This window comes from Rhinoraja longicauda, chromosome 34, assembly GCF_053455715.1.
Source record: "Rhinoraja longicauda isolate Sanriku21f chromosome 34, sRhiLon1.1, whole genome shotgun sequence".
Classification (NCBI taxonomy): Eukaryota; Metazoa; Chordata; class Chondrichthyes; order Rajiformes; family Arhynchobatidae; genus Rhinoraja; species Rhinoraja longicauda.
In genome coordinates, this window is record NC_135986.1 from 24,172,865 (window position 1) to 24,310,945 (window position 138,081).

Below are 138,081 nucleotides of genomic sequence, written 5' to 3' on the forward strand. Positions count from 1 at the left end.
TTGGGAACATGTTTCCTGCCTCTAACGTGTCCAACCCCTTAATAATCTTATATGTTTCGATAAGGAAGCATCTCTGGAGAACGTGGACAGGTACAAAGTGCTGGAGTAACTCAGCGGGTCGGGCAGCATCTGTGGAGAACGTGGACAGGTACAAAGTGCTGGAGTAACTCAGCGGGTCGGGCAGCATCTGTGGAGAACGTGGACAGGTACAAAGTGCTGGAGTAACTCAGCGGGTCGGGCAGCATCTGTGGAGAACGTGGACAGGTACAAAGTGCTGGAGTAACTCAGCGGGTCAGGCAGCATCTCTGGAGAGAAGGAATGGGTGATGTTTCGGGTGATCACAATGAATGGCGGTGCTGGCTCGAAAGGCCAAATGGCCTCCTCCTGCAACTATTTGCTATGTTTCCATGGGTCGAGACCCTTCTTCAGACTCAAGCACTCTAAAGAAGGGTTCTAACCCAGGGCCAAAATGTTCAGTCCAGAGAAAGGTTCCGACCCGAAACGCCACCTATTCCTTTTTCTCCAGAGATGCTGCCCGACCCGCTGAGTTACTCCAGCACTTTGTACCTGTCCACGTTCTCCACAGATGATGCCTGACCCGCTGAGTTACTCCAGCACTTTGTACCTGTTCATGTTCTCTAGAGATGCTGCCTGACCCGCTGAGTTACTCCAGCACTTTGTACCTGTCCACGTTCTCCAGAGATGCTGCCTGACCCGCTGAGTTACTACAGCCTATCTTCAGATTAAACCACCATCTCCCTGTTCTCTTCTACACAAGGAACTGCAGGCGCTGATCTGCCAAAAAGAAAATACACACAGTGCTGGAGTACTGTAAGTAGCCTGCAGAGTTACTCCAGCTTTTAGAGTCATACATCATTAAACAGGCCCTTCGGCCCATCTTGCCCATGCCAGCCAGCTACACTAGCCCCACCTGCCCGCGTTTGGCCCATATCCCTCCAAACCTGTCCTATCCATGTACCTGTCCAAATGTCTTTTAAATGCTGAAACTTTGTGACACTTTACATCTTTTTATTTTCGTAAACCAGCATCTGCATTTACTTTAGAAAGAAGGAACTGGAGAAGCTGGTTCATATCACAGATAGACACAAAGTGCTGGAGTAACTCAGCGGGTCGGGCAGCATCTCTGGAGAACGTGGACAGGTACAAAGTGCTGGAGTAACTCAGCGGGTCAATATACAATAGGTGCAGGAGGAGGCCATTCGGCCCTTCGAGCCAGCACCACCATTCAATATGATCATGGCCGATCATTCTCAATCATGGAAGGTTGATTAAGAAGGTTAAATCGTTGGGTATTAATAGTGAGGTTGCAAGATGGATTCAACAATGGCTGAATGGGAGATACCAGAGGGTAACGGTTGACAATTGTATGTCAGGTTGGAGGCCAGTGTCTAGTGGAGTGCCCCAAGGATCTGTGTTGGGTCCACTGTTGTTTGTCATTTACATTAATGATCTGGATGATGGTGTGGCAAATTGGATTAGTAAATATGCAGATGATACTAAGATAGGTGGAGTAGTTGATAGTGAGGTAGATTTTCAAAGTCTACAGAGAGACTTGGGCCTTTTGGAAGGGTGGGCTGAAAGATGGCAGATGGAGTTTAATGCTGATAAGTGTGAGGTGCTGCATTTTGGTAGGACAAATCAAAATAGGACGTACAGGGTAAATGGTAGGGAATTGAGGAATGCAGTGGAACAGAGGGATCTGGGAATAACTGTGCATTGTTCCCTGAAGGTGGAATCTCATGCGGATAGGGTGGTGAAGAAGGCGTTTGGTATGCTTGCCTTTATAAATCAGAGCATCAAGTATAGAAGTTGGGATGTAATGTTGAAATTGTACAGGGCATTGGTGAGGCCGAATCTGGAGTATGGTGTGCAGTTCTGGTCGCCAAATTATAGGAAGGATGTCGACAAAATGGAGAGGGTACAGAGGAGATTTACTAGAATGTTGCCTGGGTTTCAGCACTTAGGCTACAGAGAGAGGTTGAACAGGTTGGGTCTTTATTCTTTGGAGCGTAGAAGGTTGAGGGGGGACTTGATAGAGGTTTTTAAAATTTTGAGAGGGACGGACAGAGTTGACGTGGGTAGGCTTTTCCCTTTGAGAGTGGGGAAGATTCCAACAAGGGGACATAGCTTCAGAATTGAGGGACAAAGGTTTAGGGGTAACATGAGGGGGAACTTCTTTACTCAGAGGGTTGTGGCTGTATGGAATGGGCTTCCGGTGGAAGTGGTGGAGGCTGGCTCGATTTTATTATTTAAGAGTAAATTGGATAGGTATATGGATAGGAGGGGATTGGAGGGTTATGGTCTGAGTGCAGGTAGATGAGACTAGGTCAGGGAGAATGGTCGGCGTGGACTGGTAGGGAACGGACAGGCCTGTTTCCATGCTGTAGTTGTTATATGTTATATGTTATATATGTTAATCAGTACCCCGTTCCTGCCTTCTCCCCATACCCCCTGACTCCGCTATCCTTAAGAGCTCTATCTAGCTCTCTCTTGAATGCATTCAGAGAATTGGCCTCCACTGCCTTCCGAGGCAGAGAATTCCACAGATTCACAACTCTCTGACTGAAAAAGTTTTTCCTCATCTCCGTTCTAAATGGCCGACCCCTTATTCTTAAACTGTGTGGTCCCTGGTTCTGGACTCCCCCAACATCGGGAACATGTTTCCTGCCTCTAACGTTTCCAACCCCTTAATAATCTTATATGTTTCGATAAGGCAGCATCTCTGGAGAACGTGGACAGGTACAAAGTGCTGGAGTAACTCAGCGGGTCGGGCAACATCTCTGGAGAACGTGGACAGGTATAGAGTGCTGGAGTAACTCAGCGGGTCAGGCAGCATCTGTGGAGAACATGGACAGGTACAAAGTGCTGGAGTAACTCAGCGGGTCGGGCAGCATCTGTGGAGAACGTAGACAGGTGTTGTTTTGGGTCGGGACCCTTCTTCAGACTGAGAACTTCATAGAGCTGTACAGCACGGAAACAGGCCCGTTCGGCCCTACCAGTCCACGCCGACCACTTTCTCTGACCTAGTCTCATCTACCTGCTCTCAGACCATAACCCTCCAATCCCCTCCTATCCATATACCTGTCCAATTTACTCTTAAATAATAAAATCGAGCCTGCCTCCACCACTTCCACCGGAAGCTCATTCCACACAGCCACCACCCTCTGAGTAAAGAAGTTCCCCCTCATGTTACCCCTAACCTTTTGTCCCTTAATTCTGAAGTTATGTCCCCTTGTTGGAATCTTCCCCACTCTCAAAGGGAAAAGCCTACCACGTCAACTCTGTCCGTCCCTCTTAAAATTTAAAAAACCTCTATCAAGTCCCCCCTCAACCTTCTACGCTCCAAAGAATTAAGACCCAACCTGTTCAACCTCTCTCTGTAGCTTAAGTGCTGAAACCCAGGCAACATTCTAGTAAATCTCCTCTGTACCCTCTCTATTTTGTTGACATCCTTCCTATAATTTGGCGACCAGAACTGCACACCATACTCCAGATTCGGCCTCACCAATGCCTCACTCACTATCGTATCTGCCTCCACTGCCTACCCCTGGCCCCCACCACCCTCTGTGTAAAAACAAAACCTGCTCCTCACATAGAAACATAGAAAATAGGTGCAGGAGTAGGCCATTCGGTCCTTCGAGCCTGTACGCACCGCCATTCAATATGATCCTGCTGTAGATGTTTATGTTAACTTTTATGTAGTTGTGTGTCTTGTTGCATTTTTCTTTAAGTATTGCTGTTTGGTAATTCAAATTTCACAATACAATACAATACAATATATCTTTATTGTCATTGTACAGGGGTCCAACGAGATTGGGAATGCGCCTCCCATACGATGCAATAAATTAATTAGCTAGTCAGTATTAATTTAAACAACCCAATGAAACAAATTAGAACAGTTTTAAAACAGAATAAAGTGCAAGTAGGTCTGTGCCGGTTCGCTGTGCGATGTGACCATCCGGCTCAGCAGGACCGGTTCATAGCAGCTATGGCCCTGGGGATGAAGCTGTTCCTGAGTCTGGAGGTGCGGGCGTAGAAGGCCTTGTATCGTCTGCCCGATGGTGGAGGTCCTAAACAGACTGTTGCAGGGGTGTGAAGAGTCTTTGCGGATGCTGGTGGCTTTTCTGAGGCATCGTGTGTTGTAGATGCCCTCCAAGGCTGGTAGCTGTGTTCCGATGGTCCTCTGAGCTCTATGGACTACCCGCTGTAGAGCTTTCCTCTCTGCCTCTGTGCAGCTGAGGTACCACACAGGGATGCCCTGTGTTAGGATGCTCTCTATGGTGCAGCGGTAGAAGGTCGTCAGCGGCTGTTGGGGTAGACCAGACTTCTTCAGTGTTCTCAGGTAGAACAGTCGTTGCTGTGCCTTCTTGACCAGCGCAGCAGTGTTATTGGACCATGTTAGGTCCTCCGAAATGTGAGTGCCCAGAAACTTGAAGCTGTACACTCTCTCCACACTGTCCCCATTGATAAAGATCGGGGCGTATTCCCCGTTGTGTGACCTACGGAAGTTGATGATCAGCTCCTTGGTCTTGGTGGTATTTAGGGACAGGTTGTTATCTGAGCACCAGTCCGCCAGGTTCTGCACCTCCGCTCTGTAGTTGGTGATCAGCCCGATCACCGTTGTGTCGTCTGCAAACTTGACCATGGTGTTGGTGTCGAATGCACTGTACCTTAATTGGCACACGTGACCACAAACTGACCCTGAAACCTTTAAACTTTGCCCCCATCACCTGAAAGCTACGCCCTCTCGTCTAGTTTTCAGTTTAGAGATACAGCGCGGAAACAGGCCCTTCTGCCCACCAAGTCCTCGCCGCCCAGCGATCCCCGCACACTAACACTATCCTACACACACTGGGGACAACTTAACATTTTATAGCAAGCCAATTGACCAACAAACCTGCACGTCTTTGGAGTGCGGGAGGGAACCGAAGATCTCGGAGGAAACCCACGCAGGTCAATAGACAATAGGTGCAGGAGGAGGCCATTCGGCCCTTCGAGCCAGCACCGCCATTCAATGTGATCATGGCTGATCATTCTCAATCAGTACCCCGTTCCTGCCTTCTCCCCATACCCCCTGACTCCGCTATCCCTAAGAGCTCTATCCAGCTCTCTCTTGAATGTATTCAGAGAATCAGCCTCCACTGCCTTCTGAGGCAGAGAATTCCACAGATTTACAACTCTCTGACTGAAAAGGTTTTTTCTCATCTCCGTTCTAAATGGCCGACCACTTATTCTTAAACTGTGTGGCCCCTGGTTCTGGACTCCCCCAACATTGGGAACATGTTTCCTGCCCCTTAATAATCTTATACGTTTCGCTGGTTGGCACAGGCTCGATGGGCCGAAAGGCCTGTTTCCACGTTGTATCTCCAAAGTCTAAATTCTAAATGAGGGGAATGCCCAGTCTGTTGCCCAGAGTATTGGGATCAAGATCCAGAGGACATAGGTTTAAGGTGAGAGGGGAAATATTTTATAAGAACCTGAGGGACAATTTTTTCACACAGAGGGTGGTGGGTGTATGGAACGAGCTGCCAGAGGAGGTAGTTGAGGCTGGGACTATTAATTACATTAAATGGCATTTGGACAGGTACATGGACAGGACAGGTTTAGAGAGATACGAGCGAAACGCAGGCAGGTGGGACTAGTGTAGATGGGGCATGTTGGTCTCATCAACCTTTTACCCCTCACCCACGCACTGAGGGGCAATTTAAAGAGGGGCCGATTAGCCCTCACGCCACACACCTCTTTAGAATGTGGGAGGAAACCGGAGCACCTGGAGAAAACCCACGCAGGTCACGGGGAGAACGTGTAAACTCTACACACACACATCCACTCACACACTCTCTCTCACACTCACACACACTCTCTCACACTCTCTCACACTCACACACACTCTCACACACTCACACTCACACACACACATCCACTCACACACACACACACACACACTCTCACGCACACACTCTCACACACATATACAAGCACACACTCACACACACACACTCACGCACACGCATGCAGAAGCAGACGCATGCTCACACGCACACGCACACACGGAGCACCAGAGGGGGGGCCAACGTTACGGGGGCGAAGATTGGCCGAGATCAGGGACGGGTAAAAGCCTTGCGGGAGGAAGGGCGGTGTCAAGGTTCACCTGTGACCAGGCTCGGTCGGGTCGATGGGCCTGGAGATAACAGGGAGACCTGCACCTTCCTGACAGCTCGCTCTCTAATCAGCTCAAAGCTCAACGCAGGAAAAGATCCTTGCGCCACCGTCTGAAGAAGGGTCTCGACCCAAAACGTCACCCATTCCTTCTCTCCAGAGACGCTGCCCGACCTGCTGAGTTACTCCAGCATTTAGTGACTGTCCTTGGTTCAGAATTCCCAGAAGGGCTGTAGAGAGCATCCTGTCCGGCAACATCTCAATCTGGTTTGGGAACAGCTCTGCCCAGAACAGGATGGCCCTGCAGAGAGTAGTGCGTTCGGCTGAAACATAGAAACATAGAAAATAGGTGCAGGAGTAGGCCATTCGGCCCTTCGAGCCTGTACGCACCGCCATTCAATATGATCATGGCTGATCATCCAACTCAGTATCCCATACCTGCCTTCTCTCCATACCCCCTGATCCCTTTAGCCACAAGGGTCACATCTAACTCCCTCTTAAATATAGCCAATGAACTGGCCTCAACTACTTTCTGTGGCAGAGAATTCCACAGATTCACCACTCTCTGTGTGAAGAAAAAACTTTCTCATCTCGGTCCTAAAAGACTTCCCCCTTATCCTTAAACTGTGAACGTACCATGGGAACTACACTCGCCCCCCCTGCAGGGCCTATACATCAGGAGGTGCAGATCCAGAGGCAGCAACATTATGAGGGACCCCTACCACCCCAGCAACGGACTGTTCCAGATGCTACGGTCAGGCAAACGCCTCCGCTGTCACGCTGTGAAAACGGAGAGGATGAGACGGAGTTTCTTCCCACAGGCCATCAGGACTGTTAACTCTCATATCATCAGGGACTATATTTTCTTTTCTTTATTAATTATAGGGGGTATGGGGAGAAGGCAGGAACGGGGTACTGATTGAGAGTGATCAGCCATGATCGCATTGAATGGCGGTGCTGGCTCGAAGGGCTGAATGGCCTACTCCTGCACCTATTGTCTATTGTCTATATGCTGTAACTGTAACATTTTTTGTGCACAATCCGCAGGCATTGCCACTTTCATTTCACTGCACATCGTGTATGTGTACGTGACAAATAGACTTGACTTGACTTGACTTCACCAGCTAACATTTGCCCAAACAAGTAGCAAGTTCTTCCAAGTCTTTTAATACATAGAAGAGTACAGCACGGGAACAGGCCATTCGGCCCACAATGCCCGTGCCGAACATGATGCCAAGGCCAACTCTTACCTGCCTGAACATCATCCATACCCCTCCATTCCCTGCATATCCATGCGCTTATCCAAAAGCCTCTTAAACACCAATATTGTATCGGCCTTCACTGCCACCCCTGGCAGCCCCGTTCCAGGCCCCCACCCCCCTCTGTGTAAAAGAAACCTGCCCTTCACATCTCCTTTAAACTTTCCCCCCCTCACCTTAAAGTTACGCCCTCTAGACTAGTTTAGTTTAGTTTAGATTAGAGAACTAAACAGGCCCTGCGACCCACCGAGTCCGCGCCGACCAGCGATCCCCGCACACTAACACTATCCTACACACACACACACTGGGGACAATTTACACAAATACACCAAGCCAGTTACCCTGCAAACCCGCACGTCTTTGGAGTGTGGGAGGAAATCCGAAGATCTCGGAGAAAACCCACGCAGGTCACGGGGAGAACGTACAAACTCCGTACAGACGGCGCCCGTAGTCAGGATCGAACCCGGGTCTCCGAGATCTTCGGTTTCCTCCCACACTGCAAAGACGTACAGGTATGTAGATTAATTGGCTTGGTAAATGTGTGTAAAAGAATTGTCCCCAGTGGGTGTGGGATAGTGTTAGTGTGCGGGGATCGCTGGTCGGCGCGGACCCGGTGGGCCGAAAGGGCCTGTTTCCGCACCGTATCTCTAAACTAAACCAAACTCCAAGGTATCACAAAATGCTGGAGTAACTCAGCAGGTCAGGCAGCATCTCGGGAGAGAAGGAATGGGTGACGTTTCGGGTCGAGACCCTTCTTCAGACTGATGTCAGGGGGGCGGGACAAAGGAAGGATAAAGGTGGAGACAGGAAGATAGAGGGAGAACTGGGAAAGAGGAGGGGAAGAGAGGGACAGAGGAACTATCTAAAGTTGGAGAAGTCGATGTTCATACCACTGGGCTGCAAGCTGCCCAAGCGAAATATGAGGTGCTGTTCCTCCAATTTGCGGTGGGCCTCACTATGGCACTGGAGGAGGCCCATGACAGAAAGGTCAGACTGGGAGTGGGAGGGGGAGTTGAAGTGCTGAGCCACCGGGAGATCAGGTTGGTTAAGGTGGACTGAGCGAAGGTGTTGAGCGAAACGATCGCCGAGCCTGCGCTTGGTTTCACCGATGTAAAGAAGTTGACATCTAGAGCAGCGGATACAATAGATGAGGTTGGAGGAGGTGCAGGTGAACCTCTGTCTCACCTGGAAAGACTGTTTGGGTCCTTGGATGGAGTCGAGGGGGGAGGTAAAGGGACAGGTGTTGCATCTCGTGCGGTTGCAGGGGAAAGTGCCCGGGGATGGGGTGGTTTGGGTAGGAAGGGACGAGTGGACCAGGGAGTTACGGAGGGAACGGTCTCTGTGGAGCGCAGAAAGAGGAGGGGATGGGAAGATGTGGCCAGTGGTGGGGTCCGGAAACTAAACTCCAAATGCAGCCTGACCCAAGTCCTTTAAAGCTGCATCATGACTTCCTGACTCTTGTACTCAATGCCCCGACCGATGAAGGCAAGTAGACCTCACGCCTTCTTTACCGTTCTGTCTACTTGTACTGCCACTTTGAGGGAGTTTGGACTTGGACCCCAAGACCCCTCTGTACATCAATGCTGTCGACTTTACTTTAGAGATATGGGGGAGAAGCCAGGAACGGGGTACTGATTGAGAATGATCAGCCATGATCACATTGAATGGCGGTGCTGGCTCGAAGGGCCGAGTGGCCTCCTCCTGCACCTATCGTCTATTGAGATACACACCACAGAAACAGGCCCTTCGGCCCACCGGGCCCGCGCCGCTCAGCGATCCCCGCACACTAACACTATCCTACACACACTAGCGACAATTTCTACATTTGCCCAGCCAATTAACCTACAAACCTGCACGTCTTTGGAGTGTGGGAGGAAACCGAAGATCTCGGAGAAAACCCACGCAGGTCACGGGGAGAACGTACAAACTTCGTACAGACAGCGCCCGTAGTCAGGATCGAACCCGAGTCTCCGGCGCTGCATTCGCTGTAAGGCAGCAACTCTACCGCTGTATCACCGTGACCGCCCATGAGAAAGTGGAATAACGTAGAACTAGAGTGTGAACAGATGATCGATGGTCAGTGTGGACTCGGTGGGCCGAAGGGCCTGTTTTGCGTGCTGTATCTGTGAACTAAAACGCACAAGAAATTAAAAACTGTATCAACCCCATTATCAGGCTTCTGAACGGCCCTTCCATAAGCTAAGGTATTGTCCGATTCACCTTTGCGGACATTGAACTTTGTCAATTGACAATAGGTGCAGGAGGAGGCCATTCGGCCCTTCGAGCCTGTACGCACCGCCATTCAATATGATCATGGTTGATCATTCTCAATCAGTACCCCATTCCTGCCTTCTCCCCATACCCCCTGACTCCGCTATCCTTAAGAGCTCTATCTAGCTCTCTCTTGAATGCATTCAGAGAATTGGCCTCCACTGCCTTCTGAGGCAGAGAATTCCACAGATTCACAACTCTCTGACTGAAAAAGTTTTTCCTCATCTCCGTTCTAAATGGCCGACCCCTTATTCTTAAACTGTGTGGCCCCAACATTCTGGACTCCCCCAACATTGGGAACATGTTTCCTGCCTCTAACGTGTCCAACCCCTTAATAATCGTATACGTTTCGATAAGATCTCCTCTCGTCCTTCTAAATTCCAGTGTATACAAGCCCAGTCGTTCCAGTCTTTCAACGTACGACAGTCCCGCCATTCCGGGAATTAACCCGCGATTCTGATCACAGTTCCTAATCAGATGTGCAGCACTTTGGTCAACGTGGGTTGTTTTTAAATGTGCTATACAAATAAAATTGACTTGACTTGACAGTCGCTGTGAAGTCAGTGTTGTGCGGTGTTTAACAGCCTGGTGGTTGTGTGGGAAAGAAGCTGGACGATATGGTTTTCAGGCTCCAGCGCCTTCTTCCCGATGCATGGCAGGGGGTGAAAAAGACGCCACCTTCAAGGAACCATGCACCTGCGCTCCTAGATCCCTCTGCTCTACAACACTCCCCCAGAGCCCTGCCGATCACTGTGTAGGTCCAGCCCATGTTAGACGTTCCAAAGAGGCACCACCTCACAATTCTCTGTCACCTTTTGGCACGCCTTAGTTAAACTCCATCTGCCAATCCCTTGCCCACTTTCCCGGTCGACCTGGTAAAACTCCGCAAAGAGCGCGCCCTACAGGGGGGAGACCACATTGCCGGTCCCTGCTCGCCCCACCACCGACCGGGGCCCGGGGAGGCCGGACGGAGCCAGTGACAACAGACAGACAGACAGACACGAGGAGCGGAGAGAGAGGCCGGTGGGAGAGGAGAGGGAACCTCTCACGCCATTGAGGCCCTCACCCCCAAAGGTGGACGGGCAAGGAGAGACCATGTGTTCACTGCTCGATCCCCTCCTCATCTCACCAAGGGAGAGTTAGACATACTCTTGCGGCTAACGGAATCAAGGGATGTGAGGAGAAAGCAGGAACAGGGTACTGATTCTGGATGATCAGCCATGATCATATTGAATGGCTCAAAGGGCCGAATGGCCTACTCATGCACCTACTGTCTGTTTCCCCTTGATCCCGTTAACTCTGAGAGCTCTATCTAACTCTCCCTTGAATACATCCAGTGAATTGGCTTCCACTGCCTTCTGAGGCAGAGAATTCCACAGATTCACAACTCTCTGGGTGAAAAAGTTTTTCCTCATCTCCGTTCTAAATGGCCGACCCCTTATTCTTAAACTGTGGCCCCTGGTTCTGGACTCCCCCAACATTGGGAACATGTTTCCTGCCTCTAACGTGTCCAACCCCTTAATAATCGTATATGTTTCGATAAAATCCCCTCTCATCCTTCTAAATTCCAGTGTATACAAGCCCAGTCGCTCCAGTCTTTCAACATATGACAGTCTTCCTCAAATTTGGAGACCAAAACTGCACACAGTACTCCAGGTGCGGTCTCACTAGGGCCCTGTACAACTGCACACAGTACTCCAGGTGCGGTCTCACTAGGGCCCTGTACAACTGCAGAAGGACCTCTTTGCTCCTATACTCAACTCCTCTTGTTATGAAGGCCAACATTCCATTGGCTTTCTTCACTGCCTGCTGTACCTGCATGCTTCCTTTCAGTGACTGATGCACTGGGACACCCAGATCTCGTTGTACGTCCCCTTTTCCTAACTTGACACCATTCAGATAATACTCTGCCTTCCTATTCTTACCACCAAAGTGGATAACCTCACACTTATCCACATTAAACTGCATCTGCCACGCATCCGCCCACTCACACAACCTGTCCAAGTCACCCTGCAACCTCATAGCATCTTCCTCACAGTTCACACTGCCACCCAGCTTTGTATCATCTGCAAATTTGCTATGAAGGCCAATGTGCCATTGGCTTTCTTCACTGCCTGCTGTTCCTGCATGCTTACTTTCAGTGTGTAAGAAGGAACTGCAGATGGTGGCTTAAACCGAAAAAAAGCTGGAGTAACTCAGTGGGACAGGCAGCATCTCAGGAGAGAAGGGATGGGTGACGTTTCGGGTCGAGACCCATCTTCAGACTGACAAGAACAGACACGTTCCTGTCTGCTGCTAGTCCGGCCCTGCCTGACCTGACACAATGCAGCTCGAAAAGAGGCTCTTGCCTCAGTCCCTTGTGTAAACGAGCCTCAGGTAGATACAGAGAGAGGTGCAAATGGCCCTTTGAAGTTGGGACTGTGCAGAACAATGGCATTTCCATGGCTGGGTCAACAGTGGAATCAACCCAAGAGGTAGACCATCTGAGCAGTTAATCAGCTGCTAATTGCTGTTTAGCTAATGTTTAGACAGTGTGGGGGGGGGGAGGGCATTATCTCTGCTGTTCCAAGTCTGACTCACCACTGTTCAGGTGTCTATTGTTACTGTTGGAAGTGATGGATATTCTGAGCTGCCCCCAGGGTGTGAAGAGGGCAGAGTTGATATCTCCCTCCACCAAGACCGCATCTCCTGCGGCCTACATTCTAACTTACCCTGAGATAACCTGTCAGATGTCAACTTCTCTACATCGGCGAGACCAAACGCAGGCTCGGCGATCGTTTCGCTCAGCACCTTCGCTCGGTCCGCCTTAACCGACCTGATCTCCTGGTGGCCGAGCACTTCAACTCCCCCCTCCCACTCCCAGTCTGACCTTTCTGTCATGGGCCTCCTCCAGTGCCATAGTGAGGCCCACCGCAAATTGGAGGATCAGCACCTCATATTTCGCCTGGGCAGCTTGCAGCCCAGCGGTATGAACATTGACTTCTCCAACTTTAGATAGTTCCTCTGTCCCTCTCTTCCCCTCCCCCTTCCCAGATCTCCCTCTATCTTCCTGCCTCCACCTATATCCTTCCTTTGTCCCGCCCCCCTGACATCAGTCTGAAGAAGGGTCTCGACCCGAAACGTCACCCATTCCCTCTCTCCCGAGATGCTGCCTGACCCGCTGAGTTACTCCAACATTTTGTGATACCCTGAGGATGTTGCCCGGACTGGAAGGGCCTGAGCTACAGGGAGAGACTGGGCAGGGTGGGTGTGGGTTTGAGTTTAGGAGCAAGGAGGTCCCACTGCAGTTAGGAGGCTGCAACGGGTCGTTCGATCAGCTGAGAAGGTTGTTGGCTGCAACCTTCCCTCCCCCCTCACCCCCCCTCCATTGACGAACTGTACACTGCAAGATCATCTCTGAGAGGAGATCTTATCAAAACGTATAAGATTATTAAGGGGTTGGACACCTTAGAGGCAGGAAACATAGAAACATAGAAAATAGGTGCAGGAGTAGGCCATTCGGCCCTTCGAGCCTGCACCGCCATTCAATATGATCATGGCTGATTATATAACTCAGTATCCCGTACCTGCCTTCTCTCCATACCCCCTGATCCCTTTAGCCACAAGGGCCACATCTAACTCCCTCTTAAATATCGCCAATGAACTGGCCTCAACTACCTTCTGTGGCAGAGAATTCCACAGACTCACCACTCTCTGTGTGAAGAAATGTTTTCTCATCTCGGTCCTAAAAGACTTCCCCCTTATCCTTAAGCTGTGACCCCTGGTTCTGGACTTCCCCAACATCGGGAACAATCTTCCCGCATCTAGCCTCTCCAACCCCTTAAGAATTTTATATGTTTCAATAAGATCCCCCCTCAGTCTTCTAAATTCCAGCGAGTATAAGCCTAGTCTATCCAATCTTTCTTCATATGAAAGTCCTGCCATCCCAGGGATCAATCTGGTGAACCTTCTCTGTACTCCCTCTAAGGCTAGAATGTCTTTCCTCAGATTAGGAGACCAAAACTGCACACAATACTCCAGGTGTGGTCTCACCAAGGCCCTGTACAACTGCAGCAGAACCTCCCTGCTCCTATACTCAAAACCTCTTGCTATGAATGCCAACATACCATTCGCTTTCTTCACTACCTGCTGCACCTGCACGCTTGCTTTCAATGACTGGTGCACCATGACACCCAGGTCACGTTGCATCTCCCCTTTTCCTAATTGGCCACCATTCAGGTAATACTCTGTTCTTGCCGCCAAAGTGGATAACCTCACATTTATCCACATTATATTGCATCTGCCATGCATTTGCCCACTCGCCTAATCTATCCAAGTCACTCTGCACTATTGAGGCCTCTCCCCCCCATCTCAGCACTGAGGATCTCGCCTCTTTATTTAATATCACTTGCTCTTCCATCCTGGATTCTATCGCTCCCCTTAAAATGAAAAAGCCTAAGCCCAAAGGTCGGCTGTGGCTCAATGACTCCACCAAAGCCCTAAGAAGGGAGTGCAGAAAATCAGAAAGGAGGTGGAAATGTGACAAGCTTCAAATTTCCTTCGAAATTCTGAGAAACAATCTTCTCAAATACCAGGAAGCAGAAAAGTCTGCTAGAGCACAATACTTCTCCGACCTTATTTCCAAAAACTCTCATAACTCCAAGGTCCTATTTAGAACAATTACCTCTGTCATATGTCCCTCCCCCAGTACCAGCTTAGTTGGGTCCCCTGCTAAGTGCGAAGAATTCGCTAAATTTTTCACCAACAAAGTTGAGAACATTAGAATGAACATTTCCCCTCCCACCCGTGACCTAGCTGTCTCACTAGTCTGTTCATCTAAATTGGACTGCTTCCAACCCGTCACTCTATCCTCCCTTGCAAAGCTTGTCTCCGCTATGAAACCTGCAACCTGCCCCCTTGATCCTGCCCCCACTGCCCTTCTGAAGGATGTCATTGCAATAGCCGGTCCCAGCATCCTCTCTATTATCAACAGTTCTCTGGCCACTGGCACTGTTCCAACCAGTTTCAAGCACGCGGTGGTCCAGCCCCTACTGAAAAAACCTAACCTAGACCCCACCTTGCCTAGCAACTACAGACCCATTTCCAAACTGCCATTCCTGTCAAAAGTCCTTGAAAAGGCAATTCTAAACCAATTAGTGCCCTACCTGCACCAATACACCATCCTGGAAAGTTTCCAGTCAGGTTTCAGAGCCCACCACAGCACAGAGTCTGCCTTGTTGAAGGTACACAACGACCTGCTTCTCGCCATCGACACCGGCGACTGTGCAATCCTGCTCCTTCTCGACCTCAGCGCAGCGTTCGATACAGTGGACCACCCCATCCTTATTGACTGTCTCCGGTACGCGGTTGGCATTGATGGCACTGCCCTGAGCTGGTTCGCTTCGTACCTCAAAGATAGGAGTTTCGCCATCAACATAGGCAGTTATTCCTCTGCTCCAGCTAGCCTCTCCTGCGGAGTTCCACAAGGCTCCATCCTAGGCCCCATTCTCTTCTCTCTATACATGCTCCCCCTTGGCCAAAGCATTCAAAGGCACGGCATTTCTTTCCACTGCTATGCCGATGACACTCAGCTTTACCTCCCCCTGAAACCCAACAACCAGTCAAATTTAAACAGCCTCTTACACTGCCTTGAGGACATAAAATGTTGGATGGCACAGAACTTCCTCCAATTAAATGAGAGCAAGTCTGAGGTCATCCTATTCGGCCCCCCCCCCGACTCCATCAAATTGATAACAGGCAGTCTTGGAAGCCTATCCTGTCTAGTCAAACCGCATGTCAAAAACCTCGGCATGATATTTGACTCTGCATTAAAATTTGATAAGCAAGTCAACGCTGTGGTAAAAGCCAGCTTCTTCCAACTTCGAACCATAGCTAAAATCAAACCTTTCCTCCAATTCGACGACACAGAAAAAATCATTCACGCTTTCATTTCCTCCCGCCTAGACTACTGCAACTCCCTATACACTGGGATCAGCCAATCTTCCCTGTCCCGCCTGCAACTGGTCCAAAACGCCGCAGCGAGACTCCTGACGGGTACCCGTAAAAGGGACCACATCACCCCGATTCTGGCCTCTCTCCACTGGCTCCCTGTACGGTACAGAATCAACTTCAAGCTCCTCCTATTCACGTATAAAGCCCTAAATGGACACTCCCCCTCCACATCAAAAATCTTCTAACCCCCCTCTCTAACTCCAGGTCCCTCAGGTCGGCCGACTTGGGGCTACTCACTATCCCGCGGTCTAGGCTTAAGCTCAGGGGTGACCGCGCTTTTGCGGTTGCAGCTCCTAGACTGTGGAACAGCATCCCTGTTCAGAACTGCCCCCTCCAGGCTCAAAACCTATTTCTACTCCCTAGCGTTTGAGGCTCATTGAGGAGGCGCTGTGAACTGTTTGCGTGCTACTGTATGTTTCATTTTTTCCCATTGGAACCTAATCAGATGTACAGCACTTTGGTCAACGTGGGTTGTTTTTAAATGTGCTATACAAATAAAATTGACTTGACTTGACTTGACTCTGCAGCCTCCTAGCATCCTCCTCGCAGCTAACACTGCCTCCCAGCTTCGTGTCATCCGCAAACTTAGAGATGTTGCGTTCAATTCCCTCGTCCAAATCATTAATATATAACATGTTCCCAATGTTGGGGGGAGTCCAGAACAAGGGGCCACAGTTTAAGAATATGGGGTAGGCCATTTAGAACGGAGATGAGGAAAAACGTTTTCAGTCAGAGAGTTGTGAATCTGTGGAATTCTCTGCCTCAGAAGGCAGTGGAGGCCAATTCTCTGAATGCATTCAAGAGAGAGCTAGATAGAGCTCTTAAGGATAGCGGAGTCAGGGGGTATGGGGAGAAGGCAGGAACGGGGTACTGATTGTGAATGATCAGCCATGATCACATTGAATGGCGATACTGGCTCGAAGGGCCGAATGGCCTCCTCCTGCACCTATTGTCTATAAAATGCCAGAGTAACTCAGCGGGACAGGCAGCATCTCTGGAGAAGGAATGGGTGACATTTCAGACTGAAGGGTCTCGACCCAAAACGTCACCCATTGCATCTCTTCAGAGATGCTGCCCGTCCCGCTGAGTTACTCCAGCATTTTGTGTCTATCTTCGGTGTAAACCAACATCTGTAGTTCCTTCTTAACACTAGTGTAGCTGGGACATGTTGGCCGGCATGGGCAAATGGGGCCGAAGGGCCTGTTTCCACGCTGTATCATTGTGTATGACCACTACCCACCCCTTGCATCAGGGCGGCACAGCGGTAGAGTTGCTGCCTTACAGCGAATGCAGCGCCGGAGACTCGGGTTCGATCCTGACTACGGGCGCCGTCTGTACGGAGTTTGTACGTTCTCCCCGTGACCTGCGTGGGTTTTCTCCGAGATCTTCGGTTTCCTCCCACACTCCAAAGACGTGCAGGTATGTAGGTTAATTGGCCGGGCAAATGCAAAAATTGTCCCTAGTGTGTGTAGGATAGTGTCAGTGTGCGGTGATCGCTGGGCGGCGCGGACTCGGTGGGCCGAAGGGCCTGTTTCTGCGCTGTATCTCTAAATCTAAAAAAATCTAAAAACCCCACCCCAGAAGACGACGAAAAAAAACCCACACAAATCCACCCGTGAAGGCATTGTCAGAAAAAGTGTGTTTTATTTACAAGACAATCAACAATAATTTGCGTTATAAAGAGCCAGAAGTAAATTACATTGCTGTAAAAGAGAACTTGCAGGAAGGGGGGCAAAAACAAGAGGTGGTGGTTATTAATATGAGCTGAGATACAGGATTGTGGAACCACTAGACTGGTGCTGAATGATAAAATGCCAACGCTGAGACATGAGTTGAGGGCTGTTTGGACACGTGGTTGCATTTACAGTAGGGGAGGGGGAAAGGTGATGGATGGTTGGCTGGTTGTGTGAAGGGGTCTCTGTTGTACTGGAGGTGAGGGGGGGGTGGGGCAAGGGGCAGTAGGGAGGTTTGCTACAGGATGTCAGGGAGCACAAAGGCAGCCTCTTGTCCGGGAGGCGGTGGAGTTGAGCCACGCAGCGGCTCGAGACCCCCCCCTCGAACCAGCATCGTCGGCGGCCGCCTGATATACGAGGGAGAGGTGGGTGGGGGGAGAGCAGGGGTCGGCTCGGCGGTAGACGGCTTCTCTCCGTGACCACGGGGGTTGGTCGGGAGTCGGTCGGCCGTAGTAACCCCACGACGGTGCCCAGCGACGGCTGGGGCGGCGAAGTTTATCCACGGAGATGAAACCTCCCTCCCCCCCTCACACACACTCCCCAAAGCCCCCGCTCCCGGGGGGAGCAGTGCCTCCACACAAACCCCTTCCCCAGAGGGAAGGACGAGGCAAGGGGGGGGGGGGGGAGGAGGGGGGAGTTCCGCGTGGAGCCGTGAGCTCGACTGCACCTCCGACATCCTGTGGCAAACCTTCCTCCTGCCCCCGCGGGCGCAGTTGGAGCCACTGTGGAGATCTCTCTCCCCACTCCCCTCCACTCCCGCCTGAAAGGCTGGGAACCTGTCAAGCTCTCAGACGGGAGAGCGATCGCAAGGGCAAAGCGGACGAGGCTGGGGCAGATCCTGGCATCTCCTAGCCTGAGAGGAGGGGCGGGGGCCAGTGCCACAGTCGGCCATCTTCTCACCACCACGGGCTGGGAAAGGGGGGCGGTTATAAAAGCAGGCGTGTGTGTGTGTGTACAGGCGTAAACCTCCCTCTGCCCCCCCCCCTCACCCCCTCACTCAGGGCCACCCCTCTGGTGACCGGTCACTGCGCCCTGGTCAAGTGAGAAGGTGAGGCTGGCACTGCCAAACCCACCTGGGACCCAGGCAGCGTTAAGGGAAGGGATGGAGGGAGGGTGGTGGTGGATGAGGGGAAGGGGCAAGTGTGTGTGTGTGCGTCTCTCCCCTCTCTCTCTCTCTCTCTCTCTCTCTCTCTCTCTCTCTCTCACTCTCGGTGGTGGTGGTGGTTGAGGGGAAAGGGGCGAGTGTGTGTGTGTGGGAGTCTCTCCCCCTCTCTCTCACACACACACACACTATAGCTCCACATTACACCTCCACCAGCGCCCTTGTGCAGAGCGGGAGCACAACGATGGCTGTCAAACAAGAGCGGAGATGCAGGCCGGCTGGAGAAGGGGAGAGAGGAGGGAGGAGAGAGAGAGAGAGAGAGAGAGAGAGAGAGGGGGAAGAGGAGAGTGGGACGAGTCCACATGGCAAACCGTGCACAGCAGAAAGAATGGGCGCACTGTCACTGCACCTGCATGGTTCACCAGTGAACCCACCCATCCACCCACACACAACCACTGCTGCCATAGTGCGGCATTTCAGGGCCACACTGGCATCAGTTTCTGGCGGGGGGGGGGGGGAGGGCAAATGCTCCATCACCTTGCCTTAACTTAATTCCCTTTCCTTCGGTTCGACGGTCTTGAGGAGCTAGTGGTGGGCCGAGCCAAGGCTGAGACCCAATAATCCACCCATTCACCCGACATGAAAGTGTGGCTGGTCGGTTCGATCGGTGGAAAGCCTCCAGAGAGGGCTGCCCAGGGTGTGACATTACCACCTGACCCTGGTCTCTGGGACTCAGTGAGGAGGCCACACTGGGTCATGGAGGGAGCCAATGCATTTTTCTGTAAGGGTCTCTTTTTTGTTTTCAAAGCTATCACCATAATGAAGGTGTGACGACAAGGGGGGGTGGGGGAGAGGAACAAAATCTATTCCTCTGGGTCGACCGTCAGTGTGGGTATGTCCACAATCCAGTGGCTTCACGCCACACACAGCTGAGGTGACTATTGTCTTGTCAAATACATTTCATTGTATCGTTGACCCTGTACCAGCCAACCTACATATGACAAATAAAATTATTATTATTATTATTACACTTCCAATTCCCAGCTCCGGCGACTAATAGGGTTGTTCTGCTTTGGAGACTTGTCCTAGGTGCGCATTACATTGCAGAAACCCAGAGGCAAAACACATAAATACAGCTTGGCTCTGAACACATCGAGAGATCTCTGCCAGGGGGTCGGGGGGATGGGAGTCACATCTGATGGGAGGTTGCAGCGAGCTGAGACAAAGTTCTCCTTCTCTCTCTCTCTCCCTCTCTGTCGTGGTGCCGTGTCGTGTCGGTCTCTCGACCCCAGCCTCCTCTTCCCCACGAGGGGGAGTGTCGACTGATGTTGTGTTGAGTTGTGGACCACGTTCTGGGGGCGTCGAGCTGATGGGATGTCCGCCGACCCTCGACCGGCCCGCTGGGAGCCGCAAGCTTTCGTTGCAAAGTCAATCTCTGATGAGTGTGTGTACAATGGCAGGCAAACCTTCTTCCAAACTCAAATGCAGTCAGGTTCAGACTCCTCCCCCGGCTGTGTGAGACACGGCAGACCGCACACGCACACGCACACACACAACACGCCCCGTCTGCTCCACGTGTGTGCGTGAGAGGAAGAGGTTTCGCTTGTAGCAAATGCATTTTGCAAAAGGACATCATTGAAACTCAAGAGTGACAAACGCGCACACTGGCAGAGCAGCAATACTATAACTCCCACAAACACGGTACAGGGTTTAATATACTAGTCATCCGAGTGGAAGCAGTTGGTTGGCCCCACGGCTGATCAGCCTTGACCAGTTTGTACCAGCGACGGAGCGAAGGCCCGGTTCCCACATGTTTAAAACTCTTTTTACATGCACAGAGAGAGGGGGGGTCCAAACAGAGCGAACCTTAAACACACAGTCTCTCACACCCGGCGGTGGAGGGGGAACGACACTGGACACTGGAACATCAAACACCGAGCCCACTTTACATTGCAGCGCCTCGAAACTCAATCTCTACACCTGACCGCGGTGGCAGAGACGCCGAGCGAGGGCTGTTAACAATCCCAAACAACTGAGCTGCTCTAAAGGCCAAAGATAATGTAGCTAAAGACCCAGGGCAGCGAGCCAGGTGCTCCAGCCTTGATCTCTCGACAACTCGCTGCCATTGGCAATCTCACTCCCCATTAGCTTTCAGCTCACACCGACAGTGAGCGAAATAATGTTACCCTCCCTTCCCACCCCTCCCCGCAAAGACCCCAACCCTCTTCTCCCCCCACCCAACACCCCTCCCTGCAAAAACCCCAACCCTCTTCTCCCCCCACCCACCACCCCTCCCCGTAAAGACCCCAACCCTCTTCTCCCCCCCACCCAACACCCCTCCCTGCAAAAACCCCAACCCTCTTCTCCCCCCACCCCACAAAATCCCCAACCCTCTTCTCCCCCCCTACCCCCCACCCCACCCACCCACCACCCCGATCCCTGTAAACCCATTCGAAGGCGAGATAGACACCACAGGTTGGAGACTGGGTCTGCAGTTGAGTGTGTCAGGAGCCACAGTGGACCATGTTCCAGAGTGGAGGTGGCACAACAGTGGGTTGGTTCCCTGGGATTTAGCTCCCGTTTTAACCTCGGGTGTGTCTGTGTCTGTGTCCCGTCCCGTCCCTGCTCGGAAACTTGTCTCCGGCACCCACCCTCCCGGGAATCGCCCACGGATTTGCCGGCCCACTCCAAAGGGCGCCTGTTCTGCCGACTGTTCCACCAACTCCCAACAGTAGCGAGCGGCCTGGGCTTCACACCGCGGCCGTGGACTGGGAGGAGTCTGGGGTCTGGGGTCGTACAACCAGGAGGAGCCCGCTGTCCCGCTTCCACAAGGTGGGATTCACCCGCTCATAAAACCGCGGGGGTCGGCTGGACTGAGGTGCGAGTGTTAAAACTCGCCTGGAGAATATCAAAGGACATGGTGGGTATTAGGAAGTGTGTTGAGGTGGGCTGGGGAAGATGGGAAGGGGAGGGAGAGAGAGAGAGAGAGAGAGAGAGAGAGAGAGAGAAGAATTTTACACCTTCTGCTGTGGGCTTTTCGGGGGACGTGGAACAGCTTTCAAGTACTTGTCTATGTTCCTCTTAGCTTGGCGGGTTTGGGGGACTTGACTAAATGCTGGAGACGAGAACAGACTCCAGCCACGGATCGGACCAAGGTGGGCCGTTGGAAAAACTGTTAACGGTGCACCGAAACGTTTGCACTGTTGAGATTTTTTTCAAGGAAGAACGTAGCTCAATGTTGAGTTTTCAAGTCAATCGGAATGAAATGTCAAGATAGTCCAGTTATTGGGCGTTTGAAGTCCCAGGCAATGGGGCGAAGAGTGGGCTTACATTTTCTGTACATCTCTCCGCCTCCTATGATAAACCTCCATAAATACCGGCCTCCCGTTAGAAAAACTCACCCAGCACAAACCTACCCGTCTGAAGCTTTCTCGCCTCAGTATTTTGCTTTGGTGTAAAGCTCCTTTCTATTAACATTGGGGTGTCTTTCTCTCGGTTCAGTGGGAAGGAACAGCAGTGATGGATTATCGGGGTACAAAATAAGGAGATGCATTGTCACTTTTGGGGTTGAAAAACTCAAAACACATTTTGGTGGCTGCGTTTGAAGAGTGGGGGAAAAGTTGGTGCAGGGACACGACATGGAAGTGGAGGCTCCTACAGAAATGCGTTTGGGCCTTCGACAGTGCGGCACCGAACAAAAGGCAGCGCTGTTATACAAGGTCGTTCGCTGTGTGCTGGGCAGGGGGTTCAGCAAAGGTCGGGGGGGGGGAGACAGGGAGAGAGGGAAGGAGAGAGGGGGCAAGGGAGAGTGAGGGAGGGAGAGGGGGAGAGGGAGGGGAGAGGGAGAGGGAGGGAGGGAGGGGAGAGGGAGAGGGAGAGGGAGGGAGGGAGAGGAAGGGAGAGTCTGGTTGGAGATCTCAGGAACAGAGGCTGTGGATCTGCCTGTTCAGACTGAGAGAGCAGCAGTGGTCTGAGGCTGGGGTCATACAACCACCCCCGTTTGGAGCTTCACCGGCCGCTCTTAAAGGAGGCAGCCGCAGACAAATGCGCTTACTCTCAAAGTTGAAAACTTAGCCCTGCTTCCACTCCCTCCCCCTCCAAAGCCTCCACCCCACCTTTCCCCTCCCTCCCCCTCCAAAGCCTCCACCCCACCTTTCCCCTCCCTCCCCCTCCAAAGCCTCCACCCCACCTTTCCACTCCCTCCCCCTAAAAGCTCTGCCCCCTTTAGGACCCCAACCCACCCACACCAACCCCACCCCCTCTCCTCCCCTCCCCTCCCCTTCAAGGATCCAAGACTTTGCCTCCCCTTCCACAGCCCCAACTCTAACCCCCCCCCCCTCCCTCCCTCAATGTTCTTAACACCCCCCCTCCAACCCTGGCCCCAACCCTCAACCCCCAACCCAACCTCCCACTCCATACAAAAAATATATTTGAGAACACTGGCACCTTACGCAAAGACTTTACACAATTCAAAAAAAAAAAGAAAAAAGTACACTAAAGTTTTTAACAAACATCCACGAAGCTAGTCCTAGGAAATGAGAACGGCAGAGCGCGAGAAAAGTGGCGGGACTAAGATGGCAAAAGGCTTTCACATTGTACTTGAATATCGTTTAGGTGGGGGTTGGGTCCTAGATGGAGACTCCCCAGAGCTCTGGCTGAGGCTGGAAGGGTAGTGTAACACTGTCTGTCTTCATAGCTGCTTCACAAACGCTATTTCAGGAATTTTGCCTTCGGCCTGAAAGAGAGCACAGTTCAGAGCACAAAAACAGTTTGCAGGATGGCTGAAGAGACTGTTCACAGGCAACAAAGCTCAGGAGATAAAGAGAGAGAGAGAGAGAGAGAGAGAGTGAGAAAAAACTCGCGACTAACCTACTTCTGTAGGAAGGAAGTGCAGATGCTGGTTTAAACCGAAGATAGACACAAAATTAGGGGTTGCCAACTATCTCACTCCCAAATAAGGGACTTCTTCTGTCGTATGTCTTTTAGACCTGCAGCTCCATTGAGGCGAGCCAGAGGCGTCTGCAGACCGCAAATAAGGGACAAAAAGTGACCTCACCCAGCCAGCGGCCACGTGCTCCCGCTCCACCAATGGCGGCCGCCTGGGCTGGCAGGCGGGATGCGATGCAACCTCAGTTAGGCGGCACCTGGGCCTACAATGTCCGGGCCTGCATGTCCGTGCCTACAGTGTCCGTGCCTTCAGTGTCGGGGCCTGCAGTGTCCGGGCCTACAGTGTCGGGGCCTGCAGTTTCCGGGCCTACAGTGTCCGGGCCTGCAGCACCCCCCGGGCCTAATACGGGGACAAGGGCGATCCCGTACGGGACAAACCAATTTAGCCCGAAATACGGGATGTCCCGGCTAATACGGGACAGTTGGCAACCCTACAAAAAACGCTGGAGTAACTCAGCGGGACAGGCAGCATCTCTGGAGAGAAGGAATGGGTGGCGATTTGGGTCGAGAAATCTGAAGAAGGGTCTCGACCCGAAGCGTCACCCATTCCTTCTCTCCAGAGATGCTGCCTGTCCCGCTGAGTTACTCCAGCATTTTGCGTCTATCTTTAGTTCAGTTCAGTGTCACGTGTACCGAGGTACAGTGAAAAAGCCTTTTGTTGCGTGCTAGCCCCATTCTCCTGCCTTCTCCCCATAAACATCACACAAACCAACCTCCCTTCCATCGACTCCATCCACACCCCACGCTGCCTCGGCAAGGCCAGCAGCACAATCACGGACCAGTCTCACCCCCGGCCGCTCCCTCTTCTCCCCTCTCCCCATCGGGCAAGAGGCACAGAAGTGTGAACACGCACACCTCCAGATTCAGGGACGGTTTCTTCCCGGCTGTTATCAGGCAACTGAACCGTCCTACCACAATCCGAGAGAGGTCCTGAACTACGATAAAGCTATAGGTGATAGGAGCAGAATTAGGCCATTCGGCCCATCTTTGAACAGACTTTGCTGGCTTTATCTGGCACTAAACGTTATTCCCGTTATCTGCATCTTCCACCCACCAATTCCGCTGTGACCAGCGCGCAGACTAGTTCTGACCTACACCCCAGGGCTCGACCCCCGGCACCAGGAACCAACTCCCGCACGGTCTCCGTCTGCACGTGACGGAGGGAGGGGGAGAAACAAACCGAGCCCTGGGTTTTACCTGAGAGAGAGAGAGAGAGAGAGAGAGAGAGAGTGCATCTTTGCAGATGATTATGGTTTCCATTTCTCCGCCCCCGACATTTTAGTAAACTAACCTTGAGCTGTGTGAAGATTCGCGCAGCCTGACTGAAATCCCACTCGTTGTCTTGCAGACATCTAGGAAACAAAATGGACAATCAAAGCTGCTTGGAGCGGCACAGATGTTTCGATAGGCACCTGGACGTACAGAGAACGGAGGGATATTGGTCACGTGCAGGCAGAGATCTGTTTAACTTGGTTCATGTTCTTCTTCAGCTTTTACCCCCCCCACCCCGACTCCATCAGTCCAAAGAAGGATCCCGACCCAGAAACAACACCTATCCATTCCCTCCACTTGTACAAGGTTTGCACGTTCTTCCCGTGACCTGCGTGGGTTTTCTCCGGGTGCACCGGCTTCCTCCCACACTCCAAAGACCTGCAGGTTTGTAGGTTAATTGGCTTCGGTAAAAATTGTAAATTGTCCCTAATTGTAATTTAAAATTGTAATTGGCCCTAAGGACGCACCGGCAGCGGCAGCGTCTTCGCCCGCCACGAGTCGCGGGGCTTGGGTCGGCCCGCTGCGGACCTTTCACCGTCCGGCGGGGCCTGAAATAGGCCGTGGGGTTTTCTCCGCCCGGCGGGGGCTTCAATGTCGGGAGTCCCGACCGCCGCGACGTGGCAACTCCAACAGTCTGACTGCGGGAGAAGACGGCAGGGGAAGAGTGCAGACATTCTGACCTTCCATCACAGTGAGGAGGTGACTGGAGGAGACTCACTGTGATGGATGTTTAGTTTTTGTTTTGTGTTGGTTTGTGATTGTGTGTGTGCGTGTTGTTGCTTATTTTTATTGCTCTTATTGTTGCACTGTGTGTGATGGAATTTCGCCCAAAAGACTTGTTTTTCTGGATGAGAATAAAGGGGATTCTGATTCTAATGTGTAGGATGGTGCTGGTGTGTGGGGTGATTGCTGGTCTGTGTGGACTCGGTGGGCCTGTTTCTGTGCTGTTACCTCTAAGTTGATGCTGTCTGATCCACTGAATTCCTCCAGCACTTTGTTTCCCATCTGATCTCTACTCAACACTGCCTCCAAAGTGCAGATGGGCACTTGGCTCTCAACCTGACCGTGTGACGTTGCCACTAAGCTTTGATGCTCCAGGCCTCTGTTTGCTCATTGAAACTATAGAAGGGTCAATGGATTTTGACAGCTCCAAACCATTTTATTGTTAGCGATTAGGACATTGCTCGTAATCATCTCCCCCGCACCCCACTGTCGACTTGAGATATAGAGCAGATACAGCCCCTTCCGCCCACCGAGTCCGCGCCGACCAGCATTCACCTGTTCACACGAGTTCCGACCGAGAAACATAGAAAATAGGTGCAGGAGGCGGCCATTTGGCCATCCGAGCCAGCACCGCCATTCAATGTGAGCACGACTGATCATCCACAATCAGTACCCCGTTCCTGCTTTCTCCCCGTATCCCTTGAATCCGCTAGCCCTAAGAACGAAAAAGCAAAAATCTAACTCTGTCTTATAGTGTATAAGTTTATTGTCATAAACTTATACACTATAAGAGAGTGTATAAGAGAGAGTTAGATTTTTGCTTTTGTCATAAACTTGACAATTTGCAGAAGTCAATTAATCTACGAAATCTGTAGATCTTTGGAATGTGGGAGAAAACCCTCGCAGGTCACGGGGAGAAGGTACAAACTCCGTACAGATGTCACCGTGGTCAGGATGGAACCCGGGTCTCTGGCGCTGTACGGCAGCAACTCTACCGCTGCGCAACTGTGCCGCCCAGCCGCTGCACCATTGTAACCTCCCTGTGGTAGTTAGACTCCAAGCTTGATCCCCCTTGGAATCACAGTGTCTTGTGATCCTTCAATGTCTTTGCTTTCAGCATCCCACACAGTGCAGCCCCATTCAATAGTCCACAACCGTTAATTTGTACGGACACGTATGGAAACGCAATGCGGCGACTGGACCCGAGATGGGGGTTGGGTCCAGTGCGAAGGTTCACCTTGTTCTAGCATCGAGCGGCGCAGTGGTAGAGTTGCTATCTTACAGCACCAGAGACCCTGGTTCGATTCTGACCTTGGGCGCTGTCTGTACGGAGTTTGTACGTTCTCCCCGTGGGTTTCCTCCGGGTGCTCCGGTTTCCTCCCACACTCCAAAGACGTACGGGTTTGAAGGTCAATTGGCTTGGGCAACATTGTGCATGGGCCTAGTGTGTGTTGGATGGTGCTGGTGTGCGGGGATCACTGGCCGGTGCGGACTCAGTGGGCCAAAAGGCCCGTGTCTGCGTTGTATCTCTAAACTAAACACTTGCACGAACGTGAATCAAAGTAGATGTGGCCAATGGACTTGAGATGGGGGGGTTTGATCCAGTGTGATGGTTGCCCTTCTTCCAGCACAGGTTGGTCAGCAGGGTGATCAAGCAGTAGCAAACAGATCATATCGTTGTCTATCAGCTACAGATACTGGGACCATTCACACTGGTGCCGATTCTGAACTCCCACTTCAAAGACCTCATTGTGGTCAGACCTTTGCTGAAACGGCAGCTTGTCAATTATTAGACACACCAAGCCTCCAGTTTGGAAATGTAATCTACGTTGATGAATCTCACTCGAAGATAAGCAGAGGCCCATTCGTTTTCCATTCTTTTGTCAATTAATTTGCTGACATTGAACAGGCTCTGCAGATCAAGGATGGGAGAGGCTGCAAATGGTGGAATCCCAAACTGCTGGAGAAGCTCCGCGGGTCGGGCAGCATCTGCGGAAGGGAATGGACAGGCGGCGGTTCGGGTCAGGACCCTTCTTCGGTCTTTGGAAGAGTCCTCACCAGAAATGCCGTGCGTTCACTTCCCCCACCACAGCCGCAGCCTGACCCGCCGAGTTCCCCCAGCATTGCTGAGCCGCTGAGTGACTCCACGTTGCTGCCTCACAGCTCCACAGACCCCCGGGCTCCATCCTGACCGCGGGCCCTTGTCTGTACGTTCTCCCCGTGACCTGCGTGGGTTTCCTCCAAGATCTTCGATTTCCTCAGAATTAACTAGGTCAATTCCCGGAATGGCGGGACTGTCGTATGTTGAAAGACTGGAGCGACTAGGCTTGTATACGCCGGAATTTAGAAGGATGAGAGGGGATCTTATCGAAACGTATAAGATTATTATGGGGTTGGACACGTTAGAGGTAGGAAACATGTTCCCAATGTTGGGGGAGTCCAGAACAAGGGGCCACAGTTTAAGAATAAAGGGTAGGCCACTTAGAACGGAGATGAGGAAAAACTTTTTCAGTCAGAGAGTTGTAAATCTGTGGAATTCTCTGCCTCAGAAGGCAGTGGAGGCCAATTCTCTGAATTCATTCAAGAGAGAGCTAGATAGAGCTCTTTAGGATAGCGGAGTCAGGGGGTATGGGGAGAAGGCAGGAACGGGGGTACTGATTGTGAATGATCAGCTATGATCACATTGAATGGTGGTGCTGGCTCGAAGGGCCGAATGGCCTCCTCCTGCACCTATTGTCTATTGTCCTCCCACACTCCAAAGATGTGCAGGTTTGTAGGTTAATTAGCTTGGTACAAAATGTAAAATTGCCCCGGTGTGTGCAGGGTAGTGTTAGTGTACGGGCAGATCGCTGTGGACCCGGTGGGCTGAAGGGCCTGTTTCCGCGCTGTATCTCTAAAACGTAACAAAAAAGCTATAAACTAAAATACTGTTTTCTGCAGATCCAGGCCTGCATTAGCCTGCCACCTTTTTTAACCTGGTAACAATCCCACTGATGGATCTGCTCAACATTTCATAGGGCATGGAAGTTAAAGCTGGCAAGGTCCAACAGCACTAGCAGTTAAAATATCTATGAAATCTGTCCACTAAATTCCCTAAAGAAGTTTTATTTGAACTGTTTGTGTGTGGGGGTCTGCATCTCCTAATTTGGGGCTGACATTGTCGACCTCCTCGTGGTGAGCCCTGTTGACTGACCTCACTCAGCCAGGCGAACGACAACAGAGACAGCAGAAGCAGAAGCAGAAGCAGCTTCATAACTTCTGCTGCCTCAAACGCAAGAAGAAGGAGATCTCCTCATTTAAAAAAAACCCTCAAATTGTCTGTGTGGAGTTTGCACGTTCTCCCTGCAACCAAGTGTGTTTCCTCCTGGGTGCTCCGGTTTCCTCCCACATTGCAAAAACAAAGACATTAAGAAAGGGTTTGTAGGTTAATTAGCCCTCTGTAAATTTAAGAAAATAACTGCAGATGCTGGTACAAATCGAAGGTATTTATTCACAAAATGCTGGAGTAACTCAGCAGGTCAGGCAGCATCTCAGGAGAGAAGGAATGGGTGACGTCTCGACCCGAAACGTCGCCCATTCCTTCTCTCCTGAGATGCTGCCTGACCTGCTGAGTTACTCCAGCATTTTGTGAATAAATACCTCTGTAAATTCAGTTTAGTTTGTTTAGAGATACAGTGCAGAAACAGGCCCTTCGGCCCACCGAGTCGGCACCGACCAGCGATCCCCGCACACTAGCACTATCCCATACACACTCGGGACAATTTACAATTTGACCAAAGCCAGCTCACCTACAAACCCGCACGTCTTTGGAGTGTGGGAGGAAACCGAAGATCTCGGAGAAAACCCACGCAGGTCACGGGGAGAACGTACAAACTCCGCACAGACAGCGGCCGTAGTCGGGATGGAACCCGGGTCTCCGGCGCTGTAAGGCTGCAACTCTACCGCTGCGCCACCGTGTGTAGGGAGTGGGTGAGAAAGTGGCACATGATGCCCTTCAGGACAGCGCGCACGAACAGACCCGTGGCACGAATGGCCAGACTCCAGAAGATCCACAAACTCTGAGGTTTCGCACTGTTTCATTGCAAATGGCAATTTTTAATCAGTAAAATGAGACAACACTGAAGTTCGTTGCGTTTGAAGAAGGGCCTCGACCTGAAACGTCAGAGTGATACAGCATGGAATCAGGCCCTTCGGCCCTACTTGTACACACGGACCAACATTTCCCATTTCCACGAGTCCCACTTGCCTGCGTTTGGCCCATATCCCTCTAAACCTGTCTTATCCATCGGCGAAACCAAACGCAGGCTCGGCGATCGCTTCGCTTAACACCTGCGCTCGGTCCGCGTTGGCCAAACTGATCTCCCGGTGGCCGAGCACTTCAACTCCCCCTCCCACTCTGACCTTTCTGTCATGGGCCTCCTCCAGTGCCATAATGAGGTCCACCGCAAATTGGAGGAACAGCACCTCATATTTCGCTTGGGCAGCTTGCAGCCCAGCGGTATGAACATCGACTTCTCCAACTTTAGATAGTTCCTCTGTCCCCCTCCCCCTTCCCAGATATCCCTCTATCTTCCTGTCTCCACCTATATCCTTCCTTTGTCCCACCCCCCTGACATCAGTCTGAAGAAGGGTCTCGACCCGAAACATCACCCATTCCTTCTCTCCTGAGATGCTGCCTGACCTGCTGAGTTACTCCAGCATTTTGTGAATAAATACCTTCGATTTGTACCAGTATCTGCAGTTATTTTCTTATATTATCCATGTAGACATCACCTATTCCTTTTCTCCAGAGATGCTGCCTGATCCGTTGAGTGACTTTTTATGTCTATCTTCGGTGTAAGCTGGCACCTGCAGTTCCTTCCTACACATTTTGTATACTCCACTGTAACACCTCCTCAAGGTATGCCTACATTGAAATTATCCTCTCTCCAACGAGAGTTCTGCAACGACCCCTTTCTTAAACGTTGGGATAGTTCCTACCTCGTTCCATACACCCACCACCCTTTGTGTGAAAAAGTGACCCCTCGGGTTCCTATTAAATCCTTCCTCCCCTCACCTTAAACCTATGTCCTCTGGTCCTCGATTCCCTTACTCTGGACAAGAGACTCTGTGTGTCTACCCGATCTATTCCTCTCGTGATTTTACACGCCTCTGTAAGATCGCCCCTCATCCTCCGAAAATAGACACAAAAAGATGGAGTAACTCAGCGGGTCAGGCAGCACCTCTGGAGAGAAGGAATGGGTGCAGGAAAGAACCGCAAATGCTGGTTTAAACCGAAGTCTGAAGAAGGGCATCGACCCGAAACGTCATCTTTTCCTTTCCTCCAGGGATCCCGCTGAGTTACTCCAGCATTTTGTGCCGATCTTTGAAGCCATTGTGCTGGCTGGTTTGGACTACCCTTTGTTTCCTGATTGAGCAGAGTACACCAGAGAGACAAAAGGACGGGTTTGGAGGGATATGGACCAAACGCGGGCAGGTGGGACGAGCGTAGCTGGGAACATTTTGGCCGGTGAGGCCAGGTTGGGTCGAAGGGCCTGTTTCCACACTGTATCACTCTATGACTCTAGACACAAAATGCTGGAGTAACCCAGAGGGATCTCTGGATAGAAGGAATGGGTGACGTTTCGGGTCGAGACCCTTCAGATTTCTCGACCCGAAACGTCACCCATTCCTTCTCTCCAGAGACGCCGCATGTCCCCGCTGAGTTACTCCAGCATGTTTGTGTCTATCTTCAGTGTAATCCAGCACCTGCAGTTCCTTCCTACAAAGTACATCAGACAGCGGCTAAATGGTATTGGTTCTCCTTCAATGGTGCAATTTACACCTCTGCCTAAGGGCACTTCAAGGGATTATCCCAGTCTGCTACTGAAACAGGATGTGTAAATGACAGTGCTACAGAGAGAGTGATAACCGGAGCCTGGATTTAACTAGTTGTCGCTGATGCACATTACCAGATGCTGCAGCTCCACCAGTTGCTCCACTTTGATTTTTAGATTTAGATTTAGAGATACAGCGCGGAAACAGGCCCTTCGGCCCACCGGGTCCGCGCCGCCCAGCGATCCCCGCACACTAACACCATCCTACACACACTAGGGACAATTTTTACATTTACCCACCCGCACGTCTTTGGAGTGTGGGAGGAAACGAAGATCTCGGAGAAAACCCACGCAGGTCACGGGGAGAACGTACAAACTCCGTACAGACGGCGCCCGTAGTCACGATCGAACCTGAGTCTCCGGCGCTGCAATCGCTGTAAGGCGGCAACTCCACCGCTGCGCAACCGTGCCGCCACTGCTTTGTGTTGACCTGATCCTAACGAGCGCTTTGTTTAACGTCACGGGGGACGACGACCCCAAATGACAGGGAAAGCAAGTTCGGAGAGCTGGTGCGTGTAACACTCACTTCTGCGACCACTCGATGTTCATGTTCGACTGCTGGGAGAACACCTGCAGCATTTCCTGTTGGGGGGCGGTGAGGGTGGGCACGGGACTGCTCGACGGCGTGGGCGCGGGGGTCACAAAGGCCTTGCGGATCTCCTCCGTGGTCGCGTTCCTGATGAAAAGCTGGTCGTTCACAATGCACAGCCTGAGGAGAGCAAAGGGAACAGGGAGGCATTCATTAACATTAACATTAACAACACTTTATTGTCACTCGGCTTTTTACACCGAACAAAATTTCAGCAGTCGCACAAAACACAGCAAAAAAGAAAAGAACACAGGACACCCGATCGACCCCAACACAAACATCCATCACAGTGACTCCAAACACCCCCTCACTGTGATGGAGGCAACAAAACTTCCCCTCTCTTCCCCCCGCACCCACGGACAGGCAGCTCGACCCCCACCGAGGCAAACGACACTGTATCACTCTATTCAGTGTCAACACCACCAACACCTGTGGGAAAGAACTGCACAATAGACATAGAAACATAGACAATAGGCCCTTCGAGTCAGCACCGCCATTCAATATGATCATGGCTGATCATTCTCAATCAGTACCCCGTTCTGGCTTTTTCCCCCCATATCCCTTGATTCCCTTAGCCTGAAGAGCTAAATCTAACTATCTTGAAAACATCCAGTGAATTGGCCTCCACTGCCTTCTGTGGCAGAGAATTACACAGATTCACAACTCTCTGGGTGAAAAAATATTTCCTCATCTCGGTCCAAAATGGCCGACCACTATCCTTAAACTGTGACCCGTGGTTCTGGACTAACCCAACATCGGGAACATTTTTCCTGCATCTAGCCTATCTAATCCTCTAAGAGCCAGCACCGCCATTCAATGTGATCATGGCTGATCATTCTCCATCAGTGCCCCGTTCCTGCCTTCTCCCCATACCCCCTGACTCCGCTATCCTTAAGAGCTCTATCCAGCTCTCTCTTGAATGCAGTCAGAGAATTGGCCTCCACTGCCTTCTGAGGCAGAGAATTCCACAGATTCACAACTCTCTGACTGAAAAAGTTTTTCCATGCTGGTTTAAATCGAAGATGGACACAAAATGCTGGAGTCACTCAGCAGGAACAGGCAGCGTCTCTGGTGAGAAGGAATGGGTGAGAAGGGCATCGACCCGAAACGCCGAGACCCTTCTTCAACCGTTCCTTCTCTCCGGAGACGCTGCTTGTCCTGCTGAGATACTGCAGGATTTTGTGTCTACCACCACCATCATCGCCTGGCCAGGCCCATCCCTGCAACTCCAACCCAGTGCTGCCCGCCAGGGCAATGAACCTTAATGGTCAAGTTAAGACTCCGAACATTTATTGGCCAAGATGGCCGCTCGCGGGTCCAGGCAGCGGGTAGTCGACGGCCGGACAGGGGTCGGCTCCCTGCCCCTTTTCAGAGATAGATTCAAACTTTAAAATGTGAATAACTAGACCAAGCGGACCCGCTGGGCCCAAACCTACATTGGTGCAGCACCCTCTCCTCCCCTCCACCTTCCCTTCCCTCCCCTTCTCCCCACTCCATCCCCCTCAATCCTCCGTATCCAACATCCCCCCCCTCCACCCCTCTCTCCCCCCTCCCTCAGAGATAGATTTAAACTTTAAAAATGTGAATAACGTTAAAAATATAACACCGATTTCAATGAGACTTCTTCCATTAGCACCAAAGGGACGACGGTGAGTAAGGTGGGCCTAAAATTGTCGCGCTATCGTGTACCGTTTTAGCTGTGGTTCAGGAACAAACAAACAAACAAACAAACAAATGAGAGTTTTGGTATACAGATGCCACAGCTCACTGGGAGATAGCGATTATTTGCACACTTACCCTGCGTTCCCAGCAGGCACGGCAACGAACACCCTCGAGAAGGCCCTCACGGACTCCCTCGATTTACTGTCGACTGTGGATAAATTGACGCTTTTTTTTAGTTTGGAGAAGATTTGACGTTGCAAGAACTCAATTTTTTTTTTAAAACTAAAGATTTCGACCAAGCTGAACAGAGCAAACGCACGCACCTTCTTTGAAAACGCCATGCACGGTGAAACAGAGCAGCGTGTTCTGAAACAGAAAGGAAAACGTTGTCATTTTGCGTGGTTCATTATTTTGCAAGGCAAGAGTTGGTGCAGTCACTTTCAATGTTTAATGGTATCTAGGGGAGCAGTTCAGTTTAGTTTAGTTGAGAGATACAGCGCGGAAACAGGCCCTTCCGCCCACCGGGTCCGCGCCGCCCAGCGATCCCCACACATTAACACCATCCTACACGCACTAGGGACAATTAACACTTATACCAAGCCAATTTACCTACAAATCTGAACGTCTTTGGAGTGTGGGAGGAAACCGAAGATCTTGAAGATTTACGAAAGATCTGGGTTTAGGAATCTTTCCGTTGGTGCCGTCTCCTGGTTTAAGCGATGGGGGTTCAGAAAGAATTCCCCTTATCCGGGGCCCTTGAGTTGATGGGAATATGGGGCAGTGCGAGCAGAGGAGAACAGTGGGGAAAGGTGGATCGCCCTGTAAGCCGGCATTGACTCAATGGGCCGAACGACCTCGAGTGTCACAACAGTGTCCGTGCCGACTCTCGCACATTAACACTATCCTACACGCACTAGGGACAATGTTTAAAAAAACATTTACCAAGCCAATTTACCTAGATACCTGGACGTCTTTGGAGTGTGGGAGGAAACTGGAGATCTTGGGGGAAACCCACGCGGGTCACGGGGAGAACGTGCCAACCGTGGTCGGGATGGAACCCGGGTCTCCGGCGCTGCCAGGCAGCAGCTCTACCCGCTGCGCCACCGTGGCCGCCTGCACTGATCAATTACACTGATAGAGCAGTTTGCCAGAGTTCAGTTTTATCACGTCAAAGTTTTAAGAGCAGCACTGGGAACTGAGTCGAGGAGGTCGCGGTGCAGGAAAAGCAGCTCATCAGTTTAGTTTAGCGATACAACACAGAAACAGGCCCTTTATTCACAAAATGCTAGAGTAACTCAGCGGGTCAGGCAGCATCTCAGGAGAGAAGGAATGGGCGACGTTTCGGGTCGAGACCCTTCTTCAGACTGGCCCTTTGGCCCACCGGGTCCGCGCCGACCAGCGATCCCCGCACACTAACACTATCCTACATCCACTAGGGTAAATTTTTACATTTACCAACCCAAACCTGCACGTCTTTGGGAGTGTGGGAGGAAACCGAAGATCTCGGAGGAAAAGCCCACGTGGGTCACGGGGAGAACGTACAAACTCCGTACAGACAGGCAGCACCCGTGGTCGGGATGGAACCCGGGTCTCCGGCGCCGCATTCGCTGTCGGGCGGCAACTCCACCGCTGCACCACCGTGACCGCCCAACGTCGCTTCCACTCACCGTTTGTGTGCTGACGTCCACCACGAAGGAAGCTGTGTCGTGCTGCGTCTTTGGCAGCTCGTTGAGAAACGCCACCACGTTTAGCCTGGTGTGCTTTAACAACCTCGCCCTCAGTGCTGGCAGCAAAACAAAAGAACAGCCAGTAAAGGAAATTATCCGTGCACTTAAAAACAGACGACCATTCCACTCACTCCTCTAGGCTTGTATACACTGCAATTTAAAAGGATGAGAGGGGATCTTATTGAAACAAACAAGATTATTAAGGCATTGGACACGCTAGAGGCAGGAAACATGTTCCCAATGTTGGGGAAGTCCAGAACCGGGGGCCACAGTTTAAGAATAAAGGGTCGGCCATTTAGAGCGGAGATGAGGAAAAATATTTTCAGTCAGAGAGTTGTGAATCTGTGGAATTCTCTGCCTCAGAAGGCAGTGGAGGCCAATTCTCTGAATGCTTTCAAGAGAGAGCTAGATAGAGCTCTTAAGGATAGCGGAGTCAGGGGGTATGGGGAGAAGGCAGGAACAGGGTACTGATTGAGAATGATCAGCCATGATCACATTGAATGGCGGTGCTGGCTCGAAGGGGCGAATGGCCTACTCCTGCACCTACTGTCTATCTAGCGGGAGAGTCCAGGACTAGAGGTCACGGCCTCGGAATTAAAGGGCGTTCTTTTCGGAAGGAGATGAGGAGAAACTTCGAAGGTAGACACAAAATGCTGGAGTAACTCAGCGGGACAGGCAGCATCACGGGTGAGAAGGAACGGGTGACGTTTCGGGCCGGGACCCTTCTTCAGACTGAAATGAGGAGAAATTTCATGAGCCAGAGGGTGGTGAATCTGTAGGAATTCATTGCCACCGAAGGCTGTAGTGGCCAAGTCAGTGGATATTTTTAAGGCAGAGATAGATTTTTGATTAGTACCGGTGTCAGAGGTTAGGGGGAGAAGGCAGGAAAATGGGGTTAGGAGGGAGAGGCAGATCAGCCATGATTGAGTGGCGGGTTAGACTTGATGGGCCGAATAGCCTAATTCTACTCCTGTCACTTATGATCTTTACAGTAGGTTATCCACACAGGTAGAGGCGGAATCACAAAACAATACGACAATTAATCAAGAACCAGAGGACAGATGTTTAAGGTGAGAGGGGAAAGATTTAACAGGAACCCGAGGGGTAACTTTTTTTTACACTAAAGGTAGTGGGTATATGGAACGAGCAGCTGGAAGAGGTGGTTGAGGCTGGTACTATCGTGATGTTTAAGAAACATTCAGACAGGTACATGGATAGGATAGATTTAGAGGGATACTAGACCAAGTGGACCCGCTACATTGGTGCAGCACCCTCTCCTCCCCCCCCCGTCCCCCTTCCCTCCCCTCCACCCCCTCCCCTCCCCCCTCAATCCCCCTTATCCAACATCCCCCCCCAACCCCCTCCCTCCCTCTCTCCGTTCCCCCTCCCTCAGAGATAGATTTGAACTTTAAAATGCGAATAACGAAAAATATAACACCGATTTCAATGAAACTCCTTCCATTAGCACCAAAGGGATGACGGTGAGTAAGGTGGGCCTAAAATTGTCACGCTATCGTGTACCATTTTGGCTGTAGTTCAGGAACAAACAAACAAACAAACGAGAGTTTTAGTATATAAATGCGCCAAACGCAGGCAGGTGGGACGAGTGTAGACGGGACATGTTGGTCGCTGAGGGCAAGTTGGGCCGAAGGGCCTGTTTCCGTGCTCTATGATCTCAAAATCCCTCGACAATATCTAGAGCAGTGCCTTGTACTAGTGCAAGTGACCCCAAATAATGTAGTTGAATAGCAATGGATATGGAGAGGAAGTACCACTGCACCTCCTGGCAGCATGGGCAAAGAGCAGTTTGCAACCACCAAATACCAGAAGGGTTACAAACACGGTGTGCTTGTTTGCTTCTAAGATTTGTTTAGTTGAGTTTAGAGATACAGCGCGGCCCACCGAGTCCGCACCGACCGGCGATCCCCGCACACTAGCACCATCCCACACACACCAGGGATGATTCACAATTTTACCGAGGACAATTAACCTACAAATCCGTACGTCTTTGGAGTGCGGGAGGAAACCGGGGCACCCGAAGAAAACTCAAGCGGTCACGGGGATAACGTACAAGCTCCGTACAGGCAGCGCCCGTGGTCAGGATCGAACCTGCGAGGCAGCAACTCTACCGCTGCGCCACCCTGAAGCACTTTACTCTGGGCGGGTTTGCTGCAGTTTTACACCATGTAGTCCATTGGTGGGAAAGTCCAACAATAGATAATAGGTGCAGGAGTAGGCCATTCGGCCCTTCGAGCCAGCACCGCCATTCAATGTGATCATGGCTGATCATTCTCAATCAGTACCCCGTTCCTGCCTTCTCCCCATACCCCCTGACTCCGCTATCCTTAAGAGCTCTATCTAGCTCTCTCTTGAATGCATTCAGTGAATTGGCCTCCACTGCCTTCTGAGGCAGAGAATTCCACAGATTCACAATTCTCTGACTGAAAAAGGTTTTTCCTCATCTCCGTTCTAAATGGCCTACCCCTTATTCTTAAACGACGCAATGGGTGTAGAACAAACCGATAACAGTTAAGTTAATGATTCGATGTCCCCTTGTGATTATTTAGTGACTTCACAATGACTCTCGGGTAACTGCCTTCAATGTCACAACCACAGGCAATGTAAACAACAACCTCCGTTAGGTTAACACTTCTAAAATGAGCAGCGGTGGTGTCAGCCCAGACCCAAGCAGACAGACTGCACTCCCAGGGCTTGGGTTCAGCGCTGAGGGGCAAATTATACCCTCAAATGCGATTTTTCACAAGCTGGAGTCACACACTCAATCTCATCAACTGACCTAACCCGATGCAGTTTTGGGCAGTCAGTAGCTACATTCTCTTCCAGCCAGTTTGCATTTGCGCATCCATCATATTAAACAACAATCATCCAACGTTTACAATTCTTAAGGGATTGCAGACACAAAATGCTGGAGTAACTCAGCGGGTCAGGCAGCATCTCGGGAGAGAAGGAATGGGTGACCGTTCGGGTCGAGACCCTTCTTCAGACTGAGGATCGGACAGGCTAGATGCGGGAAAAATGTTCCCCGTGTTCGGGGGAGTCCAGAACCAGGGGTCACAGTTTGAGAATAAGGTGTCGGCCATTTAGGACTGAGATGAGGAAAAACTTTTTCACCCAGAGAGTTGTGAATCTGTGGAATTCCCTGCCACAGAAGGCAGTGGAGGCCAATTCACTGGATGGCTTCAAGAGGGAGTTAGATTTGGCTCTTAGGACTAACGGAATCAAGGGATGTGGGGAGAAAGCAGGAACGGCGCACTAATTTTGGATGATCAGCCTGATCATCATTCCCATGGTTTTATCCTCCCATCACTTTAGAGCTATACGGTGCGGAAACAGGCCCTTCGGCCCAACGAGTCCGCGCTGATCAGCGACCACCCATGTACATTAACACTATCCCACACACACTAGAGACAAATTTACAATTTTTACCGAAGCTAATTAACCTGCAAACATACACGTCTTTGGAGCGTGGGAGGAAACCGGAGCACCCGGAGGAAACCCCCGCAGGTCACGGGGAAAACGTATAAACTCGACGAACACAGGTTTGGTCACATTTAAAAGAATGATGGATCGCGAGCGCTAAGATTTTGCTTTAGACTCAGAGGAATCTATAACTTGAGGGACACAAAGTGCTGGAGTAACAAAGCTGGTCAGGCAACATCTCTCAAGAACATGGACAGATGACATTTCAGGTTGGGACAGCTGAAGACACAAAAAGGTCTAGTAACTCAATGGAACACGCAGCATCTCTGGAGAGACGAAATGGGTGACGTTTCGGATCGAGACCCTTCTTCGGAAGTTGGTCTAGGCATCAAGTACGTTCTTCAGAAGAAGAGTCCCGACCCGAAACGTCACCTTTAGTTTAGTTTAATTTAGAGATACAGCGCGGAAACAGGCCCTTCGGCCCACCGGGTCCGCACCGAACAGCAATCCCCGCACACTAACACTATCCTACACCCACTAGGGACAATTTTTACATTTACCAAGCCAATTAACCTACAAACCTGCACGTCTTTGGAGTGTGGGAGGAAACGGAAGATCTCGGAGATAACCCACGCAGGTCATGGGGAGAACGTACAAACTCCGTACAGACGGCGCCCGTAGTCAGGATGGAACCCGGGTCTCCGGCGCTGCATTCGCTGTAAGGCGGCAACTCTACCGCTGCGCCACCGTGACCTGTTCATGTTCTACAGAGACGCTGCCTGACCCCCTGAGTTACTCCAGCACTTTGTGTCTCTTTTTGTTAACCAACATCTGCAGTTCCTTGTGTAGGAGGGAACTGCAGATGCTGGTTTATACCGAAGACACACACAAAAAGCTGGAGTAACCAGGGGGTCGGGCAGCCTCTCTGGAGAAAAGGAACAGGTGACGTTTTGGGTCGAGACCCTTCTTCACTTCCTTGTGTCTCTATAATTTATGGGCATAATTTCAGAGTAAGGGGTGAGAGGAGACATGTAGAATTTTCTTTCAGGTAACGAATCTCTGAAACTCTACTTCAACCGCAATGATGGATGAATTCAAGGCCGAGGTGATCTGCCTTTTGTTCCAAGGGTCTGAGGCAAAGTATGGAGAAGTGGAGTTAAGGCAGGGATCATATCAACGATCATATTACTTTATATTATATATTATATTGTAGCTGAACACAGCCTCAAAGTGCAGCTTTTTCCCTGGTTAACTTCTGCTCCTGTACTCAATGCTTTCTTTTGTGGACAAAATGGTGCAGGTAATGCACAATTAAAAAATATACGTGTCACGTAGCCAATAGTCAATAGGCAATGGACAATGGGTGCAGGAGTAGGCCATTCGGCCCTTCGAGCCAGAACCGACAATCAATGTGATCATGGCTGATCATTCACAATCAGTACCCCGTTCCTGCCTTCTCCCTATACCCCCTGACTCCGCTATCCTTAAGAGCTCTATCTTGCTCTCTCTTGAATGCATTCAGAGAATTGGCCTCCACTGCCTTCTGAGGCAGAGAATTCCACAGATTCGCAACTCTCTGACTGAAAAAGTTTTTCCTCATCTCAGTTCTAAATGGCCTACCCCTTATTCTTAAACTGTGGCCCCTTGTTCTGGACTCCCCCAACATTGGGAACATGTTTCCTGTCTCTAACGTGTCCAGCCCCTTAATAATCTTTCGATAAGATCCCCTCTCATCCTTCTAAATTCCAGTGTATACGCCTAGTCGCTCCAGTCTTTCAACATATGACAGTCCCGCCATTCCGGGAATTAACTGAGTAAACCTACGCTGCACGCCCTCAATAGCAAGAATATCCTTCCTCAAATTTGGAGACCAAAACTGCACACAGTACTCCAGGTGCGGTCTCACCAGGGCCCTGTACAACTGCAGAAGGGCCTCTTTGCTCCTATACTCAACTCCTCTTGTTATGAAGGCCAACATTCCATTGGCTTTCTTCACTGCCTGCTGTACCTGCATGCTTCCTTTCAGTGACTGATGCACTAGGACACCCAGAAGAACAAAATACAGGCCTTTAACGTCTTCCAAATGCCGGAGGGGCGGCACAGTGGTAGAGTCGCTGCCTTACAGCACTAGCAGCACCAGAGACCCAGGTTCGATCCCGACTACAGGCGCTGTCTGTACGGAGTTTGTACGTTCTCCCCGTGACTGCGCGGGTTTTCTCCGAGATCTTCGGTTTCCTCCCACTCTCCAAAGACGTGCAGGTTTGTAGGTTGGCTTGGTTATAAGTGTAAATTGTCCCTAGTGGGTGTAGGGTAGTGCGAATGTGCGGGGATGGCTGCTCGGTGCGGACTCGGTGTGCCGAAGGGCCCGTTTCCGCCCTGTATCTCTAAGCCAAACTACTGCACGATGACAAAAGAAAACACAGCCTGAGCTAATATCCGTCTGCAGAGATCAAACAAAGACAGACGACTAGCAGGCAGCAGAAAACAAAAGATCAGTCTGAGTCAGCGTCTTCCAGGGAAGGGAAAAGCAACAAAAACCCGAGAAGCTATCTCAAACCTACCCTTATCAAAGGATAGATTATAAATGAAAGATTACAGATTGTTATGTCGTGGCTACAAAAGGCAGGTAAGATTGCCACAATCGCATGCAAATATATCCTGCAATAGGTGCAGTCTCCCATCAAATCTAAAGCAACTTCTCAAAAAGGGCTGGGGCGGGTTTAGAAAGTGATGCGGGATCCGATGGTTAAAATGAAACCCGCTTTATGGCAAGTATAAGTTTGCAGATGGACCAGACAATGGCTGCTCGAAACCTGGTGCTGAATTGTATCTCTGTTTTAATACTCTAGGTGCTTTGAAGCTGAATGAGTCAATTCAAACAAGGAGAGGAGGCGTAACACTATTTATTTTATTTTTGCTAAAACAAACCACGGTGGCGCAGCGGTAGAGTTGCTGCCTTACAGCGAATGCAGCGCCGGAGACTCAGGTTCGATCCTGACTACGGGCGCCGTCTGTACGGAGTTTGTACGTTCTCCCGTGACCTGCGTGGGTTTTCTCCGAGATCTTCGGTTTCCTTCCACACTCCAAAGACGTGCAGGTATGTAGGTTAATTGACAGGGCAAATGTAAAAATTGTCCTTAGTGTGTGTAGGATAGTGTTAGTGTGGGGGGATCGCTGGGCGGCGCGGACCCGGTGGGCCGAAGGGCCTGTTTCTGCACTGTATCTCTAAATCTAAAATATTATTTTGTTTCAACCCTCGTGATCAGGGTCAATTGCCTGATTAAGTGACTATCTTCTGCAAAACAAAAATTACTGCCTCAGCAGGTCAGTGGAGAATAAAGCTGAAAGTTTGTCAACTCGAAGGTCTGTAGATCTCCTGACCCGCTGAGTGCAGCCAGAGTTTTCTGCTTCTATTTCACAGTAAGAACATCTGCTTGAAGTAGCAGAAAATAGTGGACATTGCCCAGTCCATCACAGGTATCGTCTTCCCCCGTTACTGAGGGGATGTACAGTAAGTGCTGCCTCAAGACGTTACTCAGATCAAAGACCCCCTGAATTTTATCACTTTGTCTAAATACTACGGGTGAATTACAAGTTTCAGATTTTTAAAAAAGATTTAGATACAGCGTGGAAACAGGCCCTTCAGCCCACCGGGTCCGCGCCGCCCAGCGATCCCCGCACATTAACACTATCCAACACACACTAGGGACAATTTTTACATATTACCCAGTCAATTAACCTACAAACCTGCACGTCTTTGGAGTGTGGGAGGAAACCGAAGATCTCGGAGAAAACCCACGCAAAACACGGGGAGAACGTACAAACTCCGTACAGACGGCACCCGCAGTCAGGATCAAACCTGAGTCTCCGGCGCTGCATTCGCTGTAAGGCAATGTTCTAGGAGCAGAATTAGGCCATTCGGCCGATCTACTCCACCATTCAATCATGGCTGATCAATCTTTCCCTCTCAGCCCCATTCTCCTGCCTTCTCCCCATAACCCCTGACACCCACACTAACCAAGAATCTTCCAATCTCCGCCTTAACAATGTCCATAGACTTGGCCTCCACAGACGTTTGTGGCAATGAGTTCCACAGATTCACCACCCTCTGACTAAAGAAATTCCTCCCCATCTCCTTTCTAAAGGTACGTCCTTTTATTCTGTGGGTATGGCCTCTGGTCCTAGTGGAAACATCCTCTCCACATTCACTCGATCCAGGCCGCTCACTATTCAGTAAGTTTCAATTCAGAAAGTCCCCCCTTGAAACATAGACAATAGGTGCAGGAGTAGGCCATTCAGCCCTTTGAGCCAGCACCACCATTCAATATGATCACGGCTGATCATCCAAAATCAGTACCCCGTTCCTGCTTTTTCCCCATATCCCTTGATTGCCTTAGCACTAAGAGCTAAATCTAACTCTCTCTTGAAAACATCCAGTGAATTGGCCTCCACTGCTTTCTGTGGCAGAGAATTCCACAGATCTACAACCCTCTGGGTGAAAAAGTGTTTCCTCATCTCAGTCCAAAATGGCCGACCCCTTATTCTTAAACTGTGACCTCACCTGGAGTATTGTGTGCAGTTTTGGTCTCCTAACCTGAGGAAAGACGTTCTTGCCTTAGAGGGAGTACAGAGAAGGTTCACCAGATTGATCCCTGGGATGGCGGGACTTTCATATGAGGAAAGACTGGATAAACTAGGCTTGTACTCGCTGGAATTTAGAAGACTGAGGGGGGATCTTATAGAAACATAAAATTCTTAAGGGATTGGAGAGGCTAGATGCAGGAAGATTGTTCCCGATGTTGGGGGAGTCCAGAACCAGGGGTCACAGCTTAAGGATAAGGGGGAAGTCTTTTAGGACCGAGATGAGAAAACATTTCTTCACACAGAGAGTGGTGAGTCTGTGGAATTCTCTGCCACAGAAGGTAGTTGAGGCCAGTTCATTGGCTATATTTAAGAGGGAGTTAGATGTGGCCCTTTTTGCTAAAGGGATCAGGGGGTATGGAGAGAAGGCAGGTACGGGCTACTGAGCTGGATGATCAGCCATGATCATATTGAATGGCGGTGCAGGCTCGAAGGGCCGAATGGCCTACTCCTGCACCTATTTTCTATGTTTCTATGTTTCTATGTGACCGCTGGTTCTGGACTCCCCCAACATTGGGAACATTTTCCCTGCATTTACCCTATCCAATCCTCTAAGAATTTTATATGTTTCTATAAGATCTCCTTCCTTCCTAAATTCCAGTGAATACAAGCCCAGTCCACCCAGTCTTTCATCCTATGTCAGTCCCGCCATCCCGGGAATTAACCTGGTGAACCTACGCTGCACTCCCTCAGTAGCAAGAATATCCTTCCTCAAATTCGGAGACCAAAATTGCACACAATGCTCCAGGTGCGGTCTCACCAGGGCCCTGCACAACTGCAGTAGAACCTCCTTGCTCCTAAACTCAAATCCTCTCACAATGAAGGCCAACATGCCGTTAGCTTTCTTCACTGCCTGCTGTACCTGCACGCTTACTTTCAGTGACTGATATACAAGCATACCGAGGTTTTGTTGCACCTCTCCTTCTCCTAATCTAACACCATTCAGATAATAATCTGCCTTCCTGTTCTTGCCACCAAAGTTGATAACCTCACATTTATTCACATTATACTGCATCTGCCATGCTTCTGCCCACTCACCCAACCTATCCAAGTCACCCTGCAGCCTCACAGCATCCTCCTCACAGCTCACACTGCCACCGCAAACTTAGTTACATTTAATTCCCTCATCTAAATCGTTAATATATATTGTAATCAACTGGGGTCCCAGCACTGAGCCTTGCGGCAGCCCACTAATCACTGCTTGCCATTCTGAAAATGACCCGTTAATTCCTACTCTTTGCCTCCTGTTAGATAGATCAAAATCTTCTCAGCCATTACAAAACAAGTCGGCCTCTCATATTAATTCCTTTTTGACTGACTCTGGAATGGTTGATATTTGGAGATTTCTTCATCCCAAAGACAAAGAGTTTTCTTTTTTTTCACATGTTTATCATTCTTATTCGAGAATTGATTACTTTTTTATTGACTCTCGTCTTATTCCATCTGTAACTGGTTGTGACTATGACATCATAGCCATTTCGGACCACTCCCCACTGAAGCTCTCCATCAAGTTAACAGATACAGTCTTTACCACCAAGTATTGGCGATTTGATTCTACCCTACTGCAAGATCAGGACTTTATTAAATTCATGAAGGAACAGATTGACTTTTTCTTCTCAACGAATTCGACTGAGAAAATTTCTTATGGGATACTCTGGGACACGTTCAAAGCATACATACGTGGTCAGATTATTTCCTACTCTGTAGCTTTGAGGAAACGTATCAAGAATGAGACTCTTTTATTGGTTGATAGGATTAAAGAAATCGATAAGAAATACTCGACTGCTCCTACTAGGGAGCTTTATAAGCAGAGAATTGAACTTCAAATGGAACACAATCTGTTACTCACATATCATATCATATCATATATATACAGCCGGAAACAGGCCTTTTCGGCCCACCAAGTCCGTGCCGCCCAACGATCCCCGTACATTAACACTATCCTACACCCACTAGGGACAATTTTTACATTTACCCAGCCAATTAACCTACATACCTGTACATCTTTGATTGAAAATCAATTAATGAAATCTAGATCTGAATTTTACATACACAGTGATAAATCCGGTAAATTGTTAGCTAATCAGTTGAAGAATGTTTCGGTCAAGCGTCAAATTGTTAAGATTCGTAAACAGAATGGGGAATTGACAGCTAATCATGACGAGATAAACAAATCTTTTCAGGATTTTTATACTTCTTTATATTACTCTGAATTCCCGCAAGATTCTAATAATATGCATGATTTTTTAGGGGAATTGAAATTTCCAAAATTATCATTTGAAGAAAATTGATCACTAGATAAATCGCTTACGAATATAGAAATCCAGAATGTTATTTCTTCAATGAATTCTGGGAAAGCTCCAGGCCCAGATGGGTATACAGTGGAATTTTATAAGTTATTTTCCTCTATTTTTTCCCCTTGGCTTTATAAAGTTTTTGAAGAAGCAATTAGCCTGGGCAAATTACCACAATCTTTTTATAGAGCTTCTATTTCCTTAATTTTGAAAAAAGACAAAGATCCCACTGACTGTGCTTCTTATAGACCAATATCTCTGTTAAATGTAGACTCTAAGATTTTTTCCAAGTTATTGGCGATGAGGTTGGAAAAGACATTACCTCAAATTATTTCGGACGACCAAACAGGTTTCATCAAAAACCGGTATTCCTTTTTTAATATTAGAAGGTTGATGAATATTGTCTATACTTCTCCATGTAATACTTCAGAATGTGTCATCTCATTAGATGCGGAGAAAGCTTTCGACAGGGTGGAATGGCCTTATTTATTTACGGTCCTTGAGAAGTTTAATTTTAGTCCAACATTCATATCTTGGATTAAATTGATTTATCAAACTCCAGTTGCCTCGGTTTTTTCTAGTAACCAAAGATCACCATTTTTTCGATTGTTTCGTGGTACTAGGCAAGGTTGTCCCCTTAGTCCTTTATTATTTAATATTGCATTGGAGCCTTTGGCAATTGCCATTAGAGAATCCCCCAACATTTCTGGTATTATTCGTGGAATGGAAACACATAAATTGTCATTATATGCAGATGACTTGCTATTATATATTTCTGATCCTGAAAATTCTATTCCTGCAGTTATATCTTTATTAGCTCAGTTTAGCACTTTTTCTGGATACAAATTGAATCTTAATAAGAGCGAACTATTTCCTTTAAATAGACTGGTTCCAATTTATAATAACTTACCTTTTAAATTAGTTAATGATTATTTTATATATTTAGGGATTAAGATTACCAAAAAACATAAGGATTTATTTGGGGTTAATTGTTTACCCTTATTGGAGCAGATTAAATGTTTATGTACTAAATGGTCACCATTATCAATATCTCTGGTAGGCCGGATTAATGCTATCAAGATGATTATTTTACCTAAGTTTTTATATATATTTCAAGCAATACCAATTTTTATTCCCAAATCCTTTTTTGATAAAGTTGATTCTAAAATATCTTCATATATATGGCAAAATAAAAATCCTAGATTAGGGAAAAAACATTTACAAAAATCCAAAAAGGAAGGTGGATTGGCATTGCCTAATTTTAGATTCTATTATTGGGCAACTAATATTCGTTACCTGAAATGTTGGCTAAACGACTTGGACTTATCTCCGAGTCCTCATTGGGTAGATTTGGAAACTAAATCGGTACAAGGATTTTCATTGGGCTCTATCTTAGGAACTTCTCTTCCTTTAGCTCCTTCTAAGTTACATAAACAAATTGACAATCCGATAGTTAAACATACCTTACGAATATGGTTTCAATTTCGGAAATTTTTTGGATTGAATTATTTTATTTTAGAGATGCCCATTGTATCGAATTTTTTCTTTCACCCCTCCCTGATGGATCAAGCCTATCTAGTTTGGAGGATTAAAGGTATAGTACGATTTTCAGATTTATTTTTGGATAATTGTTTCATGTCTTTTGAACAATTATCTAACAAATATAATTTGTCCAGTCATCACTTTTTTAGATATTTACAGATTAGGAATTTTTTAAACACGGTTCTTCCTTCTTTCCCTAACCGAGACTCTAAGGGTATTTTGGAGAATATGTTACAATTAAACCCCCTTCAAAAGGGTGTAATATCAAATCTTTATAATATAATTATGAAAATACACTCTGATCCCTTTTATAAAATTAAGAATGATTGGGAAAGAGAACTTAATCTTACTATCCCTATTGACAATTGGAATAAAATTCTTCGACTTGTTAACTTTTCTTCTATATGCGCTAAATGCGCAAGATGGATTCAACAATGGCTGAATGGGAGATACCAGAGGGTAACGGTTGACAATTGTATGTCAGGTTGGAGGCCAGTGTCTAGTGGAGTGCCCCAAGGATCTGTGTTGGGTCCACTGTTGTTTGTCATTTACATTAATGATCTGGATGATGGTGTGGCAAATTGGATTAGTAAATATGCAGATGATACTAAGATAGGTGGAGTAGTTGATAGTGAGGTAGATTTTCAAAGTCTACAGAGAGACTTGGGCCTTTTGGAAGGGTGGGCTGAAAGATGGCAGATGGAGTTTAATGCTGATAAGTGTGAGGTGCTGCATTTTGGTAGGACAAATCAAAATAGGACGTACAGGGTAAATGGTAGGGAATTGAGGAATGCAGTGGAACAGAGGGATCTGGGAATAACTGTGCATTGTTCCCTGAAGGTGGAATCTCATGTGGATAGGGTGGTGAAGAAGGCGTTTGGTATGCTTGCCTTTATAAATCAGAGCATCGAGTATAGAAGTTGGGATGTAATGTTGAAATTGTACAGGGCATTGGTGAGGCCGAATCTGGAGTATGGTGTGCAGTTCTGGTCGCCAAATTATAGGAAGGATGTCGACAAAATGGAGAGGGTACAGAGGAGATTTACTAGAATGTTGCCTGGGTTTCAGCACTTAGGCTACAGAGAGAGGTTGAACAGGTTGGGTCTTTATTCTTTGGAGCGTAGAAGGTTGAGGGGGGACTTGATAGAGGTTTTTAAAATTTTGAGAGGGAAGGACAGAGTTGACGTGGGTAGGCTTTTCCCTTTGAGAGTGGGGAAGATTCCAACAAGGGGACATAGCTTCAGAATTGAGGGACAAAGGTTTATGGGTAACATGAGGGGGAACTTCTTTACTCAGAGGGTTGTGGCTGTATGGAATGGGCTTCCGGTGGAAGTGGTGGAGGCTGGCTCGATTTTATTATTTAAGAGTAAATTGGATAGGTATATGGATAGGAGGGGATTGGAGGGTTATGGTCTGAGTGCAGGTAGATGAGACTAGGTCAGGGAGAATGGTCGGCGTGGACTGGTAGGGCCGGACAGGCCTGTTTCCATGCTGTAGTTGTTATATGTTATATGTTAAACACTCTTTGATACAGTTTAAAGTCGTTCATAGGGCTCATATGTCCAAAGATAAACTGGCTCGTTTTTATTCCCATATAAATCCTATATGTGATAGATGTCACTCTGAGATAGCTTCTCTTACCCATATGTTTTGGTCATGCTCTTCCTTGGAAAGGTACTGGAAAGACATTTTCAGTACTTTGTCTACGGTTTTGAATATTGATCTACAGCCCCATCCCATTACTGCAATTTTTGGTTTACCAATGATAGACTCTACTTGTTTATCTCCCCCCATTTGTCGGATGATTGCTTTTCTTACATTAATGGCCAGAAGATCTATTTTGTTGAATTGGAAAGAAATCAATCCTCCTACTTTATTTCATTGGTTTTCTCAAACTATTTCATGTTTAAATTTGGAAAAGATTAGAAGTACTGTTTACGAACCTTCGATCAAATTTGAGCAGACTTGGAGGCCATTTATTCAATATTTTCATATCATGTAATGTGACCTTATTCCAACCTTTTTCGTTCTTCTTGATATTGCTTTATGCAGGTAGAGGGGATTGGAGCGGGCGACACTACTATGTTTTCGTTAACCACCTGGTACAGTCTGTTTTTTTTGTTTTTTTTGTTTTGTTTTTTTTTCCTCTCTTTTTTCTTCTTTTTCTCTCTCTTTTCGTTTTTCTTTTATCCTTATCTTTTTCATATATATACCGACATATCTTCTAGGTATAGATAACAATTTGTTTTACACAACCTGGGGATATTTATGTTATACATTGCCATTGCTTATGCTTATGTATTCCCTTATATTTATCCACTTATGTATTTTTGTATGCCTATTGAAAATTCTATAAATAAAAAAAAATAAAAATAAAAAAAACCCTATCCAATCCTCTAAGAATTTTATATGTTTCTATAAGATCTCCTTCCTTCCTAAATTCCAGTGAATACAAGCCCAGTCCACCCAGTCTTTCATCCTATGTCAGTCCCGCCATCCCGGGAATTAACCTGGTGAACCTACGCTGCACTCCCTCAGTAGCAAGAATATCCTTCCTCAAATTCGGAGACCAAAATTGCACACAATGCTCCAGGTGCGGTCTCACCAGGGCCCTGCACAACTGCAGTAGAACCTCCTTGCTCCTAAACTCAAATCCTCTCACAATGAAGGCCAACATGCCGTTAGCTTTCTTCACTGCCTGCTGTACCTGCACGCTTACTTTCAGTGACTGATGTACAAGCATACCGAGGTTTTGTTGCACCTCTCCTTCTCCTAATCTAACACCATTCAGATAATAATCTGCCTTCCTGTTCTTGCCACCAAAGTTGATAACCTCACATTTATTCACATTATACTGCATCTGCCATGCTTCTGCCCACTCACCCAACCTATCTAAGTCACACTGCCACCGCAAACTTAGTTACATTTAATTCCCTCATCTAAATCGTTAATATATATTGTAATCAACTGGGGTCCCAGCACTGAGCCTTGCGGCAGCCCACTAATCACTGCCATTCTGAAAATGACCTGTTAATTCCTACTCTTTGCCTCCTGTCTGCCAACCAGTGTCTATCTATGTCAATAACCTACCCCCAGTACCATTTGCTCTAATTTTGCACACTAATCTCTTGTGTGGGACCTTGTCAAAGGCTTTTTGAAAGTCCAGATACACCACATCCACTGGCTCTCCCTTATCCATTCTACTTGTTACATGCAGTTGTATATGAGACCACATCTGGAGTATTGTGTACAGTTTTGGTCTCCTAATTTGAGGAAGGACATCCTTGTAATTCAGGCAGTGCAGCGTAGGTTCACGAGATTGATCCCTGGGATGGCGGGACTGACATATGAGGAAAGATTGAAAAGACTAGGCTTGTATTCACTGGAGTTTAGAAGGATGAGAGGGGATCTTATAGAAACGTATAAAATTATAAAAGGACTGGACAAGCTAGATGCAGGAAAAATGTTCCCAATATTGGGCGAGTCCAGAACCAGGGGCCACAGTCTTAGAATAAAGGGGAGGCCATTTAAAACTGAGGTGAGAAAAAACTTTTTCACGCAGAGAGTTGTGAATTTGTGGAATTCTCTGCCACAGAGGGCAGTGGAAGCCAAATCACTGGATGGATTTAAGAGAGAGTTAGATAGAGCTCTAGGGCTAGTGTAATCAAGGGATATGGGGAGAAGGCAGGCACGGGGTATTGATTGGGGACGATCAGCCATGATCTGGCTCGAAGGGCCGAATGGCCTCCTCCTGCACCTATTTTCTATGTTTCTATCCTCAAAAAAATTCCACAGATTAGTCAAGCACGATTTCCCCATCATAAATCCATGCTGACTTTGACCGATCTCGTCACTGCTTTTGTTGAACGACTCAATCCAAAGGAGGAGAGAAGGTGAAACACTTTTATGGCCACGCTCCCATCTTGCAGCTACCATGGGGAAGGTGGTACAGGAGCATGGGAACCGTGACCTCCAGGCTCCATGGCCTTCATAACAAGAGGAGATGAGTATAGGAGCAAAGAGGTCCTTCTGCAGTTGTACAGGGCCCTAGTGAGACCGCACCTGGAGTACTGTGTGCAGTTTTGGTCTCCAAATTTGAGGAAGGATATTCTTGCTATTGAGGGCGTGCAGCGTAGGTTTACTAGGTTAATTCCCGGAATGGCGGGACTGTCGTATGTTGAAAGACTGGAGCGACTAGGCTTGTATACACTGGAATTTAGAAGGTTGAGAGGGGATCTTATCGAAACGTATAAGATTATTAAGGGGTTTGACACGTTAGAGGCAGGAAACATGTTCCCAATGTTGGGGGAATCCAGAACAAGGGGCCACAGTTTAAGAATAAGGGGTAGGCCATTTAGAACGGAGATGAGGAAAAACTTTATCAGTCAGAGTTGTGAATCTGTGGAATTCTCTGCCTCAGAAGGCAGTGGAGGCCAATTCTCTGAATACATTCAAGAGAGAGCTAGATAGAACTCTTAAGGATAGCGGAGTCAGGGGGTATGGGGAGAAGGCAGGAACGGGGTACTGATTGAGAATGATCAGCCATGATCACATTGAATGCTCGAAAGGCCGAATGGCCTACTCCTGCACCTATTGTCTGTTGTCTATAAGAACAGCTTCTTCCAAACTACCATCAGACTGGTGAATCGTCCTGCACAACCCTACCTCAGCACTGAACCACGATGAACTTTGCACTAAGGACACAGTGCATACTTTGACTTGCAGTATCTCGGTCTGGTTTACCTAGAATAGCTGATAAGTAATTGTATATTTGTTTAGTTGTTGAATATTTGTTGGGCGTTTAATGTGCCTGCAAAGCTGCAGCAAATTAAAAGTGTAATTGTTCTGATCCGGGGGAATATGACAATTAAGCATGCTGGACTCTAAAAAAAATTAAAGTTTGGAAGTGAAAAGCTTCATAGATGCTTACAACTATCCAACCTATCCACCAGCTAAAACAAAAGTAAATGAGTTTAGAGATAGAGATACAGCGTGAAAACTGGCCCTTTCGGCCCACCGGGTCCGCGCCGACCAGCGATCCCCGCGCATTAACACTATCCTATACCCACAAGGGACAATTTTTACATTTGCCCAGCCAATTAACCTACAAACCTGCACGTCTTTGGAGTGTGGGAGGAAACCGAAGATCTCGGAGAAAACCCACGCAGGCCACGGGGAGAACGTACAAACTCCGTACAGACGGCGCCCGTAGTCAGGATGGAACCTGGGTCTCTGGCGCTGCATTCACTTAAGGCAGCAACTCTACCGCTGCGTCACCATGCCGCACTAAATGCTGGGGATATTCAGCAGATCAGGCAGCATTCGTGGAAGGAGAATGTTCCAGATTTACTGGCAAAGAGTCACAGACAGAAAATGTTGAATATTTTCCTTCCCCTCATAAATGCTGACTGACCTACTGCGTTCCCCCCCCCCTCAGCATTTTCTACTTTCAGTTTTAGATTGATAATAAGTGATCGGAGTAGAATTAGGCCATGCGGCCCATCAAGTCCAGGCTGATCTCTCTCTCCCTCCTAACCCCATTCTCCCGCCTTCGCCCCATAAACCCTGACACCCATAATCTCTCATCAAAACACAGTCAGCCTCATTCCATGAGAGGAATAGATTGGGTAGATGCACAGAGCCTCTTGCCCAGAGTAGGTGAATCAAAGACCAGAGGACATTGGTTTAAGGTGAAGGGGAAAAGATATAGTTGGAGCCTGAGGGTTTTTCACACAAAAGGTGGGTGTATGGAAAAAGCTGCCAGAGGAGGTAGTTGAGGCAGGGACTATGCCAACGTTTAAGAAACATTTGGACAGGTACATGGACGGGACAGGTTGAGGGATATGAACCAAACGCAGGCAGGTGGGACTGGTGTAGCTGGGACCTGTCGGCCAGTATGGGCAAGTTGGGTCGAAGGGCCTATTTTCACACTGTATCACCTCATGACTCCATGTCTCGTAAAATTTGATTGTTTTAAACAAGTGCATTCAAAATTGAAAACTATTCCCAATGACAGGCAAGGGCAGCACAGTGGTGCAGCAATGAAGCTATGCCAGTGACCCGGGCTCGATCCTGACTACGGGCGCTGTCTGTACGGAGTTTGTACGTTCGCCCAATGACCGCGTGGGTTTTCTCCGGGTGCTTCGATTTCCTCCCGCACTCCAAAGACGTGCGGGTTTGTGGGTGAATTGGCTTTGGTAAAATAAAGTGTAAGAAAATAACTGCAGATGCTGGTACAAATCGAAGGTATTTATTCACAAGATGCTGGAGTAACTCAGCGGGTCAGGCAGCATCTCGGGAGAGAAGGAATGGGTGACGTTTCGGGTCGAGACCCTTCTTCAGACCCTTGGTATACTAAAGTGTAAGAAAATAACTGCAGATGCTGGTACATATCGAAGGTATTTATGCACAAGATGCTGGAGTAACTCAGCAGGTCAGGCAGCATCTCAGGAGAGAAGGAATGGGTGATGTTTTGGGTCGAGACCCTTCTTCAGACCCTTGGTAAAATGGTAAATTGGTGTGTGTAGGATAGTGCTCGCGTACGGGCGAATTCCGGTCGGTGCGGTCGGTCGGTCTCCGTGGGCCGAAGGGCCTGTTTCCGTGCTGTATCTCTAAAGTCTACATTCAGGCAATGACTTCATATATCTACAGCAGAGGCAATCATACTGAGGTACTGGAACATAAGATACAAAGCAGTTTTCTTACTTGGATCTTTAAGCTTCTTTACATTTCGGCTTTCTTTGAAATATTCTCCCAAGCTGCTCCTGTTTAGAGACAGGACAATTTGTAAGACATTAATGTATGGCCGAGATAACAGTTGCACCTCAATAACATTTTTCAACACTGTAGCCATGCAGAAATATACAAATGCCAACAAACAGGGAGACGGCAGGAGAAAGGGGTTGATAGGGAAAGATAGATCAGCATGATACCAGGGGTCACACAGTTTAAGAATAAGGGGTCGGCCATTTAGGACTGAGTTGAGGAAAAACTTTTCCACCCAGAGGGTTGTGAATCTGTGGAATTCTCTGCCACAGAAGGCAGTGGAGGCCAATTCACTGGATGTTTTCAAGAGAGAGTTAGATATAGCACTTAGGGCTAACGGAGTCAAGGGATGTGGGGAGAAAGCAGGAACGAGATACTGATTCTGGATGATCAGCCGTGATCATATTGAATGACGGTGCTGTCTCGAAAGGTTTTTCATCATCTCAGTCCTAAATCGCCTTGTACCCCTTATTCTTAAACTGTGACCCCTGGTTCTGGACTCCCCCAACATCGGGAACATTTTTCCTGTATCTCGCCTGTCCAGTCCCGTAAGAATTTTATATGTTTCTATAAGATCCCCTCTCATCTGTCTAAATTCCAGTGAATACAAGCCCAGACGACCCATTCTTTCATCATTGAGGATGGCACGGTGGTGTAGCGCTAGAGTTGCTGCCTCACAGCGAACGCAGCGCCAGAGACCCGGGTTCAATCCCGACTACGGGTACCGTCTGTACGGAGTTTGTACGTTCTCCCCGTGACCTGCGTGGGTTTTCTCCGAGATCTTCGGTTTCCTCCCACACTCCGAAGACGTACAGGTATGTAATTGGCTTGGTAAATGTAAAAATTGTCCCTAGTGTGTGTGGGATAGTGTTAGTGTGCGGGGATTGCGGACTTGGTGGGCCGAAGGGCCTGTTTCCGCACTGTATCTCTAAACTAAACATGTCAGTCCCACCATCCAGGGAATTAATCCGGTCAACCTATGCTGCACTCCCTCAATAGCAAGAAACTACTTGGCCTTGATGATTCCAGTGCATGCCCAGACACATGATCAATGTTAAGAGTTTCCATCTCCACCATCCACTCAGAGAGCGCTCTCTACATTTCAGCTGCTCTTGAGTAAAAACGAATTCTTCCCCAGATCCCCTCTAAACCTCTTCATCCCCACCGTAAACTCTACCCTCTCGCCCCGCGGAGAGTTTCAACCGTCCCGATGCCGGAGTTTGATCATCCCGACGCGAGGGCTCGCAAATCGGATCATCGGCAGCGGCAACTGCGGACGGTTCAACAGCGCCAAACAAAGAGAAAGACGATGGAGCTTTATTACCTTCCATCACAGTGAGGAATGTGGGTTCCGCTGTGGTGGGTCTTTATGTTCAATTTTATTTTATGTGGCGGTCGGTGTGTCTTGTTGCTTTTTACTTAGTATGGCTGTTTGGTAACTCAAATTTCACTGTACCTTAATTGGTGCACGTGACAATTAAATTGAATCATGGATCTTGTTACTTGGATCTCACAGCACCGGAGACCAGGGTTCAATCATGACCTCAGGTGCTGTCTGTCTGTCTCTGTGTGTGCGTGTGCTTGTGTGCATGCATACAGTTTGCATGTTCTCTGTGACCACGTGGGTTTCCTCTCACATCCCCATGACACGCGGGTTTGTAGGTTAATTGGCCTCTGTAAATTGCACCTAGAGAGTGTATGAGAAAGTGGGATAACACAAAACTAATGTGAACGTGTAGGTATGGACTCGGGGGTGGGGCTAAAGGGTCTGTTTCCATGCTGTATCGCTAAATTAAACCTCCACTATGGGGAAAGGTTTCTGACCAACAATCCCACTTTTTCCCTCATAATTTTGCACATCTCTCGGTCTCCTCTGCTCCAAAGAAAACGGAGTTTCCTCCCACGCTCCAAAGGCATACAGTTTTGTAGGTTAATTGGCTTGGTATAAGTGTACATTGTCTCCTAGTGTGCGGAGGATAGTGTTAGTGTGCGGGGATCACTGGTCGGTGCGGACTCGGTGGGCCAAGGGCCTGTTTAGATTTAGATTTTTTTTAGATTTAAAGATACAGCGCGGAAACAGGCCCTTCGGCCCACCGGGTCCGCGCTGCCCAGCGATCCCCGCACATTAACACTATCCTACACACAATAGGGACAGTTCTTTTTTACATTTGCCAAGCCAATTAACCTACATACCTGCACGCCTTTCGAGTGTGGGAGGAAACCGAAGATCTCGGAGAAAACCCACGCAGGTCACAGGGAGAACGTACAAACTCCGTACAGACGGCGCCCGTAGTCGGGATCAAACCTGAGTCTCCGGCGCTGCATTCGCTGTAAGGCAGCAACTCTACCGCTGCGCCACCGTGCCGCCCTGAATCTCTAAACTAAACTTACTCCATATATATCCCTCTAAACCTTCCCTATGCATTTACACTTGGTCCGTGAAAAGCGGACCACCGCGTGTGAACGATGGCAAAGGTCTTCTTGCCCATCGTGGACAACCTCCTCTCCCATCACTTCAATTCTGAAATGGTTTGTTCGGCAGTGAACTAACCTGGCAGGGTTCTGTGGTGAAAAGGGGATACTCAGCGAGCAGCAGGCTGTATCGTGATAAGCATCCAGCAGTGCCTGCCTGTCCGTCGAATCGTACACTGTGTAGTACCTGCAAGAGAGGACAAGCAGAGTGAGGGAACGCGTTACCGAAGGGGCGCACAGCTGCTGAAGTGGGGCACGGCTACCAAAGTGGAGCACGGCTACTGAAGTGATGCACAGTTCCACCCTGAGCCCCCCCCCCCCCCATCAATTCCCTCTCGGCACCCACCCCAATTCCCCGTCACGATGCAATTCCATCCCGGGACCCCCTGTCACCCTTGTGACCTCCATTGCCGCCTGGGACCCCTGCAATTCCAATCCAGGACCCCATCCATTCTCTGTGTAGGAAGGAACTGCAGACGCTGGTTTACACCAAAGATAGGCACAAAATGGTGGAGTGACCCAGCGGGACAGGCAACGTCTCTGGAAAGAAGGAATGGGCGACGTTTCGGGTCGAGACCCTTCTTCAGACTCAGTCACCCGTTCCTTCTCTCCAGAGATGCTGCCTGACCCGCTGAGTCACTCCACCATTTTGTGTCTAACTGCTTAGAATGTCATTGCAATGCATCCTAGGTCAGAAATATTAGGCCAAGAGCTTGACATTTACAGAAAACAAAATGCAGGATACACAAATCACACGAGGAGAGACAATACTAACAACTTTTGCTTTAAAAAAAAAAAAAAACTTCAAGCTTGTATATTTTCTTCTATTTGGGTTTTGGGGGAAATATAGAGCAAAATAAATTATATTCTACCTAGTCCAAATCAAATAAGCAATAGTTGACCCAACATTGGCAGGGAAAATAGATTCAAGGATTGCAAAACACAAAGTGCGGGATGAACTTGACGGGTCGGGCAGCATCCGTGGAGGGAATGAACAGACGACTTTTAAGGTTGAGACCGTTCTTTAGACACCAATCAATCTGAAGAAGGGTTACATAGAAACATAGAAAATAGGTGCAGGAGTAGGCCATTCGAGCCTGCACCGCCATTCAATATGATCATGGCTGATCATCCAACTCAGTATCCTGTACCTGCCTTCTCTCCATACCCCCTGATCCCTTTAGCCACAAGGGCCACATCTAACTCCCTCTTAAATATAGCCAATGAACTGGCCTCAACTACCTTCTGTGGCAGAGAATTCCACAGATTCACCACTCTCTGTGTGAAAAAAAACTTTCTCATCTCGGTCCTAAAAGACTTCCCCCTTATCCTTAAACTGTGAGCCCTTGTTCTGGACTTCCCCAGCATCGGGAACAATCTTCCTGCATCTAGCCTGTCCAACCCCGTAAGAATTTTGTAAGTTTCTATAAGATCCCCGCTCAATCTTCTAAATTCCAGCGAGTACAAGCCGAGTCTATCCAGTCTTTCTTCATATGAAAGTCCTGCCATCCCAGGAATCAATCTGGTGAACCTTCTCTGTGCTCCCTCTATGGCAAGAATATCTTTTCTCAGATTAGGAGACCAAAACTGTACGCAATACTCCAGGTGTGGTCTCACCAATGCCCTGTACAACTGCAGCAGAACCTCCCTACTCCTATACTCAAATCCCCTCGCTATGAATGCCAACATACCATCCGCTTTCTTCACTGCCTGCTGCACCTGCATGCCTACTTTCAATGACTGGTGTACCACGACACCCAGGTCTCGTTGCATCTCCCCTTTTCCTAATCGGCCACCATTCAGATAATAGTCTGCTTTTCTGTTCTTGCCACCAAAGTTCCAACCTGAAGCGTCACCTCTTCACCCCGCTCCACAGAGGCTGCCTGACCCGCCGAGTTCCTCCAGCACTCTTGTGTTTTGCTCAAGATTCCAGCACCTGCAGTTATGCGCATCTCCAGAACCAAGGACAGGTTCCTTTCGATTGCCATGCAATGCTCACCTGAGCTCAAGGCTACTTACTGCTGAATGAAACGCGTCACAAGGACCTTGATTTCCTCCGTGCCAAAGTAACTGCCCTGTTAACGACAAGCAAACAGCAAGGTTAATGGACCACAACAGCTAAATATCATTGAGTAGTCAACATGAGCACTTCTAACAATTCTTCTTTGCAAGAAGTTAAATAATTAAACCATATATAATTATAGATTCCTCCCCCCCCCCCCCCGGTGACTTACGATGCATGTGTAACTACTTAAGTGCAGATGGACACAAAAAGCTGGAGTATCTTAGCAGGTCAGGCAGCATCACTGGAGAAAAGGAATAGGCGACGTTTCGGGTCAGGAGAAGGGACCCGACACAAATTGTCATGTATTCCTTCGCTCCAGAGATGCTGCCTCTCCAGAGATGCTGCCTGTCCAGCTTTTTATGTCTATCTTTGGTTTAAACCGGCATCTGCAGCTCATTCCTGCCCACACTAAAGATGGACACCCTTCCCAAATTGCCATACAGTAAAGATGGATGCCCTCCCCAACTTGCCCACAACAAAGATGGCCGCATGCCCACAATAAAGATGGACACCTGACCCAATCTGCCCACAGCAAAGGTGGCAGTAAAGAAGGGTCTTGACCTGAAACGTCACCCTTTCCTTCTCTCCAGAGATGCTGCCTGTCCCGCTGAGTTACTCCAGCTTTTTGTGTCTACCTTCAGTGCATTAACATCATACCTTGCAAGAAGGAAGTGTGGTCGGTGTTTCAACGTCAAAGGCAATTGGAGGCGGAAGGTCGTGGCCGTCCTGCGTGAAGAAAACCCAGTCAGCCTGGAGAATCGACCATTGCAGTAGAACCTCAGTACCTCAACTATTAAATGCTCATTCTATTGGGAACCCTGACAAAGGTAATGCAATGAAACGTAGAAAGGCCTAGCAAATCCATGCTAGCACCCACCTATCTTCACACTTAACCTGTCCCAACCCTTAATATCTGAAGAATTCTTCAGTCTGAAGAATAGTCTCGAACCGGGGCGTCACCCATTCCTTCCCTCCAGAGATGCTGCCTGTCTCGCTGAGTTACTCCAGCAGTTTGTGTCCATCTCCAACACTTTATATTCTCCCCAAATTAGACAATAGACAATAGGTGCAGGAGGCCATTCGGCCCTTCGAGCCAGCACCGCCATTCAATGTGATCATGGCTGATCATTCTCAATCAGTACCCCGTTCCTGCCCTCTCCCCATACCCCCTGACTCCGCTATCCTTAAGAGCTCTATCTAGCTCTCTCTTGAATGCATTCAGAGAATTGGCCTCCACTGCCTTCTGAGGCAGAGAATTCCACAGATTCACAACTCTCTGACTGAAAAAGTTTTTCCTCATCTCAGTTCTAAATGGCCTACCCCTTATTCATAAACTGTGGCCCCTTGTTCTGGACTTCCCCCAACATTGGGAACATGTTTCCTGCCTCTAACGTGTCCAACCCCTTAATAATCTTATACGTTTCGATAAGATCCCCTCTCATCCTTCTAAATTCCAGTGTATACAAGCCTAGTCGCTCCAGTCTTTCAACATACGACAGTCCCGCCATTCCGGGAATTAACCTCGTAAACCTACGCTGCACTATCTTCCCATGAAATGCCCCCAGATTCCACCACTCAGCGAAACACCGTGGCAATATGCAGTGGCCATTTAACCTACCGACCAGCATATTGTTCAGATGTGGCAACACCCAGGGGGAATACTACGTGGTCGCAGGGAGAGCCTGCAAACTCCACAAACATCCAGAGGTCAGGATCGAACCCAGGTCACTGGAGCAGTGAAGCAGTGGGTTTTCCAGCTGTGCCACACTCTGTTCTTGACTATTTTGTTTACAAAGTCACCTAGATTATTTCATTCTGGTTCGACACAAGAGCTTTGAAACGTTGGGTTTAAAGTTTAATCGATCAAGTGGACCCATTGGGCCCAAACCTCTCCTGCATGGGTGCAGCACCCTCTCCTACCCTCCCTCTATCCCTCCCTCCCTTCCCCCTCCCCTCTCAACCCCCCTTATCCACCTTCCCCCCCCCCCTCTCCCTCCCTCCCTAGGAGATAGATTTAAACTTTAAAATGTGAATAACTTAAAAAAATATAACACCGATTTCAATAAAACTACTTGCTTTACCATTAAAGCGATGACAGTGAGTAAGATGGGCCTAAAATTGTCAAGCTATCGTGTACCGTTTTGGCTGTAGTTCGATCACAAATAAACAAACAAACGAGAGTTTTAGTATATAGATTACATTCCAACGTTACGTTTGAAGAGTTTAATGACACAGCATGGAAACAGGCCCTTCGGCCAACCAAGTCCACCCCGGCCACTCATCACCCGTTCACACTAGTCCCATTTCTCATCCACTTCTCACACATTACGGAGCCATTTACAAGGGGCCAATCAGCCTACAAACCCTGCACGTCTTTGGGGTGCAGGAGGAAACCGGAGCACCCGGAGGAAACTCACTCAGTCATGCATGGTGGGGCAGCGGTAGAGACCCGGGTTCCATCCCGACTAAGGGCGCTGTCTGTACGGCATTTGTACATTCTCCCCGTGACCTGCGTGGGTTTTCTCCAAGATCTTCGGTTTGCCCCCCAAACTCCAAAGACGAACAGGTTTGTAGGTTAATCGGCTTGGTGTAAATGTTTAGAAAATTGTCCCTCGTGCGTATAGGACAGTGTTAAAATGTACAGAGATCACTGGTCGGTGCGGACTTGAAGGGCCTGTTTCCGCGTTGTGTCTCCCCACTAAACTAAAAAAAGGAGTTTGCACTAAAGTGGAAGATTTAAAATTAAATGATTCAAATCAAATCTCTAAATTAAAAGTGCAAATCAAGATCTCCTCGTTATCCTGCACATGGTAAGCGTTGTGATGTTTGATTTGTTAGCTCCCACCCACTCCACCACTAACTCACTCACTCCCAACTCTAGGCAACACTGCCAATCCTCCACTCATCTACAGAAACCCACCAGCAGTGTACTCACCAGTCTCAGCAGCTTTGGAAATTTTTCCCTGACCGCACTGTCAAACATTGCAAAGGAGAGAAGTGAAACAAAGTCACAGTTTTTAAAATTGGCGAGGAAATTTCCATCAACACATTGCCAGAGGTCAGAGTGGCCCCACAGTCAATTCCCAGCTGACAAGTCCCCTCCCCTCCCCACAGCAGCTCAGTCACATACACCCACTGGATGGATGCCAACTGACTGTCTGAAGACAGGCCCTGACCCAAAATGTAACCTATTCCTTTTCTCCAGAGATGCTGCCTGACCCGCTGAGTTACTCCAGCTTTTTGTAAATCTATCTTCGGTGTAAACCAGCATCTGCAGTTCCTTCCTTCACTTGCATTTCATTTCTACTGGCTCAACGTCGTGTCGAAGCTCGAGACCAAAGGACCCATTAACCTCAATTGAGAGAACTCTTTGGGCTGTTTACTCGATGAGGCACGACGTCTACAAAATGGCCAGAACTGTTCTGACCTTGACTCGAGCCAGGTTCTCTCAAGATCACACTGATCATTCTCTGGGCAAAATGCCAGGGTGGGGAAATCGCATGTCCCACACACTAAATTAACTCTGAGCTCACAACTTGGCTTGGTGGCAAAACGTGAAATTAAATAGAACCACCAAGCTACACAGTATGCCCCGAAATATCACCTGTCCACTCCCCCCGTAGATGCTGCCTGACCCGCTGAGTTCCCCCAGCAGTGTGTTTGTGTTCTGCTAGAATCCTTGTTGGGTGCTGCAGTTAAAGCTTATGTGGTCTCCTAAGGCTTCAGGGAGGTTTTAGTTAAAGAGTTTAAATAAATGCCACCTGAATCATGAGAGCGCCTGGTGATTAAATGCTGAAACAACATTGTGCTTCCGTGCGTAGACTTTGTTCTAGCTTTGTGTGGGAAGGCAGTGGAGGCCAGTTCGTTGGATGCTTTCAAGAGAGAGCTGGATAGAGCTCTTAAGGATAGCGGAGTGAGGGGGTATGGGGAGAAGGCAGGAACGGGGTACTGATTGAGAATGATCAGCCATCATCGCATTGAATGGCGGTGCTGGCTCGAAGGGCTGAATGGCCTACTCCTGCACCTATTGTCTATTGTCTATTGATATCTGAAGAAGGGTCTCGACCCGAAACATCACCCATTCACTTCTCTCCAGAGATGCTGCCTGTCACACGCTGAGTTACTCCAGCTTTTTGTGTCTGTCTTCTTGTTCTATGGATGGACACCCTTTCCAAATTGCCATACGGTAAAGATGGATGCCTTCCCCAATTTGTCCACAACAAAGATGGCCGTATGCCCACACTAAAGATGGACACCTGACCCAATCTGCCCACAGCAAAAGTGGCACCCACCCACAGTCAAGATGGGTCTCGACCTGAAACGTCACCCTTTCCTTCTCGCCAGATATGCTGGCTGTCCCGCTGAGTTACTCCAGCTTTTTGTGTCTATCTCCTTGTTCTAGCTTTGCATGCTCTGACAGTCCAGAGCAAAGTAACCTCCCGTTAACTATTTGAACCTCACACGGCTCAACAGATCTCAGGGTGCCCTCTCACCGTCTTGCACTAAACGTGACTCCCATATCTGAGGAAGGATGTGCTGGCTCTGGAGAGGGTCCAGAGGAGGTTTACAAGGACGATCCCGGGAACAAGTGGGTTAACACATGACGAGCGTTTTACGGCTCTGGGCCTGTACTCACTGGAGTTTAGAAGGATGAGGGGGGGGGGACCTCATTGAAAAGTACAGAACAGTGAAAGGCTTGGATAGAGTGGATGTGGAGAGGATATTTCCACTAGTGGGAGAGTCTAGGATCAGAGGTCATCGCCTCAGAATTAAAGGACGTTCCTTTAGGAAGGAGAAGGAAAGGATTTTTTTTAGTCAGAGGGTGGTGAATCTGTAGAATTCTTTGCCATAGAAGACTGTGGAGGCCAAGTCAACGGATATTTTTAAAGCAGAGATTGATAGATTCTTGATTATTACGGGTGTCATGGGGTTATGGGGAGAAGGCAGGAGAATGGGGTGAGGAGGGAGAGATAGATCAGCCGTGATTGAACGGCGGAGCAGACTTGATGGGCTGAATGGCCTAATTCTGCTCCTATCACTTATGACCTTATCATGCATCTGTGAAATGGAAACGGCTCGATTGTAATCATGCATTGTCCTTCCGCTGACTGGATAGCGCGCAACAAAAGCTTTTCACCGCACCTCAACAAACTAAACTGAGAATAATCTATTGAGATCTTTGGAGTGTCTCCCCATAGTCCCCTAGCTGGTAAAGACCTCTAGAATATTGCAGCAGCATTACTCTGCAGATCTGAGGCTGAATGAGAAAGCTACTAGAAGAAATAGTTAGGATTTGGGAGTGTTCGAAGTGTTCGGTGAGTGCTGATTCAAGACGTCCATGACAGATCTTTTAAAAATACCTAAAGCCCCCAAATTGCAGAAAATCAATTGAAATGTTTCACAATACTTTAGCCTACAATGGCAGAAAGCTTTTAGTTGGTCTATTTAGGCTATATTAAAACCATTTCTAAAGGCCTCAAATCCATTAAGTAATTTACAGTGGTGGAAAGAATGGGAAGAAAAATAATCTTTTCACATATCCTTGGAGGCTTTTAGCACAGATTTATCTTCCATTCTAGTGGGCAGAATTAAAATCCTCATTTGCAGCATTAAAATCATTCTATTTGAGTCACAGAGTGATACTGCGTGGAAACAGGCCCTGCGGCCCACACCGGCCAAGATGTCCCAGCTACACTAGTCCCATCTGCCCGCTTTTGGTCCATATCCCTCCAAACCCGTCCTATCCATGTACCTGTATAACTGTTTCTTAAATGTTGGGATAGTCCCTGCCTCAACTACCTCCTCTGGCAGCCTGTTCCGTACACCCATCACCCTTTGTGTGAAAAAGTTGCCCCTCAGATTCCTATTAAATCTTTTCCCCTTCAGCCGAAACCCATTCTCAGGTCCTCAATTCCCCTACACTGAGCAAGAGACTCCACCCAAACTATTCCTCTCATGATTTTATACACCTCTGTAAGATCACCCCTCATCCTCCTGCACTCCATGGAATAGAGTCCCAGCCTGCTCAACCTCTCTCAATAGCTCACACCCTCTAGTCTAGTATTCTCAATGGGTTTCGAATATGTGGTGTAGCAGACTAATTATTCCTTCACAAGTGCACAAAATACGTGGGCTATTTCGCCAATTTTAATGGAGAATTTAGACTGAGCTCCTCGCCAACCCAAGTGCCTGTGATTTACCCGCTTGCCAAAATGAACCAGTGAATTCAGCTGCAGCGGCGGCTAGTACCGTCCCAGGACGTATGTAAAATTTACAAGCCAGCCTACGTAGGCCAACTAGAAGCAACACTGCCCACCACCCTGTCTCATTCACATTTAGTTTCCGTTTACTTACCAAGCTAAACACTCACCTGAACACGGGCGATAGTGTACAGGATCAATGTTGGAAAAAGAGATACTATGATTAGTTAGGATGGGGAAGGGAGAAGGGTTAAGGCAATGTGATATCATCACTAGTTACTAATTCCGTTCAAATGAACGCCGTAAACACACAGGGAGCAAACAAAAAGCAAAAACTGGGTGGCAAATCTAGGGAGTTTAAAAAAATAAATTTTAAAGGCCTCGATAAGGGCTGGGGCGATGAGATCAAGGAGTATGAACAAGAGAATGAGGAAGGCAGTGGGAGATAAGAGGGCATAATGAAGAACTGCTGTCCAAAGAATTATTCGATTGCCTTTATCGACGGGTCAACATCTTATTTAAAAATAAGTTGCCAACATTGTGCAAAATTAATCAAGTCAAGTCAAGTCAATTTTATTTGTATAGCACATTTAAAAACAACCCACGTTGACCAAAGTGCTGTACATCTGATTAGGTACTAAGGAAAAAATGAAACTTTTGGTGCTACACCTCAAACGTTTCCTCACAAGGCAGATTTAGAAGAGAGGAAAACAAAACAAAATGGCTGCCCTAGCTTGGCGTTTGATTGTCAAAATCTGAGGCTGCCGGCGTTGTGTAAAATATTCTGCCTGGTCGCTTTGCTCAACTGGTCAAACTCTCCGAGCAGTTGCAAAAGCCACGAATGCCCCAAAGCCACATGATCACCCCTGCGCTTTGAAGGCCAATGCACGGCTGTGCCTGTCTTAGGTTGTTCCTTTCTGGAGGAATCTTACCCGTCACTGGCTAACCAGCCTTCTTCACTGGCCACAAGGAAGAACGTCGATCCACTTCAGATGTTAACGACCACTGCGCATGGCGGCCAGAGTCTTCTTTTATATGTACCAATATAAAATAGTCGTCGATGTGTAAAATTTGTCACAGGCTTGCCAAAGTAGGAGTTGATTCATTCGGGTGACCATTGGCTTTTGAGAGCATTCAGAGCTTTTCAGAGGAATGCAAGGAGACGATTGCCAGGACACTCTGATAAACAACATTTTCACAAGCCTTTGCAGCCTCCAACCTCAACACTTTACCCATTTTAATGACAAACCAGGAAAATGAAGTACATCTACAACTTCTTTAGAATGCAGTTCTTCATAATATGCCCTCAAAATGGATACTAATCTGTGTTTTCATCATTAGATCTAATGAAAATAGGAAATGTTTAAAAAAAGTTCTTAACCATCTGCAGATCAGACCGGATGGGAAAAATATTGACTTTCAATTTAGCAATCGCTAGCAGTATCTACTTGTTCACATACATAAATTATGATAAGTAATAGTGAACTTTGTCAGCGCCATTACTGTACAAAGTAAACACATTGGAGGGAGGAGTAAATTAGTAATAAGTTGAAATATACTGGGAAAAAATGTAGCGAGTGCCATTTGCAAAGCGTCCTGAAACGAAAGCAGAACAAGGGGTCCTTCTACTGACCTGACGTAGGTCGCCTGATCCCGAAAGTTTGCACATAGAGGATTCCCTTCCAACCAAAGTTCCTCCAGCTTGAAGCCTTTTATCCTGTCCAGATCTCTTTCGGATTTGAGCTAAACAGAGATTCACGTGGCATTGTTCTTACAGAGTACTGCAATGCTGTCCATAAAACTAAAGCCACTATCCATGCTCCGAGGCTCACCCCTCGGGCTTCTATTTAAACCTGCAGCTTGAGTGGTCAATACTTGACTTGATAAGTTAAAGCCAAGAAAAAGCAATTAAAAAAAAAAGTTTATCACCACTATTTCACATTTCATGGCAAGAGCAACAGATCCCTGTAGACATTGAGTACACATCTTTGCGTACCTTATTGGGCGGCACAGTGGCGCAGCGGTAGAGCTGCTGCCTCACAGCGCCAGAGAATCCAGTTCGATCCCGACTACGGGCGCTGCCTGTACGGAGTTTGTACGTTCTCCCTGTGACCTGCGTGGGTTTTCTCCGAGATCTCTGGTTTCCTCCCACACCCCAAAGACGTATAGGTTTGTAGGTTAATTGGCTTGGTATGAATGTAGAATTGTCCCTAGTGCGTGTAGGGTAGTGTAGGTGTGCGGGGATCGCTGGTCGGTGCGGACTCGGAGGGCCGAAGGGCCTGTTTCCGCTCTGTATCTCTAAACTAAACTAATCCTTCATCATAAATTTGGGACATCTGTATATATTTTACTATTAGTTTCTGACATTCAGTGAATGCAAACCATTAAAATAACTCCAAATAAAAGTCAATGGTTAAAACCATGATAGTTTTAGAGTTCAGCCTGTTTTGAAGATGAAACGTAAAAAATATTAAGAGAAAGAACAGGTGTTACTTCCAGCTTGTTCATCACATTGCAAAGCTACTTATTAAACAGTACATTTGGGGGGTTTTTGGAATGGTTGTGAGCGTTTTCAACGAAATATATGTATGTGTGAACTTTTCTGCAGGTAAGAATCAGTGCTGTATGTTAATTGTTCCCTTGGCTGTTGATAAGATGTTTACACATGCCAGAATTTCTCAGCTCCTGGCATAAGGAACTTTTCACCAAATTAAAGTGCATTGTACATAAATGAAACCCACCGTGAGACAGTAGCCTGGAATTAAGATTTATTCCTTCGTCCCCACAATGGATCTCTCTCTCTCTCGCTCTCTCTCTCATGCCAAATGATGGTTGATGGTTAGCCTGGACAGTGATGAGGTGTTTTTCAATGCGGCATCGCTAATCTCTAATCGATCCAGGTGAGGCAGAGGTTCACCTGCACCTCCTCCAACCTCATCTTTTGTATCCGCTGTTCCAGGTGTCAACTTCTCTACGTCGGCGAGACTAAGCGCAGGCTCGGCGATCGTTTCGCTCGACACCTCCGCTCAGTCCGTCTCAACTAAGCGGATCTCCCCGGTTGCTCAGCACTTCAACCCCCCCCTCCCATTCCCAATCTGATCTTTCTGTCCTGGGCCTCCTCCATTGTCAGAGTGAGGCCCAGCGCAAATTGGAGGAACAGCACCTCATATTTCGCTTGGGCAGCTTACACCCCAGCGGTATGAACATTGACTTCTCCAACTTCAGGTAGTCCCTGCTTCCCCTCTCTCTCTCTCTCTCTCTCTCTCTCTCTCTCTCTCCATCTCCTCCCCCTTCCCCGTTCTCCCACTAGTCTTCCTGTCTCCGACTTCATCCTATCTTTGTCCTGCCCCCTCCCCTGACATCAGTCTGAAGAAGGGTCCCGACCCAAAACGTCACCCGTTCCTTCTCTCTCTCGAGATGCTGCCCAACCCGCTGAGTTACTCCAGCATTTTATGTCTGCCCTGTCTAATCTATCCACTGTTAGCTAACCTCGTAGCCACAACCTTGTACAAGCTATTTAATTAAGATCATCACAAGCAGACAATCCCATTCTCACCCATCAGCCTTTAGACTTTAGAGATACGGTACAGTACAATGCAGAAACAAGCCCCACTGTGCCGGCCAGCAATCACCCATAATATTGGCGCTAACCTACACACTAGGGACAATTTACAATTATACCGAAGCCAATCAATCTACAAACCTGTACGTCTTTGGAGTGTGGGAGGAAACCAGAGCACCCGGAGAATACCCACGCGGTCACGGGGAGAACGCACAAACTCCGCATTTTTTTTAGATTTAGAGATACAGCGCGGAAACAGGCCCTTCGGCCCACCGGGTCCGCGCTGCCCAGCGATCCCCGCACATTAACACTATCCTACACACACTAGGGACAATTAAAAAAAATTTTTTTAAACATTTGCCCAGCCAATTAACCTACATGCCTGTACGTCTTTGGAGTGTGGGAGGAAACCGAAGATCTCGGAGAAGACCCACGCAGGTCACGGGGAGAACGTACAAACTCCGTACAGACGGTGCCCCTAGTCAGGATGGAACCCGAGTCTCCGGCACTGCATTCGCTGTAAGGCAGCAGCTCTACCGCTGCGCCCCAGACAGCATAGACAGGATCGAACTGAGACTTGCTTATTGGCAAACATTAGTCATAGAGTCATACAGTGTGGAAACAGGCCCTTCGGCAAAACTTGACCATGCCGACCAACATGTCCCATCAACACAATTCCCACCTGCCCGCTTTTGGCCTGTATCCCTGTAAACTTACCCTAGCCATCTACCGGTATAAATGTTTCTTAAACGTTGCGATAGTCCCTGCCTCAACTACCTCCTCCGGCAGCTCGTTCCATATACCCCACCACCCTTTGTGTAAAAAGGTTACCCCTCGGGTTCCCATTAAATCTTCCCCCTTCCCCCCCTCACCGCACACCACAAGTATCAAGCACTTTAACCATCCTTCTTCCATCCTATTTCCATTCTTTAATATTCACAACAACAAAAAAAGATAAGTTAATGTTCCTTACAAAGTGGCTGGGTGAAAAATAGGAAACAAAAAATAAAGAAAGATGAAAGGCAACAATTATTTAACTGGAAATGTTGATTTAGGCAGAGGACAATTGCAACCGGCTCGGTAGGTTTATGTAATGACATTCCTGGCCATTAGCGCACACGTACCTCGTTTCGGGAAAGATTCAAAATTTTCAAACCAGATGCTTTAGTAATCAAGTCTGCCAGGTCGTCTAATCTGTACAGCTTGTTGTTGCCCAGGTTGAGAGAGAGCAGCTAGAAAATAATACACAAATTATAAGGGCGTTTGGTCTGCAGGAGCATCTGAGACCACAAGATACACACACAGATCGACACAAAATGCCGGAGCAACTCAGCGGGTCAGGCAGCATCTCTGGAGGGAGGGAATGGGTGACGTTACGGGTCGAGACCCTTCTTCAGACCAGTCTCGACCCAAAATGTCATCCATTCCTTCCAAAGATAATAGAGTAGAGCAAGATAGACCACTCGACCCTAAAAAATGTAGTACGTCACGGCGCCATTTTAGTAGGCAGAAACCTGCAGAAACATTTAAAAAGAAAAATAACAAAAATCTGTGATAAATGAGATATATTCTGCATTTTAATGGTATCATCACACATACTGTTCCCCCACAACACCGATTACACTGCGAGAGGCAGAGCGAACGGTGGGGTCTGCCTACTAAAATGACGGACGTTACGCTCCTTTGCGTACTACACTTCAGTATAGGCGACTTCGACGGAGTGGTTCATCTTGTTCCTCTAGTATCTTTGATTCCTTTATCCAGAGATGCTGCCTGTCCCGCTGAGTTACTCCAGCATTTTGTGTCTATCTCTGCTTTAAACCAGCATCTGCAGTTCCTTCGTACACAAGTTATACACAGCCATCTTAATGGGAGAGGTGGCGGTCCTCCACATCGTATGCAAAAGATGCTCTACCTGTTGATCAATTGTTAAAATGGTCTTGATCAAATGTAACAAATACTACTAAAGATAGACATAAAATGCTGGAGTAAATGCAGGTGCATTTGCAGGAGACTGGTTTGCAAGGTATAAGGAGAAGGCTAAGGGGGTTTCTCTTGAGAAGAACTCAACAGGTTCTTGGACTCCACAGCTGCTGCTTGACCCACCGAGCTCTAACAAAACAGAGTGCCGGAGTAACGCAGTGGACCAGGCAGCATCTGTGGTGGGAATGGACTGATGACGTTTCAGGTTGGGACCCTTCTTCAGACAGTTCTGGAGAGAGAACGAACAGATTACGTTTTGGGTAGGAAAGCACTGCAGATGCCGGTTTACACCGAAGATAGACACCAAATGCTGGAGTAACTCAACGGGGCAGGCAGCATCTCCGGAGAGAAGGAAGGGGTGACGTTTCCCCATTCCTTCTCTCCAGAGATGCTGCCTGTCCCGCTGAGTTACTCCAGCATTTGGTGTCTATCTTCGGTGTAAACCAGAATCTGCAGTTCCTTCCTACACATGATAAATACCACTGTTAAGCTTAAAAGATTTAGAAGTACTGTGTTCAGTTTTGGCCACCATGTTGTAGGAAAGATGTTGTCAAGCTGGAAAAGGCGCAAAGAAAATTTACGAGGATGTCGCCAGGACTCGAGGGACTGAGCTATAGGGAGAAGTTGAGAAAGTTGAGAAGTTGAGAGGTGTATAAGATCGTGAGAGGAATACATAGGGTAAATCCACAGAGTCAACAGATGTCAAAAAAACTAAGGAGCTTGTGGACTTTAAAAGGGCTCAACATCCGAGGACATACACGCCACTGGAGATAAATGGGTCTACTGTGGATAGGGTGAGCAGTTTTAAATACCTGGGAGTCCACATCACAGAGGATCTGACATGGGCAACGCACATTGCCGCACTGGTGGGTAAGGCAAAGCAGCGCCTTTACAGACAGCTGAGGAAATTCAGAGTGTCTCTGAGGATCCTTCAATGCTTCTACTCTGGGGCTGTAGAGAGCATCCTGTCCGGCAACATTACAATCTGGTTTGGGAACAGCTCTGCCCAGGACAGAAAGGCTCTGCGGAGAGTAGTGCGTTCGGCAGAACGCACCATGGGAACTACACTCGCCCCCCTGCAGGACCTATACATCAGGAGGTGCAGATCCAGAGCCAGCAACATTATGGGGGACCCCTACCACCCCAGCAACGGACTGTTCCAGATGCTACGGTCAGGCAAACGCCTCCGCTGTCACGCTGTGAAAACAGAGAGGATGAGACGGAGTTTCTTCCCACAGGCCATCAGGACTGTTAACTTTTATAACTCCAGGGACTAAATTTTGTCTTCTCTGTATTAACTTTTATTTATATGCTGTAACTGTAATTCTTTTTTTTTGCACAATCCGCAGGCATTGCCACTTTCATTTCACTGCACATCGTGTATGTGTATGTGAGAAATAAACTTGACTTGACTTGACTTTATTTCTGGAGCACGGGAGAATGAGGGGTGATCTTATAGAGGTGTATAAAGCGATGAGAGGTTTCGATCGGGTAAATGCACAATATTTTGCCCAGAGTAGGGGAATCGAGAACCAGATGGTGAGGGGGGAAAGATTTAATAAGAAACTGAGGGGCAACTTTACACAGAGGGTGGTGGGTGTGTGGAACGAGCTGCCGGAGGAGGTAGCTGAGGCAGGTACTATCGCAACGTTTAAGAAACATTTGGACAGGTACATGGATAGGACAGGTTAAGAGGGAGATGGACTAAATGCAGGCAGGTGGGACTAGTGCAGATGGGACATGTTGGCCGGCGTGGGCAAGTTGGGCTGAAGGGCCCGTTTCCTCGCTGTATCACTCTATCAGTTGAAAATGGCTGCGTAGACCTTCCCCATCAGAGAGGTTCCTTGGAAAGTGTACATTGCTTACCTCGGGAATGTTTTCTTCTATTATTTTGACAACCGAGCTCATGGAATTCCTTCTGTTTAACACCACTTCAATATTCTGGGAGACAAGGTCTGCACAAAACAAAAGCATTGATTATTCCAATGTACAGTCAACTTTAAATAGAGCTGCTGCTTCTCTTTAATGGGAGTGGGAAGTGTGCAGTCGATTCCAGGAACAAGTTAGACACAAATAGCTGGAGTAACTCAGCGGGACACAGGCAGCATCTCTGGAGAGAAGGAATGGGTGACTTTTCGGGTTGAGACCCTTGTTCAGATTTCTCGACCCATTCCTTCTCTCCAGAGATGCTGCCCGTCCCGCTGGGTTACTCCAGCTTTTTGTGTCTATCTTCGGTTTAAACCAGCATCTGCAGTTCCTTCCTACACATTTACAAGTTAGATCTCCTGGTCTCGACTGTAAATGCTGTGGCTGCAAGACTGCACCAGAGACGGGGAATCCTATGGCGAGTGACTCACCCCGCCTCCCAAAAAGCCTTTCCACCATCGGCAAGGGACAAATCACAAGCGCAAGGGCAGTTTCAATAAGACAAAAGGTATAGAAGCGTGAAAACACACACCTCCAAATTCAGGGACAGTTTCTTCCTAGCTGTTATCAGGCAATTGAACCGCACTACCACAACTAGAGAGGTCCAGAACTACCATTAGGTCATAAGTGATGGGAGCAGAATTAGGCCATTCGGCCCATCAAGTCTACTCTGCCATTCAGTCATGGCTGATCTATCTCTCCCTCCTAACCCAATTCTCCTGCCTTCTCCCCATGACCGCCAGCACCCGTGCCTATCAACCTCATTGGAGATCCTCAGACTATCTTTGATCGGACTTTACTGGCTTTATCTTGCACCAAACGTTATTCCCTTTATCATGTATCTGTACAATGAATGGCTCAATTGTAATCATGTATTGTCTTTCCGCTGACTGGATAGCAGGCAACAAAAGCTTTTCACTGTACGGTACACGTGACAATAAACAACTAAGTCCCAAGAAACCTCGCGCTCATGATATCCCCCCTGACGATGGTAGGAAAGCTTTTGAACAGAGAAGAGTCACTTGCTACTGGATACCTGGTCTCTGCCCTATTCTTTTAGACACAGTATTTACGTGGTCAAAGTTGATGGAATCTCAAAAATCGTTGAGGAATCACCCCTGTCCAAGAAGCAATGTTTTAGTTTAATTGCGTAAACATTGCAGAAACAAGTCCTTCGGCCCACCGAGTCTGCGCCGACCAGCGATCCCCACACACTAACCTATTATCTATTGAGAGGACTAGAACATTAAAGCAGGAATGTCGTGCATAGGCTTTATCAGGTGCTGGCGAGGCCACATTTGGAATATTGTGAGCAGCTTTGGGCCCTTTATAGACAATAGACAATAGGTGCAGGAGGAGGCCATTCGGCCCTTCGAGCCAGCACCGCCATTCAATGTGATCATGGCTGATCATTCTCAATCAGTACCCTGTTCCTGCCTTCTCCCCATACCCCCTGACTCCGCTATCCTTAAGAGCTCTATCTAGCTCTCTCTTGAATGCATTCAGAGAATTGGCCTCCACTGCCTTCTGAGGCAGAGAATTCCACAGATATACAACTCTTTGACTGAAAAAGTTTTTCCTCATCTCCGTTCTAAATGGCCTACCCCTTATTCTTAAACTGTGGCCCCTGGTTCTGGACTTCCTGAAGACGGAAGTGCTGGCTTTGGAGAGTGTCCAAAGGAAGCTTACAAAGATGATCCCAGGGATGATTGGGAGCGATTGACTGGGCCTGCACTCATTGGAGTTTAGACGGTTGAGGGAAGATCTCAGTGAAACCTACTGGGTAATGAAAGGCCTTGATAGAGTGGATGTGGAGAGGCTGCTTCTACTCGTGGGAGAGTCTAGGACCAGAGGGCGCAGTCCCAGAATAAAGACACATACCTTTAGAAAGGAGATGAGGAGGAATTTCTTCAACCAGAGGGCGGCGAATCTCTGAAATTCACTGCCACAGACGGCTGTGGAGGCCAAATCAATGCGTATTTTTAAAGCAAAGATTTTTAGTTTCTTGATTCTTCACCCATTCCTTCTCTCCAGAGATGCTGCCTGTCCCGCTGAGTTACTCCAGCATTTTGTGTCTACTTTTGATTTAAACCAGCATCTGATGTTCTTTCCTACACACATTTAGTTTCTTGATTCGTAAGGGTGTTGAAGGTAGGACAATGGGGCTGAGAGTTTAGTTTCTTGTCACATACAAGAGGTACAGTGAAAAACATTTTGGGGAAAAATAGATCAGCCATGATTGAATGTAGACTCGATGGGCTGACTGTTTTAATTCTATCCTATTGTCTCAACCTGGAAGACGTTTAATAAGAATATAGCGTCTAAAATTAATATGGGACTGGACAACAAACGTCTAGGAACTATTTGATTGCTTGCCTGGCCCAAACACTGACCAGTACCTTGATTGGAACTAGAAGTGGGTGCAGGGGGTCAGGTTTAGACCACTGGTGTGTGTCTAGGTTCACATATCAAATGTTCCTGGAACTGTAATCAGGGGAAAACCACGGAATAATGAAACTTGGCACAAAGATGAAGGGTAGATAAGTGGGCAGCACGGTGGCACAGCGGTAGAGTTGCTGCCTTACAGCGAATGCAGCACCGGGAACTCATTGCTGCCTTACAGCACCAGAGATCTGGGTTCGATCCTGACTACGGGTGCTGTCTGTATGGAGTTTGTACGTTCTCCCCGTGACCTGCGTGGGTTTTCTCCGAGATCTTCGGTTTCCTCCCACACTCCAAAGACATACAGGTATGTAGGTTAATTGGCTGGGCAAATGTAAAAAATAAAAGATAAAATTTAAAAAAATTGTCCCTATAGTGTTAGTGTGCGGGGATCGCTGGTCGGCGCGGACCTGGTGGGCCGAAGGGCCTGTTTCCGCGCTTTATCTCTAAATCTAAAATGTAAATTTAAAATTGTAAGTGGCCCCCAACATGTGTGGGATAGGGTTAGTGTGCGGGGATTGCTGGTTGGCGCAGACTCGGTGGACCGAAGGGCCTGTTCGGGGCCTTCCATCGCCCGGCGCGGCTCGGCCGCTGGACTTAACAGTGCCCGGTGCGGCTCGGCCGCGGGGCCTTCCATCGCCGGGCTCGGCCACGGGACGTTTCAGCACCCGGTGCGGCTCGGCCGCGGGGCCTTCAATCGCCCGGCTCGGCCGCGGGACGTTTCAGCGCCCGGTGCGGCTCGGCCGCGGGGACTTCCATCCCCTTGTGGGGACTGTGCGGGCCGGTCGGGGACGAGATGTCTGTCCGTGGGCGTGGGGAAGAGAGTGGAAGTTTTGTTGCCTCCATCACAGTGAAGGGGTGTTTGGAGTCACTGTGATGGACGTTTGTGTTGGGGTCATGTGTCTTGTGTTCTTTTTTTTTTGTGTGACTGCTATGTAATTTTGTTCGGTACCTTGGTACCGAATGACAAATAAAGCTCTGTATTCCTGTTTCTGCGCTGTATCGCGAAAGTAAGTCCTAGAATATGAAAAATTAAATTGTAAATCCATACCTGGGTCACTGCGTACGCTATTTAAGTCGAGCGCCTGCTGTGATCCGTCGTAACGTTTACTCATGCATTGCTGGAAAACAAGTTTTATTTCCAAAATTATTTCAATCTTGGAATGGATTCTTACGACAGAGACAATTCAGCCCATCAAATCTACACACGCAGGCTTTAAAGCAACCCCTTCTGTTCCAGTACCTCATTCCTTTTACCACAACCAAGTTTGTAAGTTATAGAATCGGAATTAGGCCATTCGGCCCCATCAAGCCTACTCCGTCATTCAATCATGGCTGCTCTCAGATCAGAATAGAGCTCAGAGGACCATCGGAACACAGCTACCAGCCTTGGAGGGCATCTACAATACACGATGCCTCAGAAAAGCCACCAGCATCCACAAAGACTCTTCACACCCCTGCAACAGTCTGTTCGAACTTCTACCATCGGGCAGACGATACAAGGCCTTCTATGCCCGCACCTCCAGACTCAGGAACAGCTTCATCCCCAGGGCCATAGCTGCTATGAACCGGTCCTGCTGAGCCGGATGGTCACATCGCACAGCGAACTGGCAGACATACTTGCACTTTATACTGTTTTAAATCTGTTTCTAATTTGGTTTCACTGGGTTGTATGAATTTATACTGATTAACTAATTCATTTATTGCATCGTATGGGAGGCGCATTCCCAATTTCGTTGTACCCTGTACAATGACAATAAAGATATATTGTATTGTATTGTATCAGTCTCCCTCTCACCCCCATTCTCCTGTCTTCTCCCCATCACCCCTGACACCCTCATCATCCCTCCTGTCCTTTAACACCAACCCTCCCTCCCCAAGCAACCTGACGTTGGGAAGCCCACACTATCACAAGGGGTGCATGCACACTCCACATGGACATCACCCACAATGGTAAACCACAGCGCCACAATGTTAGCGCCACCTCAATCACCACTGTCCTCGCAACTGTTTATAACAAGTTTTACTTAAATTGGTCGAATATCTTTTAAGTTACAGACATTTTAAACTTTAAAACTCTCATTTCTAAACACATTTTTTCCAAGTGCTGACGTCTGACGTCACCACGCACGGCCTCTCCTCACTCGCACAAACAGGATGGATGACGTTAGCAGAGCCACCCGCTTATCGAAACGTATACGATTATTAAGGGGTTGGACACGTTAGAGGCAGGAAACATGTTCCCAATGTTGGGGGAATCCAGAACCAGGGGCCACAGTTTAAGAATAAGTGGTAGGCCATTTAGAACTGAGACGAGGAAAAACTTTTTCAGTCAGAGAGTTGTGAATCTGTGGAATTCTCTGCCTCAGAAGATCTGATCTCTGCAAAGCCATCAAGGATGCCAAGAGACAATACCGGGACAAACTTGAGTCCCAGTATAATTACTTCGGACACCCAGAGAAGGCGGCACAGTTTGAATAAGATAACTGGCTGCAAAGCAAAGCCAGGCAACATCACTGGTGATCATGCATTTGAGTATCGAAGTTGGGAGGTCATGTTGCAGTTGTACAAGACGTTGGTGAGACCGCATTTAGAATATTGTGTTCAGTTCTGGGTACCATGTTACGGGAAAGATGTTGTCAAGCTTGAAAGGGTTCAAAGAAGATTTACGAGGATGTTGCCAGGATTAGAGAGTGTGAGCTACAGGGAGAGGTTGAGCAGGCTGGGTCTCGGTACCTTGGAACGCAGGAGGATGAGAGGTGATCTTATGGAGGTGTATAAAATCATGAGAGGAATAGATCGGGTAGACGCATGGAGTCTCTTGCCCAGAGTAGGGGAATCGAGGACCAGAGGTTCAAGGTGAAAGGGAAAAGATTTAATAGGAATCTGAGGGGTAACTTTTTCACACAAAGGGTGGCGGGTGTATGGAAGGAGCTGCCTGAGGAGGTAGTTGAGGTGCTACAATTGCAACGTGTAAGAAACATTTGGACCGGTACATGGATAGGACAGGTTTGGAGGGATATGGGTCAAACGCAGGCAGGTGGGACTAGTGTAGCTGGGACATGATGGCCGGTGTGGACAAGCTGGGCTGTTTCCACACTGTATCACTCTATGACTCTACCCGATGAGCTGAGTGCTTTCTATGCTCGCTTTGAGCAGAGGGCCAACAGGACGGTGACACCTGGCCCTCCAGACACCTGTGTGCCTCTCCCCAGGGTGACTGTAGCAGAGGTTAGATCGGCCCTCCTGAGGGTGAACCCACGAAAGGCACAAAAGCACACAGTAAGTGAAGGCAGTAATGGCTACGCTGAACATTCCTCAGCAGTCTCTGCGTTCCCCTTACCTTTATGTGCACTATTTCTTCGGCCTTGAGCTCATTGGAGACAGAAGATGGCGGCGCCGATGGGTTTATTGTGATCACAACCTGTAAGGGCGAACATTTCATGTTAAATTCATGTTATGGTTTTAGAGAAAGGATGATTTGTATTTAAATAGCATCTTTCATAGATATTCACATGCACCGTGGTTTTTAATAGACAATAGGTGCAGGAGGAGGCCATTCAGCCCTTCGAGCCAGCACCGCCATTCAATGTGATCATTCTCAATCAGTACCCCGTTCCTGCCTTCTCCCCATACCCCCTGACTCCGCTATCCTTAAGAGCTCTATCTAGCTCTCTCTTGAATGCATTCAGAGAATTGGCCTCCACTGCCTTCTGAGGCAGAGAATTCCACAGATTTACAACTCTCTGAGTGAAAATGTTTTTCCTCATCTCCATTCTAAATGGCCTACCCCTTATTCTTAAACTGTGGCCCCTGGTTCTGGACTCCCCCAACGTGTCCAACCACTTAATAATCTTATACGTTTCCTGCCTCTAACGTGTCCAACCCCTTAATAATCTTATACGTTTCAATAAGATCTCCTCTCATCCTTCTAAATTCCAGTGTATACAAGCCTAGTCGCTCCAGTCTTTCAACATATGATAGTCCCGCCATTCCGGGAATTAACCTAGTAAACCTACGCAGCACGCCCTCAATAGCAAGATTAAAAAATATATATTTATATTTTTATTAAGAAATATGACACATGAAAATGAAAAACAATGTCAGTTCAATGATGAGAATCACAGTCAAAGGATAGAAACAAAAATGGCAATACTACAATCAAAGTACTGTGTATCTCAATAGATTGAAATTATAAAAAAACTAGTCATGAAACTGTGTTTCAAAGATATAATAAAACAAAACACAGCAAAACAAAAGACAAAAAAAAGGGGGAGAAGGGGTGGGGGATCCGTTAGTCAGGAGACAGAGATTGCAGAGAGTGGAAAAACGTTAAAAAAGATTGCCACTTATTATAAAATTTATCAGAGTTGCCACTCACTGAATATCTAATCTTCTCTAACTTTAGAAGGGACATGATATCGCTGAGCCACTGAGAGCTGGAGGGAGCTTTAGTAGGCTTCCAGTGAAGAAGGATGATAGGAGATCTTATTGAAACGTATAAGATTATTAAGGGGTTGGGCGCGTTAGAGGCAGGAAACATGTTCCCAATGTTGGGGGAGTCCAGAACCAGGGGCCACAGTTTAAGAATAAGGGGTAGGCCATTTAGAACGGAGATGAGGAAAAACCCTTTCAGTCAGAGAGTTGTAAATCTGTGGAATTCTCTGCCTCAGAAGGCAGTGGAGGCCAATTCTCTGAATGCATTCAAGAGAGAGCAAGATAGAGCTCTTAAGGATAGCGGAGTCAGAGGGTATGGGGAGAAGGCAGGAACGGGGTACTGATTGAGAATGATCAACCATGATTACATTGAATGGCGGTGCTGGCTCGAAGGGCCGAATGGCCTCCTCCTGCACCTATTGTCTATTAAGAAGAAGATGCCGTCTTGCCAGTAGGAAAGTGAAAGCAAGAATGTCCAATTGCATGGAGGTGTGACGGTTATGGTCTTCTGGAAGCCCAAATGTGGCAACATGGGGAGCGATGTTTATAGTTATCGAAAGTATTTGTGACATAGTATTGAAATAGTTCTGCCAAAGGCAAAATAATAATGGACAAGAATAGAACATATGGGTTAAATTGCAGGATGAAGCGTGACATCTGTCACAGCTGTCGGTGATATTGGGATAAATTTGTGACAGTCGAGCTTTGGAAAAATGAATTCTAAAGAGTACCTTAAACTGTATGAGAGTGAAACGAGCACAAGTCGAGCTTGTGTGAATTTTATTAAGAGCAGCGTCCCACCATTATCCTCCAGGTTCAACCCCATTTCACGCTCCCAGGCAGTCTTGACTTTGGTGGCTGGTAAACCGTCATAAGACAAGAGTTTGTGCACCGTGGTTTTTTAACCTGATTTACAGCCACTGTTATGCACATGGCAAGATGGCATTTAGTTAAAGACTAAATAGGGCCGACTATTTATCCAGGTAATGGAAATAATCAGATCTTCACTGATCAGAAGATCATTGATCTTCAAAACGGAGCTTTAGGTTAGGTTTAGAGGGATATGGGCCTAACGCGGGAAGGTGGGACAGGTAGATCGGGCATCTTGGTTGGCATCGGGCAAGTTGGGCTGAAGGGCCTGTTTCTGCGCCATGTGACACTATAACAATCGTTTGCGTTCACCTGTCAAAGCAAATCGGCCTCCAACGAGGAGATGTGTTAGAAGGAACTGCTGGCTTAAACTAAAGATTGACACAAAAAGCTGGAGTAACTCAGCGGGTCAGGCAACATCTCTGGAGAAAAGGAACAGGTGACGTTTCGGGTCAAGACGCTTCTCCAGGCTGGAGTCCAAAGACTTGGCAGTCTGAAGAAGGGTCTCGCCCCAAAACGTCACCCATTCCTTCTCTCCAGAGATGCTGCCTGTCCCTCTGAGTTACTCCAGCTTTTTGTGTCCATCTTCGGTTTAAACCAGCATCTGCAGTTCCTTCCTACACATGACTCGGTTACTGACACTCAATAGCAGTGGGCTCTGGTGACCACCTGAGGAATGTGAAACTGTGGCCAGTAAAGTGAAAATCCCATGCAGAAGTTGGTTCAGTACCGAATCAAGGGTTTTTACGGGAGGGCTCACCGCAAGTAATTTTGATGGTTTACCCTGTCATTTCTATCCAATGCTTAAATCATAGATAAAAACACAAGACCACCTTATCGCGAAAAACAGATAAAGCCAGTTACCCGGTATAAATCTTTGTCAACGATCCTTCTGGATATCTGCTTCAGAGCGTTTGCAGTTGTTGAATCTTCCACATAGAACAATGCCTTATTACCATCATAATGGAACTGTCAAAAAATACAACCATGAATTATTGTCCAGTAATGGCTGATTTCAAACTCTCAATCCATTCCGTGCAGAGTGGCATGGGGGCGCAGCGGTAGAGTAGCTGCCTTACAGCGCCAGAGACCCAGGATCGATCCCGACAACTGGTGCTGTCTGTACGCCGTTTTTTTAATATAGATTTTTAGATTTAGAGATACAGCGCAGAAACAGGCCCTTCGGCCCACCGGGTCCGTGCCGCCCAGCGATCCCCGCACACTGATACTATCCTACACCCACTAGGGACAATTTTTTTAAACATATGCCCAGCCAATTAACCTACAAACCTTTGGAGTGTGGGAGGAAACCGAAGATCTCGGAGAAAACCCACGCAGGTCACGGGGAGAACGTACAAACTCCGTACAGACAGCGCCCGTGGTCGGGATCGAACCCAGGTCTCCGGCGCTGCATTCGCTGTAAGGCAGCAACTCTACCGCTGCGACAACATGCTATCAGCCATTTACTTGTCCTTTAACTTGAAGGCACTAATATTTACTGGGATACAACAGCAACTGATAAATTGTATACTCATGTACAGAATTATAATTCAATTTGTATAGTGTCAGAATTTCCAGTCAGCTGCACAAGGAAGCACTGACATGGTCAAAAGCAGTTTATTCACAAAATGCTGGAGTAACTCAGCAGGTCAGGCAGCATCTCAGGAGAGAAGGAATGGGTGACGTTTCGGGTCGAGACCCTTCTTCTTCAGAGGAAGAAGGGTCTCGACCTGAAACGTCACCCATTCCTTCTCTCCTGAGATGCTGCCTGACCTGCTGAGTTACTCCAGCATTTTGTGAATAAATACCTTCGATTTGTACCAGCATCTGCAGTTATTTTCTTACACTGGTCAAAGGCAGTTGTGCATTTTCCATCCTCACCAGTGCTTTAATTATATCTAAGCAAAAGCAGTAAAATCTAATTCTAAAGCCATAATTTTCTCGACAAACTGGTTTCTCTGAAGAATGAGATGCCTTCGTTCTTACCTGGACAGGATTAAAGGGAACAGAACACATAGACTGCAAGTTTGATAAAAGCCAGGTCTTGTCGTATTTCTTTCCATAGGGAATCTGATGAGAGAGCAAAGACAGTTATAGTCGAAGACAGAGAGTAGATTGGGTAATTGCACAGTCTTTTACCCAGAGTAGGGGAAATTTAATAGGAACCTGAAGGGCAACATTTTTTTAAAATACAAAGGGTAGTGAGTGTATGGAACGAGCTGCAGGAGGTAGTTGAGGCAGGTACCATCACAAAGTTTAAGAGATATTTAGACAGGTATATGGATAGAATGGGTTTAGAGGGATATGTGTCAAATGCAGGCAGATGGGACAAGTGTAGATGGGGCATGTTGGTTGGCGCGGGCAAGTTGGGCTAAAGAGCATGTTTCCATGCTGTATGTTCGTGTGTGTGCATGTCATCAGGTCACAAGTGATAGGAATAGAATGGGGCCATTCGGCCCATCATGTCTGCTGCAGCATTCAATCATGGCTGATCTATCTCACCCTAACCCCATTCTCCTGCCTTCTCCCCGTGTATGTATGTTTGTGTGCGTGTGTATGTATGTTTGTGTGCGTGTATGTACGTTTGTGTGCACGTGTATGTATGTTTATGTGCGTGTGTATGCACGTGTGCGTGTATACATGTTTGTGTGCATATGTATGTATGTTTGTGTGCGTGTGTATGTATGCATGCGGTGTATGTATGTGTGCGTATGTATGTTTGTGTGCGTGTGTGTGTATGATTGTGTGCGTGTGCATGTTTGTGTGCGTATGTATGTTTGTGTGCGTGTGCATGTATGTATGTGTGCGTATGTATGTTTGTGTGTGTGTGTGTATGCGTGCATGTGTATTTGCGTGCGTATGAATGTGTGCGTGTGTGTATCTCCATTCCTTGTCATTGTTGTTTGGTGTTATAAATATATCCTAAATCAGTCCTTTTTTTTTTCAAACTGGCTCCAAAAAAAGTGGATTTTTATTACAAAAGTAAAATTGATTCATTAAATTAGGCAGCCGGGCCCTTGTAAAGAGCATAAGCAATCTTTCAGGCAATGATCTGCTCTACACCAAGGACAAGGAATGACCCATGTACTGGCAATTTTTTTTGTCTACAGGAAAGACCTGCCCCAAATGATGCAAAAATAAAATAGATAATACAAAAGTCTCAACTTTACTTAAAATGAGTGGAGGCTTGTAGCAAGTGGTGTACCGCTGGGATTTTTGCCGCAAGACTTTACTCATAATAGAAAATTGGTACGGAACTGCAGATGTTGATTAACACCAAAAATAAACACAAAATGCTGGAGTAACTCAGCGGGACAGGCAGCATCTCTGGAGAGAAGGAATGGGTGACGTTTCTGGTCTCGACCCTTCTTCAGGTCTCGACCCAAAACCTCACCCATTCCTTCTATCATCGCTCTTAGTGATACCAATTTTTAACTGCAAATGTCAGAAACATCCAAACTGCGACTGTGGGATTGACGGCAGTCTGAGGAAGGGTCTTGACCCGAAACGTCACCCGTTCCTTCTCTCCTGAGATGCTGCCTGTCACGCTGAGTTACTCCAGCATTTTGTGTCTACCTTCGATTTGAACCAGCAACTGCAGTTATTTTCCTGCATATCTTGGCTAATGATGTATGATTATGATATCAGTGGAAGGTCCGGAAGAAAAGAGCAGTCAGAATTAAATCCTTTGGCGTACATATTGTTCATCTCTATTCCATATCTCTAAACTTAAACTAAACTTAAAAAAGCAACAAACAAAATAAAGCTAAGCTCAAATTTCTGCCTTTGCAAAGGCTGACCCGCACACAAGTGTTGCTTTACATGTACAACAGAACATCAAAGCCAATTCGCAGAGTCAAGACGTACAGTGATTTTAAACCAATTCCTCCTAGTGTTGTTATTTGCGCTCCTCTCTGAATTTGGCTTCACTGTAACGTGAATATTCGAGGGGCCACCTTCACTATCGTGCCAGTTGCCTGGGCGGCGAGACGGTCTGGATCCATAGGGCGAACTGCGGATCAACAAGAAAGGGGAAGAACAGTCACAACACGTCGCCAGCAGCGGTTATAGAGTCATACAGTCATACGGTGTGGAAAACGGGCCCTTCGGTCCAACTTTCCCACACCGGCCAACATATCTCAACTACACTTGGCCCACCTGCCTGCGTTTGGCCCACATCCCTCCAAACCTGTCCTATCCACGTACCTGTCAGACGTTGGAATAGTCCCTGCCTCAACTACCTCCACACCCCCGCCACCTGTCCATGTTTTATAGTGGGCCGTAGGATTTGGGCTCAAATGCCTATTTTATGTCTGTCTAAAGAAGACGTACAATAGGCATTTATGTCTGTCTGTCTGTCTTCAGTCTGAAGAAGGGTCTTGACCTGAAATCTCACCCGTTCCTTCTCTCCAGAGATGCTGCCTGTCCCGCTGAGTTACTCCAGCTTTTTGTGTCTATCTTCGGTTTAAACCAGCATCTGCAGTTCCTTCCCAACACTCCATCAACAACCCTGGCCAACACTCCTCCACCATTTAATGAACTTAAAATTGACTATCCATTTCTCTCACTGATTTTTTTGGCAATATCTATATACTAAAACTCTCGTTTGTTTGTTTGTTTGTTTGTTTGTTCCTGAACTACAGCCAAAATGGTACACGGTAGCGCGACGATTTTAGGCCCACCTTACTCACCGTCGTCCCTTTGGTGCTAATGGAAGAAGTTTCATTGAAATCGGTTATATTTTTTAAGTTATTCACATTTTAAAGTTTAAATCTATCTCCTAGGGAGGGAGAGGGGAGGATAAGGGGGGTTGAGGGGGATGGAGTGGGGGGGGGGGAGGGGAGGGAGAGAGGGGAGGGAGGGAGGGGAGGGAGGGGGAGGGAAGAGGAGGGGGAGGGGAGGAGAGGGTGCTGCACCAATGCAGGAGAGGTTTGGGCCCACTTGGTCCAGTTGTATTTAAATTTGCTTCCATTTCAAAAATTAAGTCACAGCACACTACTTCAGCTACCTACTAAGGTGCAATGCAAATACAAGTCTAGTTTAACAGAGTGTGTTAGTCTTTTCCTTTTATTATTGATGCAAATGCCAACATTCCTGGTAATTGGGTTTATGCGAAACAAATCAGGAAACAGACAAGGTCCCACGTATGATAAGGTCCCACATACGTCTACACTGGGATTTTTAATCAGACTGATTGCTGATGTTAAATGCTGAAACAACTCACTGATAACACAAATTCTTGAGAGAGCCATAGAAAGCCAAAATTAATCAGACATTGGCTATGTGGCCCAATCATGTGCCGTTTATCTCCATGAGCCATCTAGTCTGAACCCGGTGTGATGCTCCCATCCACATCGTCCCATGTTCCTTTTACAAACTTTTAATCCTCTTAACAGCTTTTGGATCCTGCCTCAACAATGATCTGTAACGCGGGGAACTGCATTCTAATCTTTGTTGACATTACTTTTTGAAATAATTACTTGTGATACTGTAAACTTCCTCTCCCTCATTACTGACCTGTGAATTAATGGATTGAACCTATTTACACCATTGTAAGTCCTCATGATCTTTAAAATCTGTAGCAATCAGTCAGTCTACCCCTCCTCTCACCTGCCCCCTTTAATCTTTCATGCCAAGTGACAAAGCCCTCACTTATATCACCTCTTCCCAATACGACTTTTGTGGGTTTATTCTGTTGATGCCATTTATCAGAATACGTGGTTGTGACACTCAAGAATATTTACCCTCCAAATTTGTCTTTGCTCATACTCCTATCAGTGTACATTATGTTGAAAGGCAGCTGATTAATACCCTGAATATTACACAAAATGCCGGAGTAACTCAGTGGGACTGGCAGCATCTCTGGAGAAGGAATGAAGGTCTGAAGATGGGTCTCGACCCAAAATGTCACCTATTCCTTCTCTCCAGAGATGCTGCCTGTCCTGCTAAGTTACTCCAGCATTTTGTGTCTATCCTGCTCAGCCAAGAACTTGTATGTATTCTGTAGTAATCCCGGGCCACCACATGCTACTTTGTTGTGTATAATGTTGAAGATACCGGAGAGGTACAGTAGGTAGTGCTGCTGCCTCACAGTACCAGAAATCTGGATCGATCCGGCACGGTGGCGCAGCGGTAGAGTTGCTGCCTTACAGCGAATGCAGCGCCGGAGACTCAGGTCTGACTACGGGCGCCGTTTGTACGGAGTTTGTACGTTCTCCCCGTGACCTGCGTGGGTTTTCTCTGAGATCTTCAGTTTCCTCCCACACTCCAAAGACGTGCAGATTTGTAAGATAATTGGCTGAGCAAATGTAAAAATCCCCCCTAGGGTGTGTAGGATAGTGTTAATGTGCGGGGATCGCTGGGCGGCGCGGACCCGGTGGGCCGAAGGGCCTGTTTCCGCGCTGTATCTCTAAATCAAAAAATCCGTACCTCTATTTTCCCTGTGACCATGTGGATTTCCTCCGGGTGCTCCGGTTTCCTCCCACATCCCAAAGATATGTGGGTTTGTAGGATTAATTAGCCCCCTGTAAATTGGCCCACATGTGTAGGGAGTGGATGCAAAAGTGGAATATGCTGAACTAGTACAAATGGGTGATTGATGGTCAAACTAAATATAATTACCATAAAAGTGAATCAAATAATGCAGCGATAAGAGTAAGGAAAAGATCAAGATGGTAAAGAGAGAATAAAAGTGGAATGAAGAAATAACAAATGAATTATGAAAAAAAATCATATTCATAAAATATTTCAGGAATTCTCCTTGTGGACCGTCTACCGCATCTTATCTCCCAAATGGGCACATAATTGCCACATTTGGGAGCCAGTCATATGCCCTTCAGCCCAACCGACCAAGATGCCCCATCTACACCAGTGTTTGGCCCATCTATATACTAAAACTCTTGTTTGTTTGTTCCTGAACTATAGCCAAAATGGTACACGATAGCGTGACAGTTTTAGGCCCACCTTACTCGTCCCTTTGGTGCCAATGGAAGAAGTTTCATTGAAATCGGTGTTATATTTTTAAAGTTATTCACATTTTAAAGTTTAAACCTATCTTCTAGGAGGGGAGGGAAGAAGGGAGAGGGAGGGAAGGAGGGGGGGGGAGGATAAGGGGGGTTGAGGGGAACGAGAAGGGGGGTGGAGGGAGGGAGGGGGAGGAGAGGGTGCTACACCAATGCAGGAGAGGTTTGGGCCCAACGGGTCCACTTGGTCTAGATTTAGATTTAGAGATACAACGCGGAAACAAGCCCTTCGGCCCACCGAGTCCGCGCCGCCCAGCGATCCCCGCACATTAACACTATCCTACACACACTAGGGACAATTTTTACATTTACCCAGTCAATTAACCTACATACCTGTACGTCTTTGGAGTGTGGGAGGAAATCGGAGAAAACCCACGCAGGTCACGGGGAAAACGTACAAACTCCGTACAGATGGCGCCCGTAGTCATGATCGAACCTGAGTCTCCGGCGCTGCATTCACTGTAAGGCAGCAACTCTACCGCTGCGCCACCGTGCCGTTCTTAGAATCCTTCTGAACTTAGTCTAGTATCCTTCTGCACCTTTCCTATGCCACAGAAAGCTGTGGAGGCCGTCAAGGGATATTTTTAAGGCGGAGATAGATAGATTCTTGATTAGTATGGGTGCCAGTGGGAGAATGTTATGGGGAGGAAGGCAGGAGAATGGGATTAGGAGGGGGCGATTGATCAGCCATGATTGAATGGCGGAGTAGACTTGGTGGGCAGAATGGCCTAATTCCGCTCCTATCACACATGAACCCATCTATTAAATCACAGCTTGCATGATATTCATTTTTTTCACATTTTTGATATTAACGTCAACCTTCGTGGGATACGTTTAATTTTTAGGTCTGCAACTCAATTGATGAATTACTGTTGGCATAGGACAGTAAAGTACGTTGTGGAGTTTTTCTTACTTGCCAGTGTTAAAAAGGTGAACGATTGGAGCCATGTTGCACAGATGTAGACATAGCCAAGATGTGCAGGACGGAACTGCAGATGCTGGTTTACACCAAGTGCTGGAGTAACTCAGCGGGACAGGCGGCATCTCTGGAGAGAAGGAATGAAGGTCTGAAGAAGGGTCTGGACCCGAAACGTCACCCATTCCATCTCCGCAGCCTGCCCGCTGAGATACTCCAGCATTTTGTGTCTATCTTAGACATAGCCAAGAACTTGTATGTACTCGGTAGTAATCGAAGGTATTTATTCACAAAATGCTGGAGTAACTCAGCGGGTCAGGCAGCATCTCAGGAAAGAAGGGAATGGGCGACGTTTCAGGGTCTCGACCCGAAACGTCGCCCATTCCTTCTCTCCTGAGATGCTGCCTGACCCGCTGAGTTACACAAGCATTTTGTGAATAAATACCTTCGATTTGTACCAGCATCTGCAGTTATTTTCTTACGCTACCTGTAGTAATCCAAGGTCACCACACGCTGCTTTGTTGTATAGCTGTGATTCTAATCAGTACTGAATGACCCACACTTACTTAACAGCTGCTTCAGTGTTTTAGCAGCTCATTCCTAGCGGCTACAGTAAGCCAATGGTTAAATTTAATGCACATAAGCTCTTATTTTATCCAGAAAAGACAAGCCGCAGTTCAATCAAAAATGGACACAAAAGATAGTAGACACATGGGTGACTTTTCGGGTCGAGACCTTTCTTCAGACTGTTCGGAAGAAGGGTCGTGACCCGAAACGTCACAGATTCCATTTCGCCAGAGACGCTGCCTGAGTTACTCCAGCATTTTGTGTCTATCTTTGGTTAAACCAGCATCTGCAGTTCTTTCCTACACATTTCGCCTGTATAATGATAGTTTTGTGAACACTACTAATGAAAATGTCGGAAGAGTTTTGCACATTTCTTGTTTTGTATATATTTATTATTCTGAATAAAGCATATTTTTAGGTTAAAAAAGCTGGGTTTTGTAAACCCTCCTCCTCAGAGGTCTAGACTCAAAGACTTTTTCAAACGTTGATTGATTCGTTGTGTATTACACCCTCTTCAGTGTCAATGTTAGGCGCTTCACGGTGTAGCTTGGTCCTGTGCAACACAGTAGCAGAGGACACAGAGCACCTCATATTTCGCTTGGGCAGCTTGCAGCCTAGCGGTATGAACATTGACTACTCCAACTTTAGATAGTTCCTCTGTCCCTCTCTTCCCCTCCCCCTTCCCAGTTCTCCCTCTATCTTCCTGTCTCCACCTATACCCTTCCTTTGTCCCGCCCCCCCGACATCAGACTGACGAAGGGTCTTGACCCGAAACGTCACCCATTCCTTCTCTCCTGAGATGCTGCCTGACCCGCTGAAGTACTCCAGCATTTTGTGAATAAATACCTTCGATTTGTACCGGCATCTGCAGTTATTTTCTTACAGTAGCAGAGGGGTTCAGTGTCTCTTGAAGAACACTACTACAATGGGATGCTACCAGTAGAGTAGTGATTGGCATCAATAAGGGAAACTCGGTAAAGAGGGGGGTAAAGCAGGCAAGTCACACTGATAGGATATCAAGTGGCGGCATGGTGGTGCAGCGATAGAGTTGCTGCCTTACAGCGCTGGAGACCCGGGTTCGATCTTGACTACAGGTGCTGTCTGTACGGAGTTTGTATGTTCTCCCCGTGACCTGCGTGGGTTTTCTCCGAGGTCTTCGGTCTCCTCCCACACTCCAAAGACATGCAGGTTTGTAGGTTAATTGGCTTGGTAAATGTAAAAATTTTCCCTAGTGTGTGTAGGATAGTGTTAGTGTGCGGGGATCGCTGGTCGGCGCGGACCCGGTGGGCCGAAAAGGGCCTGTTTCTGCGCTGTATCTCTAAACTAAACTAAAAAAAGAGTAGGAGGGTGCTCTTGTGAATCATAAAGGGGAAGCTTGGAACATTTCAGCTAAACGGTGCCTTTTGTTGCCTTTCCAGATTGTGGCCGAGTTGTTCGGATGATGCGATGGGCGCCTGGAGGGATGCGGATTATGTACGGGCAGGGAAGTGCTGGCCTAGGCAAAGTGTTCAACCTGGACGTAATGGCCAGGGAGGCTTGTTCATGTGCTGTTTAGTTTAGTTCAGTTTAGAGATACAGCCCCCTTCGAACCACCGAGTCCTCACCGACCTGCGATCCACGCACATTAACACTATCCTACGCACACCGGGAACAATTTACATTTATACCAAGCCAATTAACCTACAACCCTGCACGTCTTTGGAATGTGGGAAGAAACCCGAGATCTCAGAGAAAACCCACGCAAGGAGAACGCAAGGAGCATGGGCGGCACGGTGGCGCAGCGGTAGAGTTGCCGCCTTACAGCGAATGCAGCGCCGGAGACTTAGGTTCGACTGGGTAAATGTTAAAATAAAAAAAATTGTCCCTAGTGTGTATAGGGTAGTGTTAATGTGCGGGAATTGCTGGGCGGCGCGGACTCGGTAGGCCGAAGGGCCTGTTTCCGCGCTGTATCTCTACATCTAAAGGTACAAACTCCGTACAGACAGCACCCGTAGTCGGGATCGAAGCCGGGTCTCTGGTGCTGTAAAGCAGCAACTCTACCGCTGCGCCACCAAGCCCTCCATGCGTGTTCTATGCGGTATGTCTGGAAAACCCACCCTCACTAGGACTGGTTTCCTCGTAAATCCATTAACTGAAAAACACTCAGCAAGCATCTCTACTATTGCAAAGGCACGCCATATACATGCACAACTGGAAACAATTAAAACAGAGATATCCAAACATGCTAGCACTTAGTAAAACTGGTGCTTCTGAGAACCTGTGCAAGTTTTTTTGCTGATAGGAAGACTGAACCATCCAAGAACAAATTGCATAGATTAAATACTGAGAGATATTGAGTATAGAAGTTGGGAGGTCATGTTGCAGTTATTCAAGGCATTGGTGAGGCCGCATTTAGCGTGTTGTGTTCAGTTCTGGGCGCATTTTGTAGGAAAGATGTTGTCAAGCTGGAATGGGTACAGAGAAGATTTACGAGGGTGTTGCCAGGACTCGAGGGTCTGAGCTATAGAGAGAGGTTGAGTAGGCTGGGACTCTATTCCTTGGAGCGCAGGTGAATGAGAGTGATCTTGTAGAGAGAGGTGCATAAAATCAAGAGAGGAACAGATAGGGGAGATGCACAGTCTCTTGCCCAGAGTAGGGAAATCAAGCACCAGAGGACAGAGGTTTAAGGTGAAATGGCAACGATTTAATAGGAATCTGAGGGGTAACCTTTTCACACAAAGGGTGGTGGATGTATGGAACGAGCTGCTGGAAGAGGTAGTTGAGGCTGGGAATATCGCAATGTTTAAGAAACAGTTAGACAGGTACATGGATATGGAGGGATATGGGCCAAACGCAGGCAGGTGGGGCTAATGAGCTGGGACATGTTGGCCGGTGTGGGCATGTTGGGCCTGTTTCCAAGCTGTATAACACTATGACTAATATTAAATATTTTAAATATGTGTGTTTAAAGGGAGAGCGAGCAAAATCAAACATTTGTGTCATACCAATTAATGCTTGCAAATTTTCAACATGTTTATGAAAGTATCGCAGTAAACAAAATAAAATAAAATATTGCATTTATGTAGTACTTCAAAATGCTCAAAGCATTTTCAGCTGCTGAATTAATTTGAAAGGGAGTCATCTGAAGAAGGGTCTCGACCCGAAACATCACCCATTCCTTCTCTCCTGAGATGCTGCCTGACCTGCTGAGTTACTCCAGCATTTTGTGAATAAATACCTTTGATTTGTACCAGCATCTGCAGTTATTTTCTTACACTACTAGTTGGTCAAAATCATTATCAGGAGAATAACGTGCAAGTTCCAGCTAATGTTAAATTGTTAATTCCTGATTTAATGAGTGACTCAAGTGCTACAAATCATCTATTGTTCCCTTCAAACTCAAATGCTAACTTCACATTTACACCTTCTCACCTGCAACGTCACACCATTAAAATCTGTCATTGCCGAGTACACAAAAAGAACATTTTAAAAATCCTCGTCTTATCTATTTATTTATTTATTTATTTAGAGATACAGCGCGGAAACAGGCCCTTCGGTCCACCGGGTCTGCGCCGCCTGGCGATCCCCGCACACTAACACTATCCTACGCATACTAGGGACAATTTTTACATTCACCCTCCACACAACGCTGTGCATTTGAAAACTATTCTCTTCAAAGGCTTTTGGAGAAGCACGTGGATAGGAAAGGTTTAGAGGGGTACAGGCAGAGTGGCACAGTTCTGGGCACCCTGTTATAGGAAAGCTGTTGTCAAGCTGTAAAGGGTAACAGAGAAGATTTACGAGGATGTTGCCAGGGCCAGAGTGGCAGAGTTCCAGCCAAGGTGCAATGCTGACCTCTGTTGTTTGTGTGGAGTCAGCACGGTTAACTTAGTTTAGTTTAGAGATACACCGCTCAGTCGGCATTAACCAACCTGATCTCCCGGTGGCTGAGCACGTCAACTCCCCCTCCCACTCCCAGTCTGACCTTTCTATCATGGGCCTCCTCCAGTACCATAGTGAGGCCCACCGGAAATTGGAGGAACAGCACCTCATATTTCGCCTGGGCAGCTTGCAGCCCAGTGGTATGAACATTGACTTCTCCAACTTTAGATGGTTCCTCTGTCCCTCTCTTCCCCTCCCCATTCCCAGATCTCCCTCTATCTTCCTGTCTCCATCTATATCCTTGCTTTATCCCGCCCCCTGACATCAGTCTGAAGAAGGGTCTCGACCCGAAACGTCGCCCATTCCTTCTCTCCTGAGATGCTGCCTGACCTGCTGAGTTACTCCAGCATTTTGTGAAATAAATACCTTCGATTAGTACCAGCATCTGCAGTTATTTTCTTACACCACGGAAACAGGGCGTTTCGGCCCACCGGCGATCCCCGCACATTAGTCAAGTCAAGTCAAGTCAATTTTATTTGTATAGCACATTTAAAAACAACCCACATTGACCTAAGTGCTGTACATCAGTTCAGGTACTAAGAACGAACAAACAATGGCACACAAACATAACAGCACATACATAAACAGTTCACAGCGCCCCCTCAGAGGGCCTCAAACGCTAGGGAGTAGAAATAGGTTTTGAGCCTGGACTTAAAGGAGTCGATGGAGGGCGCAGTTCTGATGGGGAGAGGGATGCTGTTCCACAGTCTAGGTGCTACAACCGCAAAAGCACGGTCACCTCTGAGCTTAAGCCTAAACCACGGGATAGTCAGTAGCCCCAAGTTGACCGACCTGAGGGACCTGGAGATAGAGTGGTGGGTTAGAAGATTTTTGATATGGCGGGGGGGGGGGGGGGGGGGGAGCCCCTTTAGGGCTTTGTATGTGAACAGGAGGAGCTTGAAGTTGATTCTGTACCGTACTGGGAGCCAGTGGAGAGAAGCCAGAAACGGGGTGCTATCCAATACCCACTAGGGACACTTTTTACATTTACCAAGTCAATTAACCTATAAACATAAGGACCAAAGACCATGGTGATATAAGAAAGTGAGAACACACGCCTTTGACAAAAATCCCAAAACACTTGCCTTTGACAAAAACATCCCAAGTACATTTTAAATTAACCCTTCTAGCCGTCAGAGAGAGTTTTAGATTTCCACTGACATTTTTTTGTTAAAGCACGCTTCCTGTTTTCACCGGCTGAATGCTAATTTTATATTCAAGGACGTTCATAAGATCAAAACAATGCTGTGGATTTAGGATTTTTTAAACTTAAAAGTTGGCACATCTTGTCGGAGTGTCAACACTATTTCAAAAGTGCAGGACTGCTATCTTTATCCTACCCACTCTATAAAGACATATAATCAATATATATATTAATAGGGATGGTACTTCATGCTTTTGTACAACTCTGGGAATTCCCAATCTTAACGCACAGTGAACGTCAGCCAAATATAGATTTTCTCAATCAAATATTACTTCAGTAGATGGGATATTGGCTTCTCCAACTTTAGATAGTTCCTCTGTCCCTCTCTTCCCCTCCCCCTTCCCAGTTCTCCCTCTATCTTCCTGTCTCCACCTATATCCTTCCTTTGTCCCCGCCCCCGACATCAGTCTGAAGAAGGGTCTCGACCCGAAACGTCGCCCATTCCTTCTCTCCTGAGATGCTGCCTGACCTGTTGAGTTACTCCGGCATTTGGTGAATAAATACCTTCGATTTGTACCAGCATCTGCAGTTATTTTCTTACAGTAGCAGAGGGGTTCAGTGTCTCTTGAAGAACACTACTACAACGGGATCTACCAGTAGAGTAGTTTCTGGCATCAATAAGGGAAACTCGGTAAAGAGGGGGGTAAAGCAGGCAAGTCACACTGATAGGATATCAAGTGGCGGCGTGGTGGTGCAGCGATAGTGTTGCTGCCTTACAGCGCTGGAGACCTGGGTTCGATCTTGACTACAGGTGCTGTCTGTATGGAATTTGTACGTTCTCCCTGTGACCTGCGTGGGTTTTTCTCCGAGATCTTCGGTTTCCTCCCACACTCCAAAGACGTGCAGGTTTGTACGTTAATTGGCTTGGTAAATGTAAAAATTGTCCCAAGTGGGTGTAGGATAGTGTTAGTGTGCGGGGATCGCTGGGCGGCGCGGACCCGATTTTCCTTAATACTTTTTCATTGAGAGGCAGGGTTGGCACAGTGATACAACTGGTAGATCTGCCGCCTCTCGGCTCCAGGGACCCAGATTCATTCAACACTAGGGTTGTTGTCTGTGCAGAGTTTGCACATTCTCCATGGGTGTGAGTGGGTTTCCTCTGGGTGTGCTGGTTTCTATGGCCTGGAATAGACCCTTCTGTCTATCATGTCATAAGGTCATTAGTGATAGACAATATAGACAATAGGTACAGGAGTAGGCCATTTGGCCCTTCGAGACAGCACCGCCATTCAATGTGATCATGGCCAATCATTCACAATCAGTACCCCGTTCCTGCCATCTCCCCATACCCCCTGACTCCGCTATCTTTAAGAGCTCTATCTAGCTCTCTCTTGAAAGCATCCAGTGAATCGGCCTCCACTGCCTTCTGAGGCAGAGCGTTCCACAGATTTACAACTCTCTGACTGAAAAAGTTTTTCCTCATCTCCGTTCTAAATGCCCCACCCCTTATTCTTAAACTGTGGCCCCTGGTCCTGATAGGAGTAGTTAGGCCATTCAGCCCATCAAGTCTACGCCACCATTCAATCATGGCTGATCTTTCTCTCCCTCCTTACCCCATTCCCCTCCCTTCTCCCCATATCCTCTGACACCTCTACTAATCAAAAATCTATCTATCTCTGCCTTTAAAAAAAATGTCTGCACTGACCATGATAGTAATATGTAGTATATGAAAATAACTGCAGATGCTGGTACAAATCAAAGGTATTTATTCACAAAATGCTGGAGTAACTCAGCAGGTCAGGCAGCATCTCAGGAGAGAAGGAATGGGTGACGTTTCGGGTCGAGACCCTTCTCCAGACGAATATGACTAATCTTATCTGTCTGCACACCATCCGTACTCCTTTATTCACTGCATGTTCCAGTGTCCCTCCAAATGCCCCTTAAACCTTGCTATCATACCTGCGTCCATCACCTCCCTTGGCAGCGTGCTCCAGGCACCCACCACATTAAAAAACAACTTGCCCCACGCATTTAAACTTTCCCTCAGTTATTCCCTCTGGTAGTTATCATTTCCATTCTGGAAAAAAGACCATCTATATGTATGCTCTCTCATGATTTTATAAACCTATCAACGTTGGGCGAGTCCAGAACCAGGGGGCCACAGTCTAAGAATAAAGTGGGAGGTCATTTAAAACTGAGATGAGAAAAAAAACACTTTTTCACCCAGAGTTGTGAATTTGTGCAATTCTCTGCAAATTGCGGAGCATTTGGATAGCACTAACAGGATCATTCCGAGTCAGCATGGATTTACGAAGGGGAAATCATGCTTGACAAATCTACTGGAATTTTTTGAGGATGTAACTAGGAAAATTGATAGGGGAGTCAGTGGATGCGGTGTACCTCGACTTTCAGAAAGCCTTCGACAAGGTCCCACATAGGAGGTTAGTGGGCAAAATTAGAGCACATGGTATTGGGGGTAGGGTACTGACATGGATAGAAAATTGGTTGACAGACAGAAAGCAAAGAGTGGGGATAAATGGGTCCCTTTCGGAATGGCAGGCAGTGACCAGTGGGGTACCGCAAGGTTCGGTGCTGGGACCCCAGCTATTTACGATATACATTAATGACTTAGATGAAGGGATTAAAAATACCATTAGCAAATTTGCAGATGATACTAAGCTGGGGGGTAGTGTGAATTGTGAGGAAGATGCAATAAGGCTGCAGGGTGACTTGGACAGGTTGTGTGAGTGGGCGGATACATGGCAGATGCAGTTTAATGTAGATAAGTGAGAGGTTATTCACTTTGGAAGTAAGAATAGAAAGGCAGATTATTATCTGAATGGTGGTCAAGTTAGGAAGAGGGGATGTTCAACGAGATCTGGGTGTCCTAGTGCATCAGTCACTGAAAGGAAGCATGCAGGTACAGCAGGCAGTGAAGAAAGCCAATGGAATGTTGGCCTTCATAACAAGAGGAGTTGAGTATAGGAGCAAAGAGGTCCTTCTACCGTTGTACCGGGCCCTGGTGAGACTGCACCTGGAGTACTGTGTGCAGTTGTACAGGGCCCTGGTGAGACTGCACCTGGAGTACCGTGTGCAGTTTTGGTCTCCAAATTTGAGGAAGGATATTCTTGCTATTGAGGGCGTGCAGCGTAGGTTCACTAGGTTAATTCCCGGAATGGCGGGACTGTCGTATGTTGAAAGGCTGGAGCAATTAGGCTTGTATACACTGGAATTTAGAAGGATGAGGGGGGATCTTATTGAAACATATAAGATAATTAGGGGATTGGACACATTAGAGGCAGGAAACATGTTCCCAATGTTGGGGGAGTCCAGAACAAGGGGCCACAGTTTAAGAATAAGGGGTAGGCCATTTAGAACGGAGATGAGGAAGAACTTTTTCAGTCAGAGAGTGGTGAAGGTGTGAATTCTCTGCCTCAGAAGGCAGTGGAGGCCAGTTCGTTGGATGCTTTCAAGAGAGAGCTGGATAGAGCTCTTAAGGATAGCGGAGTGAGGGGGTATGGGGAGAAGGCAGGAACGGGGTACTGATTGAGAGTGATCAGCCATGATCGCATTGAATGGCGGTGCTGGCTCGAAGGGCTGAATGGCCTACTCCTGCACCTATTGTCTGCCACAGAGGGCAGTGGAGGCCAATTCACTGGATGAATTTAAAAGAGAGTTAGATAGAGCTCTAGGGGCTAGCGGAATCAAGGGATATGAGGAGAAGGCAGGCACGGGTTACTGATTGTGGATGATTAGCCATGATCACAATGAATGGCGCTGCTGACTCGAAGGGCCGAGTGGCCTCCTCCTGCACCTGTTTTCTATGTTTCTATTCTCTCCTTATAGCTAATCCACACAACATCTTGATGCACCTTTCTGCAGTCTCCACATCCTTCCTGTCATTTTAGTCTAGTTCAGTTTAGAGATACAGAGCGGAAACAGGCCCTTTGGCCCACCGAGTTCGCACCGACCAGCGATCCCCGCACATGAACACCATCCGGCACCCACTAGGGACAATTTTTACATTCATACCAAGCCAATTAACCTACAAACCCTTATGTCTTTGGATTGTGGGGGGAAAGCGAAGATCTCAGAGAAAACCCACGAGGTCACGGGGAGAACGTACAGTCTGTGTACAAGCGAAGGTATTTATTTCACAAAATGTTGGAGTAACTCAGCAGGTCAGGCAGCATCTCAGGAGAGAGGCAATGGGTGACGTTTCGGGTCGAGACCCTTCTTCAGACTGTGCACATGCAGCACCTTTAGTGGGGATCGAACCCGAGTCTCTGGCGCTGTAAGGCAGCAACTCTACCGCTGCGCCAACGTGCTGCCCTAATGTGGCAACCAGAACAAAATAATACTCCAAATGTGCCCTAGGCAAAATCTCATGAAGTTGCAACACAACTACTATGATACTCAATGTCTCAACTGAGGAAGCCAAGCATACCATGTGCTTCTTTACTTTCTATGCCTGTGTAGCCACCCCAAGATATCTGATTAATGCCACCATTTTCCATCAATGTTTCTCTTGCATTTGACATCCCAAAATGCAACACCTCACACTTGTCCTGATTAAAGTCCATCGAGCATTTCTCCACCCAAATTTCCAACTAATTTAAGTTTAGGTTTTTAGATTTATTACTGTCAGGTGTAGGGAGGTACAGTGAAAAGCAGTATTTGGCATGCTGTTCAATCAAATCTGATATCTATATTCTAAAACTCTCGTTTATCTTGTTTTGTGAGGGGAGAGGGGGTTGAGGAGGGGGTTGAGGAGAGGGGAGGGGGGAGGAGAGGGGAGGGGGGAGGAGAGGGTGCTGCACCAATGCAGGAGAGGTTTGGGCCCAACGGGTCCACTTGGTCTAGTTTTACATAATATCAGGGATAGCATAACATCATAATAACATAATAACATCAGGAACAATTTCTTCCCAGCTGTAATCAGGCATCTGAATCATCCTACCACAACCAGAGAGCAGTCCTGAACTACTATCTACCCCATTTGTGTCCCTCGAACTATCCTTGATTGGACTTTACAGGTTCTACCTTGATATCATTATTCCTTTATCATATACCTGTACACTGTAAATGAATGGTTCGATTGTAATCGTGTATTGTCATTCGGCTGATTGGACAACACGCAACAAAAGCTTTTCACTGTACCTCAGTACACAAGACAATGAACTAAACTGAACCGGTCCAGATTAAAATCCATTGAGCATTTCTCCACCCAAATTTCAAACCAATCTGTTTTCAGTCTGAAGAAGGGTCTCGACCCGAAACGTCACCCATTCTTTCTCTCCTGAGATGCTGCCTGACCCGCTGAGTTACTCCAGCATTTTGTGAATACGTTTTTAGGTTTATCGTTGTGACGTATACAGAGGTACAACGAAAAGCAATCCTTTGCATGCCAATCAAATCAGATATTATGTACAAATGCAATCATGCCAAACTCAAATACAATAAGTAGAACGAAGTGAAGATACAGAGGGAAGAATATAGTTCTCAGGATAGAATCTCTATCCCGCTGCACATTTCAAAGCTTTCCTCACTATCTACAACTCTGCAAGCTTCTGCTCGATGCGATAGAACTTTATTTATCCCAGGAGGGAAATTGGTCTGCCAACAGTCAAAAAACACCACAGGATACATGAGACATAAAACATTTTTCATGAAAGTCCAAGATTGGGGATGTGCAAAAATTGGAAGGGGGGGGGGTCAGTCTACCTCATGACAGAAGGGGGAGGAGTTGTACCGTTTGAGAGCCTCATGGAAAAAGGATCTCCTGTGGCGCCCTGTGCTGTCAACATGCTAATCAGGCCAGATACATTTTCAACTAGATCATCCACATGTCCCACCAACAACCAAGGTCTCAGCACTGATCTTTGTGGAATGCCACTGGTCACAGATCTGCAGTCACCACTACCCCCTGTCTTATAACCAAGCCAATATTTGCATCCACCTTAACAACTAGCCTTGAATCCCATGTAACTTAATCTTCTGGACAATGAGGGTGGCACAGAGGTTTTGTGCAGGAAGGAACTGCAGATGCTGGTTTAAAATGATGGTCAACATAAAAAGCTGGAGTAACTCAGCGGGTCAGGCAGCATCTCTGGAGAAAAGGAATAGGTGACGTTTCGGGTTGCCTGGCCCCGTCCGATGAAGGGTGTCGACCCGAAGTGTCACTATTCCTTTTCTCCAGAGATGCTGTCTGACCCGCTGAGTTACTCCAGCTATTTGTGTCTATCTTTTTGTGTCAGGTTCAATGTCAGGTTCAATCCGGGTGCTGAACTCAGGCAAATCATCACAACTCATATCTGCCATTAGTTCTTCCAATTTTAGTTTTAGGTTTGCCATTATTAAACTAGTGAAATTGTACAAAATAAATCAGCAGTTAAAACAAAAAGTTGAAGACCATTCTGTTTTTAAGGTTAAAAGTGATAGGGGCAGAATTAGGCCATTCGGCCCATCAAGTCTACTCCGCCTCAATCATGGCTGATCTATCTCTTCCTCCTGCCTTCTCCCCTTAACCCGACACCGGTATAAATCAAGAATCTATCGAGCTTTGCCTTAAAAATATTAATTGAAGGCCTCCATAGCCTTCTGTGTAGAAAGAATTCCAAAGATTCACCACCCTCTGACTAAAGAAATTCCTCCTCGTCTCCTTCAATAGACATTAGGTGCAGGAGTAGGCCATTCGGCCCTTTGAGCCAGCACTGCCATTCACCGTTTTCATGGCTGATCATGCACAATCAGCACCCCGCTCCTGCCTTCTCCCCGTATCCTTGACTCCGCTTATTCACAAAATGCTGGAGTAACTCAGCAGGTCAGGCAGCATCTCGGGAGAGAAGGAATGGGTGACGTTTCGGGTCGAGACCCTTCTTCAGACTGACTCCGCTATCCTTGACTCCGTCCGCTATCCTTGACTCCGTCCGCTATCTTTAAGAGCTCTGTCTAACTCTCTCTTGAAAGCATGCAGAGAATTGGCCTCCACTGCCTTCTGAGGCAGAGAATTCCACAGCTTCACAGCTCTCTGGGTGAAAAGGTTTTTACCCTCATTTCCATTCTAAATGGCCTACCCCTTATTCTTAAACTGTGGCCCCTGGTTCTGGACTCCCCCAACATTGGGAACATGTTTCCTGCCTCTAACGTGTCCAACCCCTTAATAATCTTATACGTTTCGATAAGATCCGTAGCACCATGATCCAAGCCTTTCACTGTTCGGTACGTTTCATGCCCGGGCCACTGCCCCGGCCGACACCTGCAGATGGCTACTTACAACCGTGGTCTTGGCGTGTCGTGGTCATTCATGGACACGTCACCGTCTTCGTCCTCAAACCGCAATCGCGGGTTGGCACCTCCGCCGCCCCGGTTTCTCGGTTTGTGATTCACGTCGCTGTACATCTTCCACCGGAATGGGCCGCGTCCCTTCTTCTTACGGACAGGGAAACCTCCGCCAACGCGGTCATCGTGTTCTAAAAACAAAAGTTACAATCAGATTGGAGAAACTTTTTTTTTTTAATGGAAATTTAGGCGACTAAGGAACACCCCTCATTGTTTTTTTATTTCATAAAATGTCCTTCAATCTAAAATGGAGACGGCTGTATCTCACCACCCCTTCAATATTCACTGCGAAAGGATAGACAATAGGTGTAGGAGGAGGCCATTCGGCCCTTCAAGCCAGCACTGCCATTCAATGTGATCATGGCTGATCATTCTCAATCAGTACCCCGTTCCTGCCTTCTCCCCATACCCCCTGACTCCGTTATCCTTAAGAGCTCTATCTAGCTCTCTCTTGAATGCATTCAGAGAATTGGCCTCCACTGCCTTCTGAGGCAGTGAATTCCACAGATTACGGGTGCTGATTCTCCCCCGTGACCGCGTGAGTTTTCCACGGGTGCTCCAGTGTGCTACTGAATTTGTAGGTTAATTGGCTTCTGTAAAATTGTAAATTGTCCCTAGTGTGTGTGGGATAGTGTTGGTGTGCGGGGATCGTGGGTCGGTGCAGACTCGGTGGGGCAAAGGGCCTGCTTCTGCTTTGTATCTCTAAACTAAACTAAGTATCAACAAATAAAATTGTTGCTACTGAGGGCAGAATAGAAGAGGAAGTAAGTTGTGCTGTAACTGTACACGGTTTCGATGGGATGACACGCAGAGCACTGCGAATTCTTTCCTTCTCCGGACTTCAAACAAAATGCCTCAATGTCAGTACAGCATTGGTTCATTGGGATGCCATCTCTGGGACCCTTTACTAAGATTTAGAAGAATGAGAGGTGATCTCCAGAATACTCTGAACGCGATTTGTGGGGTTGGGATCAAGAGACTCTGGAACTGGGGATGCAGTCTCGTGGTTGGGGAGCAGCATTTAAGACACCTCGTGTCTGTACGTCTTTGACATTCCCCACCTCAATGGGTTATGGAAGCACTGCCGTTTCAATTGATCGTCACCTGCCAAGGATCCGAAGTTACAATAGACAATAGGTGCAGGATCAGCCCTTTGAGCCAGCACCACCATTCAATGTGATCATGGCTGATCATTCTCAATCAGTACCCCGTTCCTGCCTTCTCCCCATACCCCCTGACTCCGCTATCCTTAAGAGCTCTATCTAGCTCTCTCTTGAATGCAGTTGCAGTTGCTTTAATGATGTTGCAGTTGCTTTAATGTCCCACGAGTAGGAACCATACAGACCCCAACACTTAGAACGTAGAAAAATAGGTGCAGTAGCAGGCCATTCAGCCCTTCGAGCTAGCACCGCCATTCAATATGATCATGGCTGATCAGTACCCCGTTCCTGCTTTTCCCCCCATATCCCTTGATTCCGTTAGTCCTAAGAGTTAAATCTATCTCTTGAAAACATCTGGCGAGCCGGCCTCCACTGCCTTCTGTGGCAGAGAATTCCAGATTCACAAAAATCTGTGTGAAAAAGTTTTTCCTCATCTCAGTCCTAAATGGACTACCCCTTCTTCTTAAACTGTGACCCCTGGTTCTGAACTCCTCCAACTTTTCACTGTAAAGACCCCAAAAGTTTTCACTGTACCCCGGCACGTGTGACAATGAACAAAACAAAGCTGTTTTAGAGTCGTAGAGTGACACAGTGTGGAAACACGCCCTTCCGCTCACACTGGCCAACATGTCCCGGCTTCACTAGTCCCACCTGCCCGCGTTTGGTCCTTATCCCTCCAAACCAGTCCATTCCATGTAAAATCGCAGATCGTAGCTCAGTGAACAACTGTTTCACTGTCCCAGCTGAGATCGAACTGCATTTTCTCTCTACTCTGCAGCAGGTGAGTAAATAAAAACAGGTCCCTGCTCCTGATAGTTAGCCAATAATAACCAGAGGTGACTGAATGTGACTGAATTTTGGCTGCAAGCAGTTTAATGTTAAATGGCACAATGGTGGATTTGCAAATGAAAAATATTCACCGTGCTAGAAAGTTTTAGACAGGAAGCCTGAATGAGACTCGGGATTGAATGGAGTAATTTAACTTTAGTTTAGAGATACAATGTGGAAACAGGCCCTTCGGCCCACACCGACCAACGATCCCCACACATTAACACTACCCTACACAAACAATAGGGACAATTTATATTTTACATCAAGCCAATTAACCCACAAACCAGTACGCCTTTGGAGCGCGGGAGGAAACTGAAGATATCGGAGAAAACCCACGCAGGTCACGGGGAGAACGTACAAACTCCGTACAGACAGCACCCGTAGTCGGAATCGAACGCGGGTATCCGGCGCTGTGAGGCAGCAACTCTACCGCTGTGCACAATGATGAAGGTCGTCAAGCAGACATAGTGCACCGCCAATTCTACGCTAACCATGTATGGTATCAGCACTGGTGAATAATAAGCAATGGCACAGCATTTAGATTAGGTAATATGGTACAGCGGAGACAGGACACATTGGTTTGTGCCAACAGCCAGCTTTCACAGGCAAATCATTCAATCAATGTTATCATTAGGTCATACGTGATAGGGGCAGAATTAGGCCATTCTGCCCATCAAGTCCATTCCGCCATTCAATCTTGGCTGATCCAACTCTGCCTCCTAACCCCACTCTCCCGCCTTCGCCCCATAATCCCCTGTAAGGGTTAACATTGGGTAAGCAGCTATGTGGGTGCTATTGCAGGAGTGTAAAATGTTCCAGCTTGGTTATATTGCTGAGGCATCCTGTTTGTCAGCATGTGGCACGGTTTATGGCTGATCGCATCCTCTGATATCAGCAACCGGCGTTCAAAGCTTTGATGTGTTAAGAACATCTTGCCATATGGACTGCCCTTTGTTCCCAAGAATAAAGAGGACACATAGGTCACGACGGACACATAAAGATTTACAGGACATTGTAAACTTGCCGTATAAGGCAGCGATGGAACCAAGTACTGGCACATGTATTACGGGTATAAAGTGTGTGTGAATGTGAGTTTTCGGAGAGAGAGACTACACTAGCTGCCTGAGCGTTTCTGAACGCTCCGGAGCCTAGGCTTTCTCCCACCTGGGTCAGCAGAATAAAGAGGTTAAACGAATTCGGGTTGTCTGACTATTTCTGTTAATAGGCCACGAACTACAACACCCCGACACCCGTACTAATCAAGAATCTATCTCTGCTTTAACACTATCCATTATCTTGGCCTCCACACTCTTCTGTGGCAAAGAAGTCCACAGACTCACCACCCTCTTACCAAAGAAATTCCTTCTCATCTCCTTCCTAAAGGAACGTCCTTTAATTCTGAGGCTGTGTCCTCTGGTCCTAGTTATCCATTCCAGCAGCTCGATAACAACGGTTTTTAAATTATGCTAAAACCAGTGGAACACACGCAGTAGGCATAACATATGGCGCTTGATAGCCAATATGGACTGGAAGGGCTTGTTCCTGAGTTGCACCACATTGTACTACCTTCAATATGTTTAGGAAAATAACTGCAGATGCTGGTTCAAACTGAAGGTAGACACAAAATGCTAGAGTACACCTGCTGAGTTACTCCAGCATTTTGTGTCTACCTTCAATATGTTTATATGCATGTCATTAAGATTAAAACAAATGTTATTTGTATAGTGTCTCTGATAAAGCAAACGTGTCAATGAGCTTCAGAGGACTATTAACAAATAAAAATATACTAATGGGTAGGAATGCAGATGCTGCTTTACACTGAAGACAGACACACTCTGGCAACCCTCAGAAGTTCTTCAACATATGGAACCAAGTGCTGCAGCATATTAAGGACAAGTAAAACTATCCCCTCAATGCCACACTCTTTTGTACCTTCTTTGAATCCAGCAGTGAAAATACTAAAATATTTGACTTGTGAAAATTGCCTTGACTCATGTTTTTGTGCTTTTGTGTCTTTTTTGTCACATTGTAGTTATGTTTTTAAAATTTTATTTTTATTTATTTATTTGTTTGTTTTTGTTTATTTGTTTCGATGTTTATGTAGGGAAGGGGTTTACTGTTGTTGTTATATGCACTGTAATTAATTAAATTAAAAAATTTAAAAATAAACATTAAAAAAAAGATAGACACAAAACTTGAGGTGGTGGGGGGGGGGGTCAGTCTACCCCACGACAGAAGGGGGAGGGGATGTCCAGTTTGGTAGCCAGAGGGACGAAGGATCTCCTGTGGCGTTCTGTGCTGGATCCTGGTGGAACCAGTCTCTTGCTGAAGGTGCTCCTCAGGTTGAGCTGTATTGTCCAAGATGCTCCGCAGTTTGAGGAGCGACCTCCCCTCCAAGACCCCCTCCCCACGAATCCAACTCCGTCCCCGGGACAGAACCAGCCTTCCTGATTCAACGTTGATCCAAGAATGAATTCTGTGAATGGCAGCCACTGCCCTTGAGGGCTGTATGATAATTTGCATTGCACTGTACCTTAATTGGTGCATGTGACAATAAAAGACCTTTGAAGGCTGCATCAGATGAGGTATTGCCCTGGTAAAGCTGAGGCATCAAATTAAAGACATTCCAGTAGTTTCGCCACAACTTTCAACAAACATAGCCATGATTTGTACTAGGCTAATAGCCCTAGCCCAAGAACATGACTACACATGACCATTTGGGTGGTGTCTAAGGATCTTCTTCAGCTGCTTCCTAGTAAGCACAGTCAGTAAAGATTCATGTGCAGTAAAGAACTGCAGATGGTGGTTTACACTGAAGGTAGACACAAAATAGAAACATAGAAAATAGGTGCAGGAGTAGGCCATTCGGCCCTTCGAGCCTGCACCGCCATTCAATATGATCATGGCAGATCATCCCACTCAGTATCCTGTACCTGCCTTCTCTCCATACCCTCTGATCCCTTTAGCCACAAGGGCCACATCTAACTCCCTCTTAAATATAGCCAATGAACTGGCCTCAACTACCTTCTGTGGCAGAGAATTCCACAGATTCACCACTCTCTGTGTGGAAAAAAAACGTTCTCATCTCGGTCCTAAAATACCTCCCCCTTATCCTTAAACTGTGACCCCTTGTTCTGGACTTCCCCAACATCGGAAACAATCTTGGAGTAACACAGCGGGACAGGCCACATCTCTTGATAGAAGGAATGGGTGACGTTACGCGTCGAGACCCTTTCTCAGACTGGGAGTCAGGGAGTGGGATATAGAGATAAGGAAGGGTAAGGCGTGAAAAAGAAAAATGTTTTTGTTCATGTCCAATTCTGTTTTCAACTGATTAGCTGCCCATATAGGAGCAAAGAGGTCCTTCTGCAGTTGTACAGGGCTCTAGTGAGACCGCACCTGGAGTACTGTGTGCAGTTTTGGTCTCTAAATTTGAGGAAGGATATTCTTGCTATTGAGGGCGTGCAGCGTAGGTTTTCTAGGTTAATTTCCGGAATGGCGGGACTGTCATATGTTGAAAGACTGGAGCGACTAGGCATGTATAAACTAGAATTTAGAAGGATGAGAGGAGATCTTATCGAAACGTATAAGATTATTAAGGGGTTGGACACGTTAGAGGCAGGAAACATGTTCCCAATGTTGGGGGAGTCCAGAACAAGGGGCCACAGTTTAAGAATAAGGGGTAGGCCATTTAGAACTGAGATGAGGAAAAACTTTTTCAGTCAGAGAGTTGTGAATTTGTGGAATTCTCTGCCTCAGGAGGCAGTGGAGGCCAATTCTCTGAATGCATTCAAGAGAGAGCTAGATAGAGCTCTTAAGGATAGCGGAGTCAGGGGGTATGGGGAGAGGGCAGGAACGGGGTACTGATTGAGAATGATCAGCCTTGATCACATCGAATGGCGGTGCTGGCTCGAAGGGCCGAATAGCCTCCTCCGGCATCTATTGTCTATACCTGCGTGCAGGGGGACTTAAGAGTCAAAAAGGCTTTAAGTGCTAAATAACAGTCACAGACCAAAGATGCCACGCAATCACTACCACCGCACCCCCGAACAATCAGTAGCCTATCCTTAACTTTCAACGGCATTGACCATTGTCTATCGTGGCTACCCTAGGAGCAGCAACTCACAAATTGTACCACAAAACAGCACAAGGGATACAAACACAGGAGAAGTGCAACTCATACATCATACGGACTTGGAAACACATCGCTGTTCCTTCATTGTCTCCGCGCCTAAATCCCGAAATCTCCGCCACCCCCAGTCTAATAGAAGTGAAGGAACACCTTCACTGGAAGGACTACAGAGGCCTCAAGCTCACCAGAGGAATGGGCGTGAATGCAGACCAGTGCCACCTAGATCCTGACAAATGAACAGACAGTCATAGAGTGATACAGTGTGGAAACAGGCCCTTCAGCCCAACTTGCTCACACTGGCCAACATGTCCCACCTGCACATATCCCTCCAAACCTGTCCTATCCCTGTACCTGTCTAACTGGGATAGTATCTGCCTCAACTACCTCCTGCAGCTTGTTTCATACACTGATAAAGTTACCCCTCACATTTCTATTAAATCTTTTCTCCTTCATGTTAAGCTTATGTCCTAACAGATTCTCAGCACCTCACATAACACTGATATCAAGGAGGACAAGATAGGGCGGCACAACACTATCCTGACAAATGAACAGACAGAGTCATAGAGTGATACAGTGTGGAAACAGGCCCTTCGGCCCAACTTTTGTCTGGAAATGCGCTTGAATGCGTCGGATTTGGATGTTGAATGTGTCTGCATGACGTTCCCCAGAGTTAAATAATTCAACAACACTCAGTGTTAAACGTTAGAGGAGGAATGGCTTAATGTATAATGTAAAGAACTGACAACTCTGAACAACCTGAAAAGTCAGCTCTGCTTTCCCAGCTTTACGGATGCCACCTGAACTGCCAAGTATTCAGTGTTTTGCTTTGGACGTGGGGGGACAAAATTAGCGCAATAATAATTTCTCATAAAATGGAGCAAGCTGATTAAAAAATTATTTTGCATTAGTGCATTTACTATTCGTGCATATATACCAGATCAGTGGTACATAACAGCACAAGAAAGCAGGTCATAACCTCACGAGTCCATGTTGTCACTCAATAACACCATGGTCTGTCCTGCTATTCTTGCTATTGAGGGCGTGCAGCGTAGGTTTACTAGGTTAATTCCCGGAATGGCGGGACTGTCATATGTTGAAAGACTGGAGCGACGAGGCTAATAATATACACTGGAATTTAGAAGGATGAGAGGAGATCTTATCGAAATGTATAAGATTATTAAGGGGTTGGACACGTTAGAGGCAGGAAACATGTTCCCAATGTTGGGGGAGTCCAGAACCAGGGGCCACAGTTTAAGAATAAGGGGTAGGCCATTTAGAACGGAGATGAGGAAAAACTTTTTCAGTCAGAGAGTTGAAAATCTGTGGAATTCACTGCCTCAGAAGGCAGTGGAGGCCAATTCTCTGAATGCATTCAAGAGAAAGCTGGATAGATCTCTCAAGGATAGCGGAGTCAGGGGGTATGGGGAGAAGGCAGGAATGGGGTACTGATTGAGAATGATCAGCCATGATCACATTGAATAGTGGTGCTGGCTCGAAGGGCCGAGTGGCCTACTCCTGCACCTATTGTCTATTGTAACTTGGCAGGTCAATGATCCTTGACGATCAATTGAAACGGCAGTGCTTCCATAACCCATTGGGGTGGGGAATGTCAAAGATGTACATTTCTCCAAGTACAGACACGAGCTGTCTTAAATGCTGCTCCCCAACCACGAGACTGCATCCCTAGTTCCAGAGTCTCTTGATCCCAACCCCACAAACCGCCTTCAGAGCATTCTGTGCCAAAGAGATCACCTCTCATTCTTCTAAATCTTAGTAAAGGGTCCCAGAGATGGCATCCCAATGAACCAATGCTGTACTGACATTGAGGCATTTTGTTTGAAGTCTGGAGAAGGAAAGAATACGCAGTGCTCTGCGTGTCATCCCATCAAAACCGTGTACAGTTACAGCACAACTTACTTCCTCTTCTATTCTACCCTCAGTAGCAACAATTTTATTTGTTGATACTTAGTTTAGTTTAGAGATACAAAGCAGAAGCAGGCCCTTTGCCCCACCGAGTCTGCACCGACCCACGATCCCCGCACACCAACACTATCCCACACACACTAGGGACAATTTACAATTTTACAGAAGCCAATTAACCTACAAATTCAGTAGCACACTGGAGCACCCGTGGAAAACTCACGCGGTCACGGGGGAGAATCAGCACCCGTAATCAGGGTCGGACCTGGGTCTCTGGCGCTGTGAGGCAGCAACTCTACCGCTGCACCACTGTGCCGCCCTTAAGGTCATGATACTCGTGCGATCCAACAAGTAGAAACTAAATTACTAATCCGTATGGAAAAGGTAAATTCATCATGTTTTGAGGACAGTATAATTTTGCCGACCGCGCTTTATGGTTTACTTAGAAGTTTAATTAATTTAATTAAAATCGTTGAAAACATTAGCGACGCAGTGACAATAGGTGCAGGAGGAGGCCATTCGGCCCTTCAAGCTAGCACCGCCATTCAATGTGATCATGGCTGATCATTCTCAATCAGTACCCCATTCCTGCCTTCTTCCCATACCCCCTGACTCCGCTATCCTTAAGAGCTCTATCTAGCTCTCTCTTGAATGCATTCAGAGAATCAGCCTCTACTGCCTTCTGAGGCAGAGAATTCCACAGATTCACAACTCTCTGACTGAAAAAGTTTTTCCTCATCTCCGTTCTAAATGGCCTACCCCTTATTCTTAAGCTGTGGCCCCTTGTTCTGGACTCCCCCAACATTGGGAACATGTTTCCTGCCTCTAACGTGTCCAACCCCTTAATAATCTTATACGTTTCGATAAGATCTCCTCTCATCCTTCTAAACCAGTGGTGCTGGTTTTCGACGGGCAGTGACGGACGCCCCACACATCTCTGTCCTCCATACAGCTGGCAAGCTCCTCTTTTGTCTCTACGTATGCGTCTTCCATCAACGTCTTCAGCATGGTCTTGTTTGGTCATCCCGGGTTCCACCTGATAAAGTACATATCCAGTCCTGCTGCAGGGTCCCAATTCAGAACATGGACCATCCCTTTGCCTCTACAGATGCTGCACAACCCGCTGAGTTCCTCGAGCAGTTTGATTTTTGCTCCATTACCAGCATCTGCAGGCTTGTGTCTCCGTGATAAAATACATGCACGTACTACTGATGGCTAGAAGCCAAGCTATAGAAAATTGAGAGCTGGAGCTCGATTATTGAAACTGTTAAGCTTTTTAAATGCTGCCCGATTCTGTTCATCTACCCCTTTTTCATTCACCAGTTGACTGGCTGTCCTTCCATCCCTCTTGCTTATCGAACCTTCAACGCGACCAGCCGCCAAGATCACCACAACCTTGACATTTACACGTCACTGATTTTCAGCCAGCCATGTCTTTGGCTCACTGGCTTTTTGTTATGCGATAACTCTCAATCTGCATCCTTGCACTGACATCTTGAGTTACCAGTAATAACATTTTCTTTGGCACTTTTGCACAACACCTGACGGCATGACAGACCTAGGGTGGGGCAGTAGCATAGCTGGCAGAGTTGCTGCCTCAAAGTCTGAATCTCGGGTTCATAAGTTATAGGTGCAGAATTAAGCCATTGGCCCATCAAGTCCACTCCGCCACTCAATCACGGCCGATCTACCTTTCCCTCTTAACCCCATTTTCCTGCCTTCTACCGATAACCCCTGGAATGGTGTTCAATCCTAAACCTGGGTGCTGTCTGTGTGTAGTTTGCACATTTGTCTCGTGACTGTGAGGGTTTCAATAGACAACAGGTGCAGGAGGAGGCCATTCGGCCCTTTGAGCCAGCACCGCCATTCAATGTGATCATGGCTGATCATTCTCAATCAGTACCCCGTTCCTGCCTTCTCCCCATAACCCCTGACTCCGCTATCCTTAAGAGCTCTATCTAGCTCTCTCTTGAATGCATTCAGAGAATTGGTCTCCACTGCCTTCTGAGGCAGAGAATTCCACAGATTCACAACTCTGACAGAAAAAGTTTTTCCTCATCTCAGTTCTAAATGGCCTACCCCTTATTCGTAAACTGAGGCCCCTTGTTCTGGACTCCCCCAACATTGGGAACACGTTTCCTGCCTCTAAGGGCGGCACGGACTTGGAGGGCCGCAAAGGCCTGTTTCCGGCTGTATATATATGATATGATATGATAAGTTACCATGCTTACATTTATATATGGGTATGATTGTGCTTGTGTACAGCAAGATTTTAATGAATGGTATGCATTAAAAAAAATGTTATTGCACTCAGGTACATGCGACATTAAAGTTCCGTCGAGACCAAACTTCTGACAGGTATCACAAAATCCTGGAGTAACTCAGCAGGTCAGGCAGCATCTAGGAGAGAGGGAGTGGGTGACGTTTCGGGTCGAGACCCTTCTTCAGACTTCAGTCACCTATTCCCTCTCTCCTCGATGCTGCCCGACCCGCTGAATTACTCCAGCATTTTGTGATACCTTCGATTTGTACCAGCATCTTCAGTTATCTTCCTACACAAGCTTCAGGCAGGTATCATCAAATACAACTTGTCAGCAGGACATACTGGAAGGCAATCAGAAGCAGCAACATTTTTCCTCACCAAAAACCAACTGTGGTTTTACTGCTACTTTTAGTTAAAAGCAGACAGTGATAATGGCAGTGATATTGGAATAGAATACAGGTGCTCCTCGACTTACGATGGGGCTACGTTCCAATAAACCCATCGTAAATTGGAAATATCGTAAGTCGAAAACGCGCATCGCGAGCCCGGGAAAAGATCAAAATTCAAAACACGGTTTCTACCGAATGTGTATCACTTTTGCATCACTGCAAAGCCGAAATATCGTAAGTCGAAGCATCGTAAGTCGACGAGCATCTGTAGAACACTTTAATTGTCACATGTGACAAGGCAGAGTGAGATTCTTTGCTTGCGCACCCAATGTATACAAATAGCGGCCACCTACGGCACTGACAAAGTTACAAAGCTCGCCGGCTCCTCCTTTTGTTCTCCCCCCACACCAGGTCCCCATTGTCATATGTTCTCCCTCTCCCCCCCCCCCCCCTCGTCAGGTCCTCCATTGTTCTTCCCCCCCCCCCCCATGCTCCCATCGACGGCGGGCCGCCCCGTTGTTGTGTCTGCACAATAGCAGACAGTCAATTCTTGAATAGACATTGCCCAGGCATGAGTGGAGATCTAGAATTTTTCCCGTTCACACTGTTAAAATTAAACAGTAGGGGCGGGATCACAGATGCTGGAATTTTCATCAATGACATGAACAACAGAAGGCTCAGCCATTCATTGCATTATGCCGGTGTGGCATTGAGCCTCAAATGCCAAGCTGAACGGCACCTCTCGTGCCAAAACCACTGCAAGTTTGCCAGGATATTTGCCACCAAGTCAATTTTTCAACAGAAACCTAAAGAGGAACTGAGCAACAGAAGTGGAAATTAAGAGAAAGTGCACGAGTGGGGGTGAGATTAGTGACATTAAAATGGGTGCATTTGAGAATCCACACAAGACCAAAGATTTTGGATACCTTCGCGGCCTTTAACAAAGGAGAAGTTGCAGGCCTGCGCGACAGCTGTCAGGACGATTTATGGAATGGACATATGGGTGAACTCAAATTAATTTACAGATCCTCAACATGGTGGAGAATGGTGAGAGATGGTAGAAGCTCGCAGAATTTGAACACACATATCCAAAGGCAAGCGGATAGAGCTGAAAGGTTGGGAAGGGGTTACATTTCCTAGGGATGGACGAGCAAGAGAAAATTGCAAGACATGCAAGAACCGTTCCTAGAGAACAAAGTTGCTTCAGGAGCAGAGATTTTGGCCATCACGACAGGCGGAAATAACATGACGAACATGGTATAATGACAGAACAGACCTGATGTTGGGGTCCAAGTCCATCTTTATACTTACTCTTGTTTGTGTGTTCCTGAACTACAGCCAAAACGGTACACGATAGCGCAACAATTTTAGGCCCACCTTACTCACTTGGTGCTAATCGAAGAAGTTTAATTGAAATCGGTGTTATATTTTTTAAGTTATTCACAGTTTAAAGTTTAAATTTATCTCCTAGGGAAGGATAAGAAGGGTTGAGGGGGATAGAAACATAGAAAATAGGTGCAGGAGTAGGCCAATCGGCCCTTCGAGCCTGCACCACCATTCAATATGATCATGGCTGATCATCCAGCTCAGATGAGAGGAGAGGGTGCTGCACCAATGGACAGATTTGGGTCCAATGGGTCCACTTGGTCTAGTAGCTCCCTGAAAGTGGCATACGTAGAGTGGTAAAGAAGGCTTGCCGCCCTTCATCGGTCAGGCATTGAGTATACGAGTCAGGAAGTCATGATGCGGCTTTATATGACTTCGGTTAGATCGCATTTAATATGTGGAGGCCAATTCTCTGAATGCATTCACGAGAGAGCTAGATAGAGCTCTTAAGGATAGCAGAGTCAGGGGGTATGGGGAGCAGGCAGGAACAGGGTACTGATTGAGAATGATCAGCCATGGTCACATTGAATGGTGGTGTTGGCTGGAAGGGCCGAATGGCCTCCTCCTGCACCTATTGTCTATTGAAGCACGGCTGATCTATCTCTCCCTCCTAACCCCACTTTTCTCCCCATAACCCCTGACACCCGACCGTAGCAGGTCAATTGGGCCCACCGAGTGGGCGAGTCCTCCGCCCGCGGCAGGTGAGACCTCGGTCTGCGAGTGGGCGGGTCCTCGGTCTACGGGCCGCGGCTCCCCGGGATACATCCGCCGCGTGCACTTCTCGCCCGGAGCCTGCCACCAGGAGTGATGGTGGAGGAAGACACGTTAGCGACCTTTCAGCAGCTTTCGGATGGACACATGGATATGCAGGGATACGGATCACATGCAGGCAGAGGAGATTAGTTTAACGGTGCATCATGTTTGACATGGACAAAGAGTCCTGTTCCTGAACTGTACAGTTTTATATTCCGCACCGATTGATAATCTGATGCTGATAGTCTGTAGACAAGTTCAGAGTACGGCTTTTCAGACTATTGAACGTCATCGTTTCAGGCGAATCAGGAATGTTTTTTTCTCCGTAGTCATATAGTGTGGAAACAGGTCAAACTTGCCCACACCAACCAATATGTCCCATGGACACCTGACCCACCTTCCTGTGTTCCCAATCCCTCTAAATCTCTCATCTTTGTACCCGTCTAAATGTATCTTAAACGTTGCCATAGTACCTGCCTCAACTACCTCCTCCAGCAGCTCGTTCCATACACATCCACCCTTTATGTAAAACAGTTAACCCTCAGGCTCCTATTCATTCCACCCCCCTTCACCTTAAACCTATGTACTCTGGTTCTCTATTCCCCTACTCTGGGCAAGAGACTGGCGTGTTTACCCAATCTACTCCTCTCATGATTTGGCACACTGCTTGGAAGATCACCCCTCATCCTCCCGTGCTCCTAGCCTGATCAACATTCCCGAGTCCTGGCAACATCCTCTTAACTCTTCTCTGCACCCTTTGCAGCTTGACATCTTTCCTGTAACATGATGTAAAAAAGTTGCCCCTCAGATTCCTATTAAATCTTTCCCCCTTCACCTTAAACCAGAGGACACAGGTTTAAGGTGAAGGGGAAATTAGTTAATCGGAATGGGTGTGTGGAACAAGCTGCCAGAGGAGGTAGTTGAGGCAGGGACTATCCCAACATTTAAGAAACAGTTAGATAGGTACATGGATAGGACAGGTTTGAAGGGATATGGATCAAACGCGGGCAGGTGGGGCTAGTGTAGCTGGGACATCTTGGCCGGTGTGGGCAAGTTGGGCCAAAGGGCCTGTTCCCACACTATCACTCTATGATTATAAGTAGACAATAGACAATAGGTGCAGGAGTAGGCCATTCGGCCCTTCGAGCCAGCACCGCCATTCAATGTGATCATGGCTGATCATTCTCAATCAGTACCCCGTTCCTGCCTTCTCCCCATACCCCCTGACTCCGCTATCCTTAAGAGCTCTATCTAGCTCTCTCTTGAATGCATTCAGAGAATTGGCCTCCACTGCCTTCTGAGGCAGTGAATTCCACAGATTCACAACTCTCTGACTGAAAAAGTTTTCTAAATGGCCTACCCCTTATTCTTAAACTTCTTCAAGTACAAATGAGCTGATGCTTTGTTTGGAAAGGTTAATTGTCTGACTGATTTGTCAGAGAGGATGCTCTTGAACCTCTGCAGGTGTACAGTAGAGAGCATATTGACTGGTTGCATCACGGCCTGGTTCAGCAACTCGAATGCCCAGGAAAAAAGCCTGCAAAAAATTGTGTGAACTGCCCAGTCCATCACGGGTTCCGATCTCCCCACAATCAAAGGGATTTACCGGAACCGTTGCCTCAAAAAGGTCATGTGATAGGAGTAGAATTAGGCCATTTGGCCCGTCAAGTCTTCTCCACCATTCAATCATGGCTGATCTATCTCTCCCTGCTAACCCCATTCTCCTGCCCCTTCTCCCCATAACCTCTGACACCGGTACTAATCAAGAATATGTGTAAATGTGTATATATGCGTGTATGTATGTATATATACAACACAGGGAGTGGCTAGCGGGGAAAGAAAAGCAGACCACGGAGCTGTCAAGGCAGTGGGGAAAGGGCAGGGGAGTATACATCTCGTGGCAGAATCTCAAAGCTGGAGTAACTCGGCGGGTCAGATAGCACCTCTGGAGAAATGAGCTTGGGTCGTTTCGTGTTGAGACCTCCTTCAGAAGGGTCTCGACCCAAAACATCACCCATTCCCTCTCTCCAGAGATGCTGCCTGACCCACTGAGTTACTCCAGCTTTTTGTGTCTATCTTCGGTTTAAACCAGCATCTGCAGTTCCTTCCCACACATTATAAAGCTGAAGTATGACTTTGGTCAGATATCAAAATGGCTGGAAGTTCAGGAGGAGGCGCATTCAGGAGGAGCCAGCGCTGCCGTCGCAGCTGCGGCTTGCCTGCAGTCCGTCTGTCTTTTGTGTTTTTTGTTGTTTTTGTATGAATTTTGTATGAATATGGTGTAGTGTTTGTATGTTATGTGGGGGGGAGGGGGTGGGAGGGAACGGGAACTGTAAAAAATTATCTCTCCCGAACGGAGACACGAACTTGTTTCTGTGTCGTGTCTCCGTTCCCGTTGCGGCCTACCACCGGCCATGCACCTGGGACCACCTGGGGCTCTGGTTCGTAGAGCCCGCGGCCCGGACTCACCACCTGCGGCGCTGGCTGCCTGCGGATGCTGCGGGAGCGGCTGCGACTGGTCTCCGGAGGCTCCGGCGCGGGCCGCGTGGACGTCGGAAGCCCACAGGCCCCTGGATGGGGGCCGACATCGGGAGCTCCAGCAGCGGCAGCGTGTTCGCCCACCCCGAATCGCGGGGCTTGGGTCGGCCCGCCGCGGACCTTTCACCGTCCGGCGCGGCCTGGAATAGGCCGTGGACCTTTCACCGTCCGGCGCGGCGCTCCAATGTCGGGAGCCCCGACGTGGCAAGTTCAACAGCCTGACCTCGGGAGAAGACGGCAGGGAAGAGAAAAGACATTTTGGCCTTCCATCACAGTGAGAAGGGACTGGAGGAGACTCACTGTGATGGATGTTTCTTTTGTTTGGTGTTAGTGGATGATTGTATGTGTTATTGCATTTTTATTGATTATTCTTATTGGTCTTAGTGTTTCAACTGCGGGTAATGTTTCATTTCACTACACATTTATGTGTATGTGACAAATAAACGACTATTGACTATTGATTAAAACTGCTCATTGATTGATAAAATCAACTGGACAAGATTGGAACAAAGCAACTTTGCAGAAATAGCCCAACTAAGTTTAAAATTGCTTCCTAGAGAAGATACAAATTGCTTGAGAAACTCAGCGGGTCAGGCAGCATCTCTAGAGAACATGAATAGGTGACGTCTCGGGTCAGGGCCCATCTTCAGACCTTTCTGTAGTTCCTTGTTTCTCACTATTTGTAGATTTGTCCCGGCAGGTGGTATATTTTCTTCTGATTGATTCAACTAGTCAATCAGGCTGAGGAAGTGTCCCGAACCAAAACATCACCTATCCATGTTCGCCAGAGATGCTGCCTGACCTGCTGAGTCACTCCAGCACTGTGTGTCTTCTTTTGCAAAACTGCACCTTAGTTTAGTTCAGTTTGGAGATACGGCACGGAAACAGGCCCTTCGGCCCACCAAGTTCGCGCCGACCAGCGATCCACGCACATTGACATTATCCTAACACACTACGGACAATTTACATTTATGCCAAGCCAATCAACCTACAAACCTGTAGGTCTTTGGAGCATGGGAGGAAACCGAAGATCTCGGAGAAAACCCATGCGGTCACAGGGAGAACGTACAAACTCCGTATAGATAGCGCCCGTAGTCGGAATAGGACCCGGGTATCTGACGCCGTAAGGCAGTAACTTTACTGCTGCGCCACCGTGCCGCCCTACAAATGAAAAAAAAAATCAAGTCCTTGTAGTTCCTTGTTCCAATGCGTCCAAATGAATTTGTCAGTTAAAAGCTTTCTCATGTGAAAATAACGTCACTATTTATCCGTCTGAAGAAATGTCCCAACCCGAAACGTAGCCTATCCATGTTCTCCAGAAATGTTGCCTGACTCGCTGAGTTATACAACACTGTCTTGCTTTGTAAACAAGTACCTTCCTTGAGTATTTCCTCAAGTTTCAAGTAGTTCCTTGACAGACACAAAAAGCTGGAGTATAAAGGCAGCATTTCTGGAGAAAAAAGGATAGGAGACGTTTCGGGTCAGGACTGTCGTCAGACCTCTCTGCACTTCCTTATTTCTCACTGTTTACAAGTTTTCTTATTTAAGCCTGAAATAGTGAAATTATGATGAAAATAAAGTGTGGAAAAGAAGCAAGTCAGTTTGATAGAGTTTGGATAATCTTTCATTATTCAACAGGATAGAAATGTTAAAACAGAAATGCCAGCTTATTTAGCTTCCCATCTGAGATATCACTTTTCCAACAAGTGGCCTGAAATGTTAGTCACAGATTTATACGGCATATCGTCGCTGATCAACTGGACTCTGACAACTTGCATTCGTTTCCCACACACACTTTATTTGCTTGCGCTCAAGGAGAGCAGTACAGTTCTCAGTTACTGTACTGCTCCAAAATTGCATTCGGAACAGTCAATTTTTACACAGATTTTGACCCTGGAAATTTTGCACAATTTCTAATTTCTTATCATTTTTTAAAGATTTTTTAGATTTAGAGATACAGCGCAGAAACAGGCCCTTCGGCCCACCAGGACCGCGCCGCCCAGCGATCCCCGCACACTAACACTATCCTACACCCACTAGGGACAATTTTGATTTTACATTTGGCCAGCCAATTAACCTACAAACCTGCACGTCTTTGGAGTGTGGGAGGAAACCGAAGATCTCGGAGAAAACCCACGCAGGTCACGGGGAGAACGTACAAACTCCGTGCAGACGGCACCCGTAGTCAGGATCGAACCCGAGTCTCCGGCGCTGCATTAGCTGTAAGGCAGCAACTCTACCGCTGCGCCACTGTGACACCGTGCATCAATAACAATACGTCCTCAGAACACTAATATAAATGCAATAACATTAATACAAGTAAAACTGCATGCTATTTAATTTAATTTTCAGTAAGGATGACCATCAAGAACCTTGTAGTGTGCGTCAAGGAATACCCATCAGGAACATTGGTGTGCACCAATGAGTGCTTAAAGTTTGTTGGGCTGTAGAGCTACAGTGCCTTCCATAATGTTCGGGACAAAGACCCATCATTTATTTATTTACGTGCCTCTGTACTCCACAATTTGAGATTTGTAACAGAAAAAATCCAAGCATCCACGATCCAAAGCATACCACCTCATCTGTGAAACACGGTGGTGGGCCTGTTAGGGCCTGGGCATGTATGGTTGCTGAAGGTACTGGCTCACTTATACAACTGATTATACAATTGATGATACAACTGCTGATGGTAGTAGCATAATGAATTCTGAAGTGTATAGACACATTCTTTCTGCTCAAGTTCAAACAAATAGGAATTCTCTGCCTCAGAAGGCAGTGGAGGCCAATTCTCTGAATGCATTCAAGAGAGAGCTAGATAAAGCTCTTAAGGATAGCGGAGTCAGGGGGTATGGGGAGAAAGCAGGGACGGGGTATTGATTGAGAATGATCAGCCATGATCACATTGAATGGCGGTGCTGGCTCGAAGGGCTGAATGGCCTTCTCCTGCACCTATTGTCTATTGTCAAATGCCTCAAAACTCATTGGCCGGCGGTTCATTCTACAGCAAGACAATGATCCCAAACATACTGCTAAAGCAACAAAGGAGTTTTTCAAAGCTACAAAATGGTCAATTTTTGCGTGGCCAAGTCAATCCGATCTGAACCCAAACGAGCATACCTTTTCTATGCTGAAGAGAAAACTGAAGGGGACTAGCCCCCAAAACAAGCATAAGCTTTATGGTGCCCTGAAATGGGGGGACTATGTATAAACCCTGCTTTAATTTCTACATGGTCAAACCAAAATGTACAAAAATACCCTTTATTAAAATCTGACAATGTGCACTTTAACCACGTGATTTTTCTCTACTACAGATCTCAATTGTGGATTACAGAGGCAAATAAATAAATGATGGGTCTTTGTCCCAAACATTATGGAGGGCACAGTATCTTAACCTTTGTCATGTGTAGGATGGAACTGCAGATGCTGGTTTAAACTGTGGGTACAAAATGCTGGAGTAACTCAGTGGGACAGGCAGCATTTCTCAAGAGTCAAGTCAAGTCAATTTTATTTGTATAGCACATTTAAAAACAACCCACGTTGACCAAAGTGCTGCACATCTGATTAGGAAAAAAAAAGAAACAACATACAGTGGCAGGCAGCCAAACACAACGGCGCGGCCATCTTGAACAAAATGTTTAACTAAAGCAGAATGGTGTCCCGCGGCCGCGCCGAGAGAAGAAATGAAGTCAGGGGAGAGGGAGATGCATGGATAGGGAAGTATAAGATGTGAATACAGGACAAAGGGGATGAAGATCAAGGCAAATGTAGCACAAATCATTGTTAGCTGGGAGAAGGTAACAACAAAGCAAGCAGATACAATGTAGTCGGAGACAGTCAGACTGGTCTGAAGAAGGGTCTCGACCCGAAACGTCACCCATTCCTTCTCTCCCGAGATGCTGCCTGACCTGCTGAGTTACTCCAGTATTTTGTGAATAAATCGATTTGTACCAGCATCTGCAGTTATTTTCTTATAGACTGGTCAGAGAACTGGGATGGGGGATGGATGGAGAGAGAGAGAGAGAGAGAAAGAAAGCAAGGGTTACTTGAAGTTGGAGAAGTCAATATTCATGTAAAGCTGCCCAAGTGAAATATGAGGCGCTGTTCCTCCAATTTGCGCTGGGCCTCACTTTGACAGTGGAGGAGGCCCAGGACAGAAAGGTCAGTGTGGGAATGGACGTTATTAAAGTGTTCAGCAACCGTAAGAGTAGGTAGGTTTAGGCAGACTGAGCAGAGATGTTCAACAAAACGATTGCTGAGCCTGCGCTTGGTCTTGCCGATATATAGGAGTCCACACCTGGGACAGCAGATACAGTAGATGAGGTTGGAGGAGGCGCAAATGTCCTCTGCCTCACATGAAAAGACTGTTGGGGACTGCCGGTATGACCTTTGTCATACTGCAACTTCCACAAGCACAGACAAGTCATATATCTTATCATGTCTATTCCAGATATCAATACTTATCTAAATCGCCCAATGGAGAACAAAATATACTTTGGGAATTGACGCGGTGATGGTGGCAAGCTATCCCCACCTGCATGGCTTATGGCTTCTAACCTTTCTCACACGACTTCCTGCCTTCGTCCACTTGATCTGCTTTTCTTCTTACCTCCATATCTGTCTCCTTTATCCTGTCTCCAATTCCATCTTCCTTGATTTGTTCTTTCCCCCTGGAATTCATAATTCACGAATCCTGATCTCTGGGGGGCTGAAGAGAGCCAGGGAAGCAATTTAGTCTCAAATAGTTTAGGTTCAGCTCAGGGTTGATTGGGAACTACTACGTATGGTGGGTACTGTTCTTACTATAAAGGAACGCTGAAATATAAAACACACACAAGCTTATTGTGAATGTTGAATCTGATGTAGGGTGCGCAGTTACTACATCTCTATTGACACCATGCAGTCGGCGGTAAACTCACTTAAGATCAACTTTGCTAAATCTGAACCAGTTTTACATTTAATGATTTCCATGGGTTTCTTGAAAAAAATTCTCCTTCTAATTGGAGCCAAAAGCTTTATTGAAACCTTTCACTAATACCCTATTACTGGCCAGGTTGAAAATAAAATCTAAAACTTAAGCTGCAAATTACTTTTTACTTTGCAAACATTTTCTGAATTCCTCAAAGCTGCTAAAGAATAATAGATTATAAAAATCAATTTTAGTCAGCTGCAAGCAACAAACAGTGGGAGAAAATTCCTTAATGTGTTTAAATTAGGAACAGAATTGCCCCCAGTTGCTGCAACTGTTTCATTTATCTGAAGATGGACACAAAAGACTTCAGAGTCTGAAGAAGGATCTCGACCCAAAAAGTCACTTATTCCTTTTCTCCAGAGATGCTGCCTGACCTGCAATTACTCCACCGTTTTGTGTTTAACTTCAGTCCAAACCAGCATCTGCAGTTCCGTCCTACACAGTTTAATTTATCTAATCAGTTTAGGCCTAGAAATCTTTACACAGTAAAGTGTGACAATAGATTTGTTGAGAATACAATGATCATCAAAGGAGTATCTTAAAAGGCTGCCTAAAATTTATAAAAGGATTCAAGAATTTGAAAATGCTGGAAATATTTTCATCTCATACTCAATGCTGTGAAATCAACCTTGGAATTCAGCATAGATTGAGAGGAAACAGTAAAAACAACAAATATCCATGTAAAAAACAAATGAAGGACGCACATTTCAGAGTACACTACCGGACCAGCTGGTGAATAAATAGCAAAGCTCATCAAACATATCTGATGTTGTCTGATTTTGTAACATGTGATAATCTGCTGCAAAGATCTCCAAATTTGAGAACCTTTCATCCCCCCCCTTCGACAATTACCCAAGGTTGCACGGGAAGCTAACCAATTCTCTGTGCTGGTTGACATCGTGGTTCAGTTAGCGCTCCTTTAGAAATAATCAATCTGTTTGAACACATCCAGCGCTAAGATTCGCGACCTGGTGTCAAGACAACAACCTTTCTCTCAACGTCAGCACGACAAAGGAGATTGTGATCGACTTCAGGAAGCGAAGCGGTACATAAATTCTGGTATGCATCGAGAGCATTGAAGGAGTTAATAAATATCACCAGCAACTTGTCCTGGACCAGCCATATCGAAGCAATGGCCAAGAAAGCACACTAAGTAGTATAAGAAGATAACTACAGATGCTGGTACAAATCGAAGGTATTTATTCACAAAATGCTGGAGTAACTCAGCAGGTCAGGCAGCATCTCAGGAGAGAAGGAATGGGTGACATTTCGGGTCGAGACCCTTCTTCAAACTAACATCTCTACTTCATCAGAAGGCCAACCTCACCAACTTCTACAGATGTGCCGTATAAAGCATTTTATTTTATCGGGATGCATCACAGAATAGTTTGGGAAGAGCTTCATTTCAAGAAAATGCAGAGAATTAAGGACACAGCCCAGGCCATCACACACGCAACCTCCCTTCCATTGACTCCATTTACATTTCACGCTGCCACGGCAAGGCCTCCAGCATAATCAAGGACAAGTCTCATCCCAGTCACCTTCTCCCATCATGCAGGAGGTACAGAAGTGTGAAAGGCATAGCTCCAGATTCAAGAACATTTTCTTCTCAGCTGTCATCAGGCAACTGAACCATCCTACCAATAACTAGAGAGCAGTCCTGAGCTACCAACTGCCTCATTGGAGACCCTCGGACTATCTTTACTCGAACTTTACCTTGCACTAAACGTTATTCCCTTTGTCACGTATCTGCACACTGTGTTGTAGTTCGTGACCTATTAACAGAATAGTCAGACAAAGGTGGGAGAGAGCCTAGATACGTGAGCGTTCAGAAACGCTCAGGGAGCTAGTGTAGTCTCTCTCTCCGAAAGCTTACATTTATACACCTTTTATACCCTAAATACATGTGCCAGTATTTTTTCATCGCTGCCTTATACGGCAAGTTTACAATGCCCTATAAATCTTTATGTGTCTTTCGGAACCTCCGTGTCCGTCGTGACCTCTTCTTTCTTGGGAACAAAGGGCAGTCCATGTGGCAAGATGTTCTTCTTAACACTTCAAAGCTTTGAGGCCAGTTGCTGATATCAGAGGATACAATCAGCCATAAACCACGCTTCCATGCTGACAACAGGATGCCCCAGGAATAATCCAAGCTGGTGCTTTTACACTCCTGCATTAAAACCCACATAGCTGCATTCGTAATGTTAGCCCTTACAACTGGATGGCTCGATTGCAATCATATAACATTTCCACTTTGGAGGAAACAATTGGAGGAACAGCACCTCATATTTCGCCTGGGCAGCTTGCAGCCCAGTGGTATGAACATTGACTTCCAGTGGTATGAACATTGACTTCTCCAACTTTAGATAGTTCCTCTGTCCCTCTCTTCTCTCCCCCCTTCCCAGATATCCCTCTATCTTCCTGTCTCCACCTATATCCTTCCTTTGTCCCACCCCCCTGACATCAGTCTGAAGAAGGGTCTCGACCCGAAACATCACCCATTCCTTCTCTCCTGAGATGCTGCCTGACCTGCTGAGTTACTCCAGCATTTTGTGAATAAATACCTTCGATTTGTACCAGCATCTGCAGTTATTTTCTTATATTATATAACATTTCCACTGACTGGTTAGCTTTGCACTGTATCTCAGTACACGTGACAATAAACCAAAATACGACCTCACGCCAAAGCTATCTTTCATCCAAATAATTACTGTAAATAACCAACAACAAACGTAGTACTGATCTCCGTGGCACATAATTTCTTATTTCACATCCAGTCTGAAAAACTAAACTCCCCCACCACCCTACCTTCAAGCCTATTTAGTATCCAAATGGCTAGCTCAGCCAGGAACTCATACAATCCAATTTTTCAGGATAGCCTGCCAGAGAGTACCTTATCAGGACTATGTTCAATACAATACAATAATACAATATATCTTTATTGTCATTGTACAGGGCAATAAATTGTACGATGCAATAAATCATTAGCTAGTCAGTATTAATTTAAACAACCCAATGAAACAAATTAGAACAGTTTTAAATCAGAATAAAGTGCAAGTAGATCTGTGCGGTTCACTGTGCGATGTGACCATCCGGCTCAGCAGGATCGGTTCATAGCACCTATGGCCCTGGGGATGAAGCTGTTCCTGAGTCTGGAGTAGACAACGTCTACTGTACTACCATCAATCTTCTTGGTTACTTCTTCAAAAAATTAAGTCTGCACTCTGAACCTGAATTTGGAATGATGTATGACAGAGGGTTTTGTCATTAGAACTATTCCACAGGAGGTACATTTCTCTACTCTCTCTTAGCCAAACATGCCCTTCCAAAGGATTGCATCTTTTCTGACCCAGCCTATGAAGTTTTCATATTGTCTTTGGTTCATGAGACTTTTAAAGCCTTCACTTTGCTTTGTGCACCACCAGAAGTGCTCGTTGCGCTTAATGTAACTTCCAATATTTGTTACTTTTTATAGAAAAGTAGAACTTACGACATCCTCCCTGCTAGCAGTTTAAAAAAAAACATTTCTGGATTACTGGCTAACTGATAAGAATACCTTCCTGCCCATTGCTTCTCAAAGTAATGGCGGCCCTACTCCAACAACCATTGTGGGGCTGCTGCTGGGTTGGCAGTTCCAGCTTTCGTAACCAACGACAATGAACCCACGACCATGCATCCTCAAAAAGGATAGGACTGCCTTTTAATTATTCAAAGGTGCAAGTTCAGCTGGGTGGCTCAACAGAAATAAGCGAGAAATGTTTCTGTTACATCATACTGAGCAAGGCAGTGGAAGCTGATGGTTTTGCACCCTGGTACCCATTGCTTGTACCATATAGACTTGAATAACGTTGCACTTCCTGGGCGTTACTGAGCTCACAAGCCATGAGTGGTCAGAGTCATACATACAGCATGGAAACAGACCCTTCAGCCCACGTCGATCAACCCACCTGCCTGCGTTTGGCCCATATCCCTCTAAACCTATCCTATCCAAATGTCTTTTAAATGTTGTGATAGTATCTGCCTCAACTACCTCCTCTGGCAGCTCATTTCATACACCCACCATTTTTGTAAAATTTGCCTTGAGTTCGTATTAATTCTCCCCTTCACCCTAAACCTATGTCCACGGATTCTTGCTTCCCCTACTCTAGGTAAAAGTCTGTGCATTTAGCTTATCTAACACTCTCATGATCTTATATACCTCAAGAAGATCAACCCTCATCCTAATGCTCTCCATGGAATAAAGTCCTAGTCTGCTCAACCTCTCTATATAGCTCAGGCCCCCAAGCCCTGGCAACGTCTTCGTAAATCTTCTCTGTACCCTTTTCCAGCTTCGTTTTTAGTTCATTCTCACGTGTACCGAGGTACTGGGAAAAGCTTTTGTTGCGTGCTAACCAGTCAGAGGAACGACGATGCATAATTAACAACATGACAACTTAACAACATATTTCCTATAACGGGGTGACCAAAACACAACACAATACTCCAAATATGGCTGCACTCAATGGTGGAAACTCCCAGCCTTTGCAAAGGGCAAGGGGGTAAATGAGTGTCAAAATTGCAGTTTGTAACCTCAGCCCACCTTTCTAGCCACACGGCTAACACAACCTCTTATTAATGGTCACACGTGAAAACATTAAGAGAAGGCCACTTAGTAATGGTGGAAAAGTGCATGTGAGATGCTCATTATTTTGACACCAGTGTGCACAGTACTCCTCAACGTACGATGGGGCTACGTTCACAGAAATCCATCGGAAATAGAAAATATCGCAAGTCGAAATGCATTTAATACACCTGATCACGTGGCCGGAAGCGAGATTACGGGTCGCTGCCGTTTGCACCATCACAAAGTCGAACCATCGTAAAGCAGGGAGCATCTGTATAAATATTACCAGTCAACTGAAAGTCCCCCATGTTGTCAGGCCACACACAGCACCTTGTCAGTGAGCCTGAATGGTTATTTGTGCTTCACATGAAACAAAGTTACAACGATTCCTACATGCACTCTTCAAATCAGATATTACTACACAGATTAGGAACTGTCTCTTCCCTGCCCTGGAACCACAATAAAATATACAGTGCTTGGAGCATCAGCAGGTTAGGCAGCATCTCAGGCGAACACAAAAGGTGGTCCGAAGGAGGGTTTCGAGCCGAAACGTCACCTATTCTTTTTCTCCAGAGATGCTGTCTGACCTGCTGAGTTACTCCATCGTTTTGTGTCGATCTTTGGTGGTCCAAAGTGCCCATTTTCATGTTGTACCTCATACTATCGGCAATTTATATTTGGAAATCAAGTGTGATGCATCCAAGTTCAACGCTGAAGTAACATTGGGTGGCAGAAGGGTTTCAAGAATACATGAACGCCTAACTGAATGGACGAGGGCACTGCAAATAATATAAAACCTGGAAAAAAAGTGGCCATCCCATCTGGGAGAAAAAAGGCAAACGTATTTTATCACATCATAAGACACACTTTCAGGTGGTGAACTGAAAACACTGAAACTTAAACCCCAACAAACAACTACAGGAGCATATCGGCAGGCCCTTGTGGTGAGGTCGCCCAGAACTGTGTGTACAACATGTTCTCCCTATTTAAAGAATGATCTTGAGACAGTAAGGCGAGGGCTCTCCAGATTGATTATTGGCAAGGGCAATTTGTCTGACAAGATGAGATGAAGCAGAACGAGTACATACTGTGTTGCATTTGAAGGTTTAGTTTAGTTTCGAGATACAGCACGGAAACAGGTCCTTCAGTCCATGACTCCGCGCCGACTAACCGAAAACTACCCTATACACACTAGGGACAATTTTTTTTACATTTGCACCAATTAACCTACAAATCTGTATGTCCTTGGAGTGTGGGAGGAAACAGATCTCGGAGAAAACTAACGCAGGTAACGGTGAAAACTTACAAATACAACAGTACCTGTAGTCAGCATAGAACTCGGGTCCCTGGCATTGTAGGGCAGTAGCTCTACCTCTGTGCCACTTTGCTACCCTTTGAGGTTGAGAGATAATCTTATTAAAGCAAAAAACCAATTCTTCATGGGCTTGAAAGCATGGATACACTGGTCGGGGATCTACCTCAGTGCCAGACCCAAGTTTGATCATTTCCCCGGGTGTCGTCTGTGTGGAGTTTGCACGTTTGCCTTGTGACCGCGTAGGGTTTCTCCAGGTGTTCCAGATTCATCCTACATCCCAAAAGACGTGCAGGTTAATTTGCCTCTGTAAATTGCCCCGATTGTGAAGGGAGTGGATGAGAAAGTGGGATATTCATGTGATAGGAGCAGAATTAGGCCATTCAGCCCATCAAGTCTACTCTGCCATTCAACCATGGCAGATCTATCCTTCCCTTAACCCCACTCTCCTGCCTTCTCCCCATAACCCCTGACAGCTGTACTAATCAAGAATCTATCCTTAAAAATATCCATCAACTTGACCTCCACAGCTTTCTGTGGCAATGAATTCCACAGATTTAACACCCTCTGACTAAAGAAATTCCTTCTCATCTTCTTCCTAAAGAAACGTCCTTTAATTCTGAGGATGTGATCTCTGATCCTAGACTCTCCCACTAGTGGAAACAACTTCTCCACATCCACACTATCCAGTAAGTTTGGAATGAGATTCCCCTGTAAGGGTTAACATTGGGTAAGCAGCTATGTGGGTGCTATTGCAGGAGTGTAAAATGTTCCAGCTTGGTTATATTGCTGAGGCATCCTGTTTGTCAGCATGTGGCACGGTTTATGGCTGATCGCATCCTCTGATATCAGTAACCGGCGTTCAAAGCTTTGATGTGTTAAGAAGAACATCTTGCCATATGGACTGCCCTTTGTTCCCAAGAATGAAGAGGTCGCGTAGGTCACGATGGACACGGAGGACCCGAAGGACTCATAAAGATTTATAGGACATTGTAAACTTGCTATATAAGGCAGCGATGGAATCAAGTACTGGCACATGTATTACGGGTATAAAGTATGTGCGAATGTGAGTTTTCGGAGAGGCTACACTAGTTGCCTGAGCGTTTCCTAGGCTCTCTCCCACCTGAGTGAGTAGAATAGAGAGGTTAAACGAACTGGGTTGTCTGACTGTTTCTGTTAATAGGTCACAAACTACTACACCCCCCTCATCCTTCTAAACTCCAGCGAATACAGGCCCACTGCTGTCAAACGCTCATCATATGTGAACCCAATCATTCCTGGGATCATTCTCGTAAACCTCCTCTCCAGCGGCAGGACATCTTTCATAATCATTTATGTGTCTCATTCTCCATAGAATAATTGCAGGAATAATTAGATATAAAACAGAAACTCAACACCCTATTGTTATCAAGTCCAAATTCACCAAAGTATGTTGAACCCAATTGATTGCCACTGAACTGGTTTACACAGAGTATCATTATTTCAAACACAAGGTTTGTCTTTTCATCCCCCCTCAATCTAGGGAGATTAGGATTTTATGACGGTTTGGCAATGTAGGAAATATTTGGATATTAAATAAAAATTTAGGTCGGTCACAAAATTCAATGTTAGCGAGATAAACTACATCAAAACGTAGACTGCCCATTCACAATTACTATTGACAGGGTCAACACTATTATGTCACAAACAAACGCAGTTGGTCAGTAATCTACAAGTACAATTGGTATCGGTAGGAAACATTCTCAAAGCAAAATGAATGAAAATGGCCATTCTGCATGGCTGACAATTTTGCCAGCATGGACTGAAGGCTAATCAGTTTTTCAGTTTTGAACATTGGTAAAACAAAATAAAACAAAGCCTTATCCATACCACATTGCAATCTGTCAAAAATCAACATTTTGAAGCACTTTTCCCTCTTGTATACATTCTATGTAATATTTTCATTGTACAAGGTAAATTATAATCATGCATGCAACAAAAAAGTTAATGTCTGCATTTTGGAGTTCAGATGGTGAACAACCAATTTCTATGAAAAAGGATCTCGACCCCAAACATCACCTATTCTGTCTTTCCAGAGATTCTGCCTGCCCCGCTGAATTACACCAGCATTTTGTGTCCATCTTCGGACAACTTTTTCCACACAGGGAGTGGTGGGTATATAGAATGGCAGGCAGTGACTAGCGGGGTACCGCAAGGCTCGGGGCTGGGACCGCAGCTATTTAATGGGAGGGGAGGGGGAGAGATTGGGAGGGGAGGGGGAGAGATTGGGAGGGGAGGGGGGAGAGATTGGGAGGGGGGAGAGATTGGGAGGGGAGGAAAATTGGGAGGGGGAGAGATTGGGAGGGAAGGGGGGGAGATTGGGAGGGACGGGGGGAGATTGGGAGGGACGGGGGGGAGATTGGGAGGGGAGGGAGATTGGGAGGGAGGGGAGAATGGGAGGGGAGATTGGGAGGGGAGGGGGGGGGAGATTGGGAGGGGAGGGGGGGGGAGATTGGGAGGGGAGGGGGGGGGGAGATTGGGAGGGATGGGGGGGAAGATTGGGAGGGGAGGAGATTGGGAGGGGAGGGGGATTGGGAGGGGAGGGGGGGAGATTGGGAGGGGAGGGAGATTGGGAGGGAGGGAGATTGGGAGGGGGGGAGATTGGGAGGGGGGGAGATTGGGAGGGGAGGGAGATTGGGAGGGGAGGGAGATTGGGAGGGGAGGGAGATTGGGAGGGGAGGGAGATTGGGAGGGGAGGGAGATTGGGAGGGGAGGGAGATTGGGAGGGGAGGGAGATTGGGAGGGGAGGGAGATTGGGAGGGGAGGGAGATTGGGAGGGGAGGGAGATTGGGAGGGGAGGGAGGGAGATTGGGAGGGGAGGGAGATTGGGAGGGGAGGGAGATTGGGAGGGGAGGGTGATTGGGAGGGGAGATTGGGAGGGGAGGGGGAGGGTGATTGGGAGGGGAGGGGGGGAGATTGGGAGGGAGGGGAGGGTGATTGGGAGGGGAGGGTGATTGGGAGGGGAGGGTGATTGGTGGGGAGGGTGATTGGGAGGGGAGGGGGGGGTGTTTGGGAGGGGAGGGGGGGTGTTTGGGAGGGTGGGGGGGTGATTGGGTGAGGGGGTGATTGGGAGGGGAGGGGGAGATTGGGAGGGGAGGGGGTGTGATTGGGAGGGGAGGGGGTGTGATTGGGAGGGGAGGGAGGGTGATTGGGGGGAGGGTGATTGGGGGGGGGGTGATTGGGAGGGGAGGGGGGGTGATTGGGGAGGGGGGAGGGGGGGTGATTGGGAGGGGGGGGGTGGGTGATTGGGAGGGGAGGGGGGGGGTGATTGGGGGGAGGGGGGTGTTGGAGGGGGGGGGGGGTGATTGGGGGGGGGTGGGTTGGGAGGGGGGGGGTGGGAGGGGGGAGGTTGGGTGGGGGGGAGGTTGGGAGGGGAGGTGGGGTGGGAGGGAGGTGGGGAGGGGAGGGAGATGGGGTGGGGAGATGGGGAGGGTGGGGGAGATGGGGAGGGTGGGGGGTGTTGGGGAGGGTGGGGGGAGTTGGGGAGGGTGGGGGGAGTGGGGAGTGGGGTAGATGGGTGTGTGGGGTAGATGGGGAGTGGGGTAGATGGGGGAGGGGGGTAGATGGGGAGGGGGGTAGATGGGGAGGGGGGAGATGGGGAGGGGGAAGATTGGGAGGGGGAGATTGTGAGGGGAGGGGGGAGATGGTTGAGGGGAGAGGGAGAGGGGGGGAGATTGTAGAGGGGAAGGGGAGGGAGATTGGGAGGGGAGGAGATTGGATGGGGGAGATTGGGAGGGGGAAGATTGGGAGGGCGGAAGATTGGGAGGGGAGATTGACAATAGACAAAGGTGCAGGAGTAGGCCATTCAGCCCTTCGAGCCAGCACCACCATTCAATGCGATCATGGCTGATCACTCTCAATCAGTACCCTGTTCCTGCCTTCTCCCCATACCCCCTCACTCCGCTATCCTTAAGAGCTCTATCCAGCTCTCTCTTGAAAGCATCCAATGAACTGGCCTCCACTGCCTTCTGAGGCAGAGAATTGCAAACCTTCACCACTCTCTGACTGAAAAAGTTCTTCCTCATCTCCGTTCTAAATGGCCTACCCCTTATTCTTAAACTGTGGCCCCTTGTTCTGGACTCCCCCAACATTGGGAACATGTTTCCTGCCTCTAATGTGTCCAATCCCCTAATTATCTTATATGTTTCAATAAGATCCCCTCTCATCCTTCTAAATTCCAGTGTATACAAGCCTAATTGCTCCAGCCTTTCAACATATGACAGTCCCGCCATTCCGGGAATTAACCTAGTGAACCTACGCTGCACGCCCTCAATAGCAAGAATATCCTCCCTCAAATTTGGAGACCAAAACTGCACACAGTACTCCAGGTGCGGTCTCACCAGGGCCCGGTACAACTGTAGAAGGACCTCTTTGCTCCTATACTTAACTCCTCTTGTTATGAAGGCCAACATTCCATTGGCTTTCTTCACTGCCTGCTGTACCTGCATGCTTCCTTTTAGTGACTGATGCACTAGGACACCCAGATCTCGTTGAACATCCCCTCTTCCTAACTTGACACCATTCAGATAATAATCTACCTTTCTATTCTTACTTCCAAAGTGAATAACCTCACACTTAGATTTGTCAAGCATGATTTCCCCTTCGTAAATCCATGCTGACTCGGAATGATCCTGTTACTGCTATCCAAATGCTCAGCAATTTCGTCTTTTATAATTGACTCCAGCATCTTCCCCATCACTGATGTCAGGGAGGGGAGGGGGGGAGATTGGGAGGGGGAGAGATTGGGAGGGGAGATTGGGAGAGATTGGGAGGGGGAGGTTGGGAGGGAGGGGGGGGAGATTGGGAGGGGAGGGGGGGAGATTGGGAGGGGAGGGGGGGAGATTGGGAGGGGAGGGAGATTGGGAGGGGAGGGGGGGGGAGATTGGGAGGGGAGGGGGGGGGGAGATTGGGAGGGGAGGAGATTGGGAGGGGAGGGGAGGGGGGGGGGAGATTGGGAGGGGAGGGGGGGGGAGATTGGGAGGGGAGGGAGATTGGGAGGGGAGGGAGATTGGGAGGGGAGGGAGATTGGGAGGGGAGGGGGGGGAGATTGGGAGGGAGGGGGGGAGATTGGGAGGGGAGGGGGGGAGATTGGGAGGGGAGGGGGGGAGATTGGGAGGGGAGGGGGGGGAGTTTGGGAGGGGAGGGGGGGAGATTGGGAGGGGAGGGGGGAGATTGGGAGGGGAGGGTGGGGGAGATTGGGAGGGGAGGGGGGGAGATTGGGAGGGGAGGGGGGGGGAGATTGGGAGGGGAGGGGGGGGAGATTGGGAGGGGAGGGGGGGGAGATTGGGAGGGGAGGGGGGGGGGAGATTGGGAGGGGAGGGGGGGGAGATTGGGAGGGAGGGGGGGGAGATTGGGAGGGGAGGGGGGGGAGATTGGGAGGGGAGGGGGGGAGATTGGGGAGGGGAGGGGGGGGAGATCCCTCCCTCTCCCTCACCCCTCTCTCCCTCACATCCTCCTTCCTCCCTCTCCCTCCCTCTCCCCCCCTCTCCTCCCTCACACTCCCCCCCCCCTCCTCCCTCACTCCCCCCTCTCCCACACACTCCCCCCCTCTCCCTCACACTCCCCCCTCCTCCCTCACACTCCCCCCTCCTCCCTCACACTCCCCCCTCCTCAGTATTAATTTTGTGAATAAATACCTTCGATTTGTACCAGCATCTGCAGTTATTTTCTTATATTATATAACATTTCCACTGACTGGTTAGCTTTGCACTGTATCTCAGTACACGTGACAATAAACCAAAATACGACCTCACGCCAAAGCTATCTTTCATCCAAATAATTACTGTAAATAACCAACAACAAACGTAGTACTGATCTCCGTGGCACATAATTTCTTATTTCACATCCAGTCTGAAAAACTAAACTCCCCCACCACCCTACCTTCAAGCCTATTTAGTATCCAAATGGCTAGCTCAGCCAGGAACTCATACAATCCAATTTTTCAGGATAGCCTGCCAGAGAGTACCTTATCAGGACTATGTTCAATACAATACAATAATACAATATATCTTTATTGTCATTGTACAGGGCAATAAATTGTACGATGCAATAAATCATTAGCTAGTCAGTATTAATTTAAACAACCCAATGAAACAAATTAGAACAGTTTTAAATCAGAATAAAGTGCAAGTAGATCTGTGCGGTTCACTGTGCGATGTGACCATCCGGCTCAGCAGGATCGGTTCATAGCACCTATGGCCCTGGGGATCGAAAGCTGTTCCTGAGTCTGGAGTAGACAACGTCTACTGTACTACCATCAATCTTCTTGGTTACTTCTTCAAAAAATTAAGTCTGCACTCTGAACCTGAATTTGGAATGATGTATGACAGAGGGTTTTGTCATTAGAACTATTCCACAGGAGGTACATTTCTCTACTCTCTCTTAGCCAAACATGCCCTTCCAAAGGATTGCATCTTTTCTGACCCAGCCTATGAAGTTTTCATATTGTCTTTGGTTCATGAGACTTTTAAAGCCTTCACTTTGCTTTGTGCACCACCAGAAGTGCTCGTTGCGCTTAATGTAACTTCCAATATTTGTTACTTTTTATAGAAAAGTAGAACTTACGACATCCTCCCTGCTAGCAGTTTAAAAAAAAACATTTCTGGATTACTGGCTAACTGATAAGAATACCTTCCTGCCCATTGCTTCTCAAAGTAATGGCGGCCCTACTCCAACAACCATTGTGGGGCTGCTGCTGGGTTGGCAGTTCCAGCTTTCGTAACCAACGACAATGAACCCACGACCATGCATCCTCAAAAAGGATAGGACTGCCTTTTAATTATTCAAAGGTGCAAGTTCAGCTGGGTGGCTCAACAGAAATAAGCGAGAAATGTTTCTGTTACATCATACTGAGCAAGGCAGTGGAAGCTGATGGTTTTGCACCCTGGTACCCATTGCTTGTACCATATAGACTTGAATAACGTTGCACTTCCTGGGCGTTACTGAGCTCACAAGCCATGAGTGGTCAGAGTCATACATACAGCATGGAAACAGACCCTTCAGCCCACGTCGATCAACCCACCTGCCTGCGTTTGGCCCATATCCTCTAAACCTATCCTATCCAAATGTCTTTTAAATGTTGTGATAGTATCTGCCTCAACTACCTCCTCTGGCAGCTCATTTCATACACCCACCATTTTTGTAAAATTTGCCTTGAGTTCGTATTAATTCTCCCTTCACCCTAAACCTATGTCCACGGATTCTTGCTTCCCCTACTCTAGGTAAAAGTCTGTGCATTTAGCTTATCTAACACTCTCATGATCTTATATACCTCAAGAAGATCAACCCTCATCCTAATGCTCTCCATGGAATAAAGTCCTAGTCTGCTCAACCTCTCTATATAGCTCAGGCCCCCAAGCCCTGGCAACGTCTTCGTAAATCTTCTCTGTACCCTTTTCCAGCTTCGTTTTTAGTTCATTCTCACGTGTACCGAGGTACTGGGAAAAGCTTTTGTTGCGTGCTAACCAGTCAGAGGAACGACGATGCATAATTAACAACATGACAACTTAACAACATATTTCCTATAACGGGTGGTGACCAAAACACAACACAATACTCCAAATATGGCTGCACTCAATGGTGGAAACTCCCAGCCTTTGCAAAGGGCAAGGGGGTAAATGAGTGTCAAAATTGCAGTTTGTAACCTCAGCCCACCTTTCTAGCCACACGGCTAACACAACCTCTTATTAATGGTCACACGTGAAAACATTAAGAGAAGGCCACTTAGTAATGGTGGAAAAGTGCATGTGAGATGCTCATTATTTTGACACCAGTGTGCACAGTACTCCTCAACGTACGATGGGGCTACGTTCACAGAAATCCATCGGAAATAGAAAATATCGCAAGTCGAAATGCATTTAATACACCTGATCACGTGGCCGGAAGCGAGATTACGGGTCGCTGCCGTTTGCACCATCACAAAGTCGAACCATCGTAAAGCAGGGAGCATCTGTATAAATATTACCAGTCAACTGAAAGTCCCCCATGTTGTCAGGCCACACACAGCACCTTGTCAGTGAGCCTGAATGGTTATTTGTGCTTCACATGAAACAAAGTTACAACGATTCCTACATGCACTCTTCAAATCAGATATTACTACACAGATTAGGAACTGTCTCTTCCCTGCCCTGGAACCACAATAAAATATACAGTGCTTGGAGCATCAGCAGGTTAGGCAGCATCTCAGGCGAACACAAAAGGTGGTCCGAAGGAGGGTTTCGAGCCGAAACGTCACCTATTCTTTTTCTCCAGAGATGCTGTCTGACCTGCTGAGTTACTCCATCGTTTTGTGTCGATCTTTGGTGGTCCAAAGTGCCCATTTTCATGTTGTACCTCATACTATCGGCAATTTATATTTGGAAATCAAGTGTGATGCATCCAAGTTCAACGCTGAAGTAACATTGGGTGGCAGAAGGGTTTCAAGAATACATGAACGCCTAACTGAATGGACGAGGGCACTGCAAATAATATAAAACCTGGAAAAAAAGTGGCCATCCCATCTGGGAGAAAAAAGGCAAACGTATTTTATCACATCATAAGACACACTTTCAGGTGGTGAACTGAAAACACTGAAACTTAAACCCCAACAAACAACTACAGGAGCATATCGGCAGGCCCTTGTGGTGAGGTCGCCCAGAACTGTGTGTACAACATGTTCTCCCTATTTAAAGAATGATCTTGAGACAGTAAGGCGAGGGCTCTCCAGATTGATTATTGGCAAGGGCAATTTGTCTGACAAGATGAGATGAAGCAGAACGAGTACATACTGTGTTGCATTTGAAGGTTTAGTTTAGTTTCGAGATACAGCACGGAAACAGGTCCTTCAGTCCATGACTCCGCGCCGACTAACCGAAAACTACCCTATACACACTAGGGACAATTTTTTTTACATTTGCACCAATTAACCTACAAATCTGTATGTCCTTGGAGTGTGGGGAGGAAACAGATCTCGGAGAAAACTAACGCAGGTAACGGTGAAAACTTACAAATACAACAGTACCTGTAGTCAGCATAGAACTCGGGTCCCTGGCATTGTAGGGCAGTAGCTCTACCTCTGTGCCACTTTGCTACCCTTTGAGGTTGAGAGATAATCTTATTAAAGCAAAAAACCAATTCTTCATGGGCTTGAAAGCATGGATACACTGGTCGGGGATCTACCTCAGTGCCAGACCCAAGTTTGATCATTTCCCCGGGTGTCGTCTGTGTGGAGTTTGCACGTTTGCCTTGTGACCGCGTAGGGTTTCTCCAGGTGTTCCAGATTCATCCTACATCCCAAAAGACGTGCAGGTTAATTTGCCTCTGTAAATTGCCCCGATTGTGAAGGGAGTGGATGAGAAAGTGGGATATTCATGTGATAGGAGCAGAATTAGGCCATTCAGCCCATCAAGTCTACTCTGCCATTCAACCATGGCAGATCTATCCTTCCCTTAACCCCACTCTCCTGCCTTCTCCCCATAACCCCTGACAGCTGTACTAATCAAGAATCTATCCTTAAAAATATCCATCAACTTGACCTCCACAGCTTTCTGTGGCAATGAATTCCACAGATTTAACACCCTCTGACTAAAGAAATTCCTTCTCATCTTCTTCCTAAAGAAACGTCCTTTAATTCTGAGGATGTGATCTCTGATCCTAGACTCTCCCACTAGTGGAAAACAACTTCTCCACATCCACACTATCCAGTAAGTTTGGAATGAGATTCCCCTGTAAGGGTTAACATTGGGTAAGCAGCTATGTGGGTGCTATTGCAGGAGTGTAAAATGTTCCAGCTTGGTTATATTGCTGAGGCATCCTGTTTGTCAGCATGTGGCACGGTTTATGGCTGATCGCATCCTCTGATATCAGTAACCGGCGTTCAAAGCTTTGATGTGTTAAGAAGAACATCTTGCCATATGGACTGCCCTTTGTTCCCAAGAATGAAGAGGTCGCGTAGGTCACGATGGACACGGAGGACCCGAAGGACTCATAAAGATTTATAGGACATTGTAAACTTGCTATATAAGGCAGCGATGGAATCAAGTACTGGCACATGTATTACGGGTATAAAGTATGTGCGAATGTGAGTTTTCGGAGAGGCTACACTAGTTGCCTGAGCGTTTCCTAGGCTCTCTCCACCTGAGTGAGTAGAATAGAGAGGTTAAACGAACTGGGTTGTCTGACTGTTTCTGTTAATAGGTCACAAACTACTACACCCCCCTCATCCTTCTAAACTCCAGCGAATACAGGCCCACTGCTGTCAAACGCTCATCATATGTGAACCCAATCATTCCTGGGATCATTCTCGTAAACCTCCTCTCCAGCGGCAGGACATCTTTCATAATCATTTATGTGTCTCATTCTCCATAGAATAATTGCAGGAATAATTAGATATAAAACAGAAACTCAACACCCTATTGTTATCAAGTCCAAATTCACCAAAGTATGTTGAACCCAATTGATTGCCACTGAACTGGTTTACACAGAGTATCATTATTTCAAACACAAGGTTTGTCTTTTCATCCCCCCTCAATCTAGGGAGATTAGGATTTTATGACGGTTTGGCAATGTAGGAAATATTTGGATATTAAATAAAAATTTAGGTCGGTCACAAAATTCAATGTTAGCGAGATAAACTACATCAAAACGTAGACTGCCCATTCACAATTACTATTGACAGGGTCAACACTATTATGTCACAAACAAACGCAGTTGGTCAGTAATCTACAAGTACAATTGGTATCGGTAGGAAACATTCTCAAAGCAAAATGAATGAAAATGGCCATTCTGCATGGCTGACAATTTTGCCAGCATGGACTGAAGGCTAATCAGTTTTTCAGTTTTGAACATTGGTAAAACAAAATAAAACAAAGCCTTATCCATACCACATTGCAATCTGTCAAAAATCAACATTTTGAAGCACTTTTCC

General features: G+C 47.4%; 1 protein-coding gene across 1 annotated transcript; it reads right to left on the bottom strand.

Moving 5' to 3' along the window:
• Nucleotides 1-22,947: 22,947 nt before the first annotated feature.
• On the bottom strand, nucleotides 22,948-121,020 carry nxf1b (nuclear RNA export factor 1b). The gene is made up of 21 exons (XM_078427823.1): nucleotides 120,862-121,020; nucleotides 100,819-101,014; nucleotides 83,840-83,984; nucleotides 81,959-82,042; nucleotides 80,837-80,941; nucleotides 78,009-78,089; nucleotides 75,717-75,786; nucleotides 72,164-72,252; nucleotides 69,439-69,546; nucleotides 66,386-66,495; nucleotides 61,488-61,524; nucleotides 59,210-59,278; nucleotides 58,507-58,562; nucleotides 56,567-56,674; nucleotides 53,956-54,014; nucleotides 35,273-35,388; nucleotides 33,929-33,971; nucleotides 33,741-33,813; nucleotides 31,881-32,063; nucleotides 24,775-24,835; nucleotides 22,948-23,271 (listed from the first exon to the last, which is right to left on the bottom strand). The coding sequence occupies exons 2-21, from the start codon at nucleotides 100,941-100,943 to the stop codon at nucleotides 23,227-23,229; spliced, it is 1,767 nt and encodes a 588-aa protein (XP_078283949.1). The 5' UTR covers nucleotides 100,944-101,014; nucleotides 120,862-121,020; the 3' UTR covers nucleotides 22,948-23,226.
• Nucleotides 121,021-138,081: the final 17,061 nt, after the last annotated feature.

Coding starts and splice junctions, on each gene's coding strand:
- nxf1b (XM_078427823.1), bottom strand. CDS start 100,943: ATGTACAGCGACGTGAATCACAAACCGAGAAACCGGGGCGGCGGAGGT. Junction 83,985..100,818: donor GACACGCCAAGACCACGGTT/GTAAGTAGCCAT, acceptor GTTGATCCGCAG/TTCGCCCTATGGATCCAGAC. Junction 54,015..56,566: donor TCACCACAGAACCCTGCCAG/GTTAGTTCACTG, acceptor GTCTCTAAACAG/GAGCAGCTTGGGAGAATATT.